We start from the raw sequence: 144179 nt of genomic DNA, 5'->3' as shown, positions 1-144179 counted from the left end.
TTTCGGTGTACTACCTAATTTGGAAGAAGTGGACTGACTGAATGTGTCTGTTACCAGTATAGTTAAACCTAAGCATAGGAGCAGTTCGCTCAAGTATACCACTGACATATTAGCCTTAGACATAAGTAGCCGGGATAATGTATCGAGAATTTATAGGGATGATGATACTACAGGGGGAATAGGATCATTCGGTTTACACGATAACGCAGTGCAATGTGACATACCTGACATACATTCAGTGCCTACTATTTGCAAAATGGCTTTTCCAACCGTCTATGATAAGAGACCTACTATCCCTTTACCTATCATTGTCGCTGCCCCAATAATATCTCCTATACCGGAGGTTAATTATTTGACACCTAGTAGAGGTGAAAGCCCAGATTTATATGTAGGTAATATTGGAAATGGTAGGTGTAACTTCATGTTTTGGAATATTGCCGGTCTAAAATCCAAAGTGACAAATAGAGTATGGAATGACTTTATTCAGAAATTTTAACTTATTAGTCTCCAGGAAACATGGGCGGTGGAGTCTATCCATATGAATGGATATAAAACCCTACATACACCAACAGTAGCTTCAATGTATGGAAAAGCTAAAGGGGGTCTTTGTACCTATGTTTCGAACCTAGTGAATTTTGGGAGAATTAATAAAATTACTGAGGATTGCTTTTATCAGATTATCAGTTTACCTATGGACAAATCCTGTACAGTAATAATAGTGAACTATTATAGTAACGTTCCACTTGATTTAATTGAGGGGATTGTGAAGGCCATAAGTTGAAATCTACAAAATTTACAGGAGTCTAGAAATAAGGATTTGCTTATAGTTTGGGGGGGGGGGAGTCAACTCTGCATTACGTTAACAAGCAGACACTGGGATTTGTGGTATTATGTATGATAAGGATATGATTTTTTCCCATTTTCCGCATTCAAGGTACGGTGATAGCTAAAATGAAACTGTGTTTCAATTCGATTGAGGATTTGCCAACACGTTATGTACTCCCCCTGTCCCCTTTGATCCTACTTTTATTGGTTGTGGAACATTATCTACAATGGTTTTTATCCTGGTACCGATTTTTGTATTCATAAGATATCATTAAGCCAAAATTTGCCGCAGTGCTTGGGTATTCTCCTATTCAGTCAAGAGATAAATAGGGATAATAGTCCTAAACCTATAGTGGGAGAAACATCCCTGTCTAGACAAAATGGCTATGCATTACGTTGGGATAGAATAGAACCAAATAAATTTATGAGAAAGGTTATAACGAATTGTAATGATAAGATCATGGCCTGTCTGGATGAGAAGATTACATCTAAGGAACTTATTGATGGTTTTAATGTTATTACAGACCATATTAAAAAGGCTCTCACTCTTAAAATTAATATTAGGAAAGAACATTCAAGGAAACATGGATGGTTTGATTCCAACTGTAAAAAGGCTTATAGGACGCTTAAGCACGCTCTGCATTTGGAAGACAAAAATAAGGATAAAATCAGAGAGGCCCGAAAAGACTATAAGTGCACCTTAAAAGATAGAAGAAACGTGATGAAAGCAGAGGCCTGGATAGCATTGCACGAAGCATCTATTGACAGAGACTCTAGCTCATTCTGGAAGGCAGTTAACGCTCCCTTCCTGATAAACAGAGATTTAGCTACTATCGAGGTAGCAATTATTGAGCATGCATGGATAGGGCATTTTTCTTCCCTGTATAACGATCGATTTTTAGGGTCGCAAGTTAATATAGATCATGAGGATGAGAATGTACCACTATCAAAGGATCAAGGAGAACACCCCTCTTTTGAGCTTAAAGAGGTAAACTGGGCCATTACTACAAGTCTGGGCGGAACGGCCGCTGGGCCGAATGGTGTTCCTGTTGATATCTTTAAATCTGATATTGCGCTATGGGCCCTTTGCTGACCTAAGTTCTTATTGCTTATAGCTCTGCTGCTTTTGTATCTACATGGTATGAATCCATTTTGGTACCAATCTTTAAAAAAGGAGATAGGCAGATCCGGCCTGTTATCGGCCAATATCCTTGTGGATACTGCAGTGTAGTTCCTATTTTCCCAATAGGCTCTGCGTATTGGAATACCATAAACAGCAGTGTAGACGTAGGCCTGAGGTCATCTAGGTCTCTACTGACTATGTTAAACTTAATGTAGGCTTGCGCCAGCTAGCTCAGAGGTCACTGAAAACGTTCTTGAATGAATAGGGAGGGATAAGCTTCCCTGGGTCAGACAAGAAGGGATTCAATTTCCGACAACCGCATAAACATGACAACTTTGCTCCCTCAGAATAAGAGTATATCTCTAGAGTTGTGTGAAAACAATAGACAGCTATTTCACTCAGTCAGCTGTGCATACTTAGTTTCACCAGAATGCAGAGAAATAGAGAGACGGGCGTTTTCAATAAAAGGTGTTATTTATTGAGCAGTCTTCTTTCGCATGCAAGAAAAATGAATTGCCACAATTGCAATACTTAAAGTAAAGTAAAGTGCGTACAGTAAAATTAGTATTAGGAAATAATACTGTAAAAGCATTGATATGGTTTCTTAGCCATATGATACTTTAAAATGGATAAAATGTATACATACATAAATACATTGACTAACGTACTCAACTGGTGCTTCTAACTAAGCCTACCCCGGTGTACCTGACCTAAGCCTAATACTTGGGAAGGGATGAGTAAGTAGCAGTTTAAGTTAAGTTGGTTAAGATTATTTTGCCAAGAATCTGCATCAAGAATTCTCTTAAGGGTTTAGTCAGCTCCGTACCTTGGTAATAGAATGAGGGAGGTCTGGTATCTCTTTCCTCAGGACTCGATATCCCAGCAACCCGCAAGGGTAGGCTGGAAACACCGGAGCTGGATTTTCTCAGCTGGAGAAAAAGACAGTGTCTCTCCCAGTACGTCAAACGAGAGGGGCAGCTTCCGTGGGGTCTCGCATCAGCTGGCTCTTGGGCAAGTAGATGGCCGCTCTGCTCCAAACCACCATGTGTTTGCTTAAGGCAATTGTTGGTATTTTATACCTGGAAGGTGCTGGGTTTGACGTAAGGTTGGACATAAGATGTCACTAAGAACTAACAGTTCTTTCTAGACTTCAGGAGTTCTTGTTCAAATCAAAACAAAAGCAGGGGGGATTTCCCGGGCTGCTGGAGGCTTGGTTTGTTTAAAGAACGCGTTGTGCTTTCTAGGAGTCGATGGGAGTAGCCGTGCTGTGCTTTGGACTGCATGGGCTATTACTTAATACGGATCTGGTTCTTATGCCTTTATCAGGATATTTATTGATTATAACCTCACAAGGGCATACATCGGGAATATCGAATTAGGGTCCTAGATATAAACACGACACCCACTCCACGGATTGATGTCCATCATTACTAAAAACTAAGCAATAGTAAACATTCAACGATCCATGTGTGTTTTCCGACCCACCCCAAAATACATATTTCGTATTTGAAATGGTATAAGGTAAATACACGAAATTTTGTGTTGGTACTGTACGCTTTTCAAGCAGTGTCATCATTCAGATAAATGCATATATATATCGGCTGAATGAATTGCAAAAATTACACATGAAATGGCTCTAAATACAGAAAAGAAGGTCGAGACCATTTCATCACATATTTATACAAATTGCTGTATATGTGCTAGATGCTGCGGTAAAATATTGTCTCTAGTATCCTAAAAATAGAAGCTCTGTTCTCTAAGAGTAGTTCTACTTTAAGCAAAGTACCATGTGCCAAAAAAAGGGTAAATATTTTGAAAAAATGGCTAAAAATAATTTCGCTTTCAGGGGAAAATGGGTTCCAAATATTTTCTGTAGCTTTGTTTATCAAAAAACTGAAGGCCGAATTCAGAGTTCAGGGAACGCTGTGTGCTCATTGTTTTTATTAAGAGTTATTCTCATTGATTGGAGAGAACATTATTTCAGACAGACCCGCAAAAAATTGGTCTACCACATCAGGTAAAAGTTCGACCAAGTTTGAAAATACTGTAACTGTGCAGTTTTCGGCGTGATTGGATCAGCAATGCTCACAGAAGGCTGTACCTGTTTGGTGCTGCTTTCTAAGCATGGGCGAATTTTGCGAATCTCGCGTTTGCGAATTTTGCGGATTTGCAAACTCGCAATTCGCAAAATCCGCGAATTCTCGCGAATTTGCGGATTTTTTTTTTGTGTTCGCGCGGGTTTCTACCAGTTCGCGAGGGTTTTGTACAATTTTGCAAATGCGAACTTACCTGTCGGCTCGCAAGTTTTGCGAACTTGTTGTTTCTACGTGTCCAGCCTGTTTGGGACACTCTTCTTCATCACTGCCACTCTCTGTCACCACTGCCACTCTCTGACTACTCATGCCACCCTCTGGCCCACCCATGCCACCCTCTGTTTCATCACAGCACCCTCTGGTTGTCCAGTCAGTGTACATTATTGTGGCAAAGCAAAGCACACCTTCCCTGCCTCAAGTGACCTGAATTAATTTGGGGCTGATTAATGTGTCACAGAATATTTTTTTAGCTGGCACCTGCTTCCTTAGTGCTTCCTGATTAGTAATCTTTTGCACTTGCTAAGTGCTTTCATTGTTGCAAAATTAGTTACAACACCTGCCCTGCCACAACTGAAAATAATGAATTAGGGGCTGATTAATGGATTTGAACTTCCAGCCTGGCTCCTGCCTGTCTCCCTTAGCTGTAATTCAGGACCTTTGTGGCATATGTGTAACTATTCTGAGGTTCAGAGCAGGGTCACATAATAGTTGCAAGTAGGCAACTGAACTCTGGAGGGGCCCCTCAGGAAGCACTACAGGAAATGGCTACTAATGATGAGCCTGAACTTTTGAACCTGGTAAGTAGTTTCAGTTTTGCTAAGATCGTATTTCTGCAATTTAGCGCTTATTCGCGGGGCGCGAAGTTGTACTGGGAAGCCGCGAACTCACGCGAACAGTGCGAGCAAAATCCGCTGCTCGCGGATTTGCGGATTTTGCGGGAGATTCGCGAATCTCGCGGATTGCGAATTTACCGAAAATCCGCAAAATCCGCGAGCGAAACGGATTTTCCGCCCATGCTTACTGCTTTCCTCTTGTACTTTACCGCCACCTATTCGTAGTGGTGAAGTCTCAACGAATGCCATCATCAGAATCGGTAGCCGCTGGGGACAACACGATGCATGAGTCGTTACAGGACCTAGCAAAGTATTGATATCCATTGGTACTGCTGATTGTAGTGTAAGACAGACGTCCAACATGCATTCTTCTCCGCATAGCAGACATCGAAGCACAGGTAAGATGCAATCTTGCCAGATCGGTCTGAATGAAAGAAACCAGGTTGTACTCAGATCTCTTAGCCGGGCCAATCCGAGGACCTTAGTGATACGGTCTCGGTATCGTATTGCTAGGATCGTTTCTTCCATCGTTGCTAGCGTCTTGTCTGTGGATTGGCTTGCCATATCGGTGCAGAAGGAGCAAAAATAAAATTCCTGCCACGAACCCCAAGATTAAGGGGAGGCCGCCAAAGACAGAATGGACAAAATTCGGGAATATGCCCAGAACTGTTTCAAAGGGTCCTAACAGTCCCGAAAAAATTGTCTTAAATACATGTGCGATGCCACTGGTATCAGACATGTTTAAGATTTGGCTTAGTATTTCTACGAAATGCACGGGGCAATTTGTTGATAAAAGGGAATTTATCCCTGCCGATGTCCTTGCCACTTGCAGATCATACATTTCTTTTGATGACGTTAACGGCACAGTTGTCTGTAAAAGAATAGACTTCATTCTGCTTAAAGTATCAATTCGAATAGAAGAGATATTCAACCGAGGCCATAACGCAGCCCCCATATCTGGATTGCTGTGTGGATACAATACTTGCATACAGCAAATGGCCCTGGAAGTTACAGTTGCCAGATAGGATTTTCCTGGCAGCATGCCACAACAGCTGTGGTAACTTATTAAAACGTAACTGCCGTTAGAAAGTGGTCTAAAAAATGGCTCTATCTGTTTTGCAGGCGTGCCATGCAGGTGACATGAAAGGTTATTTGAAGACCCTTCGCAGGCTCCATGCAAATTAATACCTTGACACAGAAGTGTTCCGCTTAGTGATTTTTTACAATTTTTTACAACTAAGAAATACCTCCTTGTTCCCTTCACTATAACATCTGTGTGTACAAGGTAAATCCCAGGTTGATTTGATGTATTCTTTACCCAACCTTTCATACTGGCCTACAGGTATATACTTTTGACAGTATTTAAACTGGAAAATTGTTATCAGAATTGTAATCGTTCCATGTATTATCCATTCAATGACAGGTCTCTCTGACATTTTCAATGGTAATCTCTCGTCTTTTTCAATGTTCAGAATCGTATAGATTGCTCCATTTTGTGCCAAACTGATTTGTTTGTCAGTAAGGTTAAAGATACTGAATAATGACGTTGTGTTGATTAAACGCCATGGTACGTAGCCTGAATGCAGATTTTGCAACATCCAGCCAAGCTGTACAATAGAACGTAATTGAGACTGACCATGTTGTAACATTAGTAAGTCCTGCTCTATTATATCAAAAGCAGATGAAACAATGCTGTCCAGTGAATATATTCTGGAGGAAAGGGTCGTTAACCCATTGTCCATAACAGAAAGTAATTTTTCCAAATTTATACGATCAATTTCTCGTATTTTTTCTGCTGTCTCAATTTGCATTACTTTCCATGCTTCGCTGTACGCAGCGTACATACCAGCCGCTATGATATGTTTTTGACGCTGTTTGCGTGGTCCCATTATGAAATCACGCAAGTCAGCACCGTCTTTAAGTAAAGTAAAGTGTTGCTTAATTTCGGCCAGTGTGGATTTCTCCAGCCGCTCAAGGCATTGTTTCCCTACACTGTATGTTGTAACTATCCCTGGATGTTGTCTCTGGGAGTATCTAGGGTCTGGTCTGGTCATTTTGAACCCCTGTGTTTTGTTCAGCAATCTATCTTGACAGTTATTCGTGTCTGTTGGCCAGATCAACTACTTTTTCCAATCAGGATGTGTTCTGTTTTGGTGTAAAATATGGGATACGTCAATCTCCACATCTGTAGTGCTGTCACTATCAGTTATGGGTTTCGGAATAGACGGTGTATTTAAATCTTTTATCTTAGCTAGACCAAGACAAGTAGTTTGTTGAATTGTGTCATTCAAGAATATTATTTGTTCTGGGATCATGCAGGCCCTAAATAGTGCTTCTAGGCCTTGTACTTGCCAATCTTTGGAACCCCAGATCGTTTTTGTTTCAATGGTGTTTTTCCAAAATTCGAAACCAAATGTAGACATTTTGTCATAAACATTTTCAGAATAAATCAGTTTAGTATTTGTCAACATTGTTTTCATTCCTGTCCTACTTAACATTTTGAAATAAAACATTTCTGGATCACTGTTATTAAACCCTGAGAAGTATTGGAATTTCTCCCAAACAAATTTCGAACTGCCTTTTGGTGGAGTTGGACAGTGTTCCCACTGGTTATAAGATAAAACATTTCTAGGCTGAGCAGTTTTATGCAAATAGTGATCACCATAATGGTTGTTTCAGTATAACTCTTCATAATTCGATAAACCCTGCAAGTAATCATGTTCTGTAAATTTGGCTGGCATTACTAAATCTGACATCATATTATTAATGTTTTCAAAGTCCCAGTCATCAGAGAAGGTACTTGGTGTCACAAAGTCACTTAATGAAACCTTGAACTGGTGTGGATACTTCAAGAGCTCAACCGGGCCAAAAATGTCATAATCAGTTCTGTTCCATGCTACCACACTGGGTATTGGATTGGCTGAGATGTTTACTGATGACAGTTCTCTTTTCTCGATGTGAGAGGATGTGTGAGGCTTTAAGACCAAGTTGATGTTCTGACTTGCTGTGTTCTTTGTACATGAATTTTCCCAGACAGAGAACCATGATGAGCCAAAGCAGGAGAGTAAGTACACCTAACACAATCCAAAATTCAATCCATGGTGCAATCAGATATGTTTCTTTTAGTTGGTGAAAAAGTTCAATTACTTTGTCTTTGAAAGTTTTTGTTGGAGGCGTTTCTTCATGCTCGCTTGGATCTTCAGAGAAGTCGTCGAAATTGATGAAGTAGCCAGATGCAGTTCTGTCAATTGTTGGAATTTTTTCCGGATTTTCATTTGCTTTTGCACTTTTCTTTGTTTCATTAGCATAGTCAGAAGCTACATCATTGTGGACTGGTGTTTCTTGACGAACTGTCGTTATTTGGGTTTCAAGAAGAACTAGTTCCATGGCATTATTGCATAGTCCTTTGTTATTCACTGCAGGTTTATTAAATGTGATTAGTCTCTCAGTATGAGCCTCTTGGATTGTAGCAAATGTTGGTATTCTGCTATTTCTTGGGAGTCCACTTGGCCTACTACTTATTATTGGCCACATGATTTTGGTTTTACCAGGTCGATGGATACAACTCTGTTCTCTTTTTTACCAGCAAGGGGCGGTAGTACAACTGATCTTGTTCCGCTGAGAGCTAAGACAGGTACTGCTTTTCTGTAAGAAGGCCCAAATTCCTTCTTTACCGCAATCTTTTCTCTGACCAGATCCCCAATCTTTGGAATCCAGACAGGTCTTGCTGGGACAGGTGGTTTTTCTTCGGTGGCTGTCGGCTGTAGTTTCAACTTTATGTTACTCAGGTTTTTTCTTGTTTCATTTAAATCCTGTAAAACAGCCAAACGATCTTTGATATCAAAGGGTTTTTCTTCTACCAATGAAGTATGACTATCAAGATCCTGAATAAGCATTCTAGTCCCGAACAATAGTTCATATGGAGTGAGACCTTTTAGAGAATTTCTTGGCAGATTATTAAGACTACGTTGGACACTTGTTAAAGTGAAGTAGTGTGGCTCACTGGTTAGAGGCGGCAGACCCGAGAGCAGAGGATGGCCCGGGACCAGGGTTCGATTCCCGGCGCGGCAGGTTTCTGGGCCAGGGTCAGCGGACTCGATAATTCTCTCGCCTCGGTGCCCACTCTGATCAGTGATCACACTCGGCAACTCTGGGCATTAGCTTGCCTCATCTTCACTAACGGCCCCACCAGACCGCCGGGGATGCCTGGTCTCACCCTGGAGATACCCATTAAGGGACCATCTCTCAGGGAAGCCAGGAAGGGTTTTGCAGCGGTCGAAGCGCCTTGGGACCCTACGGGTAAGTAGTGCGCTATATAAATGCCAATACATTTACATTTACATTTAAATGTTTGACCCACCCATCACCCGAACCTAATACCCTCGTCGTTATAGATTGCTTTATATCCCAGTTTTTTCTTTCCACAACCGCATTTCCCTCAGGATGGAAGGGAGAAGAGTACCGCAATGCGATGCCCATGCGGTTCATGGCCTCTTTGTAAGCTCGAGAGCTAAACGCAGGACCCTGATCAGAATGTAGCATGCCAATTGCGTATGTGCCAATATAGACTCGCAAATCTTTTTATAACAGTTCGGGCATCAGCCGAGTGCTGCTGGTCTACATAATCAAGTTAATTTGTCTTAATAATTATTTGGACGCATTTCTATGGTTGGATTTCTGTATCATCGAATGCCTGAAGCTTTCTAACAAAGATGTCCGGGCAGTATCCTGGTCCAGTTCACAGCTGCAATCTCTGTTGCAGTCTGGACAGTCCATTGCAAATTTGTAAATTTGCACGCTCATTCCCGGCCACCAGTACTCGGATTGTAATTCTATTAAAGATTTCAAGATCTGTTGGTGACCGGACCTAGTCCCATGTGTGCGTCTTCAATCAGGAAAACTCTACTGTTCGTGTTTGGAATTACTCTATCCCCCATTTGAGCAAAAGGAACGGAGTTTACATCAATTATGTATGTATTACTGAGTTGATAGTTGAGAGGTAATGCTGCATAATCGCCTTTTAATGAGGCTTTTACCGCCAGCATGGTTTCCCCATCTATGTGTTTTTCTGAATGCTTTTCAGTGGCTACGGAAGCCGGGTCAACCGCTTCCGCTGTGGCTATGTTAGCCAATGAATTCCCTGCAACGTGAATGCCATCACATTGATGACTCAGTGCATGTATCACGTGAGTCTTTCGTAGTTCTTTCTTTACAAGAGCTACTTGTTCCCAAAGCGTTTTATGCTTTATTGTAGCACCTGTGCCATCTTTGTAACCATTTTTGATCCATGTCTGCATGTCACTGTTGTATGATTTGACGCAGAAATACGAATCGCACACTATTAGTGTGGGGAATTCGCGATCGGCATTTTCAAGCTCCATCTTTTATTTCAGCTAGTTCAGCTGAACAGTTTCTGATTGATTTAGTTTTGGTAATCATCAGTCTGAATTTACCTGAGCGCCAGCGACCTTTAACAATCACGCACGCTGCTTTGTACGATTTTTCCACTACTTTGTAGTGTTGTGCAAATCTGTCCATGTAGATTACACAAGTGTACTTTTCTAGAGGCAGAATTTCGATTGGCAGAGGATATTTTTGTTCGTACTCTAGATCATCTAGTTTATTCAGTTTCGTGTCAAAATAGTATTTCACGTCTCCTGCAGAAAGAGAATTTTCCCATTGTATACATTCTGGATCTAATGCCACAGCATTTAAATTGCGTGTGCACGTTAATGCCTCAAGGGCTGTTTCTGCTGTAAAAACAGTTATCCTTCTGCCTTGGGCTTGGGCTCTTTCTTTTGCTACAGCAGTTTGAACCTCTAACAGATTTTTTTCTGTAGAACTGAATTTCATTTCAGCTTGAGTGTACAAATGAGATTTGTAAGCTATAGGTACCGTTTCTCCCCCATTAGAGGTCAGGTATGTGAATCCGCATCTTCCTGGGATGACTCGGATTACAAGATTGCGTGTGTTTTTACGTGTTTGCAATTTTGTTTTAGTTAACATATCTGTTTGCAATGATCTCAAAATCTCTGTGTGTTTCTGAGACCAATTAGTTTGTTTGAAATCTGGTCTTATCAATTCATAGAGAGGTTTAACCCTCTCGGCATAATTTAGAATGTATGTTCTTCTGAAATTTAGGAAACCTAATATTGATTGTTTATTCTTCAGCGTTTTTGGTGCTTGGAGTACAGCACATTTGTCTAAGAAATTGTCTGCCAGGCTTTTGCCTTCACTTGATAATTCATATCCTAAAAATAAGACAGTAAGATGGGCAATTTGTGACTTTTTAAAATTGCATTTGTAACCCTCTGACGCGAACCCAAGTATTATGGTGTTCACCCTTTGTAAGTGAGTCTTCAGTTCATTATCTGTGAGATAGATGTCATCGACATATGATAATGCTTCATCATCATATATTTGTAGTAACTCTGTTATCCTTGCTGAGAATAATCCTGGGCTATTCTTGAATCCCTGTGGGAGTCGGCAAAATTGTTTTTGCGATCCAATTATTGAGAAAGCGGTCAAATACCTGCTTTCAGGTGCAGTGTTTTGACAGAAAAATCCATTAGAGATATCTAATGTCGTTTTATATTTTATTCGCACAATGTTATTCATTAGTGCTGCACTATGTGAGTTTTGTACTGCAAATGTTTTACAACAGGAGTTAAGGTGTCTGTAGTCCGAAACTAGATGATATGAATCATCTGGCTTGGAGACAGGAAACAAAGGATTGTTAATTTGAGAGATGCATGTTTCGATCACCCCTTGATATTCAAGTTGATCTAAGATCTCCCTGACTTGCTTTTTAGCTTCTTGTTTAACTGGGTACTGCCTTTGTGCAGTGGGCGGATTTTTTAACAGGATTTTGTGGTGAGATGAATCCTCATCCCATCCTACATGATTTTTGTATAAAGCAGGAGCTTGGGCCACTGCCCATTTTCTTGCCAATGTGTATTTTTTATGAATCGGGATATGATTCGAGAAGGCAGGCATAATCATTTCTTCGCCATGAGGGCACTCCCTGACAAACTCTGGTGGCCAGTCTTTCTCAGCTAACAGAATGTCATAGCCTTTTGAAAGTTTTTCCCAAAAGAGACCTTTTATTTTCCTAGTTTTATCTCCCTCTATACATAATGTTATTTCATATAGTTTATGGGGCACACTAACTCGTGTGTCTGCAGTTTCCACCTGAATGTACTCATTCGTGTCCACTGTCTCCAGAAGATTCATCAGGATCTTGCGAGCTATGGTCACTTCTGCTGCGCTGTCTAACATTGTCTGTGCCCACTCTCCGTTTTTCAGTTGTGTCCTCAGAATTCTCTGCATGTTTATTCTTAATACTTGCTACCTTCTTTCTGGGAAATTGTAATTTTTTACTTTGATGAGCAGGTTCATTGTTTTTGGACTTGACGTGCTCTTCTCTGTGTTCTGATCGTCCTCTTCTTTCCAATTTCTGTGAGGAAGATTGAGAAAGATTGAGTGAGAAGGATCGAGAGGGATGTGTATCAACATCTTGATATCTGTCTGGTTTTCTTATTTTATCCCTATCTCTAAGGTTATATCTTTTTTCAGAGGGCTCCCTTTGGGTAGACTTGTCTTCTCGGCCTGGAGATCCCTCTTTACACTGAGCAGGCCTTCCTCTGGACTGGAAATGCTTTTCCCTGGGAGTGGATTGCTTATTTCCATCCCAACTCTTTTTTGGAGTTTTTAAATTATTTTTAATAAATGTTTTTTCAGGATTTTCAGGTAGTTGGGGTTTTACCGGTTTCCCACCCAAACTATCTCCTCCTAGCTCTTCATAGGATTTTTCTATGATTCTGGCAAGTTCAAATGGTTGGTCTGCTATATCTGTTTCCTTCAATTTTTGGAGATTCTTTACATCATCCCTTGCCAATTGAACTAATTCTCTACATGCCTTTGTTAATTATTTTAGTTTAACTAGGAGTTCTTCGCTTGACATTATTTCGTAGTCTGGGTGTGTTGCATAGTTGCATAGGACCGGCCCCGTTGCTTCTGGTCTACCTAGTGGACCGAGCCTGGTGATGTGATTATTATGTTGTAGGGCGCCATTAAACCAGAGCAGGTGCTCTTGGTAATTTAGTGGGATTTCAAAGTCCTCTAAAGGAGTGTATATATCCGTAGGTTCCTCTATTTTGTAATAGTGGAATTCTTTTGTTATAGAGTTTGCTGCTGGAAAGTATATCCATGAATAGAATACCTCTGTCTGCCGATATTCATGGGCCTCTACCACGAATATGACTGTACCACCACGTGATGTCAGTCTGTTTTCTATAAGTTTAAGAGTTATAGTTCTCCTTACGTTGACCGGAATGAGTATAACACTCGGGTCATTTTCTTGGATGGTTGTATCATCCTCCATGAGTTGAGCTGCTATTCTAGCTCTCTCTGCTTCATCGTCACTTTCCACCATTCTTACTGACAGAAAGCTTTTGTTTGCAGATCAAGTTTCAAGGAAACAAAGATTAGGTGCACAATATTTTGGAACACTGTATCCTTCAACGTTGATCAAACCAAAAACTAATACATAGGATTCTTATCCTACTAAGTTTCGGCGATATTAACCTTTCACCCACTCCAGACGTCTATTGGAGTTTTTACGGGAAAAAAGGGGTCTGTGACTGTGAAAAAGCACGACTGAGTTACTCTAGTTTCTTGCGTTAGATTATCGCCTTACCAAACGTTGGGCGCAATGTAGTATAGTTCCTATTTTCCCAATAGGCTCTGCGCATTGGAATAACATAAACAGCAGTGTAGACGTAGGACTGAGGTCATCTAGGTCTCTACAGACCAAGTTAAACTTAATTTAGGTTTGCGCCAGCTAGCTGAGAGGTCACTGGAATTTTTCTTGAATGAATAGGGAGGGATAAGCTCCCCTGGCTCAGACAAGAAGGGATTCAGTTTCCGACAACCGCATAAACATGACAACTTTGCTCCCTCAGCATAAGAGTATATCTCTAGAGTCGTGTGAAAACAACAGACAGCTATTTCACTCAGTCAGCAGTGCATACTTAGTTTCACCAGAATGCAGAGAAATAGAGAGATGGGCGTTTTCAATAAAAGGTGTTATTTATTGAGCAGTCTTCTTTCTCATGCAAGAGGAATTAATTGCCACAATTGCAATACTTAAAGTAAAGTAAAGTGCGTACAGTAAAAGTAGTATTAGGAAATAATACTGTAAAAGCATTGATATGGTTTCTTAGCCATATGATACTTTAAAATGGATAAAATATATACATACATAAATACATTGACTAACGTACTCAAGTGGTGCTTCTAACTAAGCCTACCCCGGTGTACCTAACCTAAGCCTAATACTTGGGAAGGGATGAGTAAGTAGCAGTTTAAGTTAAGTTGGTTAAGATTATCTTGCCAAGAATCTGCATCAAGAATTCTCTTAAGGGTTTAGTCAGCTCTGTACCTTGGTTATAGAATGTGGGAGGTCTGGTATCTCTTCCCTCAGGACTCAATATCCCAGCAACCCGCAAGGGTAGGCTGGAAACACCAGAGCTGGATTTTCTCATCTGGAGAAAAAGACAGCGTCTCTCTCAGTGCGTCAAACGGGAGGGGCGGCTTCCGTGGGCTCTCGCATCAGCTGGGCTCTCGGGCAAGTAGATGGTCGCTCTGCTCCAAACCACTGTGTGTTTGCTTAAGGCAACTGTTGGTATTTTATACCTGGAAGGTGTCGGGTTTGACGTAAGGTTGGACATAAGACGTCACTAAGAACTAACAGTTCTTTCTAGACTTCAGGAGTTCTTGTTCAAATCAAAACAAAAGCAGGGGGATTTCCTGGGCTGCTGGAGGCTTGGTTTGTTTAAAGAATGCGTTGTGCTTTCTAGGAGTCGATGGGAGAAGCCGTGATGTGCTTTGGACTGCATGGGCTATTACTGAATATGGATCTGATACTTATGCCTTTGTCAGGATATTTATTGATTATAACCTCACAAGGGCATAAATCGGGAATATCGAATTTGGGTCCTAGATATAAACACGACAATACAACTGTGAAAATTGTGGGTTGAGTATTACTGAATAGATTACAGGATTGGGCGGAGGACCAGTAAGTTAAAAGCAACTTACAATTTGGCTTTCGCAAGAAGTTAAGTACAATTGAGCAGGGCCTTAATCTTAATATTTTCATGAATTAATATATGAGGGCAAAAAGGGAATTTATATTTGTCATTCGTCGATTTATCATTGGCATTTGACTGTGTAATGCATATTAAATTATGGATGATTTTATTGAAAATGTAAATGTAAATGTGCTGGACTTGTAAAGCGCACAGCTGCCCGTAAGCGTCCCGGCGCTTGCTTAGGGAACCCGTCCTGGTATTCCCCTGTGAGAAACCACAGCAGGGTGTCCACAAGGTGAATGCCAGGCATCCCACCGCGAGGGGCCGTAGTGGAGATTAAGCAAGCGAGTTGTTGAGTAGGCACCAGAGTGAGAATTGTCGAGTCTGTGGAATTTTTGAGCCCGAGACCCGCCGAGGCGGGGAATCGAACCCTGGTCCACGGTCGATCTCAGCTTCCAGGTCTGCCGCCTCTAACCACTGAGCCACGCTTCTCCACCCACCCAAGATGGGTGTAGAAGTGGTTTTAATTTCTTTCCTAAGGCAGCTTTATTCAGGGAAAAAGGAAAGCGTCTGGTTCGGGCGGGGGGGAATGCACTAGACACTTTAAAGTGAGGCGAGGTGAGAGACAAGGCTGTGTCCTTGCACTCTTTCTTTTTGGATCACTGACATAATATCGACAACCAAAATATAGAATACACAAAATATATGCGTCAAAATATCGACTACAATAATATCGAATCATAATACTTATTTTTAAAAATACAAAAATATCGAGTACAAAATATCGTATATAACAAATATCGTAACATACAGTATTGAGTCAAAAAATATCATCAAAAAAATTCTTAAACTGTAAAACAAATACAAACTAATACAAATATCAAAAGCAAAAATATAGATAACACCAACATCCATTTTCTGACAATATCGACTGTAAAAATAGGCAAATAAAATATAGCTCTAACAAAACAAAGGATATTTGTACTATAATACGTTTTAAAACAATTAAATAAAATAAATTAATAACTTACTAATCCATATACATATAAAAACTAAACTGTCACACAGAAAAATAATGATAATCTTTAAAAAAACAGTTCCCAATTATAATACTTGCACAATATAGGAAATAAAACAATGTAAAATAAACTTAAAAGAGAAAAGCGAAAATAACATATTTTTCAACTAATTAATTACCAACTAGTATTTCCCTTATATGAAAACAAACAACCAAAAAAAATTTAAAAATACAAAACAACCAATGAAATGCTCATATTTCACAGTAAACCAATACAATGAAGCAACTAATTAAATAAACAGTATAAAAAGAATGAAATGTTTGCATCTATTTTAAACTTCTAACTCAAAAGAAAGAAGAAGGTGAAACTCTGCCCAACTGTTTCCTGAAAGAATAATTCTTCAAGAAATAAATATTGCAGAACTACCCAAAGTAAGTTAAACTTTTCTTAAAATACAACAAAAATAGTAGCCTAGAGCCAAAACTATTTATAAGATCAATTTAGTAACCTTAATTTTGTTTCCATTCATATCTCCTCTACACGCATCTCCTAAACACAGCATTATACTTTCTACATCTTCCCCAGTGAAATATTATTCAATGTAAGTGTATTTTACATTTCTATAACACACTGACAACAATTATTAAACTAAAATCTCTAATACATATTTTATTTGCTTTATATCTTCTATACAGAAAACTTGAAAAACATCCACATTTTACTTCTTCAGACTAAACAACTCCAAAAAATCAAAAAGTAACACCATAAAATGATCACTCCAAAATAGCTTTCTCCCTGAAAACCCTATTAAAAATAAACAAAAGAATACAATAACTAAATGTTTTTTCTCTCACCAAATGCAAATACATCATCAAAATACAAATAAAAGCTTGAAATATTCTCCTGGACATTTCAAATTACATCAAAATAAACGTAAGTATAATCACTGAAATATAAATGTATTTAAAATACATATAACGTTTCTTATATTTAAAATGTATTTTTTCTAATCTATCCTAGCATAACAAAGAAAAATATGACTGAAGGTGCTGAATTTGTAATGTCTCAAAAATAAGATGTTATTATGTTATATGGGGTATATGTATACATACACAAAAAAAGCAAAGTGGACTCAAAGTTTTTTGGAAGTGTAGCAAATACTATTCAAACAAATGCTATGGTACAGCTATTACTGAAGAAACTACAATTCTTTCTGTAAAAGAACATAATCACCCCCAATATAACAGAGATGGAGGTTAGAGATGCTCTAGAAAGCATTAAATAAGCAAGTACTAATACTGATAAACCTACCACTCAAATACTAAAAGAGGAAATATTAAAGGTACCTCAACATGTTTATGGACAATTACCCTCAATAGATTGTTTGAAAAGAACTATCGCCAGACAAAAAAAAGCAACCACAACTACGCTACCTAACCCTAAAACCGTTGAAGAAGTAGTTATTTCCGCAGAATTAAGCATAATCCACAATAAGGAACAATTTCTTCTTTTTGACAACAAATACCCTAATAACAGAATAATTATGTTTGCTACTGGAAACAATTTAATTAAATTACAGCAATGTCACAGCTGGATGATGGATGGAACTTTCAAGACCTGTCCAAAACCATTTTTCCAGCTGTACACAGTGCATGGATTGTACCAACATTCTAACATACCATTTATCTACTGCCTATTACCAAATAAACAACAAAATACCTATATAGATATACTAAATCAAATAAAACAAGAAACCAATAATTATTTCCCACAAAAAATAATTAATGATTTCGAATTGGCAATGATAAATGCTATCCTAAAAACGTTTCCACACATAGCAATCCAGGGTTGCTATTATAATTTTAACCAGAGTCTATGGAGACATCTCCAAAAATCAACACTAACAGGTCTATTAGGATGGCGGGCGGTGGCACCACCGCGGTGCTGGCGGGGTGGAAAAATGCTTTTTTCCACCCGTGAGCAGCGGTATTCACGTCCGCCATATTAGTATTGCAAAACATAGGTCAGTTCCCGTCCGCCGCGGAGCGACGCGCACTGCCATCAAAGTGCGCACGCCACCGCAGCGGTGGAAGCTAATGGAGACTCACTGCCGTGCGGAATGATGTCCGCCCGCTCCACAAATTAGGATGGTCCAAACAAGCAGACGCACCGCAGCGGAGACACTTCCCAACCAGAGACGGCGGAAACTCGACAGTGGAGCGCGATAGCAGAAACCCGGTCCACACCACCCGGTCACGACCGCCATGGACCAGCTCTACATGTGTTTCCGGTGCTGTACCTGCTACAGCACTATCATCTAATGGGCCACCGCAGACGCCGCCGCTGGTACACAAATTCACAAATACAACACACAACACAGGGACTGACACAGGGTCCAAAACCATAACAGACACCCTGCTGGGGGCAACAACACATCCACAAGGGCACCCACACATGCCCCACCTGCCACCATGTAACCCCACTGCATCCTGGACACATATCGGCCGCGAACTTGCAACAACGTCCCGGTCCCGGTCACATCACTGCAGCGGTCAACACATGCGCACAATGCACAAGGCAGGGCCAGTCCAAGGCATGGGCAGGGCACAAAGACCACAGGGACACACCTCCCCCAACCACACTTCAACACACCCCATCAAGTCACAGGCCAGGAGCCCATCCTGTGCACCCCTATGCACAGCAACACGCAACAAGCACAGCAACAAGCAAGCACAATACACACCCTGCACCACACAACAAACAACCAGGGAGATAGCCACTGCAGGAGTGGCTGACAAGGAACACACATCACCAGTGCCACACACACTGAAGGCTGCCAATACATGCCATCACATACACACACAAACAAACACACAACCTGGGTGTAGTCATAAACAGAACACACACACAGGGATGCCTGAACAGATGCCTGCCCAAAAACCACACACAAATACTACAGGAACACACACAGAACCACATCAGAAACAGACATACCCTGTCAGCCAAACTTTGGAAAGGCAATGGGCGTACAGACACAACAGGAGTGCACAACCTCATCACACAGGAACAAAACACACACAACATACCACAAATCACACAAGAAGAGCACCAGCACAGAACTACACTGCCACATGAAACCAACCACAGATGCACATGAAATCAAAAATAAACAAACACCACAGGACATCAGGGGATGCACATCAGGCAATGCCAAGACCACATACACACAGCAGTGTATGCACAACAAGCAGTGTGTGTACAACAAGCAGAATAGCCACACACAGACATGACTGACACAACTCAACACACACAACACAAATCAGCACAACACAAACACAAAAGCACACCTAGGAAGTGAAGCAATACCACAGCCAACACACATACATCCAACACAACAACAACCGGTACACCACTCTGGGACACAAGAGCAGAACCCTTTTGGCCAGAGCACTGGGCAGCACACAGAGCTGAAGTGCAAGTGAGCAATCCCCACTGATTTATAGCACAAGCACACCCCACATAAGGCAATGTCCAGAGTTGAACATTTGCCCTGGCCCAAAAACTGCACCACAAAGCACAGTGTCACAAATGAAGTGATGGGGAGGCATACACACATGTGAACCAAGGGGACAGCTGACATCAAAGTGAACTCACTTTCTTGTCAGTAGTTGACATGGAAGGGTGTACCATACACAAAAAGAGGGACTGCAGACCCACAATGGGTAGCCATAAGTGACACACATAGGGGATGGCATCACACCATGCCACACAGGAGGAGAAAAGGCACCATGGGCATGCAATGCATTAGAAACAAAACCACAATGGCAGTGTGGAGCAGCAGGGCCACACAGTCCACACACAAACACACTTAAGACACATTGATGACCAGACAAACACAACACTGATGTGCAAATCCCACACTTTGCACACTCATAAGCGAACAAAACAACAAGGAGGAGACAGACAGAACAGCACGGACACACCTACACACTGTACAGTGCACAACAGACAACTCACACATGTGCATACAACCATATCCACAGGGCACAACAATACAAACAACAGGCACATAACTCCTGGGTGGCACGTGTGTCTTTCACAATCCAGGGGCACACACACATCCACACCCACTACAAAGTCACACCCTTCACACTGCACACCTCTTGACTACCCAAGAGCACACATCTCGTGGAGGCCATGGGACCAGGACTAAGGGTCAACACAGGGTGACCATACAGATACACAGCTTGGCACACATAAAGGAATAACACATATACATCATCACAGTGCCCAGCCTGCATGCAAACCTGTGCACAGAATCACACCCTGTGCTGGCAGTGTACCCGAACCTGACATCTGAACAATGTACTCAACAATAGCAAACCACTAAAAAGAGAACTGCTTCACAGTAAAAAGAGCCATCACAGATAACACTATTATCAGTGTCTGAATGGCCTGAAGACCCTGTCACCCCTGTATAAAAATGTGATGTCGGCAAAGATCTTGGCAATGTTGAAGTGACACATAGAGCATGGTGCACAGGCGACCAAATGCACACACCAAAATAATTTCAATCAGCAAGGACACTGACAAAACAGACAACAGGAGTAACTGTCTATTCACATATTGCACAGATGTGACAGTAGAACAACCGTAGACAAAAGCAAGGCACAAAATGCTGATCATATGCAAGATAATCTGCACAGGCAAACTCCAAACAGGAAGGCCAGTGTCCAGGGCAGGTGGCACAGCAAGTACATGAGAGGCTGCACAGGTGAGAGTACAACACAGCAGGGCAACAGGGCCAGTGTCCATGGCACAGGGGAGAGTACAACACAGCGGAGCAACAGGGCCAGTGTCCATGGCACAGGTGAGGGTCCAACACTGCAGAGCAACAGGGCCAGTGTCCATGGCACAGGGGAGAGTACAACACAGCAGAGCAACAGGGCCAGTGTCCAGGGCACAGGTGAGAGTCCAACACAGCAGAGCAACTGGGCTAGTGTCCAGGGCAGGTGGCACAGCAAGCACATGAGAGGCAGCACAGGTGAGAGTACAACACAGCAGAGCTACAGGGCCAGTGTCCATGGCACAGGGGAGAGTACAACACAGCAGAGCAACAGGGGAGAGTACAACACAGCAGAGCAACAGGGCCAGTGTCTAGGGCAGGTGGCACAGCAATTACATGATAGGCTGCACAAGGGAGAGTACAACATAGCAGAGCAACAGAGCCAGTGTCAAGGGCACAGGTGAGACTCCAACACAGCAGAGCAACAGGGCCAGTGTCCAGGGCAGGTGGCACAGCAAGTACATGAGAGGCTGCACAGGTGAGAGTACAACACAGCAGAGCAACAGGGCCAGTGTCCAGGGAACAGGGGAGAGTACAACACAGCAGAGCAACAGGGCCAGAGTCCATAGCACAATTGAGAGTCCAACACAGCAGGGCAACAGGGCCAGTGGGCATGGCAAAGTACAGAGTCAGGACATGAGAAGCTGCACACCACAGGCAAGGCCAGAACAGGAAGGCCAGTGGGCATGGCAGAGTGCAGAGTCAGGACATGAGAAGCTGCACACGCAAGGCCTGAACAGCAGTGAATGACAAGGCTATTGGCCAGGGAGAAGTGCAGAGTCAGAACATGAGAAGCTGCACAGGCAAGGCCAGAACAGGAAGGCCAGTGGGCATGGCAAAGTGCAGAGTCATGACATGGGAAGCTGCACAGTGAGCTTGTTTGACTGTACCCTTCCATGGCCAGCAAGACACCCAGGTTGTAAACAATGGGCAGGACTAGCACACCTGTATAAGAGACAGGTGTATGAGGGGGACTAACGCTTACTCTTGGCTGTTCGGTGGACTTGGAGCTGGCTGTGTGTCCAGGACAACAGGACCACTTGACTGGGGAGACAGAGGCCCAGGTGATGTAGGCCTATCAGTGGCTTGGCAAGCTGGACCGCTTTTTGGACCAGGTGGTGTAGTGGCACGTGGAGGTGGAGTCATGCAGGCCTGTGATACGGTGTGGGTGGGGGAGTTTGGAGGGGTGCCTTTCCGCTTCTTGGGAATGCGAAATGGCTTTCCTGTACTGGGGTTCATGGAAACTGGTGTAGACACAACCGGCACACACACCAACAGAGCTGCTTCAGGTGCAGACACTGGCATTCCCTTTGGTGACGTGCTGGATTCAGTGGGAGGCTTTGTCTGGCTATGTCTCGGGACCAACTTCCCCTGTTTGCAAGGTGTCCCCCCTACAGTGCCTTCCTTTGCCTGTTTGTCAGGGGTAGCCCCTAAAGTCCCCTCCTTCACCTGCTTCACTGGGCTTGAAATTGGAGTTGATGTGGCAGGGGAATGTGGCCCTGAGCCCTTCCTAGGTGTATTCTTGCCAGACAACACCCCCTCAGTGGGCATAGACACTGCACGCTTAGCTCTGCGTGAAGTTTTATGGCCTGGAGAGTCCTTCACTGGTGATGCCTCTGAGGCATGGAAGCCTGATGCCTGCTACCTTGCTTTATCAGCCTTGCTCTTCCCTGACGGGCTCTTGTCTTTGCATTCTGGGCTGGCTCTGCTCTTCTGTGTGGATGGTGTCTGTGGGCGGGACCGCTTGGGCTGCTTCTGCTGGGTGCTTCTTGTGCTGTATCCTGACTGGGAACGGTGGTCACTATCATCCAATGTGGCCACTGACTGGGGGGTGGACAAAGGCCCTGGAGCAGGAATGGGAGTATTTGCCTGTTGAAGGGCAGACGTCACTGTGTACGACAAAGCGTGGACCGTAAGGTGTAGCCCACCCACGTCAGAGTGTATGCCCTCTGTGTAGGCAACCACCTGGCCTAATTCTTTGTCATGTTCACTGAAGGCTTTGAGCATGGCGTCTGGCCCACACAAAGCTGGCGTAGGAGCTCTACAGACTCAGCACTGAGGGCAGCATGGGGGACAGGGGCAGGCTCAGTAGTGCCAAGTGTGAATCTAACTCGTCCCCTTTTACTGACACAGAAACGGGCAGCACCAGAGGATGTGGATGAGAGGCTGGCCACTGGCCGCTGTGTGGTTGAGGATGATGCAGAGTCCCTATTCCCTGTGCCTGCCAACATGGATGCATCTCCACTGGCATCAGATGATGTACTACTTTGGGGTCGATTCCGATGTCGGTCGGTCAGCATCCCCGAGATGTGTTAGTAGCCTTACCTTACGGCCGAACCGTACCAGGAGCGGGACTGTCCGGGCGAAGAAATACGATGCAGAAAAGTGCCAAATTTCCGACCGACCCGCACGCTCCGACTCCATCATCAATTTCCGTCCGAGCTGAACCGGAAACACCCAATCCCCGCCGCACGGCAACATAAACACAGCTACTTCCGGCCGGTCAAGTACGATGCGCAGTTCCTACGTTCCAGACGGGTCGCCACGTACAGGACGCCTCAGCACCCGGAAGAGCTGCATATAAGCTCCAATTTGCTCCATTAACTCAGGTTCAAACCGGAATAGACAGCAACGGATCGAGACGGAGCATGAATCCAATCGTGCAGGTCATACCAGTCCTGTACATATATGACCGGATCAGGAACAGATGCGGACAGCGCAGACGGTAAGTCAGACACCGACCCTAGAAACTAATTCAGGGGGTCCAGACCCTGTCCACCAGTACCACGCCTCCTCAGGGAACCTATGGCCACCACCACTGCCACCCCATCCATAGGGGCATGTTACCTATCACTGATGCCACCCCACCCATAGGGGTATGTTACCTATCACTGATGTCACCCCACCCGTAGGGGCATGTTACCTACCACTGATGCCATCCCACCCATATGTGTCATGTGCTCTATCACTGATGCCACCCCACTCATAGGGGCCTGTTACCTATCACTGATGCCACCACACTTATGTGTGTCATGTGCTCTACCACTGATGCCACCCCACTCAAATGTGTAATGTGCTCTATCACTGATGCCACCCCACCCATATGTGTCATATGCTCTACCACTGATGCCACCCCACTCATATGTGTCATGTGCTCCACCACTGATGCCACCCCACCCATTTGTGTCATGTGCTCTATCACTGATGCCACTCCACCCATAGGGGTCTGTTACCTATCACTGATGCCATCCCACCCATAGGGGCATGTTACTTATCACAGATGCCACCCCACTGACAGGGGCCTGTTACCTATCACTGATGCCACCCCACCCATAGGGGCCTGTTACCTATCATTGATGCCACCCCACCCATAGGGGCATGTTACCTATCACTGATGCCACCCCACCCATAGGGGGCTGTTACCAATCACTGATGCCACCCCACCCATAGGGGCCTGTTACCTATCACTGATGCCACCCCCCTCATATGTGTCATGTGATCTACCACTGATGCCACCCCACTCATATGTGTCATGTGCTCTACCACTGATGCCACCCCACCCACATGTGTCATGTGCTCTACTACTGATGCCACCCCACCCATATGTGTCATGTGCTCTACCACTGATGCCACCCCACCCATATGTGTCATGTGCTCTATCACTGATGCCACCCCACCCATAGGGGCATGTTACCTATCACTGATGCCACCCCACTGATAGCGGTCTGTTACCTATCACTGATGCCACCCCACCCATAGTGGCATGTTAGCTATCACTGATGCCACCCCACCCATATGTGTCATGTGCTCTACCACTGATGCCACCCCACCCATATGTGCCATGTACTCTATCACTGATGCCACCCCACCCAGAGGGGCCTGTTACCTATCACTGATGCCACCCCACCCATAGGGGTCAGTGTGGCACACAATATTGACACCCCCACCCATAGGGAGGATGATGTGACGCACATCATCAAACATCAACCACAGGAATGTCAGCCAAATACATTTCACAACAACATCATGCCAACAGTGTGTAGTGCCTGACAAATAGCCCCAACAGTGATGTTGATTCATCACACACAAAGTAACTACCATCACATGTGTGAACAACACCAGAGTGTGGGCTACACAAGTCAAGCTTTGAAATAGCACTGAGCCAATGTGTGAAAAACCCCCATCACTGTGCATATCCAATGTAAAATGTGTGGACACAAACTGCAGCTAAAGTTGAGCATTTTGGCAAAGGGTGAAAATCACCCATAATCACAGTGAGCACAAGGTAGGTGACCTCATGGAAATAGCAGCACATGCCAAACAGTAGGTAAGATTCCTGGGTATGTCAGCACAACACCTACCACCCAATGTAGGCACTGGTGACATACGCCTAGTTACAGTATTGCCCCTTAAGTCACCTGCACATAGACAATACATATGTCTACCAAGTTGCACTGATGACACAGTTGACTTTACACCAATGATGACTACACCTGCATGTACAGTGGAGATGGCACAACAGTCAGGGAAAGTGTCAATTTGGATATTATGAAGCACATCATATGTGCATGGGTGCAAGCCACAGATGTGGCCATGCCAATGAAATGTTAACATCCCTGTGCTAAATTAGTTAACCATGACACACCCACTCAGCTGCAAAGGATGACATGGATACCAACCAGAACATGAAACACATCTCATGGGCCACATGGAGTGCACCACATCAACACATCAGTAACAGACATTTGAAAATCCTCCATCATCACAACAAGGTCAGGCTAAACAGCATCAACAATATCTACAGCTCAATCAAATGCACGAGGAGAACTAATGCTTTAATCAGCAATCTGCCATCTGCAAGGGAAAAACAACAAAGAAATGTAGTCCAATGTCCATTTGAAAAACCAAAGTCCAATGATGGTGTGAGTGACACCTGTCACCCATTGTTTGCCTGCACTGATTAGGACTGGGGAAATCCACTCTGAGGGGCATACATGTGGCAGGCCAGGCACCGCAGGGACAGGATCAGTGCTCATCAGAAGGAAGTAGTGAAGGGGTGCTGGGTGCAGGAGAGTCAGTGGCAACTGCAGTGGAGGGGTCTGACATGGGCTGTGCCATCACAACTGTGGGGCACAGGTCTGATGGGGTGGGTGCTGGAACCACTGCAGTGGACAGGGCAGGTGTAGTGGACATGGTCCCAACTGCAGTGCCCATGTCAGACTGGGTGGGTGTGGACTCCACTGCAGTGCCCAACGACATGGGAGTGGAACGGGATGCAGGTGAGGTTGGCAGGACAGCTGGGGGGGGACACCCTCCCCACAGTAGTTGCAGCAACAGACAGACTGGTATTGGTGTCAATGGAAGAGCAAGTGGGAGTTGGGGAGGGCCTGAGCATTTTGGGATGATGTATCTGTGGGTGGGGGAACCTGGGACAGGGAGTGGAGAGGGAACCTGTGGTGTGCTGACCTGGGGGATGGAGGAAGAAGACTCTGCAGTGGAGCTGGAGGGGTGGGGGTAGGGTCTTGCTCTTCTGGGTAGGGTGGGGTCCTCAGTCTGCCTGCGCTTGGGGGAGGGTGTCCGGGTGTGAGAGGCACTCTTCTCTGTGTGTGGGGACTTCCCCTTCCCCCTGTAGCCAGGATCTGCTGGATCTGAGGGGAAGAGACCTAGGGGAGGCGTAAGCTTTTGGCACTGCTTCAGAGTTACGATTTCTCGTAAATCTGGGGCAGTGTCAAAAGGCCATGGATGTTGCTGGGAACGCCCCCAGCAACACCCATTGCACGCCCCTTTAACGCAGAACACTGCGTTAAAGGGACTGATATTTATCAGGCAGCAGTACGCCACAAAAACTGGCGTACTGCTGCCTGATAAATACCACGCAGGCTTCTGCGCCACGGAACTTCATGAAAAGTGAAGTTCCGATGGCGCAAGGGGCCTCATAAATGAGGCCCACTGTTTTGAGCAGCCCAGGCTCTAGCCTGAAGCGCCCAAGAGCAAGCAATCAGAGAAGGTGGGGTTCATCATGGAGGAGGCGTGGCCCTACGCTCCTGCCGGCTGCAACCTCAAGGGCTTAAATCAGACAAGCCCTGCAAATCCTGCGACACGCTCATGCGCAGTAAGTGCAGGAGCCTGTCCATGCTTTGACTGCCTGACCCTCGCGCAGAGCGAGGGTCAGAAACAAACTCTGCTGATTGCTGAGCAATCAACAATTACTGCTGGTAGGACTTTTGTCATTTAAAAAAATAGTTGGAAAGGGTATCTTAGGGCTGGCCGAGCGCGGTCGAGAGGCCTCCTGGTGAGGTTCCTCTCCTAGGATCGTACAGACGAGCAATCACCCCCCTACAGATGGAGACCACACAAAGATAGGTTCTTAACGTTTTTATCAATACTTTAAGGCAGGTTAACGTAACGATACAGGAATACGGGGATCCTTTCTAGTTTAGTCTCTGAGGGACGGGGTAGCGGGACAGTCTTGGTACCGGACTGGTACAGTGATACCCTACGCTCAGCTCTCAATCCTCGAGCCGGGGGGTTCTTCAGTATGGGCCGCGGCAGCGCCAGCAGGGCTCCAGAGATGGTTTGACGAAGATGGGCAGCGGCAGCGCCAGCAGGGCTCCAAAGATGATTTCATGGAGATGGGCCGCGGCAGCGCCAGCAGGGATCCAGAGATGGTTTCACGAAGATGGGCCACGGCAGCGCCAGCAGGGCTCCAGAGATGGTGTCACGAAGATGGGCCGCGGCAGCGCCAGCAGGGCTCCAGAGATGGTTTCACGAAGATGGGCCGCAGCAGTGCCAGCAGGGCTCCAAAGATGGTTACGGGTTCCACGCGGGTGAGTTCGTCTCGGTGTCTCTCGACTCCAGGATACAACTGCCGACCTGCTCTGGGGCTGCCCCAGTTATAGGTCTGGCGTCCTTTGATGTCCGGACCCTCGCACCTGGAGGTCGGAGGGGCCGGGATGTGTGGGTCCAGACACCCAGCAGGGGGGTGGAGCCAGCGCCCCGGGAGGCCGGGGGCGATCGAAACCAGGCGTCAGGGGACGGTCGGAGGACCATCGAAACTCTTTATTCCATTGATCCGTCAAGTGGCCTCGTCACCCCCTGGTCGGATCGTGGTGCCTCGATGTCGGGGCTTCGCTGGGTCTGCGGCTGGGGTCGGGCCGAGGCCACGAGGCCTGGTCGTGGAGGGCCCAAGATGGAGTCTGGGTCTGAGATGGTGGCCCGGGATAGTGTTGGGACCAACCAAGGGTGTTGAGGAGAGGTTGTCGAGTTCCAACAGGGGAGAGCTGGGGGCTGCCCGGAGGGGCAGCTCTCATGGAGGGTGGATGGTGCTGCTCTCTGCCGTGGACCAGGGGTCGAGGTAGTTCGGGACCTGCCATGAGGGAAAAGTGGGACCACGCCAAGAGGCCGTGTCCAACAGAAATGAACGAGTGTAATTTAAAAAAATGATTGAAGCAAGAATAAAGGGGGGCTTTGCCCCAACACCCTTTAAAAAGAAACCGCCCCTGCATCTATGTATGGCCTGCAGGGACCACAGGGGCCACTAACTGTGTGACTCATTATTGGTTGTGCGATGTTCATGATACAACATGTCATTCCAGTGCACATGTGGCATTCCAGGGACCATGGCTATTTCCCTGACATAGAGTTGTGATGCCTGTGAAACATCAGTCCTCCCTTGTCACTGTGCTGTGTGTTTTGAAGGTGACAGCAGTCCATGGGTACTGTGCCACAGCCCAATGATTTGCCATAGCACCCCAAGGAACTAATGTACACATTTGTGAATAATATGTGAGAGGATGGGCATGAAGGTGACATATGTGTCTATGACCAACTGCACACACCTTAGTTAATTGTGATTAGCTATGATGTAAAATGTGATTTTTTGCAAGTTGAGTGCCACATGGGTAGCTGAATATATGATGTGACCTTGCTCATCTCTGTGCTGCAGGGCCCCAGCAGTCCATAGACCGTTCCCTGACCTCGAGACCATGGTGGAACGCAATAGCATCCGACGGTACCACTTCACCAGGAGCATGATTGATGAGTTGCCGGAGCAGTTGCCACCAAATCTGCTACCTGGCCGCACATACCCAACAGCACTGACAACAAAGGTGAAGGTGATGGCAGCCCTGCACTTCTTTGCCACCGGTACCTTCCAACACACTGTGTCTAGTGTTGGTGGTATGTCACAAACAATGTTCAGCCGTGTGCTACGAGATTTCTTGGAGGGGATGTTGAGTCACCTGGACTCCTACATCAAGTTTCCTACACTGGTTAAACTTGAAGATGGACAAGGATGCTTTTTATGGACTTTGGGGGATGCCAAAAGTGATTGGCTCAATCGATGGCACACATATGGCCCTGATACCACCACAGGCATAGGAAAAGACCTACCGCAATCGCAAACATTGCCACTCTATCAATGCTCTTGTGGTATGCCTGGCGGACATGGTGATTACACATGTGTGTCCAAATTTGTAGGTGTCTTCTTTATTAGGATAGAAATGTACAGCGTCCTATCCACAGAGAACTCAGCTACAACTGACTAAAAGCTAGGCAACATATCATGGCATTCTAGATCATACAACCAGCAAGGTTCTCTTAAGGACAGGCATTGATTGTATACATTACTACAAAGCATTACTACAGTTTCCCTGGTTCGACCCACGATGCCTACATCATGAGGAGGAGTCGCATACCATTGATGATGTCACAGATTCCAAACCAGAGCGAAATAAAATGAAATGAAAAGAAGATTTATTGAGCGCTACAGCTACCCTGAGGCGTCCAGGCGCTAAAAACTAAAAGAGTGCCTTTAAAAGAAAACAGAGGGGTTCTGATTACTGAAATAGAAAAGTTTTAAGCTGCTTACGAAAGCTAAGCAGGTTAGGGTTCATTCTCAGATGCAGGGGGAGAGTGTTCCACAGCTTTGAAACATTATAAGAGAAGGAACGGCCTCCTGCTCTGGCTCTCTGAATTCTAGGACTCTTAGCCAGAGATGCAGATGATGACCGGAGCATTTTATTGGGTAGATAGAGGGAAATCAGAGAGTGATTAATTTCTGGACACAATTTCCCAAAAGCTTGGTGAGCAATACACAAAGATTTGAACTTCACCCTTTCCCTGATGGGCAACCAATGCAGAGCTTTTAACTCGGCTGCACAGTATTGGGTTCGTTGCAGTTTTTGCAGGCTATACTCTGGCGCCCCAAGATACAGGGCATTATTGAAATCCAGGCGGGTTTGAACAAGGCCCTGTATGACTATCTGCTTGGCCTCAAATGGAAGGAGGGGAAGGGTCTTCTTTATCACCCTAAGGAGGCCAAAGCAGGTGGCCGCCACCTTTGTAGCCTGTGTATTGAAGGTCACTGACTTATCTAGCCATACCCCCAGACTTTTGATGTTATCTCTGGGAGCAGGAACTGCGCCCATGCTCAGAGGCCACATCAGCTCCAGAGTGGAGTGGGCTGCCTAGCCCAGGAGCATGAGCTCAGTCTTATCGTCATTGAGCTTCAAACAGGACTTCATCATCCAGCTCTTGACGTCTTCTAAACATACTGCTAAATTGGGCAGTTATTTGAGACCACTCTTATGCACAAGGGAGACCACTAGCTGGGTGTCATCCGCATAGGAAATGATGTTAATTCCATGCGGGCGGACAATCCCAGCAGCGGTCTCATATATGCATTGAAGAGGGTAGGGCTCAATGACGAACCCTGAGGTACTCCACACCCCAGAAGCTTGCATGACGAGACAGAAGTGCCATCAAAGACCTGGAAGGTTCTATCAGTTAAAAAAGACTTGAACCAGACCAGGGCTTCTCCGGACACACCCAAGTTGGCGAGACGGGTCACAAGGATTTTATGATTTACCGTATCAAAAGCGGCACTCAGATCGAGGAGGATCACTGCCACCGATCCAAGATCCGCCTCGACTCCTCTGTCACAGCTAGCAGGGCGGTCTCCGTTCCATGTTTGGGGCGGAAGCCCGTCTGGGAGACATCAAGCAGATGGTTATCTTTGAGAAACCGAGTTAAAATGATGTTAATGTGTTTCTCGAGGATCTTAGTTGCCCAAGGGAGCAGGGAGATCGGGCGGTAATTGCTGGAATTAGCCGGATCAAGAGCAGGTTTTTTCAACAAAGCCCGTACCATGACGTGCTTCCAGGCCAGGGGTACCGACCCACTCAAGATGGAGGAGTTCAACAACTCCATGAGTGTTGGAAGGATGCCTGGCTTGTTGGTGTGTACTGTTTACCATTGCATGTGTCTCCCACCCCCTTACAATACTCAACTTATGTGTGATTCTTTGTATGTAGGTGACTCTGGATACCCCAACTTGCCATGGTTGCTGACACCCCTGAGGAACCCCGTGACAGCATCCGAGATGCGCTACAATGAGGCACATGGAAGAACTAGGCGAGTCATCGAGCGTACCTTTGTTCTCCTGAAATTCCGCTTCTGCTGCCTGGACAAGACTGGAGGGGCCCTCCCATATGAGCCTGCAAAGGTGTGTAAAATCATCATTGTCTGCTGCATGCTCCACAACATGGCAGTACGGAAGGAGGTGCCTCTCATCCAGGACTACGACGACCAGCATCCACCACTTGTGGAGGATCCCGGCCTGGGCCACGAGGCCAGTGATGATGATGATGAGGATGACATCCGCACACAGCTCATTAATAACTTCTTCCGCTGAAGGTGAGTTCACAGAGTTGCCATGTCAATGTCCTGAGTGAGCCTGTGATGTGTTTCTGCAGCTCAGTTGCTGTTTGAGTTTGTCAGTGTGGTATTTGACTCGAAGCGTGCAGTGATGTATCCTGTCATATGGTTTGTAGTCCACAATGGTGTTGACATGCTAAGTTGTTAGTGTGTAGGTTTCTCGTGACATGTATATTGCATTTCCATCCTGTTCTGGTGTGCTTCTGACTGTCTCATTTCTGTCCTTCCCAAGGTATTTTACCAGTTCCAGGGGCAAGTCTGACACCGACATCCAGAATCCACCCTTAAAGCGCGGTTTTACGACACTTGGTGACCCTGTGCCCACTGTCATGAGGATTCACCTTGATATTGTTGTGTAATAATCTTGTTTCTGATTTGTAATGTACCTGTGCTTCACCTATTAATGTGTGTTGTCTGTCTTCAAACATCTGACTGACATTTGGTAACCTCACCTGTGGGCTTGTTGGCAGTGACTGTGGAAAGGTGTGGTGGCTGTGCATTCCACCGTATATCTGGCAACCATCTTTGTAGGCAACGTGTCACATGTCCATGATGAGTATGTGTTTTGGAGCCCTATTTGTGTGTCTCCCTCATAGGTGTCACATCAACATGAGTCACATAACGGTAATGACATTGCTGTAGAAGTCGGCGTGCACTGTGTGCTTCAGCATTTCATCATCTCCATGACACATACCAAGTTGGAATCACAACTTAGGCAAGTATACTGTAATGGTGATTTTATTTACATACATGTGTGGCGATAGTGCTGTACAAGAAGTTTAGAATCCACAGATCAGTCGAAAGTATTGGTAGATGAAATGTCCACATTCATCTTCTTCATTGGTACAACATGGACCCTACATGTCATGATGGGGACCTGTGTCATGTGAAACAAGGTGAACGCTTTGAACCCAAAGACCAACATCCAAAACAGGTTCTGGGTTCCTGGGGGATGTGCCGGGACAACTGTGGCTCACTTGTCCTTCTTCGGACGACCCCTCCTCTTCTTCTGTGGGGGATCCTCAGGAGCAGGCGATGACAGTGCATCTGAGTCTCCACCAGATTCATCCTCCCTCCCTGTGGCTTTAGCAGGTGTTGTTGCTTGAGATGTGGTGGGCACACAGGGAGGTGTGGACATATTTGTGCTGATCTGGCGGAGACAGGTCAATATGTCCATATGCAGCGCCGTGAGTTTGTCCCACTTGGCCTCCATGCGGGCATGATGGGCAGCGTGATACTCCTGCATGTCCTTGAGGACCCCCACTACCTGGCTGAATCCTCCGGTGCTATCCTGGTACGCATCTATGATGCATACCAGTTGGGGGTCATCAGGCAGTCCAGGCCCCTCTGCAGACCGTGCCCTTGGCCTAACACCACTCCCACCACCCCTAGACACAAGGCCTGTACCTATGGTGGCAGGCACAGTTGATCCAGGGCCCCCTTGGCTGTTGCCACTGGTGTTATTGTTGGTAGCATCCTGGGTGGCCGGGGCCCCTGTGCTGCTTGAACTTGGTCTCCTAGTTTGGTCCATGTTGGCAGGGGTGTTAGGTCTGTGGGCAGATGGTGTTGACATGGCTGCAGGGGGTGTAGGTGTATCTGATGGTGGATTTGACTGATGACTCACCCCGAAGGTTCCAGGTTGATTGTCGTCATCCGAAGAGGACAGAGCCAGATCGACACCAGAGAGCGCATCCTCCACCAGAGTCTGGGCCAGGGACTCGTCTTCACTTGGTGCTGAATCCCCAGTGGCACCTGTGTTTGGAAGAAACAGACATTGTAAGTTATGTTACTTCAGTCATCAATGGTTGACCTATGTATATTGCAACAGGGAGTGGGGAAGAGTTACTGATATATTAATCTTGCACTGGGTAGTACTAACAATGAAGGAGGGGGCAGTGGATCACAAATCCTGTGCAGCCATGATATGTACATGAGTTTATTCCTTAGTAAATGTCCTCCTATACGTATACAGGAATGGGGCCGTACTTGGATTGCCGCATCAGTGTACCGTAGCTGCATTTACTTTGGTTCACCTTTACTGCAAATCTGATGTGCCTCCGCCTGGAGGTAGACTGGCTGCTTTCCCAGTAGTGTCCAGAGGAGATATCAGGTCTAGGATCACATTGGGCTGCTACATGTTGAACGAAAAACAAACTATCCCAGAGTCTGGACACGATTGGAACCACGTATATTCTAACTAGCCAAAGCTATCCCAAAAATATCCTGAAAAAGTATGCAATAAATTTTCGGATTCCCATCACTCACCGTTCCAGGTGACATGCTTCATCATCTGGGTCTCCTTTAATAGTCAACCTGGTGACTATAAGGGCTACAACTCCACCCTATTGATGGAGGAGCCCTAGGATGTTTTATAAATGTATACTTGATAGTTTAATCACACAGATGTGAGCCGATGTAGTATAGAGTGTATGGGAAAAAGAGCAGTGCAATCGTGAAAGTGAGATTAAAATTGAAGCTTGGCAAGACCACAACTTTATTCCTGTCTGCCACGGTCCAACATTAAAAACAGTGCAAAAGAACAGTTTCAAAAAGATAGCTGCCTCTAATATTCAAATGGTCAACATGCTTCAGCACATCTAGGCAATCCTGTGCCTTGTGCTTTCATCAGGAACTATCCAATAATTTATGCTACTGCAAAAGTGAAAAAATGAAAACACTAATCAATAACTTGTGCCTATATGTATGCTCCACATTGGAAACAACATAACCATGTCACCTGTTTTTCACAGTTCACAATTCTCGTATCTCTTGAAGAATCTAAAAGGAAATACAGAAAGGATTACATGTCATGGCAATCTGAAAGCCTTAGGTGTAAATTACACGTGTTCCATACTGATGACCATTGTGGCAACAAATTTTGCCAGCCGGTTTTCCCCTATTTAGGGCACTCAACGTACTATTCTTACCTCAAGTATACAGAGGAGATACCTTGCCCCACCTGGCAACGGCTCAGGGTAAAGGAGGCACCGCTCTAGAAAGGAAAAACAGAGCAACCCAACGTTTTAATTTTTGGTGCCCTGATTAACCTTACATCTTCTTCCTATTATAAAAAATTGCAACACACCAATATAGACTCTTATACATTGTCATAAACCAACCCTCCCTGTTGTCATTGGCCGGTCCCATATTACTAGTATTAATGGCGCTCGATTTTCTTTGCACCTAACTCAGACTCAAACATAATGTAGACTGAATGGTATAATGGTATGGATGGTATCTCTCTCACTTCAAAACATTCTTCCGTGTCTACTCAGTATCTCTCCACAAGCAGAGTGTAAATCCACAAAACCTACCGAGTGCATACATAAATGATGTTGCTATCCTATTCTTATTGTGTTGTTTGATTTGTACAAATAAGCTCAATAGTCATAGCCCAAAATAGAATAAGGAGAAAGACTTACTTAACACCTTGGCTGCTAGAGGTTTTCCCCTCCTGTGCTGCATACGCATGATCCCCATTGTTCATGACGAGCTCAGCTCTTCATAAGCCCACGACCAGTGTACTGCATGACGAGCTCAGCTCGTCATGAGCAGCGAAGGGGTTAAAGATCGTCATCTATTCCCCTCAGTCCTCCCAAGTTATGCAGTGTGACTAGCTCCAAGGGTGGCATTATCTATTTTTACAGCGCTCAAGAGACCAATCAACTACAGCTCTGCACTCGCCATTCCACTGGCGTAGCTAGGGGGGTCGGGAGGGGCGGTCCGCCCCGGCGGCGCTAATTTGAGGGCGGCGGTCGAGAGGCACTGGCCCGTTGCGGCGGCCTTTATAATTTATTTGGGGACATTGACTTCTGTCAGTCAGTGTCCTCAAATAAATTATAAAGGCCGCCGCAACGGGCGGCCAGTGCCACGCGGCCGCCGTTTTGCAAGCGCTGCTCCAGCATGCCGATTGCTGATCTCAGCTCTGCGCAGGCGCAGCAGCACCGCACTGCACTTCAGAGCAGGAGCCCTCGAGCTCTCCTGACCCCAACGTGACAATGCGCGTTAGTTATCTACGGAGGCTCCCGAGTTCTTGAGCTGTGCCTCCAGTCCCTGTGCTGCTCAAACGTGTTCGACTTCGACCCTGCAAGGTGAGGGCATCCGTGTGGCGGAGCTGCCCAGAGTGTTGTTGGCAAAAAAGCAGAAAGTCCTGCCCTGGCCTGCACACAACTTGAAATCTTGACACCACCGCTTCCCTAGTTCATGGTGAGATTAAATTGAGCGCCACCGGGCACTGGATGCTGCTGTACACGGTACACCAAGGTGTCCTGTTCAGCGCATTTTTTACCAAACTTGTCTTATCTGTTTCACTTTAAAGAACTAAGAAGCTCTGACCCCCTGAGTTTCCTAAGGCTAAATGTTAGAGATTGCGTTCTTCCAGACTTATGTTATGTTATGCCTGCCAGCTAAAGACAAATGTTGCCTGAAACGTTCCAATAATAGCATTTGCATAGCTTGCAGATGTGAGGTGACAATGTGAGAAGATGAAAATATATTCACATTTAGAGGTGCGTTTGTGCGCATTGAAAGGCTCTGTGTCTCTATTCAAATAGTTTTTTGGGGAATGTGCTTTGCAGGGCATCTGTCCAGCAGCCTGTCTTTTCGTCCTTATTTACTTTTTGAATTGAAAACCTTACGTATGTGGGTATAATGTTTACAAAAATATGTTTAGTTACATACACAAGGTTTGCAATTTAAAAATGTAAATAGGAAATTGAGTGTGTCTGCCCTGATATTGTGACCATGCCAGAGGATTCACCATCAGGGAAATAGCATGGAGTGCTAGCTCCGCCACGTCCTCCACTTCTGCGTAAAAAATTGCTTTTAGGCGCTTCATAGAGCCGCGCCGAGCCTGGGGCCGTGATTGCGAAGCTTGGTTTACTGGTGTCTTTTGGTAGTGAAGGATTTGTAGGGTCTGTAAAACATGAGTCAGGGCCCGGTAGCGTCAGGGTGCTGTAGGGAGCTCGGGTACCATACCTGAAAGCCCAACTGGACAGAGCAGAGCCGGGCCAGACAGGGCAGAGAAGCACTTATTTAATGTTTATTAGTAACCAGGGGTTACTTTTTAATGATGGTGCATGTCAGGATGATGGTTTATATGATTGTTACATGTTTTTAATGATGCTGCTTTTCATGTTTTATGGACATTTGTCAAAATAAACTTCAATATTACTCGTACAACCTGAAGAGACTAGACTAGACAGTAAGTACTATATGTCTTCAAGGCACACGCTGCTGAGCTAGGGGATCTAGGGGATCGGCTCATCGAAGCGCAACAGCTCCACCTATTCAGAGTGCACTGAGGGGCAAAGTGATCCAGGAGAGAGCTCCTGAACTCACTCTTTGCGTGTTTGTGATGGCTGAGCGAGGTCCTGCTACCTACTGAGAGATAGCTAACCGAAGATAAGCATTTTGTTGTAAGCGTCTGCCCTCATACAGCGCAAAACATGGAAGGTTGTATCGTACGTTTTGTAGTGCTTCATACTCATGACTAGGCCATTAAGCGCTCTCATGTGAATATGGGGGCACTGAAGACTTTGCTTCCCTTGCAAGAGGGCCGCCTCCTTAAAAGAGCGCGAGGATGGAAGAAGGTTGGGATTTAGATTCTGGAGAGAGGAGAAGGGGAGGAGTGTACTGAAAGTCGAGGTGTCTGGGGAATAGAAGAGCCACTGAATGTAGACGTCTGTGTGAGGAGTTTGTAGGACGAGTCTGTGGAGTGGAAGAGACTGGGGACTGGGAGAGTCTGAGGAGTGGAACATGGAAGAGGGTGGGGGGAGTGTTTTTGAACTGGAAGAGGCTGCAAGTGAAGATTCTGAGTAGGGAGAGTCTGGGGAGTGGAAGAGGCCGAAGACTGGGATAGGCTGCAGAGTGGAAAAATGCAATAAGTCTCGCCTTTCATTAAGATAAAGCCATTAGCTTTTATTATACAATACCATTAGCCAAGCAAATGGCTTTTGAACGTAATCAAAGGCGAGACCTGTTGCATTTTGAATGCTTGCTTTTCGAGTGCATCTGCCACAACATACCACAGAATCCACCCTTGTTTTCCATTGAATGGAGGTGCCAGTTATCTAAAGAATGTAACTGAAACATGCAAAACCCATAGGTTTATATTATGGATTCGGAGTACTGTCCCAGTCTGTGCCGCAGCACACACTCCAGTCTGTGCACAAAACTGTGACAGTGTGCTGTATTACGAATATTTGATCCCACCTGCAGGCCTGCATGATCGAGGTAACTATTAGCGGCGATACTACGTGTCTCTCTGACCTCTTTCAGGTGCTCGCCGTCCTTTTCCCCAGCACCCCCCCAGGGGGGCGGCAATCTGAAGGGTAGCCGCGGGCGCCACAAGCTCTAGCTACGCCCCTGCACCATTCAATCATCACACAGGGTCTTACCTGTCCGTCGGTACCTCTGACGGTTGTCCAAGCCGCCGGGGAGGTATCGACTACAGGAACTGGCCATGTTTATACTTGCAGACTCCTTGCTTCCTGATCCGTGTTGCCAGAGCGACATCACGAGGAAGCGTGATTACGTCATTACGCATTGCCTCAAGCTCATGGGAAATGTAGTTCCCTCGAGTGGGGGCGCTATGTTGCCGATCAATAAGTCCTCACTAATTGCATAAAACTCATGGGTATGCCTTCACCAAAAACGCCTCAATCGCATAAATAATGAAGACATTTACCTAAAGATTACGAGCGCCGGAAACTGGTAAAGCGCTCCAAAATTATAATCATTAAGTAAAGTAAATGATATATGTAAATGATATATATAAATCATAATGTGTTGTTTCATACATTAGACTCTTCCTTGTAGATAGTAATGCATGAGTTATCATTCATAAGATGTTATCTTATTTTAGCCAAAGCGTAACACAAACAAAGACTACAAAACAGCTTATGTATACCTAATGGCAATGCTCACTCTCTAGTGAACCACTTTCTGAAGGTCAGAGATCTAGACCTCACTAGCGCACCATTATCTATCAGGAAAAAGTAAGTCTAGATACAAACATACTAGATAATATGCACTCACAGTGTCAGTAAATGTCACACAGACTGCCTTACAGCATAGTCCAAGGGATGGAGTCATTCAGACCTATCTTATCACTCTTGTGTCTGAAAACCCATTTTGTTCCCTGAGTAAGAGAAACTTGGATATGTCAGTCACATGTTCAGGGATATAGGGTTGTTCAAGAACTGTCCAAGCGAATTCATCCGGTCGATGATTCTGTTCCAAGAAGTGAGTTGTGAGTTGTGTGGCCTGTTTTTTGCACCTCACGGTACTCATATGCTCCATAATCCTTAGCTTAACTTTACGAGTAGTCATCCCTACGTAATTCAATTTGCAGGGGCACGTGATTAAGTATATCACCCTTTCATTGTTACAATTAGTGAACCTTTTTTGTGTCCAAGGTCTTTCTATCCCAATCTCCACTGATTTTGCCTTCCTGTTTAGTGGGCATACTTTGCATGAGCCACAAGGAAAGTGACCCTGCACTGCTGGTAAGCCCCAACAGTGACCAATCCTGGTGTGGTGGATGAGTAACTGGATCCACACACAACACCTTTCTTTGTAACTTCATACATCACAATGTTCAACATTTTTCTTTTGCCTTAGGGTGTTGGGTGTGTTTTTGACTCACAGTACTTGAGCACAAACACACACTCTCAGTTTTCTCCTCTGGGCACTACTTGGAACCAGCCAAGTTACCTCCAGCTGGAGGCACAGCCTATTTGCAACAAGGGGGAGCCAATGATGCTGCTGCTACAGTACACTGATGCAGAAAACCATGATGTCATGCACTACGCATGTGTACATATGCATGGCTTTCAATGGAGACAACATAATCAGTTAGGATCCAGGTTGCACAGGAGGAGTAGACCATTCACCCCTCCTTGAGCTTTGTAACAATGTTTTATATACATGACATTTGTAACGTGACGTCAGGATGCATGACTGAACTCTGCATTGTCTTCAGTAGTCACAGACAGAGTCTGATGTTGTGGTAGCACATTGTCCTGCCAACATGAGTCGTTCAATGTGCATGTTGATGTGTGCGCATACCCAGCTCATGTATGGATTTCCATGTACATGGAAATTGTTACTCAAGGGCCATCAGGTGGCTGACACAGGAGTGTGATCCCTGTTCACATATGACTCTGCTTCCCTGTGAGGGTGTGTCTGTGCTGACGAGATAGCTGACAGTGCAGTCCTGGTGTTTTTTGGTGCACAGTTGCCAAGCAGAGCCTTGTGCTCCCCAAAACAGGACCCAGTGTCAGACATCTCGTCCGTCCATTTCCACTCATTGTGAGGTGAGCATGGTTCAGTGTGGGCTTGCTCGACCATGTAGGTGGCTGAGGTTTGTGAGTGACTGCAAGTCCCAGCATGCTCTTCTCCACACCCCTCCCCAGCATGCCCTCACTTCCCTCCTTTTGATTCTGCCTCCCTGTGAGTGCCTGTGCCTGTGCTGACAAGATGGCTGACAGTGGAGTTCTGTTGTTTAGTGGGGGCCAAGTCCCAGCAGGCCTTGTGCTGCCCACAACATGGCCCACTCCCAGGGTACTTGCCAGTCCATTTCCATGCCCTTGTGAGGTGAGCATTGTTCAGAGAGGTGTTGATGGTGCAATTGTGAGGGGGTGCATTATCTGTGACAAACTCACAACACAAGGAGGGAGGTACCCTTGAAACCGTTAGGGGACAGGGTAAATAGTACGCAACAACAAAACGTCCCTGGTTGGTGGAGATATATCCTAGGGCGTAAGATAACCTAGGCCAAATGGCTTGAGGGTTATCTACGCTAACAGAGACTACAAATATGTCAAAGACCCTATTGCAAATAATCAGTCGGTGTAGGTACCCTATCTGTAAGTCACACAACAATTAAGAGACTATAATTTCTACCAGTATAAAAACAACAATTTATTAAAAAGGTTACAGAATCAATTTGCATCAGAAAACACATTATACAATAAAATACATATTATTTTAAAAAACCAAGACGCGGCGTTTCGGTGTCTTTTGGCGTGCACATGTTAAATGTAGGGTTCAGTATGTGTGCATTCACATTGACCTATGTGTTGTTTGCGGCACTTGTGCATGGTAAATGGAGAGGTGTGCCCTCTGTGTGTCTCAAATGTACACCCATGTAACCTGAAGTGTTACGCATTTCACATGGCAGTCTTTCTTTTTCCGTGACATCCTTGACGGGATGTGCTGTGGGCATCTCATGAAGGTTGTCATTGACATGTGTCCATTTTCTTCTCAACTAGGAGGAGGCCTAATCTCCTACGTCACTCGACACTGCTGGAGGACATGGAGGATGTTGCGTTCATTCGCACATTCCACCTCAACGGACCCACCGTGAAGACCCTTTGTGATCTGTTGGAGCCCTGCCTACAGCCTCGTTGCCACTACCCAACAGCTTTCACACCAACGTACAAAGTGATGGCAGCCCTCCATTTTTTTGCAACTGGTTCATTCCAGGAGACTGTGGCCAGCGCTGCAGGGATGTACTTGCAGCCATGATGATCTATATGGATAGATACATACATTTCCTGAGGGGAGCAGAATTGGCCGTTGTAAAGGGAGACTTCTGTCCGCCTGGGAACATCCCCTATGTTGTTGGTGCCATTGATTGCACCCATGTTGTTCTGGTGCCACCAAAGGCGATTGAACACATTTTTAGGAATCGAAAACATTATCACTCGATCAATGTGCAGGTGGTGTGCCTTGCAGACATGACCATGTCGCATGTGTGTGCCAGATTCCCCAGCTCAGCCCATGACCCCCTACATCCCTAGGAACAGCATTGTGCCCAGGCTGATGGCTAATCTGCTTCCCGAGCGTGCTTGGATTGTGGGTGAGTATGCCTAGTGATATGACGTGCGGTGTGTGTGACCTGCTGCCCTCTGCCTGTGCAACATTGCAATGTTTGTTTGTCATTCACAGGTGGCTCTGCATATCCCAGCCGTCCATGGCTGCTAAGCCCACTACGGAATCCCAGGACCCCGGCTGACATCAGGTATAATGAGGCCCATGGCAGGGCCCGTTGTGTCATTGAGCGTACTTTTGGCCTGCTCAAATCAAGATTCCGCTGCCTTGACAGGACTGGAGGTGCACTGTCAGACTCACTTGGGAAGGTCTGCAAGGTCATTGTAGCATGCTGAATGCTCCACAACATGGCCATTCACAAGGGGATTTCCCTGCTCCTGGATGATGATGAGGACCCAAGACCCCCGCCTGTTCAGGGACCTGAGGATCGTGATGAGGACAGTGGAGAGGAGGTAGGAGATGCCATGCGTCAACAGCTCATCACCCGCTACTTCACTTGAAGGTGGGTGACTAGGTACAAATTGTACATTGTCTGGTGTGATTGCTATTGTTGTGAAGGGCTATGTGCGGATGGTATTGACAGGCACATGTAGAGTCACCTGTGTGTAGAAATGTGGCAGTGACATTTCACCTGTGAACGTATACAGAACTCTGTTTGTTGACACTTGTTGCACATTGTGTTGTCTGCCTGTTGACTTATGTAGATGGTTGGTGTAGTGTTATGTCTTTGATGCCACACTAACTCCACTGACTGTTGTTCTGTTGTGTCTCCCTAGGTACCTCAACATTATCCAGGCCTACCTACTGTATATCTTTTGGATACATCATGGACATTTTGAACACTGTAAATATTGCACTAAAGACAAAGCTGCACCAATTGCAGTGTGTAAGGTATTTTATTTACAAAGATGACATGTGAGGGATGCAGGCAGATTTACATGAAGGAAGTGCTGGAGCAGGGAGTTGACAGTCATGGTGAATGAGATGCAAGAGTAGATACCACATGGATGTGGTGACCCAGTCCAACAGACAGGTGCCATTGACAAGAAAGTTGGGGGAAGGACAGTCCAAATGGTTAATGCAGTGGGCTAACTCCGTGACTGGCGTTTGGCTGGTGCTTTGCCTCCAGAGACTCTCAGGCTCTTCTTTGGATGCCCCCTTTATCGCTTTGAGTGGGGGGCCTGCTGCATGGTAAGCGGCATCTAAGGACTCACCCCTCTCTGTGGCCACAGGGGAGGATGGTGCACTGCCATCCTGCAGCACAACCGAGGGGGCGGAGGTGTTGTTTGGAACGCAGGCCTGTCCCTCAGTAACGCCACTTGCTGACCCATGAGGTCCACCATTTGTCCAATGCGTGAGTCGATGGACCTCATCAGCAGGATGACTCACGTAATAGTTTGTCAGACCGGCCACTTTGTCCCTGGACCTGTTTATAGGCCCGATGACTCTGTTGAAGTTGTCCTGGGATGGTGTCCCAACCTCCTGAGGTCTGGGTGTGACCCTGGCCCTCCCCCGGCCCTGCGCCACAGATCTGTTGCCTCGCCACTGTGGGTACCCGCACACTCTCCCTGCCATCCACAGTTGTTGGTGTGGCCTGGTCATCCCCAGGGACAATGAGGGTGCTGCAGGTGGCACTGGTGGTGGTGGTGGTGGTAGAGGTGGCAGCGGTGGAGGCACAGTCCGTGACTGCAGGCGTCTGCTGTGCAGTTGTTGTTACAGCAGATGTGGTGGTAGGGAGGATGGGCTCATCGTCCAAAGTTTCCTGGGAGTCTACATCCGAGAGGCCATGTACCGGGGTGGAGACTGGCTCTGGTGGTTGTTATTGTTGTCCTCAGCAGTGAGTTCTTCATCACCTGTCGATTAGATGGGGAATGGTCAGTGTTGGGGACTGTGCAAATATTCTGTTAGCTATGTGTCATCCACTGTCTGTACACTACACAATTGAGAGATCTTCACTATTATTATTTAGTGCAATACTGTGCCTTATTACATGGTGCAGAGATACATCAATTTTTATTCATACATGTCAGGTATTGATGCATTGCATGCAATTGGTGCTGTGTGTAGTGATGCAGGTCTCCCACCCACCAACAGCCAACCCGGTGAAGATGGCTACCTACCTGTAAGTTTGTTTGGTGAACAATGCAATGGCTTCCAAGTGCTCCTGGGTGGGGGAGGGCTCTATCCTGCTCCGGTGTGGGAAAGAGGGCATGGTGGAAGTAATGGTTCAGGCCTCCCTCCCCCAAACAGGCCTCACAAGCAAGATGGCTACCTACCTGTTAGGTGAGGGTAGACAATGCAATGGCTTCCATGTGCTCCTGGGTGGTGTGGGGGAGGGCTCTGTCTTGCTGGGGTGTGGGACAGGGAGCATGGTGGAAGTAGGAGTGCAGGCCTCCCTCCCCCATACAGGCCTCCCAGGGAAGATGGCTACCTACCTGTAAGTTTGATTAGGGCGATGCAATAGCTCCCACATGCTTGTGGGTGGGAGGGAGGGCTCCATCCTGCTAGGGTGTAGGACAGAGGGCATGGTGGGAGTAGTAGTGGAGGCCTCCCTCCCACATACAAGCCTCTCAAGCAGGATGGTTACCTACCTGTAAGTTTGTTTGGTGAACAATGCAATGGCTTTCAAGTGCTCCTGCGAGGGGAAGGGCTCTATCCTGCCCATGTGTGAGACAGAAGGCGTGGTGGGAGTAGTAGTGCAGGCCTCCTTCCCACATACAGGCCTCCCAAGCAAGATGGCTACCTACCTGTAAGGTGAGGGTGGACAATGTAATGGCTTCCAAGTGGTCCTGGGAGGGGGAGGGCTCTATCCTAATCAGGTGTGGGAGAGACGTCATGGTGGGAGTAGTAGTGCAGGCCTCCCTCCGGCAATCAAGCCTCCCAAGCAAGATGGCTACCTACCTATTAGGTGAGGGTGGACAATGCAATGGCTTCCCTGTGCTCCTGGGGGGTGTGTGGGGAGGGCTCCATCTTGCTGGGGTGTGGTACAGGGGGCATGGTGGTAGTGGTAGTGCAGGCTCATGCTCCCATGGTTACATTTCAATAGATGTTTAGAGTACATGGGAGTGGGTGTCTGTTGGATCTGTGGGACAGGTTTATTTGGGTGTGTGGTACAGATGGATGTGATTTGTCTGGTATGGTGTGTGTTTTTGGATGTGCAATACAGCAATATCAATGTGTTGTTTAAAATTTGTTTGTACTTACCAGCCTCCACTCCCCCGGATACTCCTGTGAGACTCTCAGGATGCAGTATGACAAGAACCTTCTCCTCCTATGGTGTGTATGTTCTTGGTGGATTGGGAGGGCCACCGCCAGTCCTGTCATCCAGCTCCCGGTTCTTACGTCTGCTCTCTTTGACAGCCCTCTTGAGATCATGCCACCGCTTCATGATCTCCCTCTTGGATCATGGGGTGGTCCCTACTGCATTGACCCTTTGTACTATCCTTTCCCACATCTGTGTCCTTGTGGCTAATTGTGTCTGTTGGACCAGGCTACCAAACAGTTGTGGTTCCACTCTGACTATCTCATTGACCATGACTGTCAACTCACTCTCTGTGAATTTGGGCATTTTCGATGATATCATCGTGTGTGGTGTTTGGAGTGTTTGTGAGTGCAGGGGTGTGGGTGATGGGTGTGGTGTTTTTGTGTGAGGTATGTTATGTGCTGGGGGATTGTTAGTGCTGGTGTGATGGTGGTGGTTGATGTTCTGTGGTGTCTTGCCTCTTCTGTCAGGTCTGGTGTGTGCCCTTCTCTTCTGGAGTATTGCAAAGGATTGTGGTCAGTGAAGGGGCTGGTTCTATACTCAGCTGTGTGGGTCTGTCATAATGGGGTTTTTCTGTCAGGTGTGTTGTGGGAGTTGTCCTCAAATATGTATGTTTTTGTTTGGCATTCATTGAATTATTTCATTTGGAAGTGTTTTGTGTATTTGGGGGGGCCTGGCTACATTTTTTGTACGCAATGTTTGCCTTTGTTGTGGTGTTTTTGCATCGTCAGCCACGCTGCAGCTCTCCCGCTGGCTCTGCCATTCACTGCTGTGTGCGACCGCGGCGGTGGAAAAAAGCGGTTCGTACCGCGGGACCATCGGGGATATACTAATTTCCTGTGCGGTGTCTCCGCTTTGCTTGCGGCGGGTTGTAGCTTTTCTGCTGCGTTTCTGACCGCCGCAGCCGGTTTTTGGCGGTTGTTCCTAATTTGACCGCCGGTTTATCCGCGGTCCCAGCGGGCCGTTGTTTTCCGCCTCCATGGAGGTCGGGGTGGTTTTCCGACCGCGATCCTAATGGGGCCCTAAGTGTACAATATGCTACAGATAGCACTTTTGCCTACCAGGTTAAAAAGCTAATACCACTAGCATATGTACCTGTGACCGACGTAGCAGAACACTACAGTATTCTAATAGACAGCACCTATTACAAAAGGAATGAAGACAAATTAGCACCACTCCTAGACTACTTTGAGGACAAATGGGTAGGAAAACTGCACCGATCTGGGCATAGAAGGCAACCAAAGTTCCACATTCCTTGGTGGAATGTGTACCTATGTACACTAAACAAAGAAGCCAAAACAAATAATAGTGCAAGCAACTACAAGTAGAGGGAAACCTACCCTACAAAAACTAATCCAATCTATACAAAAAGAACAAAGCTCTCAAGAGTTACGCATGTAACAATCTGTAACTCAAATTGCTCCTAAATTAACAAAAAAACTAAACAAATGTTTCAACTACTACAAAGTCAGGTTACCCTATACCCATCAGGCCTAGACTATCCATCTGTAATAGCCAAAAGCATCCAATAAATTACCTATCCACAAATAAAAATAAACAGTAATGTACAAAATAATCAGTTAATAAACATAAATAAATATTATATTTTTCAAAAATTATCTATAATTGTCATACGTATTTTATTTAATAAACGAAACATATATGTACAAATATAAAATATTTTTCAAAATATAATGTACATCACATCCAATTAAAACAACATTTCCCACTCAAATAATTTAAAAGAAATAAAGCTACAATTCATGTAGCAGTAGAAGATGTAGTCCAACAAGCTATGATCTTTACATTGGACTGGTGATCCACGGTATTTGCAAAAAATGAGCAAAAACAAAATGCGAAAAGGCAATATCACCAATAAAAATCAATCCACGATAAATCCAAAATATCGAAACCCTCAAAAACCCAAATCAATGTAAAAAAAGTAAAAAAGCGCTCCAGGAAATTCCGAAAAAAAAGTGTGATAACTTTATTAAGTAAAGCAACATATACACACTTTTATTTAAAAAAACGCCTCTTCCTCTTAAACATAAATTCGAAACCCTCAAAAACCTGAAAAAGATTTTAAAAAGTAAAAAATCGCTCCAGGAAATCATGAAAAATGAAAGAAAGTGTAACAATATTAGTTTATTCAACTAATACACACTTTTCTTAAAAAAACAAAACGCATCCTTCCCCCGAACGTAACAGCGATTAACAGGTACCTGCAAAAAATATCGAAAACATACCCACACACACAAAAACCCCAATAACATTCATTAAATATAATAATATCAATTTAAAACGTAAAAAGAACACATATTTAATAACATAATGAACTATATACACCATGCCTAAAACACTAACGCAAGTCACCTCTGTAAAACATTACTAACGCCTAAAATACACCAAAAACCCGACCAGATAACAAAAAGTACACAAAAAACCTCCTAACTACACTTACACATAACTATTTTCTAACATATAATACTTAAAATTCACCTTACCTTGCTCAACGTGACAGAGCTTCCAACCGTGAGCTTCTCCAGTCCTGAATGAAGCAAAAGTAAATTACGCGGTTAGAAAATAGTCCCAGTGAAATAAAAATGGCTGCTTAAATGTATGAAATAAAATGATAAAAATGAATAACATGGATTATACTTAACTGTAAATGTTACAAATATTTTTCTCTATGTTTAAAAATTACTGTGTAATTAATTATCCTTTGTAAATTATTAATAATAATTAATTACAAATGAATATTAATTAATATTAATATTTTTTTAATGTATACACAAATTATGCAAAATACATATCAAGCATTTAAAAATTGTAAAACACTTAGCTGTTTCAAAAATATTTTTATACAATAAAACAATTTAATAATTAATAATATTATTATAAATTAAATGTTTAATGAAATAGAAGAACAATTGTTCTATTGTGAAATATACTGTATATATTTAAGTTAAAAAATAAAAAATGCATTCAAAAAATGTAATATTTGATTTCCAAAACTGTTATAAATTTAAAATACATATATATGTTTTTTGAATCATTATAAATACTTACGTTATTGAAAATGTATAACGTTACTTAATATTGTTTATCTTAAACTTCAACATGAATCAATTAATATGTTCATATTTTTTTTATTTTGACTAATGTATAATCCACACTGTAAACAAAAAAAAGTTGAAACTATTCCTCTCTACTTTCTTCTACAAAAATAAATTTTGTTTTAAAAATAAATGTGTTTTTATTTAAATATGTATGTATCAATATGTAATATTTTACTAACATGTTTTTGATCTACTAATATAATTTTAATACATAAATTAAAAAATAATACTTTTCTCACTAAACTATAAAACATACCCAAGTAATAAAATAAAAGTACATACTAATGACACATAATATACATTTATATTATTCTATATATTGTAATTACACATATTAAATTATTTATACAAATACCAATATACATTTTTTAAATACAAAATAAATAAAATGAACATATTATTTAAATATTATGAACGTTAATAAAAAAACTTTTAAAATATGTTCTACATAAATATATATTCCTTTTTATTTCCAAAACACTTAACTAAAAATAACAAAAGATAGTTGACACTAACCCTATATAACTTCCTATTCCCACTCCAGTTAAGTTAAAGTCAGGGAAGGTGCTGGACACTGACCATATATAACTTACTATTCCCACTCCAGTTAGGTGAAAGTCAGGGAAGGTGCTGGACACTGACCGTATATAATTTACTATTCCAACTCCAGTTGGGCGAAAGTCAGGGAAGGTACTGGACACTGACCATATATAAATTACTATTCTAACTCCAGTTAGGTGAGAGTCAGGGAAGGTGCTGGGCACTGACCATATAAAATTTACTATTCCCACTCCAGTTGGGTGAAAGTCAGGGAAGGTGCTGGACACTGACCATATATAATTCACTGTTCCAACTCCAGTTGGGTGAAAATCAGGGAAGATGCTCGACACTGACCATATATGAATTACTATTCTAACTCCAGTTAGGTGAATGTCAGGGAAGGTGCTGGACACTGACCATGTATAATTTATTATTCCCACTCTATTTAGTTGAAAGTCAGGGAAGGTGCTGGACACTGACCATATATAACTTACTATTCCCACTCCAGTTAGGTGAAAGTCAGCGAAGGTGCTGGACACTGACCATATATAATTTACTATTCCCACTCCAGTTAGGTTAAGGTCAGGGAAGGTGCTGGACACTGATCATATATAATTTACTATTCCTACTCCAGTTGGGTGAAAGTCAGGGAAAATGCTGGACACTGACCATATATAATTTATTATTCCACTCCAGTTAAGTGAAAGTCAGGGAAGGTGCTGGACACTGACCATATATAATTTACTATTCCCACTCCAGTTGGGTGAAAGTCAGGGAAGGTGCTGAACACTGACCATATATAATTTACTATTCTAACTCTAGTTAGGGGAAAGTCAGGGAAGGTGCTGGACACTGACCATATATAATTTACTATTCCCACTCCAGTTAGGTTAAGGTCAGGGAAGTTGCTGGACACTGACCATATATAATTTACTATTCCAACTCCAGTTAAATTAAACTCAGGGAAGATACAGGACACTAAGGGGCCCATTAGGAGGGCGGGTGGATCGCACCCACCAGGCTAGCAGTTGCCACCGCCGGCCTGGCTGGGGCGATCCGCCCACCATCTTTGCTCTAAAGACCCCCCGCCATATTAGGATGGCGGGTGGACCGCAGCGGACGGTAAGACCGTCCGCCGCTTTTTCGCCCCAGTTGCAAGGCGACTGGGCGGAAAAAGTATAATATGGTGGCGGTGTCTATCAGACACCGCCAACCATATTATGATGGGCAAATTTGAATGCCTTTCTGTGGCGGCAATGCCGCCACGGAAAGGCATGCGGAGAATCCCTGTGGGGGCCCGTTGAGGGCCGCCAGGGACTCCGGGGGTGGGGGTGCACATGGGGGTACCTGTGTTACCCCCCCGCATTTCAAAGTGCAACATCGCAGGTGCCTGTCATGTTGTGCTTTGAATTGCACAACGTGTATTTTTACCATTGCGGCGGGCAGCGCTTTCAACACCGCCCTCCGCAATGGTAAAAATACAGATGCGTTCGCAAGTGTGGCAGGCGCATCCTAATTGCCAAGGCGGGACCGCCGCTCCTATGGCGGGCAGGACCACCGCTCCTATGGCGGGCGGTCCCATGGGGATGGCGGGTGGGCAAAGTCCGCCCGCCATCCTCATGGGCGTCTATACAGCATATTTAGTTGAAAACAAATTAAAATTGAAATTTTGTTCTTTTTAAAAATAATTTTACTAAATTAAAAAATATATATAATTGTATAATATACATTTTACAAAACTCCCCACATTAACCCCTAATAACCCAACATCCTGCTCCTAAAAAATAGCTATAAATTCCAAAATTAAAATAAATTTACAAAATATAAAAAGTCAAAAATCAGAAATTTAATTTCCAAATTTAGAAGAATTAGAAATTCAATTTTTAAAATGTAATTCAAATTTAATAACTAATATTTTTAAAACACTCCCCACCCTTTTACCCTAATAACCCAATATCCATCTACTAAAAAATAAATATAAATTACAAAAATAAAATAAAATGTCTAAACATAAAAATTCTAAATTAGAAAAATATTTTCTAAATTTGAAACAATTAGAAATTAAAATGTGAAAATTTAATTCAAAATTAAAAACAAATATTTTTAAAACACTCCAAACCCTTATCCCCTAATAACCCAACATCCCGCTCCTAAAAAATAAATATAAATTACAAAAGTAAAATAACATTTCTAAATATAAAAATTAGAAATTAGAAAAATATGTTCTAAATTTAAAACAATTAGAAATTAAATTTTTAAAATATAATTCAAAATTAAAAACTAACATTATTAAAACACTTCCCTCCCTTATCATCTAATAACCCAACATCCTGCTCCTAAAACATATCTTAAATGCATTTTAAGCAAAATTATTACATATAATATTACAATTAATATAATTATAAATTAATAATAAAAAAAATACGTAAATCGATATTTACAAAATCGATATTTCATACATTCTATATATTTTTTAGATTTTTTTTATAACACTAAGGAATCAATATTATATACATACGATATTACCAAATCGATATTATACACTTAGGGGGTCATTAGGATGGCGGGCGGACTTTGCCCGCCTACCATCCTGTCGGGGATTGGGACCACGCGCCATGTGGAGATGTGTGGCTCAATGATTGGAGCAGCAGACCCTGATGCAGAGGTCTAGCCCAGGACCAGGGTTTAATTCCCTGCCTCGGCAGGTCTTGGGCTCAAAATTCCTGATAATTCTCGCCTCAGTGCCTATTCCAATCATGGAGTCCCACTCTGCAACTCTGGGCAATAGCTTGCTTAATCTCTACAACGGCCCCCACAACGCTAAGGATGCCTGGCCTCCACCTTGGGGGTACCCAGGAGTGGACGCCTCACAGGGAAGGCCAGGATGGGTTCCACAGCGGTATTCGTACAAGCGCCTTGAGAACCTTGTGGGTGAGTAGTGCGCTATACAAGTATCAATTTACAATTTATAAGGGCGGGGTCCCGTGGTTGGTATACGGATGTGGCCGCCACAGTGGCGGCCGCATCCTGCATTTATAACATTGTGGCGGGCGGTGCTCTCTCGCCCGCCACAATGCCATAAATGAATGTATGCATTTGCATACACAATGCATTGTGCATGCATTGCACGCATTGTATTTGCAAATACAGGGGGGTACCACAGGTACCCCCGTGTGCACCCCCACCACACCTTCACTTTGGGGGCCCACAGGGGGCCCCCAAAGTGAAGACCGCATGCCTTTCCATGGTGACATTGCCGCTATGGAAAGGCATTGAAAATTGTGCATCCTAATATGGCTGGTGGTGCTTGATAGACACCGCCACCATATAAACCTTTTTCTGTCCCGGTCGCAAGGTGACCGGGGCAGAAAAGCGACGGACGGTCTTTCCATCCGCCCGGACCCCCCAGCCATGTTAATATGGCGGGGGTCTTTGCAGCAAGGATGGCGGGTGGATTGCCCCCGCCAGGCCGGCGGTGGCTACCACCAGCCTGGCGGGGGCAATCTGCCGGCCATCCTAATGGGGCCCTATGTGTGGAAATGAATAAAATGACGGTACAAGCACATAATTTCACACTAACAACATTTAGAATGCAGCCATATTTATGTTTGATAACATGTGATTATGACAGATTTTTATTGATGCGTTTTCTCCTGGGTATTTTGCACAGATCATTAAGCTTTCCTGGTATAAAAGACTGGTCAAGAGAGCTAGGTAAATGCCATTGTGATTATATTTTGCTACAATAACCTATACATGTGGTAATTCTTTGCAAATTTTACTCTGTACAGAGAAATTATGGATTATACCTGTCTTAAAAGGATATGGTATGAAGCACTGTCACCCAGCATTTATGGCCCTACAACAGTTAGGGACATAATTTGTAATAGCTTCTGTAACTGTCTTCTTACTAAATATTTTTAAGTGCAGGAAATCGATTACGATGTGAATATATGAGAAATGAAATAATGATTATGTATGTGGTCCATTGATTTTACTGTAAATATTATCATACGCTTTTTAATAATTCTGTTATGTTTTTATGTACTTTTATGGTTATTGATGTAACCGAATAAAGTTTTTTTGACTTGACTTGAGTAACTATGTATGTTTTTAGACAGTATTTTTTAATGTTGGGGTGTATAATTGACTATACATGAGAGGGAGTGATTGCAACAGTGTCTACATACATGAATGTGTACTTACTTGTATTAGTGATTGTATAAGAGAGTAAATACGTGATAGTATTGATATAAATAAGGGAAGTGGAGTGTGCATAAATAAGTCAGGTGGTGAGTATATATCTGCATAGGTGAGTACATGTGTGTGATTGATTTTTGGCATGGCTGAGTAGATGTGTGAGTAACTATATGGATCAGTAGCACTGTGTGAATGTATGTATAGGTGTATGAGTGGATATTATACTGATGTAATGATGAGAGACAGCATGTATGAGTGCCTGTATCAGTGTATCTGGTTCACAATATATAGATAGGAATGAGGGGATGGATATCTACTATCTGGTATTGGTGTGTCAATGGTTTCGAAAATGGTAGTCTATATTTTAGAGTGCATGTATCAAAGGTTATATTAGAGTGTGAAGAGGTGTGTCAGACTATCACATGGATGATATCATCAGTGATGTCATCATTGATGTCATTTGAGGTGTCATCAGTGATGTCATGAGTGATGTCACTGACCATGTCATGAGTGATGTAATATGTGACATCATCAGCAGTGCATTGAGGGCGCGCAAGTTATAGTTAGCTCAACTAACTATAACAGGCGAATTGTTATATATTGTTTTATATGAGTCAAATGTCCAACTAACTATAACGTCTCTGAAACCTATGTTTTTTTAATTGAATTTTCAAGGTTTTTTAAATGCTCATTTCTAACTATAACGTCCCTGAAACCTATGGTTTTTTCAGTGAATTTCTAAGGTTTTTTAAATGCAAATTTCTAACTATAACATCTGTAAAACCTATGGTTTTTTGAGTGAATTTCAGAGGTTTTTATAAATATTGAACTACTATTGTGTATATGTCATTAGTACTGTTTTTTGTAACTTTCCAACTACTAAAAAAACTGCAAAAGTGCTATATACTATAATACATTTCACAAATTACAATGAGTTTTTAAATAATACAAAATAATTTAACATTCAGATAAGAATGTTTCTCCCTTTTTTACTGTCATCGGCTACTTCTTAACTTAACTATTCACAGTGATGTCAGAGTTGTTTCATCATAAACAGCAGGGAAAAAAAACAATCAATTAGATTGTTAAAAAAAAACCAAATCCCTAATTCTCTCACATATAATACAAAATCAACACAAATAACAAATCCAATACTATTTCCAATCTTCAAATCTTAACTTTACTTCATAGTTTCTCTGCACATTTTCCCAATACGCCAAACACAGCAGAGCAGCAGGGCAAGTGTCTATGGCACAGGTGAGAGCCCAACACAGCAGAGAAACAGGGCCAGTTTCCATGGCACAGGGGGGAGACCAACACAGCAGAGCAACAGGGCCAGTGTCCATGGCACAGGGGGGAGTCCAACACAGCAGAGCAGCAGGGCAAGTGTCTATGGCACAGGTGAGAGCCCAACACAGCAGAGCCGCAGGGCCAGTGCCTATGGCACAGGTGAGATCCCAACACAGCAGAGCAGAAGGGCCAGTGTCTATGACACAGGTGAGAGCCCAACACAGCAGAGCAACAGGGCCAGTGTCCATGGCACAGGGGGAGTCTAACACAGCAGAGCAGCAGGGCCAGTGTCCATGGCACATGTGAGAGCCCAACACAGCAGAGCAGCAGGGACAGTGTCTATGGCACAGGTGAGAGCTCAACACAGCAGAGCAACAGGGCCAGTGTCCATGGCACAGGGGGAGTCCAACACAGCAGAGCAACAGGACCAGTGTCCATGGCACAGGGGGGAGTCCAACACAGCAGAGCAGCTGGGCCAGTGTCTATGGCACAGGTGAGAGCCCAACACAGCAGAGCAGCAGGGCCAGTGTCCATGGCACAGGTGAGAGCCCAACACAGCAGAGCAACACGGCCAGTGTCCATGGCACAGGGGGGAGTCCAACACAGCACAGCAGCAGGGCCAGTGTCCATGGCACAGGGGGGAGCCCAACAAAGCAGAGCAACAGGGCCAGTGTCCATGGCACAGGGGGGAGTGCAACACAGCAGAGCAGCAGGGCCAGTGTCCATGGTACAGGGGGGACTCCAACACAGCAGAGCAGCAGGGCCAGTGTATATTGCACAGGTGAGAGCCCAACACAGCAGAGCAGCAGGGCCAGTGTCTATGGCACAGGTGAGAGCCCAACACAGCAGAGCAACAGGGCCAGTGTCCATGGCACAGGTGAGAGCCCAACACAGCAGAGCCGCAGGGCCAGTGCCTATGGCACAGGTGAGATCCCAACACAGCAGAGCAGAAGGGCCAGTGTCTATGACACAGGTGAGAGCCCAACACAGCAGAGCAACAGGGCCAGTGTCCATGGCACAGGGGGGAGTCTAACACAGCAGAGCAGCAGGGCCAGTGTCCATGGCACATGTGAGAGCCCAACACAGCAGAGCAGCAACGCCAGTGTCTATGGCACAGGTGAGAGCTCAACACAGCAGAGCAACAGGGCCAGTGTCCATGGCACAGGGGGAGTCCAACACAGCAGAGCAACAGGATCAGTGTCCATGGCACAGGGGGGAGTCCAACACAGCAGAGCAGCTGGGCCAGTGTCTATGGCACATGTGAGAGCCCAACACAGCAGAGCAGCAGGGCCAGTGTCCATGGCACAGGTGAGAGCCCAACACAGCAGAGCAACACGGCCAGTGTCCATGGCACAGGGGGGAGTCCAACACAGCACAGCAGCAGGGCCAGTGTCCATGGCACAGGGGGGAGCCCAACAAAGCAGAGCAACAGGGCCAGTGTCCATGGCACAGGGGGGAGTGCAACACAGCAGAGCAGCAGGGCCAGTGTCCATGGCACAGGGGGCACTCCAACACAGCAGAGCAGCAGGGCCAGTGTATATTGCACAGGTGAGAGCCCAACACAGCAGAGCAGCAGGGCCAGTGTCTATGGCACAGGTGAGAGCCCAACACAGCAGAGCAACAGGGCCAGTGTCCATGGCACAGGGGGGAGTCCAACACAGCAGAGCATCAGGGCCAGTGTCCTTGGCACAGGCGGGGAGCCCAACACAGTAGAACAACAGGGCCAGTGTCCATGGCACAGGGGGGAGTCCAACACAGCAGAGAAGTAGGGCCAGTGTCCATGGCACAGGGGGAGACCAACACAGCAGAGCAACAGGGCCAGTGTCAACTACAGGGTGCACAAAAGTACATGATAAGCTGCACAGGCAAGGGCAGAGCAGCAGTGAGTGACAAGGCCAGTAGTCAGGGAGAAGTGCAGAGTCAGGACATGAGAAGCTGCACAGGCAAGGGCAGAGCAGCAGTGTGTGACAAGGCCAGTGGCCAGGAAGAAGTGCAGAGTCAGGACATGAGAAGCTGCACAGTTTGTGTGTGTGTGTGACTGTAGCCTTCCATGGCCAGCAACACCCCAGGTGGCAAACAATGGCCAGGACTTTCACACCTGTATGAGAGATTGTTGTATGAGGGGGACTGCAATTTACATCTTTGTGTCATGTGGGCTTGGAGCTGGCTGTGTGTCGGGGACAGCAGGAGCACTTGACTGGGGAGACAGAGGCACAGATGATGTAGGCCTATCAGTGGTTTGGCCAGCTGGAGGGCTGTTTGAACCAGGTGGTATAGTGGCACATGGAGGTGGAGTCATGCAGACCTGTGACACAGTGTGGGTGGGAGAGGTTGGAGGGTTGCCCATCCACTTTTTGGGAACATGAAATGGCCTCCCTGTTTTGGGGTTAATGGGAACTGGCCAAGACACAACAGGCACACACACCAACAGTTCCTCATCAGGAACACTTTGTCTGGCTTCGCCTCTGGACCACCTTTCCCTGTTTGCCGGGTGTCCCACCTACAGTGCCCTCCTTTGTGTGTTTGCCAGGTGTGGCACCTACAGTGCCCTCCTTTGTGTGTTTGCCAGCTGTAGCACCTCCAGTGCCCTCCTTTGTGTGTTTGCCAGGTGAAGCACCTACAGTGCCCTCCTTTGCCTCCTTGCCAGATGTCCCACCTACATTGCCCTTCTTTGTGTGTTTGCCAGATGTAGCACCTACAGTGCACTCCTTTGTGTGTTTGCCAGGTGTCCCACCTACAGTGCCCACTTCCACATGCTTCACTAGGATTGGATTAGGAGTTGACGTGGTGGGGGGATGTTGCCCTGTGCCCTTCCTAGGTGTACCCTTGCCAAACACAACCGCCTCAGTGGGCATAGACACTGCACGCCTACTTCTGCATGAGGTCTTAGGGACAGTAGAGTCCTTTGCTGGTGATGTCTCTGAGGCATGGGAGCCTGATGCCACCCTCACTGCTTTATCAGCCTTGCTCTTCCCTGACAGGCTCTTGTCTATGCATTCTGAGGTGGCTCTGCTCTTCCTAGGGGATGGTGTCTGTGGGCAGGACCGTTTCGGTTGTGTTTGCTGTGTGCTCCTTGTGTTGTATCGTGTTTGTGACGCATGCGCACCATGGTCACTTGCATCTGATGTGGCCACTGACTGGGGGGTGGACAAAGGCACCTGAGCAGGAATGGGAGCATGTGCCTGGTGAAGGGCAGACGTCACTGCGGATGACAAAGCCTGGACTGTACGGTGTAGCCCACCCAAGTCACAGTGTATACCCTCCATGTATGCAACCACCTCGCCTAATTTCTTGTCATGCTCGCTGAAGGCATTGATCAGGGCAGTCTGGCCCACACAAAGCTGGCGCAGGAGCTCTATTGACTCTGCAGTGAGGGCAGCAGGGGCGACAGGTGCAGGCTCAGCGGCGCCATGTGTGAATGTAACTCGTCCCCTCTTACGGACACGGATACGGGCAGCACCAGAGGAAGTGAATGGGAGGCTGGCCACTGGCCGCTGTGTGGTAGATGATGGCGCTGCATACTACGGTCCCCCTCAGATGCGCTGGTTAGCTCTGTTTTACTGGCCTCCAGTGCAGCTGTGGTGCTACTTTCGCCACCACTGGTTTCCAGATCCCGGTCCTCCGTGTCCACAGTTGATTCTGCTTGAGAGAGAGAGACAGGGTTGTGTTAGTGTCAATACCAGGACAAACCAATCCAATCACTGCAGAACAGAAGATGCCCAAATCGACATGCTGAACAAAACACCCTGCAATCACATAGCAGCACCACACTACATAGACCACTACAGTGCCTGTAACACTGAATCTCTCCCATGACTGAGCCATGTTGAGGACACACACCACAACACCCTGCCTGTTGATTAATTGTGCCAGATATACAACTTTACCAGCCCACACCGAGGGGCCTGATATGTGGACAGCATTCATTACTACAGACATACCTTCAGGGTACAGAAGGGGAAACACCCCCACCCCCCATTAGGACATGACTGGACACAATGCCAAGTGGGCCATACCAAGCATCATTTGGTACTCAGGGCCACCTTTTTGTCAGATGTGCCAGCCTCAACGGTCATGGTGCATGCAAAGTATGCATACGTGAACTCACACTCAGATAGTAGACCCTGCTGTTCCCACCCTTATAGATTCCTCACACTCTACCAATGCTGAAGTACCATGTGTATCTTTACACATCTGGCAATGAGGAAGAACATCATGGAGGGTCACCTTTGTGAGGGAATTTTGTCACAATGCATGATACTGGCACACATCCCAGCAGACACTCACATGACACAGGACAGCTCCCCCAAACGAACATCACATGGCCCCCCGATGCAACAGGCCCTGTACACATGCATCCACTCCCAGCCACAGTCACCCTCCCCAAAAACTCACCCCAGCCTTCTTTCCGATGCTCCTTCAGACGTTCATCCAGCTCAGGATGAGTCACTGCCAATATTCGGACCATCAGTGGAGTCATGTTGTGCCGTGCTAAACGCCCAGTGCGCGGTATCATGCCCAATGTCATCTCAGCCACAGTTTTTGCAAGCCGACTGATGTCGTCCTACCTCTTGCGGCAGTGTGTGCGTCATCTGTTGGAGACCCCCAGGGCTCGCACCTTTGCTGCAATGATCCTCCACACGGACTTACGCTGCTGTACCTTGAGCTGAAGGTATGGGTGAGAAGAAGGGGAAATGATCAGTCACACAGTGTCATGTACTAACATCTATCACCACAGTAGCAAGACACCTACTCATGAGTCACAGATAATCACACACACATTCAGGATGACTGCACTGAACACCCTCGGTGGCTTGCAGACATCACCAGTCCCATGCATGCCTGCACACTACATATATCACATCCATACCTGTGTGTGTTTTGAAGCACTGTGTGCAGGCACTGGGCCGAGTCTCTGGGTTCACAGTGATTCATCCAACAGTGTCACACAGAAAAAATCTCACAAGCAATTCCTGTCCTGGCACCTACATGTCCAACATCCTGTGGTCCTTGATGGCTGATAATGTCAGGCACACCACTCACACATAGAACTGCAGGCCGGTAGAACAGTGACATTGGGACACACACACTCCCTCGCCCTGGAGACAGCTTGTTTGTCGGTGTATGACACAACCCCACACCCTCAGGCATATCATGCTGCAGCACAAGTACATGTCTGACACCCCACCTGCCCTACAGCTACCTCGACAATGACTTACCACTACATTGGGGCCACCATACAGCCTTGGGTACTGTGCCAGCACCTCGTCCATGAGGACCTCCAGCTCCTCGCTTGTGAATGGACTGGCACGGATCTTCTCTGTCCTTGCCATTCCTGTGGCCATGGAACATCTGTGTTGGAAGTGACTGGTGAGGGGTCCCAGGCAGCAGTAGGTGAGGGTCCCAGGCAGCAAATTCATCCAATGACCGCCTCCGCGGTGGCGGGGCACCCATAACGCGATTTTCAAAACTGCATCATGCCATTGCGATCTTCGCTCCCATTGGCTGTAGGCAATGCTCCATGGCGGTGATGCATCGCCGGGGCCAGACGTTAGCTACCGCGATTTGGGCAGTGGAGCATGCCCACCGCCATCTACACATGTTCATATGCCAATGGCTACCGCACTTGTGAAAGGGGTGGTGCTGGTGTCGCACCGCCGGGGCCAGGCGGCAGCTACCGTGATTTGAGGCACATGCTCTGGCATTGTCCATCGTGAAAATTGCATCAGTAAACAACAGCAACCTGGTTAAGGGCACATGATAGGGCACACAATGGCATCATCACATATGATAAACAGGTGGATGCACGTTATGTGTGAGGCACATTGGTCTGTGGTCTCTCCCATGTCACTTAGGCATTTGATGGTTGCTCATACTCGCCTGGGAAGGTCTGCAAGATTGTTGTGGCATGCTGTATGCTGCACAACCTGGCCATTCACAAGGGGATCCCCCTGCTCCTGGACAATGATGATGACCCAAGACCCCCGCCTGTTCAGCGCCATGAGTCCAGTGATGAGGACAGTGGAGAGGAGGAAGAAGTTGACATGCGTCAACCGCTACTTCACTTGAAGGTGTGTAAAGATGTACGACTTGTACATTGTCTGTTGTGTTTGTTGTTGTTGTGCAGGGCTATTTGTGAATGGTACAGACAGGCACATGTTGAGTCACCTGTGTGTAGGAAAGGTGGCATTAATGTTTCTTATGTGGAGGTATGCTGGACTCTATTTGTTAATACCTGCTGCACATGGTCTTGTATGCCTGTAGTCTCATGTGTATGTTTTGTGTAGTGTTATGTCTGTGATGCCACAATGACACCAGTGACTGTTGTTTTGTTGTGTCTCCCTAGGTGCTTCAGAATAATCCTGCCCTACATACTGTACATCATTTGGACACATCATGGACATTTTCTAAACTGTAAATAGTGCACTAAAAACGATACAGCACAAGATCTGGTGCGTCAGGTTTTTTATTTACAAAGTGGACATGTGAGGGGTGCGGGAATATTTACATGAAGGTAGAGAATGGGCAGTGATTTGACAGTCATGGTAGATGAGATGCAAGAGTAGATACCACATGGATGTGGTGTCCCAGTCCAACAGACAAGTGCCATTGCCAATGCAGTGTGGGGAGGGATAGTCCAAACAGTCAATGCAGTGGAGAAGAGGATTGCCATCAGGGCTGGCTCTGTGACTGGCGTGTGGCTGGTGCTTTGCCTCCATGTACCGGGGGTGGAGACTGGCTCTGCTGGTCGTTGTTGTCATCAGCAGCGAGTTTTTCATCACCTGTGGATTAGATTGTGAATGGTCAGTGTTGGTCTCTCTGCAAGTATTCTGTTAGCTGCATGTAATCAACTGTCTGTACACTACACAATTTAGAGATCTTCACTATTATTAGTAATGACATTACTGACGGTATTTACATGGTAGAGAGGAACATGAATAACTGGTACATGTAATGTATTGATGCATTGCATGCAACTGCTGCTGTGTGTTGTGGTACAGACCTCCCTCCCCCGAACAGACCTCCCGTGCAAGATGGATACCTACCTGTTAGTTTGTTTGGTGTTCTGGAATGGCTGCCACATGATCCTTGGTAGAGGAGGACTCCATCTTGGTAGACTGTGGGACAGGGGGTACGGTGGGAGTAGTAGTACAGGCCTCCCTCCCCCAAACAGACCTCCCATGCAAGATGGATACCTACCTGTTAGTTTGTTTGGTGTGCTGCAATGGCTACCACATGCTCCTGGGTGGGAGAGGGCTCCATCTTGATGGGCTGTGGGAGAGAGGGCATGGTGGGAGTAGTAGTACAGGCCTCCCTCCGCCAGACAGACCTCCTATGCAAGATGGATACCTACCTCTTAGTTTGTTTGCTGTGCTGCAATGGCTGCCACATGCTCCTGGGTGGGGGAGGGCTCCATCTTGATGGGCTGTGGGACAGGGGGCATGGTGGGAGTAGTAGTACAGGCCTCTCTCTGCCAGACAGACCTCCCATGCAAGATGGATACCTACCTGTTAGTTTGTTTGGTGTGCTGCAGTGGCTGCCACATGCTCCTGGGTGGGGGAGGGCTCCATCTTAATGGGCTGTGGGACAGGGGGCATGGTGGGAGTAGTAGTACAGGCCTCTCTCTGCCAGACAGACCTCCCATGCAAGATGGATACCTACCTGTTAGTTTGTTTGCTGTGCTGCAATGGCTGCCACATGTCCCTGGGTGGGGGAGGCTCTATCTTGGTAGGCTGTGGGACAGGGAGCATGGTGGAAGTAGTAGTACAGGCCTCCCTCCCAAAAACAGACCTACCATGCAAGATGGATACCTACCTGTTAGTTTGTTTGGTGTGCTAAAATGGCTGCCACTTGCTCCTGGGTGGGGGAGGGCTCCATCTTGATGGGCTGTGGGACAGGGGGCATGATGTGAGTAGTAGTACAGGCCTTCCTCCACCAAACAGACCTCCCATGCAAGATGGATACCTACCTATTAGTTTGTTTGGTGTGCTGCAATGGCTGTCACATGCTCCTGGGTGGGGAGGGCTCCATCTTGATGGGCTGGGGGATCAGGGGGCATGGTGGGAGTAGTAGTACAGGCCTCCCTCTGCCAGACAGACCTCCCATGCAAGATGGATACCTACCTGTTAGTTTGTTTGGTGTGCTGCTGTGGCTGCCACATGCTCCTGGGTGGGGGAGGGCTCCATCTTGGTAGGCTGTGGGACAGGGGGCATGGTGGGAGTAGTAGTACAGGCCTCCCTCCCCCAAACAGACCTCCCATGCAAGATGATACCTACCTGTTACTTTGTTTGGTGTTATGCAATGGCTGCCACAGGATCCTGGGTGGGGGAGGGCTCCATTTTGATGGGCTGTTGGACAGGGGGCATGGTGGGAGTAGTAGTACAGGCATTCCTTCCCCAAACAGACCTCCCATGCAAGATGGATACATACCTGATGGGTGAGGGTGGGCAATGCATAGGTTTTTGGGTTGTACAAGGTATTACTTATCAGTGTGTTAGTTGACATTAGTGAGAATGTGAGAATCTCAGGACGCAGTATGGCAAGCACCTTCTCCTCCCATGGTGTGAATGTTTTTGGTGGAATGGGAGGGCCCCTGCCAGTCCTCTCAGCCAGCTCCCGGTTCTTGCTCCTCTTCTCCTTGACAACCCTCTTGAGATCATGCCACCGCTTCATGATCTTCTTCTTGGATCTTGGGGTGGTCCCTACTGCATTGACCTTTTGAACTATCCTTTCCCACATTTTTGTCCTTGTGGCTAATGGTGTCTGTTGGACCAGGCTACCAAACAGTTGTGGTTCCACTCTCACTATCTCATCGACCATGACTATCAACTCACTCTCTGTGAATTTAGGCATTTTCTGTGCTGCCATGGTGCGTGGTGTTTGAAGTGTTTGTGGGTGCAGGGGTCTGTGTGGTGGGCGTGGTGTTGAGATGTGAGGTGTGTTGTGTGGTGGGGTATTGTTGATGCTGGTGTGTTGGTGGTTGTGATGGTGGTAGTGGTGGTGGTGGTGGTGTGTGTGCTGTGTTCTTTTGCCTCTCCTGTCAGATGTGGCATATGGCCTTCTCTTCTGGAGTGTTGCAAAGGATTGTGGTCGGTGAAGGGGCTGGTTTTATGTTCAGCTGTGTGGGTGTGTCCAAATGGTATTTTTATGTCAGGTGTGTTGTGAGTGTAGGCCAATGGATTTGTATTATTTTTTGGGGATCTGTTCTTTAATTGTTATGTGTTTTGTGTATTTGTGGGGCATGGCTACTTTACTTTGCGCTAGTTTTGGCATGTTTGCGGTGTTTTGGCATCAGCCGCCATGTTTTTCGTGTTTGATCGTTGCGGTAGCTAAGCTGCGGCTCATCCGCTGTCTCTCCCATTCACTCCTGTTAGCGACCGCGGCAGTCGGAAACACCGGATCGTACCGCTGGACCATCGGGGATATACTAATTTCCCGTGCGGTGTCTCTGCTTTGCTTGCGTTGTGAGTTTTCCGCTGTGTTTCCTACCGCCGCGGTCAGTTTTTGGACGTCTCCTTCGGCGTTGAGCGATTTTTGTTAGCCCGTTACCGCTGCGGTCGGTCTTTTTTTGGTAGTTGATCCTAATTTGACCGCCGGTTTATCCGTGGTCCCGGCAGGCGGTTGTTTCCCGCCTCCATGGCGGTCGGGGTGATTTTCTGCCTGCTATCCTAATGGGGCCCATAGTTTGGTATTTCAGAGCACACTACATTAAACATTTTAATTTCTTCTTCAAACTGATCAGTACTAATCACTTTCCCATCTCCTCCAACATCTGCAATTGTCAAACTTTCAGTTTCTAATATATATCGCATTTCAATATCATCACACTTTTTTTGAACATCTGATAAAGAACCATATAAAAGATATGTATTCAGCAGTTCACTTACACATAATGCAGGACTTTTTACATAGTACAGTTTCCTTACAAACGTCCGCATTTCTGAATGGTGTACTGTTAACATCCTCAAGTGATGAAAAACACTTTTACAAACTTTTCTTAAAAGACAAGCCAGAGAATGGCCATACTTCTCAGTATATTTTCTTACATTACATGGATCTAGTCCTTGTAATAACTTAATCTTCTGTTTAATACTTTTCTGTGTACATTCTCGTAGCAAATTGTGCATTATATCAATAGATTCCTGTTGAATACTACAAATACTACTACAACCCCACTTGTACACAGGAGCTTGTGGACATTTCCCTTGCACTTCTTCAGCTATTAACTCTCCTGCACTTTTACCAACTATTTCCTCCATTGGAAGAGGACAACCACCCTGAACTTCGTAGCAACGACCTCCAGTATCAACTGCAAATGGTAAACTATTTTCCTGGAAGTAACTTTCCTCATTAAAACTGGCTCACTAGTAGAAGTATGTTTCCAATGTCCACTAAAGATTTTTCAAAAGTTGGTTCTGTTCACAAGTCTCTTTTTTCTATTTTTGTCTTTCAACACTTTGACTTTTTTATCCAACAGTTTGATTCTCTTCAAATTCAGACTGAAAAACTTCTGTTTTGAATTGAAAGCAGCATCCACTATACTTTCAATACGCTGCTTCTCTTTGAATTGCAAGGCTTTCCTTTTATATTTGCAGCATGTTTTCAATAAATTCTGAATCACTCTAGATCGAAAAATTCTCTGATGAATTTCTTGAAATTGTTTTTGTCTCCGAGTAACAGATATTTTTCTTTATCATGTTTCCTTTTCCTGGAATTTCAAATTGAAGTCTGCTTCGCCTTACTTGAAAAATTCTTCTTTTTGCTTTGTGTGATGTTATTTCATTAAATGATCGTAATATTTTTTTCACAAATTGTCTAGTACTTTTACTAGAAGAAACTGTTTCTGTACTACTCGCATTTTTCTCTAATTGAAGATCTTTCCTTTTGGTCAAATATATATTTTTCTTCTCTTTTCTTTTTTTCACTTCTTCTTGGCATTTGCAAATTTTAATCCAAACAAAACAAATTTCTGAAAAACAAAAAATAGATTCAATTATTTTTTATATCTGTTTACTATGTTAAAATATTAACATACAATTACAAAACTTCTACTAACGACTTCAAACCAAGTGCTGCAACGTTATAGAGCACGACAGGGGAGCAATAGGATGACAAGTAGTGCCATGGAACATACAGCAAGTATTTATTTAATTATATACATACACCTTTACAATTTATATGTAACTGCACAACCTCGTACTTTTCACCTCTCCGCCGCATCCCACCACCCCACAGCACTCTCTCTGCAACCCGCCCCAGACTACTTTATAGATAGTATTTTTTAGAAATGTAATCTATGTACTTAAGATGATATTATCAACCAAACGGCACACATAAAAATTACACAAAAATTACCATTATTGGCCTAACAATTTTATCTACAACTTTGCAAACATAACACTGCACCCAGGGCTTTAATTGGGGGGGGGGGGGGGTCTGTGGGGGTCTGAGCACCAGCACTTTATTTTTGGGGGCCTCGAAACAGGTCTTGATGGGGCTCTATTTTCGGTCTTCGCAAAGGTTATCCTTTTTTTTATTGCACTGCAGTGAGACTGTGAGAGCAAGCATATTGCTAACTACTGAGAAGTGCAGACATCATGCCAGGTGAGTCACATTGTAGGAGAAGGGAAATCCTTTAAAGAGAGCTATTTTCTCTCAGGATTTTCTTCTCTTTTTGCAACGCAGGAGCAGCATCATCTTAGGGTGATTAGCAGACAGACCACCAGGCGCGCAACACCCATTGCCCCGGACTCTCTGAGACAGCTTCCCGGGCGCACACACAGAGCCGCACCTGAGTACTTCACATATCTTCAAAAGACCATTTCCTTGTAAATGAGACTCTGTTCTTTTTTACCCATTTTTACAGCCCCTACATCCCCACTCTCCCTATTGCTGAAAGAATTAGGCTCCCCCGAAATGTCGTTCTTTTTGTGCCTCTGCAGATGACCACAAGCAAGCAACTCCAGCATGACCCTGCTCTGACCTTACGCAGTGTCTTGTTTTAGTGCTATGAAAACACATGCTTTGCCTGCCTGGCTCACTTCGTTCTCACCCCCCCCCCTTTAATATAAAGATAAAAGCTTTGCAATTCCTTTTAAATTCCTATACTGTGCTTCACATGAAAATATATAGAATTGAAGGTTGTCACCACCCCATATTAGCTCTCTGGTATACTATCTCAAATGTAAGTAGTACAAGTATTGAGTATCTGTGAGTCACAGCCACTTTAAAGCAGTGTTCCTATATACAACAGGACAAAACGTTATGTTTCAAAATTAACATCTTACACTGAAAAGCTCCTTTACATTTCTTTCGCTAGATGAACCTTTGTTTAAAACACCACCAGAGAAGGGTGGTGAACTATGCTCCACAAACCTTTGTTGTTCTTTATAAGAAACATCTGCCTGTCAATGAGTATTATACACCGTATTTAGGATCAGGGGCAGAAGGTGCATTGAAATAAGGATGGATAGTTGAATAAAGGGCGAGTGGATGTGAAGGACTGGGTTCTTTAAGACCCAGCGGTGCCAGGGCACAACACCTGAAACCTTCGTGGGTAACCTGCTCCGGCGTACAAGTCACAGAGACACGGGACACTTCCTTCGGCGTCAAAGATTCAAGGTTTATTTGCTGCAGGGAACACAGAGATCACGACAAGTACACCACGTGCAACTTGGGGAGACTGCTTCGAATTGGTTCTGTGGATCGCTCCTTTTATACAGTTTTTACCCATAGGATTACATTGGGCACGAAAGTTTACAACCCGGTTCCCACAATTATCCCCCAGAGGGGTCGCTTTGGTCACTTTGAAACACACAAGGTCCGGAACATAAGTGCGGAAACATTTGGCGGTTCCCAACTGTAAAAACCATCTTCCCACCATTAGCAAATTCCAATCAGCAGTAAAACAGATCGAAATAGGAACAAAGACAGGTGCAGAGGAAGACGGAGACAGTGGGGAGATTGGAAAGGGTGTAAAAGGGGAGGTATCGGGAAACACGAGATACAGGCATCAAAGGGACGTGCCTAATGAGATGCACGGCTGAGACAATAAGTCCGTGCGGCAAGATGAGCCTCGAGCGGCGCCATCTGCCTTACAGTAGCAACCCCCTCGTCATAAAGACACTCACAAAGAACATGTGTCTTCCACAAATATCTTGGGAGTCCCAGGGTCGCGAAGCGGACAACGTCCGTTCGCTGGCTACTTGAGGGCAAGAGACAAAATGGATGCCGTATCTAAGATGGAACCCGTGGGTACAGATGAAAAACCCACATAACAAACGAACGGTTTAAGTTAGCACAGCGAAACTGCGCACACTTACTAAACTCGTCATTTGCGGTTCATAGATACCAGACTCGACCATATTCGTGCGAGTCGAAAACACCACTTACAATCGTCACGGAACCTCAGACGCTCCTTTTGCCCTCATGTAGGCAAGCACTAGTCGGAATCATATTCGATATTCATCAGACCATCAAGATGTTGCTGTAGCATAGCTCTGTCCAACCGAGTCCCCTTGGTAGCAGATGGTTGTCTTATACACGTTGTAGCACAGAGGCCACATAAGGCAGGACCACACTGCACACAAAGGCAACACGTGAACAGGAACACTACCACAACTCCGATGATCATCAGAATTTTCCAACCCCAAGTCGACATCAGGCCCCAAAACCATCCAAGTAGCGTCCAATCCCCTACATCCACGTGTATGGATTCGGAAATCTTATGCAACCTCGAGATGGCTTGATAGACAGTAGGAGCATTATCTGGAATGAAAATGCAGCAGCTCGAATGGATCACCTTACATACCCCACCGCGATCTGCTAAAATGACATCTAAAACCATACGGTTTTGTAACATCATAAGTCTCTCCGCCTGAAGTTCTGTGGTGATATTACCAAGGGCACTGGCAGTAATATTAGCTGTCGATTCTACCACTCGAGTCAACTGTCTCAGGTTCCTACTATTAACCATAGGTCCCCAAAACGGGAGGAAACCCTTGAAAAAGTCTCCTGCCTCTTGACCGGCAGTATCCTCTTCGCTAATTACGCCTCGCACAACTCTAGTCTTATGATAATCGGCATCTACAGTGAACGTCGGAGGCAACAGATTTGCAATAAAACATGAGCCCATGAAGTCTGCGGGCAACCATGTATATGCACGATCATAACAGATAAAGTATGTACCCTTGGCAGCCAGGAACACAGGGGACGAGGACATCGGCAGAATGTAATTTTCAGTGCAGGCACTTGCTCCAAGTCGGGCTTGCGATCTTCGGCCACGACCCATAAGACAAAAATTACCAGTGTGGGGTACGACCCATATAGGAGGCGAGCTTTTAAGCTGCTTCTCACCAGTGAACACACTATATTCACCTCTACTTAGGACTCTATAGGCCTGTACCTCTTCTTCGGGAATAAGCGAAGGATCATAGATCTCACTATCTAAATCCTCTATTGCTATCGACAAAGGTTTTTGGTACGAGGTAGGACCAGAGTAGGGGGAACGTGGTTCTCGAATGGGGTGGAAACCCAGTGCGCTTCGAAACATTGTTTGAAATGCTCGAGCTGACCCTTGGGAACTATACGGTAACACCAGATATGGAATTCCCTTATCCGTAGTATGTGGCATCAACCCACACACCCAACAATTAGTAGTGTTAACCACTAACTGATGCTGATGGAGGAGCTGAATAAAGGAATTGTTGCGGAATTCTACACGTCTAGCCTGCTCGTGTTCCGGTAACATATGAAAGGAATGAGGGGAAACAGTAGAGGTAAGGTTAGGGTAAGGAGTAGGAGTAGGTGTAGCAGGTAAGAAATAAGACATCATGTAATACACCCCACCCGCCAATAATGCAGAAGCAGTCAAAAACAATACAAACAGTTGGAATATGAAGCATTTGGTACGACTGAGTTGCTGCAGCTTGAATCTATGGGCTTGAGCTCCTTCCAAATCATTCAGCTTCGAGAATGCCATTCCCTACGACCGTCCGCAACGTTTCTTGACGCACTTCGTTCTGTGTAGCAATAGTCAATCCCTAGGAGTTCCTAGGAACCGACGGCCTTTAACCTAGCGTCAAGACCTACTATCCAGAAGGAAGTACGCGCGCGGCCCTACGGCCTTCAATACACAATATGTATATACAAGCACAAAGTCTCTCGGCTGTGGAAGTAAAAAGATACAAGGGAGGAAACTCAATATCTATATGTACACAAATAATTACAGTGATACGAAAGTTCAAAACTGATCACGGGAAACGGAGATAATGCAGTTGTCAATTTCAGCAAAGCAAGAAAAATTGTATTTGTCCTTAGTGCGAGATCGCAAAGAATATCGGTGTTTCCCGGGACGTGTCTGCTCGTCGAACAAAGGGTCCGTCGAAGGGACAACGTCCTGCTGATCAGTTGATTGTTCTGGTCTTGAGTCTTTTGCTGACAATTTTTCAACAGTGGCTTTCTGCTGCGCTGAGGATTCTCAAACAGGCTGTGCGTCGCTGAAAGGCACAAACGCCGGCAATGTTTCTGTTTCTGTTGACGCAATGCCTTTCCTTACCCACGGGTCTGCCGGCAAAGGGATAGGGACTCGCTTAGTATGGGTGGCATGCACCCAGTTTTTACGCCCCTCAAGACGAACGGCAGTCCTCGTGGCCAAGAGCACCTGGTAAGGTCCGGTGAACCTCGGGTCCAGATTATTCTTGCGTGAAAAGTTTCGTGTTACCACCCAGTCTCCGGGCTGGAGCTGGTGGCCTGGACCCTCCGTCTGCGTCGGCAATGCGTCGTAAACCTGTTGGTGAATTAACCTCAGTTTAGCAGTCAAGTCATGTAAATAGTCAATCAACATTGGGTACTCAAGATCAGAAAACATTCCTGGCCTAGGAACCCCCCACACATTCGCAGGACGGCCGAACACTATTTCATAGGGACTAAGCCCTACTCGGGAGTGTACAGTCGCCCTAGTTGACAGTAATGCTAGAGGTAAAGCATCAGGCCACGAAAGACCAGTCGTAGCCTGAATCTTTGCTAGCTTTAGTTTAAGGGTGCCGTTATACCCCTCAACTAATCCAGCTGACTGGGGATGATTGGCGCTGTGGAATTTTTGATTTATTCCAAGGCCCTTACACACACTCTTCATCACACTTCCAACAAACTCACTTCCGTTATCTGACCACACGACTCTAGGCATTCCATACCGAGGAAAATATTCCTTCAGTAGGATTTTCGCAGTAGACAAAGCAGTATTGTCTTTGAGGGGATAGGCCTCGATCCATCGGGAGAATGCGCAAACTACAACTAAAACGTACTTCAGGTTATTGCATCGCTCCATATGGATGAAGTCCAATTGAATCACCTCAAAGGGATACGAAGGGGGGGCAAAACTGCCAGGGGGAGTTGGGGTTCCTTTGCCAGGATTGTACATTACACACACCATACAATTCTTCACCAGACGTTCAGCACATTTCGTAATGCCATCATTCTTCCACACAGCAGCCAGCAACTTACAAATACCTTTCGCGCTAATATGTGCTAACCCATGTGCCATTGTCACAACGACCAGCACATACGCATCAGGCAACATCCATCTTCTCTGATCCGACAAATCAATCCAACAACCATTCGCATCCAACTTTCCCGTACTTTCTCTCCACTTCGTCTTTTCAGTCTCAGTGGCCTCATTCTGAATTGCTTTCACGCTCTCGATAGTATCTTCACACATACTCGATTCTGTGGGCCACCTAACCGAACTCGTCACATACATTCGAGTGCTAAGGTTCCGGGCAGTCTCCTTAGCAGTCTCGTCCGCAAACGCATTACCACGACCAACATCATCCGTCACTTTACGATGCGCACTACACTTAACAATCGCAACTTGCGTAGGCAAAGTCAATGTATCCAAAAGATCGTTCACAAGCTGGCCATGCTGTATCTTCGTACCGTGCGACGTCAAGAAACCTCTCTCTCGCCACAATCGTCCAAAACTATGCGCAACACCAAAAGCGTATTGACTGTCGGTAAAAACATTCACACGTTTCCCTTTCGCCAACACACACGCTCTAGTAAGAGCAATCAGCTCCGCAGCTTGGGCAGAATTCTGATTCAACCTTGCAGTCTCAACAACAGTATTCAATGTTACAACAGCATAAGCAGTAGTTACATCGCCATTCGGCAACTTAAAACATGACCCATCCACATACAAAGTGCCATCCGGATCTTCCAATGGGGTGTTTTTAAGGTCCACTCGACCTTTCGTTTCCTCTTCAGTCCTCAAGTAGCAGTCATGTTCTGCTACTTCATCTGACTCTGTGCTAATTGGTAACAAAGTTGCCGGGTTCAGAACGTTACAACGTTTTATCTGAATGTGGCTTGCCAAGAGCGTCAATTCGTACCCAGACAACCTCGCACTCGTCAAGTGCTGAGTTTTCGTTCGATTCAAAAGAGTATCGACTGCATGCGGAACCATCACCGTAAGCATATTATCCATGACCAATCCTGCTGATTGTCGGATGGAGACCGCAGCTGCCGCTGTTGCTCGTAAACAACTCGGCAATGCTCTAGCTACTGGGTCCAAGGTCGAGGAAAAATATGCACATGGACGCTGCTTACCACCAAAAGGTTGCGTTAAAACACTCAAAGCACAACCTTCCCTCTCGTGAACATATAACGTGAACGGCTTACCGTAGTCAGGGGTACCTAACACAGGAGCCGAACACAATGAATCACGCAGTTCAGAAAAACTTTTCTGACATTCTTCCGTCCATGGTAAAGGAGTTGAAACATCCTTGCACGTAAGAGCCACCAATGGTTTCGCTAGCAATGAAAAATTAGGAATCCATTGCCTGCAGTACGACGTGATACCTAGAAAGGCACGCACATCTCTTTGGGTTTTCGGCACAGCCATTCGCGCAATCGCTGCAATTCTCTCTGGGGTCAATCTCCTTCCCTCCTTTGACAATAAGTGACCTAGATAGGTTACTTCTTGACAACAATATTGGAGTTTAGAAGGTGACACCTTGTGATTTAACTCACAGAGATGTTGCAGCAACGACACCGTAGCAAGTTTGCAAATGTCCTGAGTATCAGCAGCCACCAATAAGTCGTCGACGTATTGGATCAAAGCCGCACCAACCGGCAACCTAAATGCATCCAGTTGACCCTTCAAGGCTTGGCTGTAAATAGATGGACTTTCACAGTAGCCCTGAGGAGCGCGTTTGAACCGGAAGCTACGCCCACCGAGAGAGAAACCGAAAAGGTCCCTGCTCTCTTCGGCAATCGGGATGCTAAAAAACGCATTTTTCAAATCAATCACCGAAAACCATGATGCAGTAGCTGGAATCAGAGTCAGTAGCGCCGTGATGTCAGGCACAACAGGAAATTGAGGAACCACAATTTTATTTACCTCCCGTAAATCGATAACAAAACGATAAACAGGCGGTTTTGAAGGATCAGTACGTTTAAGAATGGGCAGTACAGGGCTGTTGCACACGTTTCCCCGAGTCTCTTCGATAACATCTTTCTCGATCAGATCATAAATGATCGCTAACAGTGCTCGTTCACCATCAAGGGAGATACGATACTGGGGAATACGTGGCAATCGCACATTAGCTTTCAACTGAACAACATAGGGGGAGATATCAAGTAGGCCCACGTCATTTGGACCCATCGCCCACAAAGACGCAGGAAGAGAACTCAATTCCGGTGGGAGCTTATCGAGGGACAAATACATGGGAGAGACTACCCTCTCTCCTAACGTAAGCTTTACACCCGCAGGAGAACAATACAAAGTTGCGTACAAACGTTTAAGCAAATCCAGGCCCAAAAGATTTTCGCCACAACCCGTGGTTAAAATCAACGGAGCTTCTAGCTCACGTGGCCCAATTTGAAGGGGCAAAGGGCGCGAAACTGGATTGCTAACAGGGGCGCCAGAGAATCCAACGGAAACATTTGTTAAGCCAGACAAAGGTGCGCCAGGGAGTTTCGAATACATGATAGAACTTTTCGCTGCACCAGTGTCCAACAGAAAAGGCTCAACGACGCCCGATGTAGCAACTGCGACGTAAGGCCCTCTCTGATCAACCGGAACTGATACCACTCCCTCTCCTTGTCTTTGGCTGTCCTAGTAATTACTGTCGTCAGTTCCCTGATCGGCGTAATAATCGTCTACATTGTACTGCGCAGATCGCCCTTGCGATGATCCACGTTGATCGAAACAGTTATTAGAATTAGATGAATTATCTGAGCGATCGTTCTGAGCACCACGACCTCTACCACGTGATGTCTGCTGTGAACCACCACAGCCTCCTTTAGACGAATTACCACTATTACGTTCATTTAAAACAGGGCAGTTGAATTTAATGTGTCCTTCCTGTCTACAATAAGCACATTGATTGTACCCTAACGAGGATCTTTGGGAGAAGGAGTCATTATGCGGTTGCGATCGATTCGATTGCAACTGCGATCTATTCTGTGGAGGCGCATTCTGATTAGAACGCGGCGGATACGCTTGTTGCAACAACACTTTAGTTTTCAGTTCTTTCGTCTTTTTGTCAGCACGGTCATTTTCCTCTTTCTCCCTATTCTCATAATATTGTGCCGTAGCCAATATCTGAGCTGAGGTAGAAACGGCCCATGCACTCTCTGAATTCTTTAATTTATTGCTCAAATCGGGCAATAAGTTCGACACGAATTTATCCACAAACAACCTTTGTCCACCCTCGGTACCCATATCCTGTCCACTATGGTCAATGAACGCTTCCTCAAACCTCGTAAAGAAATCGGAAACACTCTCGTCTTTCTTTTGTTTGCAAGCTGACAATTTGTCCCAATTTACCCTCATAGCTGGCATAAGAGTCTTCATTAATGTTATTATTCGCTGAGGAAGAGCAGTAATCAATTGGTCGGGTTTAGTAGCAGCCACTTGTCCAGCATCTGCTGCTATAATGGCAGCCCAATCACCGCCTAATTCATTTCCGTGATCTTGCTGACGAATCTTAGCCCATACCGGTTGCGGTACGACATTGCCAAACAACATGTCGATATTGGCAAGATTCATTACCGTAGCATCTACGAGCTGCGATAATTCCTTGTAATACCCAGTAGGATTTTTGCGTGGATCAGGCAAAGATTGCTTCACCTGAAGCACTTCCGATCGTTTCCATGGGAGATGTATCCACACTCTCTGGAAATGCGCCGCTGTCGCAGGATGAGCATTAGGATCAGCCGGTACCCAAACCGGCGGAACTTCACGCATAGGATATTGGCCAGACTCGTCTGGTTGGTGTTCAATATCCTCGACAAACAATGCATGAGGTATTGGAGCGGGACGGAAAGATAGTAACCGCTCAATAGCACGTCGGACATTAGTATCTACTATCAGTCCAGTTGCGAACTGAAGTCGAAGCTCGGACAGGGCGGTCAGCACCTCGTCAGGCGCATCGGCCGCTATCTGATCATGAAGGAACTTGCACATTTCATCAAACACGTATCTCTGGGTTGGTATATTAAATTGACAAAACGTTTCGAGGACAACACGGGGTGGATTTCTAAGAGGGTTTACCATCCAACCCATCGCCATATTATACAACGCAACGCGTTCTCTGTTTCCAGGAAGCTGACTACGTCTCTGAGGACCATCGGAACCAGCAGACCCAGGAACAGGTCCGAGCGACTGAAAGAAGCTAGCCGCAAGAGGAGAATTGCGACTACGAGTAGAGGGAGAAGAATAAGACACAGGGCTAACAAGAGAAGGAGTAGAAACAGTGGCAACAGCAGGGGTTAACAAAACAGGAGCAGTAGCAGGAGCAGTAGCGGGAACAGGAGTATGTGGAAGCGGAGGAGCAGTAGGAATAGCAACAGACAAAGGAGCAGGAACAGTCGGAAGAACAGGTGCAGGTTGAGGAACAGGCGGAGGAACAATAGGTGGAAGAACAGGTACGGCAGGGACCACAGGAACTGCGGTACCCTGTACGTACGGAGGGGGCGACTTCATAAGATAGGACATTAAAGGATCCTCAACTGCCTCTTCCTTCGTATCCGACTCCGTAGGCAAAGCAGGATAGCACTTATCTATAGTCATACGCTGTAATCTGTCAAACACTTCCTTATCCTTATTCTCCTTATCACGCTGGAACTGCTCAGCTTTCTTCACTATGGTAGCAACATTATCTCGCTGACTACGTTTATTCTGTCTGATCTCTTTCTGTCGGGCTTCTTTGCGCCACAACCGAAAGGCATCAAACATGGCCGGCCTGGATTTACGTTCGAACAACTTCATTTCTAGATTATCTAAGATCGACGCCTCGAAGCTACCGTGAGGTGGCCAACGAAGGTCGCCGTCTTTCTTTGTATATTTAATCCAATAATCATTAAAGGTAATCGGGTCTAGCCCATGTTTGCTATACAAGTCATAAGTAGGAGTCCCAACCGGAGGTATCGGACACGAGTCCTCCAGTCGGGAATCCGCACCACAAGGTCTAAAACAACTGAACAAAGTACTGCGACCAGGCATCTTGCACACTAGCCGAGTTTCACAAACTTCAAGGGTTACGGGATTTACCAAGTCCCAGCAAAGAACAAAACCCTCGGTTTTTGGCGGCTGCAGTCGTCAAACAACACAACAAAGTACCAAGAACCACAAATGCAATGGAACCATGCAACCACTAAATAACCACAACCAAGAACTCTGGGAGCGACCCACAAATACTTAACTCAAAGATCGATGGCGTCACCAGGAAGGCCCGTCAATCGTCTCGCTATACTAAGGTCTACGCCAGGCGCCAAAACAGGTCTACAGTCAGGGCAGCAGTCCGTCGCAGCCGTCAGGAGGCGGGAATCTTCGCGGGAAAAGTCTTCGGGCCACTTATTTCGACAACAGGATCGATGAAGCGGAGTGCACCTTCCCTCGGAGATTTCACACGAAGTTCCTCACGATCGTCGGGCTTGGACCGGTACCACTGATGCAGCCCCACGTTGGGCGCCAACTGAAGGACTGGGTTCTTTAAGACCCAGCGGTGCCAGGGCACAACACCTGAAACCTTCGTGGGTAACCTGCTCCGGCGTACAAGTCACAGAGACACGGGACACTTCCTTCGGCGTCAAAGATTCAAGGTTTATTTGCTGCAGGGAACACAGAGATCACGACAAGTACACCACGTGCAACTTGGGGAGACTGCTTCGAATTGGTTCTGTGGATCGCTCCTTTTATACAGTTTTTACCCATAGGATTACATTGGGCACGAAAGTTTACAACCCGGTTCCCACAATTATCCCCCAGAGGGGTCGCTTTGGTCACTTTGAAACACACAAGGTCCGGAACATAAGTGCGGAAACATTTGGCGGTTCCCAACTGTAAAAACCATCTTCCCACCATTAGCAAATTCCAATCAGCAGTAAAACAGATCGAAATAGGAACAAAGACAGGTGCAGAGGAAGACGGAGACAGTGGGGAGATTGGAAAGGGAGTAAAAGGGGAGGTATCGGGAAACACGAGATACAGGCATCAAAGGGACGTGCCTAATGAGATGCACGGCTGAGACAATAAGTCCGTGCGGCAAGATGAGCCTCGAGCGGCGCCATCTGCCTTACAGTAGCAACCCCCTCGTCATAAAGACACTCACAAAGAACATGTGTCTTCCACAAATATCTTGGGAGTCCCAGGGTCGCGAAGCGGATAACGTCCGTTCGCTGGCTACTTGAGGGCAAGAGACAAAATGGATGCCGTATCTAAGATGGAACCCGTGGGTACAGATGAAAAACCCACATAACAAACGAACGGTTTAAGTTAGCACAGCGAAACTGCGCACACTTACTAAACTCGTCATTTGCGGTTCATAGATACCAGACTCGACCATATTCGTGCGAGTCGAAAACACCACTTACAATCGTCACGGAACCTCAGATGCATGGCCAGTTGGATGAATGGATAGGTAGATGGATGGATGTATCAATGTATGGATGGAATGATAAAGGAATGCTTGGACCAGTACTTAGGATAGACGGGTGGGCTGATAGATGCTTAGGATTTGTTCTGGGACAGATGTATCTATGGATATATCGGAGTATGGCTGCATGGATGGCACAGTGCTTACCATAGGCGAGTGGGCTGATAGATGATTAAGATAAGTGCAGGAACAGATGCATGTATGTATATAAGTAGGAATGTATGTATGTAACGACCGGATTTTTGGACCAGATAGAATCAGCTTATCAGAGCACCACCAACCCAGCCGAAACGCAACCACCTCCCTCCTCAGGACCCATCAATCCAGGCACCTGGGTACCTACCTGAGGATGGGGAATTAGCAATATACAAGCTCATATCATCAGAAACACCACTAAATCTATAGGGATTACTAGGAATACTCACTGATTACTAAGGACGTCCATGCCCTACACCACACTCATACCTCATAGTCTCGCAACCACATGGGCCCAGACTAATCTACCATGGGGCAGATCTGATTACTTACCATTACACACTGACACACTCAGTGCTCTCTCAAGCCACAATCTTGTGGGTATACACACTGTGTCCTCCCAGTGCTCTCACTATTTCATACAGACACAAGCCACAATCCTGTGGGTATACACACTGACCACAATCAGTGCTCTCACTAACGCCACTTTCCCTAGAGGCGATCTCATTACACACCGTATCCCCCGGTGCTCTCTCAAGCCACAATCTTGTGGGTATACACAATGACCACAATCAGTGCTCTCACTAACGCCACTACACAACGACGATCACTTTCCTATGAATACCTTCAGCTCTCTCTCTCTATGTTGGGAAGTTTCTCTATACCTACTGGGAATGTCTCATATATTTTATGTGGTACAACAATGGCCAAATTACACTGTGTACAACTTATTCTCCATTTCAAGGGCTCCTCTCTCCCTCATTATTCAGTTCCCATTTGCTTGATCAGGGGTAGCATCTGTTCACCGAATAGTACCTGACTAGAAGACAAGGTTACCGTTACTGTATAAAAACAAGAGGTACACTGGTTCACTAAGAACTGGGGTTCCTTTATTTATCACATTAACAATAACAATATAACGCTATACTATAACATATAGCCTGCAAAGGAAAATGGGAATAGACACATACACAGATCTGCGGGGTCTCTGTAAAGCTTTATTACTATAACACATCCACATGTAATTAACTGTAAATAGCTAAAGAGGGAATGGATTATACTGCACACCGCTGAAAGAAAAGGAATTAGCAATACAGTAAGGACAAGGTTAATGTTTAAATGTAAAGCAAACTATATTACAGGAAGGGTATCACCTGATTGGTATGTAGTCTTGCTCTAGCTGTCATCTGGGTTCCTCTCTCGTCTGTGCCTTAGCTCGTCTCAGATCCTCCCCTGCACTCTTGGACACGCATCTGCGCTGATCACTCTGCACTGGATTCCTCTCCCCCTCGAACTCTCTCCACCTTCCAGCTTCAGCCTAACAGTTTCTGCGGCTCTGATAACCGTTCACTCCACTAGCTTCTTCACTCAGTCTGATTATCTCAGCTCCAATGTCCAATTCACTCCAGCTGCTCCCACAGACTAATCCACGATATAACTTCAGTCTCTTCCAAAAGGCATCACTTCAAACTCCAGCTGATCACAACTCCTTCTGATAAGTAACTGCTTCTGAATGCTTCCTTCAGTTCCAAACATCATCTCACTTCTCTCGGTTCAAAACACCATCTGCTCACAACTGCTTCTGACTTCTCTCTCTGGTTCCAGCTCACAGACTGTCTTCTCTCTGTTCCAAGCATCGACTGTTTCTTCTTCTCTCCCTGGCTCCAACTGACTCACTCACAAAACTGACAAAACTGACTTCTCTCTGTTCCAAGCATCGACTGTCTGACTTCTCTCTCTGGCTCCAACTCACTGACTCCGCCTCTGCACTTCACTAATATGGAATGCTCTCTCCTCATGGAAAGTTCCAGCCAGCAGCCTCCTCCCACCGATTCCATGTACCAGGCTCCTTGCTCTAGACGCTCCCACAGTGACCAGCTGCTTGTTTCGTCTAGAGACTTGAGCCCAGAGACACTTCCTGATTAGATTCAGCTCTGGCCGGTTCTCTCCAGTTTGCAAAGGGCGAACAACACCTCATAACTGAAACATCACCTTTACCCTGCAAGCATCTCAGTCTGCAGGGACAGAAGGCAAAATGGAGTCTCTCTAGTTCTGGGCCTTGTAGGCCTGAGAAGGATGAAATAACACTTAGCTCTGTCAGAGTACATACACAAACCATAATATAAAGTCAGGACTACAGGATCCACCCTCTACTATAGGTAGGATGATGAAAGGACACATAATTATGTCAAGGCCAATAGGCAATAGATGGATTAGAGTCAAGAATAAGGGATCTATCATCATATAAAGCAGCTATCCTCTAGTTCATGCTTCTAGGTCTGGAAAAAGACCTGAAAAGGACCAACACAAGCCAAGAATAAAGATCCAGGATGGTAGCAACCTTAAAGTCACCATCACTCAGAAATAGAGCCAAAAATACGGTCACTACACTCCACCCTTGAATTTAATTTGCTAACATCCGTAAACAACAATAAACAAATAAGCAAACATCAACATAATCTATCAACAAAATCAAAAACCAAAAGACTCCCTAAAATGAATGACAACTAAGGAAATACCACCTAAAACTTGATGTAGGGAATGTAAATCTGACAACCAATTGAAAACAAATCAAAGCACCCTTGACCTGAATGTTGAAATGTAACTAAGATTGATCTGATACCAACAGAAACTAACCAAAGCACCCTTGAACGAAATGTGCCTCAACTTCTAGTGATAACTCATGAAATCTATTGATGTAGGGACATGTTTGTGAAATGAAAATAACAAAGGGCCTAAATGAGGCCTACCTACTTCAGTCAACTTAAGAAAGGATTTGGTAAAATCTGACAAATAAACATGACTAAGGGTCCTCAAAGTCTGGGCAACTATTACTAATAGATGTAGGACATAACCTGACTAAAAGACACTCCTCCCAGGACAACTTAAAGTCTAGGGTGGCCACCCTTGGAACTAATCCCACTGTTCTAAATAAGAGTTGACGGATCAAAGTGAAAGTGTAATAAAAGGAAAACAAGGACAACCCCATTCCTACAAAATAGCTGGTGTAGCACTATGCATATCAAGCAATAAATCAAAGAAAGTTATCTGAGTGTGGTGTATACATTCTTCTACAAGATCATAGACTTAAACTTGGGAAATTGAGTAATAGTAGACCATGCCAAAGGCAATAGGTAAAGGTCAGAAATCATCTAACTCAGAAAACAGTTTGCACTTAATCCCTCTGTATCAATCTGTGGAACACATGTGTGCACCATCATTTAAAACACTGCTTTCCCTGCATTAGCAAGACTGTTGTAGAGAAAACAGGAAAACTATGAAATAGGTGAAAGATAAACAAGTGTAAAATCAATTTGTATCAATAATGAAATAGCGTAGCATACCAAAATCAAAATATCATGTATCACAGGGCATCAGATTATTAAAGCAGCTCACTAATCACCCTATGATATTCAAATAATATCATTTGCATCATTGCATTGATGTGGCACTGCATCTTTTAAACTGGAAAATCAAAACCATGAACAGGACTGAGAAAATGATTTCAAGTGGGGCCTGTGTATGGTAACTGCAAAAGTGGCATAATGTCCATCTGAAATAGAAACATGGGAAAAAATGCAAGACTCAAGAATGCAGGCCAAGGAATTACATTTCAAACTACTTTCGTAAAGGAACATCATTATAACCAAATAAAAAATGGGCTCTTTTAGATCAAAGGTCAATTAATAAATTGTTTCAAAAATAGAACTATTGGCTTTGTCAAGAATTTTTTTTTTTTTTAGTGGAATCCAGAATTTTAACCTGACTGCTGAGGCAGCCAACTGTAGATTGTAATGTAAATTGAAAAGTTCAGTCACTTTAAAAAGTTCTCTTCTGTAGTGGGTTTCTCCTTAGGTAAACAGTTCATTTGTATAGGCCATGATCCTCCATCTTCATCTGTATCCTGTGCCAAGGAAGCACACCCTCCAGTCTGGTCATCCTGGTATGTCCGCTTCCGGTCTGGGTCCAGGCTCGGGGGTTTTTGGGGGTGGGGGCACTCACTCCGAAAATAACATAACACGTCACTCCAAAATAAGAAAATCACACTCATACATGGCCCCCACACGTCAGCCATCTGAAACGAGAAACACGCATCATCAATCTTGCAAAAACACATTTTCCATTCAAAAAGCACCCCAAGTGCTTTTCATTACTATAAGAAACCTCCTAATTCCTGAAAAGAACTCTTCTAAATTCAAGGAATGATTTAAAATTCTACCTATGCCATATTCTTTAATTTTGTTTGGGCAAAATCTAATTTTGTCATGCACAGCCAGAAGAGCTGGGGCCTAGCTACTCCTCACTCCTTTGAGAAACAGCCCATCCCTCCAGAAAGATGTCCGCGCTCAGAGTTTTGAATCAGCTCCAACCATAACAAGCAGGAGTCGGGCTACCTTGCGATGTAATATTGAATCACTGCTAAATGCTGATCTCATTGCAGGAGCAAAGCTCCTGCCAAATATTCTGTTCAAGCATCCCATATCTCTAGTCAGGGAAGCTGTCTGTGCCTACTGTATTTATCTTACTCCAAGGGCCAAGCGTCTGCCAATTATTTTGTGTACATTACTGAGGGGAAAACTATTCATTTGCAAACATCCTTTATCTGAAGTCAATGAAGCTTTCTGGGCCGACTGTAAGGAAGAGCAACTTGACCCCCCTTATATAAACATTTCTCTGTGGAAAGAACTGAATCATAGCCAAGAATAACAAACTGGGTGTCTCTGCTCTCATAAGTCACCCACGGGGCGCCTCCACCCTTTCAAAACTCTGAGTGCTGAGAACTGCTGAATATTTGCCAAAAATAAAAAAAACAAGGACAGGCAAGTCTGCTTCAGAGGGACGCTCCAAAAAAAAAGCCTCTCCTTTCAAAACACTCATGGGAGCCTGGCTCATATCAGCCAAGGTCAAAGCAAATTCTTTCTAACTTAAAACATACTCTGTTCCCAGACTTCAAACACTCTTCAATTCGAAACACTGCACCATTTTTTCTAATTTGTTTAAGGAAATTTAGACATGGTAAAAAGCATCCTAAACACAGGAATTAATAAAGACATATTTTTTGTAACCTAGACACATGCTAGCATTCTGAAATAAGAAGCAAAATAATTCTGTAGAATTAAAACAAACTATATATCATAATGTACTGCTATGTGCTGAAAAGGAAAATATTAAAACAACATTTCATGCAGCAACATAGGAAATCACGACACATTTCTTAAAATAACATGTGAAACACCATTAATTTAAACAAAGGGAAAAAAAAAGTTATACATGTAATTTTGCACTGCATAACCAAGAATTCATAATTTGGTGCGCAAGCCTTTCTGTTATAATTATTAAAGGGGCCAGATATTTTTTTTTTCAGATAGCCTTTTTTTTAACTAAGTGGGTTTACTTTCACGCTGGTCTGCTGCATATCAGCGCAAAATACAGAAACATGTGCATTTGAACTTTAAAGAAAAGGGGCAGGGCAGCTTTCTGTAGGGAAATAATCACTTATATTTTCTAGATGTGCAAAATACACTACAAAACCTTTTTTTTTTTTAAAAGCACACGGTTGCATTTCACTAATTAAAGCACATTCTATGATGGGTCTGTGTTATTTTTCAACCGGTGATTGCACCCTCTGTGCTCAGCTGAAAACCTTTTCCTAATCCGACTGGTTCATTTATAACTTTCCGACCTCCAAGTCAGACACATTAAATCATGTGTTCAAAGGCAAACCCACACAAACTCGTGGACGCATTTGAAACAGAATGTTAAATGAACACTGCTTTTCTTTCTCCGTGCAAGATGTTACCATTCTGTCAGCTAGCTGTCAAAGCACATAGGCGAACCCTGCAACTAATTAAAAAGTCAAATCAAACCATCATTAATCTAAACAGTCACTGACTTTCAGCGTCAGCTCACGTAACAATGCATGTTAAAAAGCATGTTGAAATAAATACTGCCGTCTCAATCTAAGATATTAACCCTTTGGCAGCTCAAACACAATCATTCCCCAATGTCTGCAGATACATGGGAAAGTCATGAACTCATCTCTCCACGTTTTCATATAACACGTGCGCACATCTTCAAAACATTTTCTCCAAGCATTTGAAAGAGATCCAGCTCTCTCCTGCCTAACGTAACGATAGCATGCTATGTACAAGCCATATTCACATGGCGCTATTCACAAGCCATATTCACAAGGAACTCAACAAATCATAATAATGATATGCTGATCACAAGGCATATTTACAAGACGCAATTCACAAGGAACTCAGCAGGTCAAAATGAGAACATGCTCTTCACAAGCCATATTTACAAGGAGCTATTAACAAGGAACTCCACAAGTCATATTACACTGAATACATTTCACATTTCACAGCATAAGCAAATGCAGCAAGCCATTTAATGGGCAATTTACAAGCATTTTTCACACACATATGTACAACTGCATCAACACCAAGATGTAATTGGCTCCCTCACGTACTGTCACCCTTCAAGCCTGTCAGTTCAAACACCAAGATGAAAAGCATTTCTTCCACCCTGCATAAGTCAAATGCCATGATGTACTGCAATCTCCTTACAGTGCAACTGTTCAAGCCCATAGGTCAATTGAAAAGTAGATTTCGACTTTCTCAAAAACATTGTACAATTATAAACAAATAATATACAAAATGAACTCCATACGTGCCGAGTGCAAACCAACAAGATAAAAACAATACAGCGCACACAGGCTACGTAAACGATTCGTGACGCCAGATGTAACGACCGGATTTTCGGACCAGATAGAATCAGCTCATCAGAGCACCACCAACCCAGCCGAAACGCAACCACCTCCCTCCTCAGGACCCATCTATCCAGGCACCTGGGTACCTACTTGAGGATGGGGAATTAGCAATATATAAGCTCATATCATCAGAAACACCACTAAATCTATAGGGATTACTAGGAATACTCACTGATTACTCAGGACGTCCATGCCTACACCACACTCATACCTCATAGTCTCGCGACCACAGGGGCCCAGACTAATCTACCCTGGGGCAGTTCTGATTACTTACCATTACACACTGACACACTCAGTGCTCTCTCAAGCCACAATCTTGTGGGTATACACACTGTGTCCTCCCAGTGCTCTCACTATTTCATACATACACAAGCCACAATCCTGTGGGGGAAACATCACTTACAACGCATTTATTACAACGCAAACCATTACAACGCATTGCGCTGGGGGGCGCTCTAGGATAGGGAATATATTTAATTTACTATCCAACACCTTCCCTACTATCCACGGGGACTGGAGTTGGAATAGTAAATTAAATAAATCACTATCCAGCGCTTAAAAGCACTATGCGTTGTAGTGGTATGCGATGTAAAAACCGCGTTGTAACAGCAGGCGTTGTAATAGCCTGCGTTGTAACGACACCAATCCTCCTGTGGGTATACACACTGACCACAATCAGTGCTCTCACTAACGCCACTTTCCCTAGAGGCGATCTCATTACACACCGTATCCCCCCGGTGCTCTCTCAAGCCACAATCTTGTGGGTATACACACTGACCACAATCAGTGCTCTCACTAACGCCGCTACACAACGACGATCACTTTCCTATGAATACCTTCAGCTCTCTTTCTCTATGTTGCGAAGTTTCTCTATATCTACTGGGAATGTCTCATATATTTTATGTGGTACAAGAATGGCCAAATTACACTGTGTACAACTTATTCTCTATTTCAAGGGCTCCTCTCTCCCTCATTATTCAGTTACCATTTGCTTGATTAGGGGTAGCATCTGTTCACCGAATAGTACCTGACTAGAAGACAAGGTTACCTTTACTGTATAAAAACAAGAGGTACACTGGTTCACTAAGAACTGGGGTTCCTTTATTTATCACAATAACAATAACAATATAACACTATACTATAACATATAGCCTGCAAAGGAAAATGGGAACAGACACATACACAGATCTGCGGGGTCTCTGTAAAGCTTTATTACTATAACACATCCACATGTAATTAACTGTAAATAGCTAAAGAGGGAATGGATTATACTGCACACCGCTGAAAGAAAAAGAATTAGCAATACAGTAAGGACAAGGTTAATGTTTAAATGTAAAGCAAACTATATTACAGGAAGGGTATCACCTGATTGGTATGAAGTCTTGCTCTAGCTGTCATCTAGGTTCCTCTCTCGTCTGTGCCTTAGCTCGTCTCAGATCCTCCCCTGCACTCTAGAACACGCATCTGCGCTGATCACTCTGCACTGGATTCCTCTCCCCCACAAACTCTCTCCAGCTTCCAGCTTCAGCCTAATAGTTTCTGCCGCTCTGACAACCGTTCGCTTCACTAGCTTCTTCACTCTGTCTGATTATCTCAGCTCCAATGTCCAATTCACTCCAGCTGCTCCCACAGACTAATCCACGATATAACTTCAGTCTCTTCCAAAAGGCATCACTTCAGACTCCAGCTGATCACAACTCCTTCTGATAAGTAACTGCTTCTGACTGCTTCCTTCAGTTCCAAACATCATCTCACTTCTCTCTGTTCAAAACACCATCTGCTCACAATTGCTTCTGACTTCTCTCTCTGGTTCCAGCTCACTGACTGTCTTCTCTCTGTTCCAAGCATCGACTGTCTCTTCTTCTCTCCCTGGCTCCAACTGACTCACTCACAAAACTGACAAAACTGACTTCTCTCTGTTCCAAGCATCGACTGTCTAACTTCTCTCTCTGGCTCCAACTCACTGACTCCGCCTCTGCACTTCACTAATATGGAATGCTCTCTCCTCATGGAAAGTTGCAGGCAGTAGCCTCCTCACACCGATTCCATGTACCAGGCTCCTTGCTCTAGACGCTCCCAAAGTGACCAGCTGCTTGTTTCGTCTAGAGATTTGAGCCCAGAGACACTTCCTGATTAGATTCAGCTCTGGCCGGTTCTCTCCAGTTTGCAAAGGGCGAACAACACCTCATAACTAAAACATCACCTTTACCCTGCAAGCATCTCAGTCTGCAGGGACAGAAAGCAAAATGGAGTCTCTCTAGTTCTGGGCCTTGTAGGCCTGAGAAGGATGAAATAACACTTAGCTCTGTCAGAGTACATACACAAACCATAATATAAAGTCAGGACTGCAGGATCCACCCTCTAATATAGGTAGGATGATGAAAGGACACATAATTATGTCAAAGCCAATAGGCAATAGATGGATGAGAGTCAAGAATAAGGGATCTATCATCATATAAAGCAGCTATCCTCTAGTTTATGCATCTAGGTCTGGAAAAAGGCCTTAAAAGGACCAACACAAGCCAAGAATAAAGATCCAGGATGGTAGCAAGCTTAAAGTCACCATCACTCAGAAATAGAGCCAAAAATACAGTCACTACATTGCATCACTTAAAAGATGGTTGGATGGCGCGGTGCTGAGGATGGATGGATGCTGGGCTTTAATTGGTCCGGGTCTGAGGAACGGCAGTTATTTTTGTAGGGAGCCTCCAAAACGGGTCACTATCAGGCTCTATTTTCGGCCCTCGCTAAGATAGTCTACTTTTTTATTTTTTTTTATTGCACTGCAGTGACAGCATGCACATCGATGCACGCATGGACATTTTGCTCACTACTGAGAACTGTAGACATCATGCTAGGTAAGCCACGTTGTAGAAGGAAGGAAAAACCTTTAAAGTATGTTTTTTCCGAAAGTAGGATAATTGGAGGGGATTTTCTAAAGCACACAATGCTACTTATCTTGATTTAGACCACGCTGCTACTTACATTTCCCACACCCCTTTATTAGGTGTGCCCCCTTTTAGAACACCCCAGTTTATTTTTTCCCACTTAAAACCCTGACTACACCATAGTAACAAAGAAATAGTCTAAGCTTCCATTGAAATCTACAATGGCACCAAATTTCATAATTTGCCATCAGCGCTGGCAGCATTCTACCACAGTGCAAGAGTGTCTATCAGCATGAATATTTGTTATCTACAGAAAAGTTGTGTGTTTGTGTAGCTGTCTGCTGGAACACACATCACCAAATGGGAATTTGCCAGCTTTTTTTTACCATGCCATAAAGCGATTCATAAATGGGCCCACTGCCACTACACCACCCTCTTCCCATCCTTCCTTAACCTTACAAAATCAAAGAAAGTGCCCCAGCAAAACTAGTAGAGCCACTATAGCAATACAGGAACTTAATTTCAACAACTGTCTGCTGGAACGCTCATCAGCAAAGCGTATTAAAACATGCAAATTTGCGGGTAAAACATATACCATGCAATCGGGCTCTTTATAAGTGCTCCCAGTGGTACTACATCACCGTTAGTACCTCGACACCTGCACGTTACTAAATTCTGTGTTTTAATCACCAACATACCCACCTCCCCCACACCCACCCCCACCCTTGCTTAACCATACGAAATCAAACAGAAACCCCCACCATTCCTAGTAGCGCCACTATACCCATACACTGGGTAAATTTTAATAGGTGTCTGCCAGAACACTTATCACCAAAAAGTATTCAGACATGCAAATTGGCGGGTAAAAAAAACCCATCCCATAGCACGGTTTATAAATTTGCCCAGTGGCACTACATTACCTTTACTAGCTACACATGTCCATGTTACAAAAGTCTGTGTTATAATCAGAAACATACCCACCTCCCACACCCCCACCTCTGCCCTTGTTTAACCTTGAGAAATCAAACAATGAGCACTCCTGTTACCGCCACTATAGCCATACATAGACTTAATGTCAACAGGTTCTGCCGGAATGCTCAACAGCACAAGCTATTAAAACCTGCAATTTTGCAATGAAAACATACACCATACCATCAGACGGTTTATAAATAGTTGCAGTACCGCTACACCACCACCACACCCGCCCTTGATTAACTTTTTGCAATAAAAGAAACAGCCCCAGCAAACGTAGAAGCGCCACTATAGCCATACAGAGGCTTAATTTCAACAGATGTCTACCGGAACGCTCATTAGCAAAATGTATTAAAACATGCAAATTTGCAGGCAAAACATATACCATGCCATAGAGCGCTTTATCAATGCTCCCAGTGGTACATCACCTTTAGTAGCTCAACATCTGCACGTTACTAAATTCTGTATTTTAATCAAAACATACCCACCTCCCCCACACCCACCCCGCCCTTGCTTAACCGTACGAAATCAAACAGGAACACCCACCATTCCCAGTAGCGCCACTATATCCATAGACTGGGTTAATTTTAACAGGTGTCTGCCAGAACACTTATCAGCAAAAATGTATTCAAACATGCAAATTGACGGGTAAAACATAAACCAATTTATAGCACGGTTTATAAATGCGCCCAGTAGAACTACACCACCTTTACTAGATAGACATCTATATGTTACTAAAGTTGTTTAAACACTCTGACAAGTGTATAGCAGGGGATGAGGAGAGTAAACAAAGTTGTAATTCTAAACATTTGATATACCGTCCCTTTACTGTAGCTATACTAAAGACAGTAAATGGAATGAAAAAATTGACGAGTGTCTCAAAAGTGATAGTGAAGCTGAGGACCGGTAAAACCCGGACCACTTCAACACCTACGTATATCCAGCACAGGGACACAGCCTGACAAATAGTACCACTTATAATCACATGTACTTTACTAATGTCAACAAAGTCATACAGAAAATATACCGCACATTTTCATTTCTTTTTTATCTCTCACACATTTATAAAACATCTCTTCTAAAGAAGCACTCCCCAACCACTTCTATTTCATAAGACTAGACAATCATTATTACGTTTACTACCTTATATTTTAGTATATCTACCTTTTTATTATTCACTAGTCATAAACTACTAAAACTATTAACTATACCCAAATGCAAACCAGAAACCATGTTCATAATATATCTCGACCTATGATCAAATGATTTAAACTATGCGTACATATAAGAGGGTTGGGGAAAATGGCGGCTGCTAGCTAGTAGCGGTTGCAGGCTCGGAAGTACACCCAGGGGATATGCGTGAAAGATACATCGGGATGGAGTAGAGGCGGAATTATTAAAAGAGTGACTGAGACAATGCGGTAATCTTAGAAGCAGAAACTCTTACCGCTCGGAATCGTGGTTCTGCGTTTTGGACCGATCAGGAGAGATTTGTGTGGTGGATTCTTCAGCTGGAGGGTTTGAGACTCTGATGCCGGACGTTCGAGAGGCGGGGCAGAGGCAGAGAGCCGTGGAGGAGAGAGAGGAGAAACTGGGGCAAGTAGCGGATTCATCGGCACAGGCACCTGGAGGGTCCTCGGAGGAAGTATATGCCATCAGTTTTTCCTTCCCCTGGAGGTACACACGGACGCTGCCCCATGGTGAGCGGTGGTCTCGACGGGAGTCGGTGAGTGCATTTTTGCCTTTTGGTGTAGCTGCAGTATTTAGCCTATAACTGATTAGAGGGTTAGTTAAACGGTGCTAAGCAGGGAGGCAAACACACGTTTTTGGGAGGCCATGGTGTGTCTTCATGGCGATACAGTGTACAGAAAGGATCTTAAGCTTAAGGCAATAAAACACTATATATATATAATATATATATATATAATATTGTTTCCGTGACAAGACAAGAGACAGACAAAAATTACTTACTTTGAGGACCGCACCTTTTTTTGAAAAAAGGTTCCTTTCCAGAAGTCTTTTGGCGGCTATGGTAGCTAAGGGGCATAGGAGATCAGGGCGCCAGGTGCAGAGGCGTCTAGCCCATTCAAAGTGCCGAGAAGTGGCGCCAGGAGAGGATTTGCTGTTTAATGGTGGACGCTGGACTGAAGCAGCTGCAGGCCTGGCAATTAGAAGGGGAGTTTCGGCTAGAGTGGAACTCCGCACAAGCTCAGCTCCTGCATGTTTGGTACGTTTATCATGAGTAACCTGCAAAAAAAATGTTTTCTGTACCTCAATGTCGACAGTAAGGCAAAAGAGGAGAGACTGGGGGCCAAAGTTACACTACGAAAGGGAGAACAAGTTACAGGATAACCAAGTCAGGAACCCATTATTGGAAGCAGAGAAGAACAAACCAAACCGATATACCCTTAGGAGCAGGGAGATCTGGGGATCGGAGAGCTGTGCCTATAAAATTGCAGACTTAAACACGGCAGGAGACCAACCTACAGCAACAATAAAAGAGATAAAAGAGGCAAAAGCAGCAAAAAGCGCACGTTCAAATAGAAAACTAAAAGTTAAAGCTGCATACCCCCCTAATAGTACCCCCTCAAAGAAGGAACGAAAAATTCTTGCCAAACATAAAACAAGCACAGGGTGCAGCACAAGAGTCACTCCATCTTTAAGATCTTTTTTTAAGGTTCAGAATACACAATCGGTATCAGCAAAAAACGCGGCAGAACCAAAATTAGCAATAGCAGTAGAGGAAATCAGTCACTCTTGTCAATTAGGGTGCGCTAATAGGGGGTTAATGGAGCCAGTTCCACTAGAGAATAGGTACGAGCCTTTGATGGAAGAAGTAGATGAGGACGTAATAGACCTACCTCTTGTACCGCCTCAGGCTTCTCCATTTGTACAGGCTAATATAGAAGGCGCCATCATGAATGAAAAAGGAAATGAAGTGTGAGCATCAAACACCACAGACATAGCAAGGTAAATGGGAGCGACCGTGCTAACGGAGGGACTTCTAACTACTTTATTAATAGAAATCAGGGATAAATTTGCGGTCTCCGAGAATAACCAGTTAAAGATACAAGCTGCCTGCGAAACACTTGAAACAAAGATGAATGCAATCTCTGATAGAGTGATCGTTATAGAGGAAGTAGTGGAGAACCTAACAAAACAAGTAGATAAAAACACACAAGAAATACAGGCATTAAGAAGCTAAGATAGATCCTTGAAAGGTAAGTTAGAAAGTCTAGAAAATGCTACCAGAAGAAATATTATTAGATTTTTAAACATTCCTGATGATGCAGAAGGCGAAAACATAAAAGTTTTTGTAGTAAACCTCCTGCTCTCCTACTAGAGCTACATCCTGATATTGATAAGAAAAGTCTAGAGGAAGACATACAGCGAGTTCATCGTGACCCGTATATAAAAAAGCCAGGCAAGAAAAAACCCAGGAAAATCCTGGTCAATTTCAGGACATACATGTTAAAGGAGAAGATATTGGCAGAAGGCTGCTTGAAAGTTTTAGAATATAAGAGACACGCATGGACATTCCACATTAGATCGGATATATCCCACATGACCCAAGAAAAACAATAGGAGCTAGGGAAGGTTAGGCAGCTTCCCTTTAAGTTATGTGGGACAATAAAATATATACATTCAGAGATCCGGCCGAAGCTAACGCCCTACTATGTAAAATTAAGAGTACTTCATCCGTATAGCACTATTGAAAAAAAAAAAGAAAAACCCTGGGTAGAAAAAGAGCCTGAAACCGGAGGTTTTCCTCTGATTGTAGAAGGGGAGGTTTCCCCATGGGGTGGGGGGTGGCTCCTTCTGTCGAAAAATATGTATATTTTTAGTACACAATGGGTGGGGAGCATGTGGGAAAAAACAAAAAAAATATTTGTCCTCATTTGAAGATGAAAGTAAATTTCTGGCCTCATTCGACAATGAAAAATATAGAGGAAGTAGACATAACATTTCATGGCTAACATTAGGACAAAAGAATTAGAAATAACAACCTGGAATGTAAACGGCCTGAGTGTCTCACAAAGAAGAAATAAGATCTTGGAATATATGAGACTATCAGAGAGTAAAATTTTCCTTATCCAGGAATCTCACTTATTAAAGGAAGAATGGGTCTGGATTTTAAGACAACAGAAGTGGGTGGAACAATATATATGTACCGATCAGACCTGTATAACGAAAGGAGTGGCTATTCTTATTAAAAAATCAGCTGATGCGGTACTGAAAGAAAGTATAGTAGATTCAGGAGGAAGATGGACCGTTGCCAAAATAAAGATCAATGGTGTTGGGTTTACGCTAGCAAGCTATTATGGGCCTAATATAGATGATCCAACCCACTTGTATGCTTTGATGTCGCAGCTAGTAGAAGGTGATAATCACAAAATTCTAGGAGGAGATTTTAATCTAGTGCTCAATCCAAGTAAAGATTGGACCTCCCATAGAGCAACAAAAAATACACAAAAAATGAGAAAAACTTTAAAACAATTAATGCATGATCTTGGCTTAATAGACATTTGGAGAGAATTAGCCACTAAATCTGAAGTTAAGGGTGGAGATGTCACCTTCCATAATAAAAAACATGGACATAGGTCAAGGATAGACTTCTTTTTGGTTGGGTTAAAAGCCAGACAAAACATCAGTCAAGTTAGGCATATTCCTGAGCATATGTTGGACCATTCTGCTGTAAGCCTAAAAATAAATGTTTGTAAAAATCAGACACAGAAAAGGTTCACTGTAAGTAGAGCACTATTATTAGAGCAGAGTACAATCGATAGGCTGAAAACAGAAAACAGAGAGTTTTTGGATCTATACCTGAATACGGCATCACAGTTTTGAGGGGGGTGTTGTCTAATTTATCTTGGGCACAAACAAAAAAATTAAAAAGGAGACTAAAGAGTTGGAGAATGAGGTACAGAGACTGTCTGATATTTTGGAGGGGGATAAGGAGAACCTGACTATAAATAATAGCTTAATAGCTGCAAAACAAAATTTGGCAAACTACTTAGAAGACATACTAAAAAAAAATGGGATGCCAGTAAACTGGCACACCATGAGTATGGTGAGCGATGCAGTAAGCTTCTTGCATGGAAAGCAAAAACAGAACAAACAAGAAATTGGATAAGAGACATAAGGCTTCCCAACAGTGGAGAGATTTTCACTGAAAGTAATGAAATTGAAGAAGCTTTTGCCCAGTTTTTTAAAAATCTGTAGACAGAAGAGGGAATTATAGATGAAGCCTGTATTGAAGAATTTTTATCTGAGATAGATCTCCCAACTCTACAACAAGCTGACAGAGAGGTCATAAATGGTCCCTTTACATCAGAGGAAATATACCAAGCAATTAACTCCTCAAAAAAAGGTAAAGCTGCAGGTCCGGACTCCATTCCACATGAGATCTATAAGATCCTAAAGGACAAACTAACACCTGTACTAGTTCAGTTACTTAAGTCCTCTTTTATTGAAGGAAATAATCCCCCAGTTTCTTAGGAGGAAACAATGATAATAATTTTGTTAAAACCTAATAAAAATCCGCGAGACTGTGAATCCTATCGTCCGATCTCGCTGCTGAATTGCGATCATAAAATATATACACAAGTTATTACGCAGCGATTAAATAAAGTATCGGGGTCACTTATACATCTAGACCAAAAAGGTTTTATGAAAGGGAGACAATTAAGTGAGCTGACTCAAGATCTAATTGGAGCTATAAATGTGTTGCAAACATATAAGATCCCTCTGGCGGTAATGACATTCGATGCGGCCAAGGCTTTTGATCGAGTCAACTGGAAATGTTTATTTACGGTAATACAGTGATTTGATCTGGGAGAAAATTGCTTAGAAGCAAGTAAAAATATTTACAAAAACCCTCATACAAAAATTTGGTCAATGGGAATTTGTCTAGAGAAATAAAAATCAAAAGAGGGACAAGACAAGGTTGTCCTCTTTCCCCGTTATTATTTAATATGTATATTGAGCCCTTAGCCTTATATCCTAGCCACATTTATCAGGGATAACTGGAAATTTGATCTCAAAGTTCAAATATTACCAATTATCAAATTGGGCAAAAGCAATAGGAAAGGATCTGAAAGGAAATTCACATCTATCAGTAAAGATTTGCTTTAAAAGCAATAAAGAAAAGGAGGTGGCATTTTGGTATTGGCTATTGGTACAAAAGGGAGAAGAGGAGCAGGCCTCATTTATGGAAATCTGGAAGAAGGACCTGCCAAATAAAGACCTCAAATCTTTGGGGCAAGTATCAATGTTATTTCTTTGGTCATGTATAAATACTGCATCATTAAAAAAGAAGCCCACAAAGCATACTGGACCCCAAGGAGAATCTCAAAGATGGGAAATCGTGAGATAAAGAAATGTCCTAAATGCGGAGAAGACAACGCAAACGAGGTCCATATGTTTTGTAGCTGCCCTGTAATATACGAATTCAGGAATAAAGTGGGTAAGATCGTATCAGATGTTATGGGGTCAGAAATAACATTAACCCCGCAATCAGTAATTTTTGGGATTCCTCCTAGTGGGGGGGGGGTGATTTAATATTAACAAAGAAACATAATGCTTTGTTTTTTACCCTGATGTTACTAGCATGAAGGGAATTGTGTATAAAATGGATATTAACATGTCCTCCTACAGAAATTGAATGGATTCATTCCATCCAGAGGACGGCACGACTTGACCATGCATGTAATCACACAAAAAATAACAAATATTGGGACATTTGGGATAATTGGGAGGAGACAGGGCCTCGATACACATAATGAGGAATGGGGTTTTAGTTAATACATTTTTTTGGATAACGTTTCTGTAACCTATACGAAGATCCTGGCGATTCGGAAGTCTTATGATTAATAATATGCTTCAGACAGGGTCCTGGGGACAAAGTCTGAAATGGGCCACTCACTGGGAAGTGAGAATATTTGGGCTGCTTTCCTTCACAAGATTGTGGATTGGACACCTTAAAGAAGTATCGAAGGTGCGGCTCAGGAGATACATAGTATCTTTCTTCTTTCCGATGAGGGAGTAACCAGCCCGGTAATTAAAATAATACATCCTTCGGACATCTGAAGGGGTCAGAAAAGAACCACGTATCTTGAAAGGAAGCATATTATCTTTAAATGAGGACAAAAAAAAAAGGAACGTATCACTTTTAATATCTCCATCTCCTCTCCATGTAATCTCCAAACACTGTAGACAGCCTCACAGTACAACAACCTACCTCGACTTACATTCAAATCTACCTCTCAGTGTCAAAAATGAGACCACAACCTGGTCAGTGATGTAATCAGTGATGTCACTGACCATGTCATGAATGATGTAATATGTGACATCATTAGCAGTGGATTGCGGGCGCGCGAGTTATAGGTAGCACAACTAACTATAACGTGGGAATTTCAATGGTTTTGTACGAGTGAAATGTCCAACTAACTATAACACTCCTAAAACCTATGGTTTTTTCAGTGAATTTCTAAGGTTTTCTAAATGCTAATTCCTAACTATAACATGACTGAAACCTATGTTTTTTTCTGTGAATTTCGAAGGTTTTGTAAATGACAATTTTTAAATGTATTAATTCTTATATTTATATTCTTATATTTAGTTTTTTTAATGCTGATTTACTAAATGTTTTTATACTATTTATTCTTAAATATTTTATTTTTTAAATGACATTATAATTACATTATACATTACATTACAAAATATACTTTTTCAGAATGAATTAGTTTAGTTTACATACTTTGCAAATAGGCAATAGAGTTTTAAGTACAGTAGTTACAGTTGTAGCAATGGGCAACACAATTTCAAACACAATGCAACATTGAGCTGAATGGGAATTTCTAGTTAAATGCAACTAGTTACTTTATGGATTACTTTCCTAACCACAGGACTGGATCCTAGATTCAGACTTGGGACATCTCCTGTAAACAGTTGACTAAAAGTGTTTTGGTTACAGTAGTAATTTTTAAGGAATATTATTGTATTTTAAAAGTTGACTCAGAAACTTTTTCACATAGAATCACCAATGTTATCCTATGGGAGGAAATTCACCTAGCAAGTAAGTAGTTTATCGTTACTTTTTCTTACTCAGTGGTGGATCCTGGTCCAGCACAGGTGTATCTCCTGTAAACATTGCGTTTAAGTCATACAGGAGATATTTGAGGAATATTTGTATTTTGTGAAAATAGACACTTCGAAACTTTTCTGGTGAAAACCAGACAATGGATTCCTATGAACGGAAATATAAGTTACTGATAAGTATGGTTAGAATTACTTTTCAGGGTCAGTGCTGGGCTAAAATATGCAGCACTGGGTTATCTCCTGATAACAGGTGAGTAAATCGGAATTTGTTGTTTGGATGATTTTAGGTGAATATTTAAAAGTTGCAAAACTCCACACTTAGAAGAATTTCCAAGCGAAACAAGTCAATGTAAGCCTATGGAAGGAAATTCAAGTTACTGGTAAGTATGGTTAGAATTACTTTTCAGGATCAGTAATGGGCTCAAAGATGCTGTACTGAGGTCTCTCCTGATAACAGGTGAGTAAATCAGAATTCGTAGTACATTCAGTAAGCGCCACAGAGCTGCGTAGCAGAAAGATGTAAAAAGGGACACAGTGTGCACCACCTCTCTGCAACGCAGCGCAGTGGCGCTTCCTGGAAACACCTGGTGAGCTACTTGGCCCCCATGGTCCATCAGGTTTGAAGTGGAATTTTTTCCCCAACTTAAAACGCGGCACAGGGAGTGTTTGCACACATCTCGTCAGGCTCCTCCCCTCCCTTCACCACTGTGTAAACGCACCCTGTCATCGTTCTAAGTTGAGAGATTAAGTTCCCTTCAATCCTAAGGGTCCCTAGGGTCAAACTAACCCTCTAGGTACCTCCAGTAAGCGCCACAGAGCTGCGTTGCAATGAGGTGTAAAAAGGGGAGTGGCCTCTGAGCACCTGCCTACAACGCAGCTCCCTGGCACATACTGGATATACCTGTTGGCCTATTTGGCCCTCAGGGACCCTCAGTATTGAAAGAGAATTAATGCCACAACTTAAAACGTGCCACAGGACGTGTTTGCACAGTGGTGAAAGAAGGAGGCACACCCTGTGGCGCGTTTTAAGTTAGAGAATTAATTCCTCCTCAATCCTGTGGGTCCCTGGGGGCCAACTAGCCCACCAGGTACCTCCAGTATGTGCCAGGAGGCTGTGTTGCAGAGAGGTGTTCAGAGGCCATGCCCCTTTTTACAACACACTGCAATGCAGATCTTTGGCGCTTAATAGAGGTACCTGGTAACCAATACAACTCGAACCCCCCTAAACGAAGCGCACGCGAACCCCGGTAAAACATCGCGTATGAGCAAGCCACAAAAGCAAATATGAATCGAACCCCCCCTGAACGAAGCGCACGCGAACCCATTAAAACAGCACAAGGCGGGTGCAAACGACTCGCACAATACTGCAAAACATATCTCCTGTGTACAAACCATTGGAAATGAATGTCCTGGCCAGATGTAAACTGGCAACCAGAGGGCCTAACTCAGATCCACCCCTTAAAACAGACCCACCAAAATTTCAAAGTAAGCCCCACCCACAAATGGACCAATAACAATGGCCCACACACAAACCATGATCCTTTGCAACACACCCATTGAGTCCCAGAGACAGACAACACACAAACAACTGCACACGCCTACATTCACACATATGCCCCAATCACATACAGACCCACACCACCTCATTCACATTCATACCCACACACCCACATCCATACACACCCTCACCCCACCCCCATCACAATCACCCCACACCATGTCCGCACAGAAGAATTCAAAGTTCACAAAAGAGGAGATGGAGATCCTTGAAGATGAAGTCATCAGAGTGGAGCCACAGCTGTTTGGTGCACTGGCCAGACACACCAGCATAGCGGAGAAAACACGCATGTGGGAGAGGATCGTCAATAAGGTGAATGCTGTTGCACCCATCAGACACACCAGGAAGGATTGCGAGGCCAGGTGGTACGATCTGCAGAGGATGGTCAAGCGGAAGATGGATGAGGACTACGCACAGAGCCAGCACACTGGAGGTGGTGGTCCCCGCAAACCAGTACAGTACCAGCCCTGGGAGGAGAAGGTCATGGCCCTACTACCACCGGTGGGAATACATGGCATTGAAGGAGTCGTAGAGCCTGGTGAGTATACAAATAACTCATGTAACATGGGAGTATTGGCATCTACACTCCAAGTGCAAAAAATTCCAGCAACAAGCGCCAAGTGCCAGCTGCCCATAACTACAGTCAAAAACAACACAAATGCCACTAACATGTGTATGTCCCATTGACAAACCAAGGCAATGCCATGTCTCATGCTACAGGAAGCACAGACCAAAAAATAGATGTCCAGTATTCTGGGAGGGGGGTGTCACTAAATGCATTGTGGGACCCCAAATCACAGCCAATTCCCTGTGTGTCGGCAGGGGGGTGCAAGGTGGGCTCCTGCCCCCCCCCCCCCCTGGATCACCAATGGTTCTGGTGTCAGCCCAATCAGGGCCAGGCCTAGTCCATCGTGCTTTACAAATGGTCCCATTGTCCCAGGTGGCAGCACCCTTCATTGGGTGGGAAGGGTGCAAGGGGGATGCCCCGAATTGTGCAAGACAGAGTGGAGGAGGGTGCAAGGCAGAGGGCCAGAAAGGTGCAAGGCGGAGGGCCAGAAGGGTGCAAGTCAGAGTGTGAGAAGGGTGCAAGGCAGAGGGCCTGAAGGGAGCAAGGCGGAGGGTGAGAATGGTGCAAGGCAGAGGGCCAGAAGGGTGCAAGGCGGAGGGTGAGAAGGGTATAAGGCTGAGGGTGATAAGGCTGCAAGGGTTAGGGTGAGAAGTGTGAAAGGCAGATGGTGAGAAGTGTGCAAGGCGGAGGGTGAGAAGTGTGCAAGTCGGAGGGTGAGAAGGGTGCAAGGTGGAGGGTGATAAGGCTGCAAGGGGTAGGGTGAGAAGTGTGCAATGCGGAGGGCCAGAAGGATGCAAGGCGGAGGGTGAGAAGGGTGGAAGGCGGAGGGTGATAAGGCTGCAAGGGGTAGGGTGAGAGTGTGCAAGGCAGAGGGTGAGAAGTGTGCAAGGTGGAGGGTGAGAAGGGTGCAAGGTGGAGGGTGATAAAGCTGCAAGGGGTAGGGTGAGAAGTGTGCAATGCGGAGTTCCAGAAGGGTGCAAGGCGGAGGGTGAGAAGGGTGGAAGGCAGAGGGTGATAAGGCTGCAAGGGTAGGGTGAGAAATGTGCAAGGGGAGGGTGAGAAGTGTGCAAGGCGGAGGGTGAGAAGTGTTCAATGCGGAGGGTGGGGAAGGTGCAAGGCGGAGGGTGATAAGGCTGCAAGAGGCCAGACGGGTGCAAGGCGGTGGGTGAGAAGGGTGGGAGGCTGAGGGTGATAAGGTTGCAAGGGGTAGAGTGAGAAGTGAGCAATGTGGAGGCACAGAAGGGTGCAAGGCAGAGGGTGAGAAGAGTGGAAGGTGAAGGGTGATAAGGCTGCAAGGGGTAGGGTGAGAAGTGTGCAAGGTGGAGGGTGCGAAATGTGCAAGGCAGAGGTTGAGAAGGGTGCAAGGTGGAGGGTGATAAGGTTGCAAGGGGTAGGGTGAGAAGTGTGTAATGCGGAGGGCCAGAAGGGTGCAAAGGGGAGGGTGAGAAGGGTGGAAGGCGGAGGGTGATAATGCTGCAAGGGGTAGGGTGAGAAGTGTGCAAGGCAGATGGTGAGAAGTGTGCAAGGCGGAGGGTGAGAAGTGTGCAAGGCGGAGGGTGAGAAGGGTGCAAGGTGGAGGGTGATAAGGCTGCAAGGAGTAGGGTGAGAATTGTGCAATGCGGAGGGCCAGAAGGGTGCAACGCGGAGGGTGAGAAGGGTGGAAGGCGGAGGGTGATAAGGCGGCATGGGGTAGGGTGAGAAGTGTGCAAGGCGGAGAGTGAGAAAAGTGCAAGGGGTAGGGTGAGAACTGTAAAAGGGGTAGGGTAAGAAGGGTGCAAGGCAGAGGATGAGAAGGGTGCAAGGGGGATGGTGACGAAGGAAAGAATCTGCCCACCCCTATAAGCATCTCTGTGGATGCCCATGTCCAATTTTACTCATCCCATATGGTACATTTACACAACCGTGCACCCTGCTCAATGCATGGAGTGTGAATGTACTAACAATTAAGCTGACACTGGGCACTGGTGTAGGCAGTACAAGGCCCTCCTGTGACCAGTGCAAACACAACCACCAGGACAACAAGGTCAGATATTTTGTGCAGGAACTCACGGCCACAGTCATGGCAGCAACACCACGAGGGAGGCCCAGTGCCAAAACAGACTCCAACTACCACCACAGGCTGTCACACACACCCCTTACACAAACATACCCACCTGAGACAGGCAATGGAGTTCCCCACTGTCTCAATGGTCATGTAACACAACTAAACCAATTTAGATCTGATGAAGCATCCAAACAACAAATGCATGGTGCACATTCACAAGCCACTTGCGCTTATAACATGCCACCGTTGCGTCACCTTTGTGACACTGCTGCGGCACAAAAGAGGCGCCATGGTGCTAGGAATTTACAAGGTGACGCATCTGATAGATGTGTCACGTTCTAAAGCCCTGCACCACAAGTAGATGTACTGGTGCAGAGGGGGAGGGATGGTGGTGTAATGGCGCAGGCACGCCTCCCAAAAGTGGCTATGTGCAATCTTCAACATTCCACTCTGTCACTTATGAGCACATGCTGCGTCAAAACCCTGTGCATGGCTGATGCAGGTGTAAGGAATGAAGCAACATTGTGCAGATAGGGCCCCACAGACCATTGCTGGAGCTGTCTTGCGCTGATGACGCTACTCCAGCAATGCGCCTACTTATAAGAGCACAGATGTGTGACGCAGCTGACCCATTTTTTACACAATTGTGCTCCACATTGTGAATGCGTTGCATCTGTGCTGGCATAGGTGTGGTGCACAATGACTGGTGAATCCCTGCTGATAAGCAGGGCGGTGCCAGTCATAGTAAATATGCCCCCCCATGTCAATGACTCAGGAGCGCATATCTATTTGACCACACAACATACCCATCATCAAGTGAACATTGAGGACAATCCAAAGCACGGACAACTACCAGGTGGAACAGTGCCAAATACAATGTGTATGAGAAATGGATGTTGCATTACATGGCATTAACATTGTCTGTCTCTCACACCCACACGACAACATGTGGAATCGAACCCCAACGATGGTGAAGATGATTCACAGTCCCAGGCTCCGCAGGAACCTCATCCCACTGACAGTGACGCCTCTCACCACTCCATGGATGACCCTGGCCGACCTGGCAACTCTGGAGTCCCAAACCGTGCAGCATCTGGATCAGGCACACCTGTGCCAACCGCCACCACCATTCCAGCCACATCCCAGCAGACAGCTCGGAGCCCTGCCCAGACTCAAGAACTGAGCCAGTCTGACAATGAGGGACACGGTTCGACGGGCACCCATGAGGGGGCAGACAACACCACCACTGCCATCACTCAGGGATCCCGTCGAGCCAATGTGCACACAACGGCAGGCCAGGCTTGTGTGGGCAGGGGTGGCGGGAGTGGCAGCAGGCAGAGGCGAGAACCTGACGAGACAGCTGCAGGCCCTGGTATGTCTGAGCTCCGCAACATCATGGAGGCATACCGGCGAGACACCAGGGAGTTCAGCCAGGTAGTGGGTGCCCTCACGGAGATCAAGAACCTGCAGACCGAGCAACACGCCAGTCAACAACAACACCAAGGACGGATTGGAGGCAAGACTGGTTGAGCTCCTGGCGGTGCAAAGGGACATAAGCCATTCACTCCGTCGGATTGTTGACAACATGCAGCACCCTACCAGTGTATGCAGCACCCTACGAGTGTCACCAGGCAAGACACTTCAAGGCAAAGACCACCACCAGGGACAGGGAGGGAGGAGGAGGAGGAATCGTCCGAAGGAGCGTCCCATGCATCGTGAAGGCCTGCATATGAGGGTCCCCCAAGGAAGGTGAGTCATCCACAGAAAAGACAGTAGGAGGCAGTGGGCCATGCGCATCTCCCAGGACACCTGGTCTGGCACCTGGAGTCTGTGTGCAACAGCATCACCTCATTGACTGTCCTACTCTCCCACATGGACTTGCTGCTTGGAGTCTGACCAATGATGCCTAGCACTGTGGTCTGGGCTCTGGTGACTCAAACAGCAAAGCATCACATCTCCCTTTGTGAACTTTGGATTCCCCCCTTTTTGTACAGCACCCATCACCAACTCACGTTTCATGCACAAGAACGATAAATAAACAAAACCAACACTCCTGAAATTGATGTTGCAGTCATTTTCCCTCATTCTACAACATACGTGTGGGGATATGTCAAAGTAGGCCACAGTGTGGAACAAACACAACCCATTCATACACTGGGATCTGAGTCCGGTCGAGGATACACATAGGCTACAAGGTATCATCAAATACATACATGGAGCACTATACTCACCGGTGATGGTTTCAATCTGCTGAGGGGGGGGGGGGGGTCTGTGATACTGCTAAGACAGACAGTTTTTCCAGAGTATGATGAAGCTGTACAGGTCATGGGTCATGTGGAGGTGCCCAGGGAGGGAGTACTAGGTCGGTATGTTGATGTGGGAGAACTATCTTCTGCATGCAGTTGTACTGTGGATGTGAAGAATGGTGCACAGGGCAAGGTTGGCTGGACTGAGTTGGAGCAATGGTGTGTTGGATGGAAGACGTCCATGTTCGTGTTTGAGGCTGGGGTTGTGGAGTGCCTCCTGAGTGTGGCTGAGGAGTATGAAGGTGATCCTGCTGTTGACAGTGAGTCCATTGTAGGTATCTCAGGTGGGCGGTCATGTGGCTATGGCAGGGGATGTTGAGGATGAGGTGTGCTGATGCCCCCTGTATGTGCACAAGTCCTCCTGGAGTCTGGCTGTTGTTCCTGCGTAGAGGGCGTTGCTGTAGTAGAGCCGGCTGGTGTTGTGTACCTGGGTGACTGTCTGTCTTGACTAGGAGTGGATCTATCTGATGAACATTTGCTGCATGTGGAGGGACTTTTAGCATGAGGTAGACATGGTGTTCATTTCCATGGTTATTGTGAGCGAGTAGAAGTGTACGATGAGCACCTGCTTGCCTGTGTGGCCAATGTGTGCTTGTGCGCTGCCGAGGCTGCTTTGACACAAGGAGTTTTCACCGCGGTAAGGGGATATTCCTCAGATGATGAGACCAGACTTGTCCAAGTCTAGCCTCATGTGGCTGAGGTACCTCCATATGTCATTGAACCTCATGCCTTCTTGAATGTTGGATCTGGTAGTGGCTGGGTCTTTGGTGAGGGTGAAGCGCAGCTGGGTGTCAATGGCAGAGGACATGATGATGAGTTTGTGTGTGCATGTGATGTTAGCGAGGGTGTTCATGGAGATAATGTAGATAGTCACACAGCGAGATGACACCTGGGTCCGATGACCCCAGTGTACTACGTGCCGAAGGGGGGAGACAGACTCCCTGGGCATTGCTGGTGAGGTACTTGGGGTTTTCATCTGGGCCCTTCCTCTGGATTTCAGTGTTGGAGATGTGTGATCCGACACTGTGGTACCACATGGTGTAGAATGCTGGATGAGAGGTCAATGGGGTGAGGGTTGTGTTTTCACCATTGTTGAGCAAGGTCCAAGATGTTGTTGTTGGTGGCAATGAGGGCTGTTGCAGTGGGTTGATTACTGTGCAAGATAGTCTTGTGCGGTTTGCCTAGAGATGTTTGCTTGGAGTGAGATGGTCATTTGCTTGTTGACTGTCTTCTTGATGACATTTGCCGGGTATGGAAGCAGGGTGACGTTCCAGGTGATCCTGCGGTACAGCCGTACGTCGTCAAAGAAGGGCCTGGCTTCCTGCATGCCTGCATGTCTATAGCTCCCATGGAAAGAGGCATACTCAAAGGAGACATTAATGACGTCCTGGAGGTGGGCCTGAAGGATGGTGTATGCTGTGATAGAGATGTTGTGTGGGAAGGGTCCAGATGGAGAGCTGGAGCGGATGGTGTACATGAGCCGGGTGGTGTCTATGCTGCGGATGGGAGTGCTGGACCTGAGGGGGGTATGTCCTGTGGAAAAAGCTCTGACTGCCTCTGTGTGGCGAGGCTGTCGTGTACGTCCACAAGTTTGCATTGGTAGTAAGTTGCAAGGGATCCCCTTGGCCTTGCAAGGGTGGGATGTCTCTTGGATGGAGAGCTGGGGTCAGATAGTTTGCTCACAATGCCGATGAGGTCATTTATGTTGTGTGTGTTTGTGCCTAGGCCAAACCTGGAGGTTGTTCTCTTGTCCGTGCTGATGATATGCTGATGTCTGTGTGTTGTGGATTTCAGGGCAGAAAGGTAACTGATGGTTGTTTGTTTTACAAGGTTTGCACATGAGTCTGGCTAAACGTGCATGAGTCCAGAAGGTCTGCTTTGTCCCGGGAGGGTTAACTGTTGTTGTGCTACACAGGAAATTCTGCAAATGTGGGAACAGTTTTGGGTCAGTCGCTTATCCAGCGTGTGCGGTTACAGGGTGTGGCTGTGTCGTTGGTTGGAGTGTCCTGTGTGAGGGTGCCACACAGCTTGTTTGTGTTGACTTTTGTCAATTGTACTTCGTGGATCTGTAACGGAGTGTGGTCCAGTGTGTTGTTTTTTGGGCAACTGGATTCAAATGTTGTTGTACAAATGCTGGATGGTGCTATGGTTGTCCTCCAGCCAGGAGTTGCTGTATCCCTGACCCATGTAGTCTGTGTAGGTGAGGGCCTGGGTGCTGATGTACTTGTACAATGTCTGAGGACCAAACTGTAAAGCCCTTTCCCATCTCTGTGGTCTCAGTATATTTTACACATTTTCATATGAAGCCTCTCTGCTCTAATTGCAGATGTGTAAATCACGTTACCCTACTGACCCCTTGCCCGCCAAACTATACAACATCCTTGCAAATAGTCCCAATCACCATTTAAGCTTCATCTGGAACCTTTCCCTCAAATTGGGCTCTAATCCGGATGTGTGAGACACATGTTCCTCCTGCTAATCTTAAGGAAAGCCAACACAGATCCTGCAATCATAGACCTAACTCTCACGTGCCAGCTCCGTCCAAGCTGTAAGTGAAGAAATCCTTGCAGCAACTGATGGCCTTTGTTGAAGATAATAGCCTCCTTCACGACTATCAATCCAGCTACAACCCCAGATATAGTACGGAATTGCCCCTCATTGAAATGGCAGACTCTATACGCTGGGCGGTTGAGGGAGGTTCCAAGGCAGTGTTGGTGCTGTTAGATTTGTCTACAGCATTTGACACTACAGCCCATCCCATTCTTCTGAACCTCCTTAAGACCATAGGCATGGGTGGCTTCATGGTAAACTGTATATCTTCCGTACTATCAGACTGAACACAGCAGGTCCAGACCTATCCATCCATCTCCACAGTCAAATCACTGAAGTGGGGCGTGCTGCCGGTCTCTGCTCAGAGCCTTCTGTCTTGTAATATTTAATTAACCCCGCTGGCTGCATCGATTGCCATGTCAGAAGTCCACATTTTATATTGATTGTTATTTTTATATGTATACTTTAAGGTTGTGATAAACTAAATAAAGTTAAATTTTGACTGACTGGCCATGTCAGAAGTCCAAATCATATCATATGCTGATGAGACTCAGCTGCTATTCACCTAGAATGCTGTGTGTAACTTTTGACAGACTAGAAAACATTCTCTAGATTATTGTAGCCTGGATGTACCACAATTTCTGAGAACTTAATACAGTTAACACAGAGTTCCTCTTCATTTAACCAACATTCTCCCCTCTCTTCCAATCTGTGGTGGCCAGAGGAGCTGGCCATTGCTCCGGCACACAAGGACGTGGTTAGGAATCTGGGAGTAAGATGGGACAATCAGCTAACCTTTCCCACACAGGTACAAGAGGCGGGTGCCGCTTGTATTTGCAATATTAAAATCATCAAGAGAATTATACACTATCTGCACATTGTAATCCGCAAAACGGTGCTTCATGCACTGATTACCTACCATTTACACTATGCGAAAGTCTCATACGTACGTCTCACATTAGGCTTGCTCCGTATACTGCAGAGGGGGAAAAAGTGCTGCTGCCTGCCTGTTATGTTGAGTCTCACTTTGACTACATATCTCCCCGTGTCAAAGACTACTCCATTGGCTGCCATGGCTACACAATTAGAATTCAATGTGCTTACACTCGTCTTCTGTGCAGGACAAGACCATGGTCCGGTCTACCTTAGGAGGAGACTGTATCACTATTGTCAATCACAATCTCTACGTTCCAATGACAAGCACTTGCTCATTAGTCCTTGCTTAGCTAAACCTAGATCAGAAGGTGAAACCCCTCAGGTAGGAACCACCCAATGTTGGATTAAGCTACCTCTTCCGCTGCGTCTGATTCTGTATGAATGTGATTCTCGCTAAGCCATTAAGACCTGGATATTTAGCCTGCTAGATTAGATGCTCTCCCGTTTGCTGCCTCATTTTCGGCACACTACAGAGCTGGGATAACCCCATTGGCTTACATATGCGCTGAATATATGACTATTAGAATATTTGTAGATGGCGTAGCAGAATTGTGGGTGTAGGCCTGGAGATCTGTAGATGATAAATAGACTGAGGGTGGTCTGGGGTTGTGCAGATGTTCGACAATGCTGAGTGTGTCCTTGGTGTAGTATGTGACTCTGAGGGGGTACTTATGATTAAATATCTAGTCATCATCCTGGAGTGTTGGTGTGGTCCCTGTGGGTGATCGCGTATCCATCTGTGATGGCAATGTTGATGTAGTGTGCTGAGGATTCCTTCAACCCGGTCACTGTAATGAAGGAGATGTGTGGGGCTGTTGTCTTGGCTAAGGTGAGAGAATCTAATGGCGTGCTGGTGGATGTAGCGGGTGTGCAGTAGGAGGAACATGACCTGGTTGTACGGACATGGTCTGTCATGCGGGGCAGCGCGTTGTTGGCAGTAGGAGTTGCACAGACAGCCAGCAAAGCTGTAATGGCTACGCTTAGGTTTTGCCTGATAGCAGGTGGATGAATGTCTTGTGTTCCCTGTTTTGAAGGTGGCTGGAGCATGAGTCTGTTGTGTTACCTGCGTCATGGAAGGACCAGAGGGTCTTGCACTGTGCTCGTTGCAGGCGCAGATGGTCCTGCCTTTGGCACAGATGTGGTGCAACAGTGGCACTGACAAGTTGATGCCTGCATTTACAATGGGTGGAGGGAGGGAGGAGCATCTGGGAAGTGTGTGTGTTGCAGAATCAGGGCATTCGGTGGGGTGATGCCGCGTGGGAGGCAGCAGCAGGAATGGGTGAACACATGATGGTGGAAGGGGTGAGACGCCATGCAAAAACTAGCACAGAAAGAGAAGGAGGATTGAAAGGCACAATGTAACCGGTGATTGGAAAGGAAGGAGTGTCTAGTTACTCATGGGTCACAGACCTGAAATGGAAGAACAATTATCATAAATGTCGGGCACAGGATCAGGCACCAAAAGGCCAAACTGCGCACAGGACACACAGCGTCAGCCGGTGTGGGCTGCCCATTGTGTGTAGCAAGCGAAAATAATACATACAAAACCATGTACTTTATGCACAATATGGATCAATAGCTATGATGAACACCATGCATGTTGCCACAGTACACATACTCCCATATGCACAATCTTTGTCAATTATGCCATCGATGACGCATGCAAACTGGCAAAAGTTCTGCGGTCATTATGATGATGCACATTGTACTGTGTGGGACACATTTGCTATACAAATGGATTAAGTTTGTGTGGAGCCCATGCTGCTCTAGCCAATGTCCATGTCCAGTCCCATTGCTCAGAAGAAAATACCACTCATGCAAGGAGTTTACCTGTAATACTGGTGAGACAATGTGCACACGGCAGACTGGGACTGTTGTTTCCTTGATTCCTCATAAAGGTGCAATGATCATTGTGGTCCACCTCCTGATAGCCCCTTGGTCTGAGTATGAATTGCTGACTCAATAGGGTGATCAGGCGAGGGAAGGAAAGGAAGGGAACAGCAGGGAGGGAGATCTGAAACAAATATAAACAAGCATAGGCATTCAACACATCTTGAAACTGATTCACTGAATACCTCAGGACCTAGACTATAACCGTTACATCTGTAACTGAAACCAACAGCCACTATATCATACTTGGCATCACAGTAATGAAAATTATACTAGATCTGTTGTATCAACATAGACACATAAAAGGTAGCAGAGTTTTTCAGCCAAAATGAAGGGCGTTTAATGCTGTGCAGGCTGCTTCCATGCAATTAGAGCCATGCACTAATGAAGGTCCTCACAGTGTATGAATAATGCTCCAATGTTAAATAATACTAAAGTGCTGCAGTGGTACTCACACAAAGGCAACAATCCGTAGTTACCCCTGGCAATCAGTGAGGGTCAAGAAGTGAAATTATACATCACCCGCAAGAGCCTTAAGAAGTTTATCCCTCGAGGGAGGGAATTATGTAAACACAAGGAAGCCCCACAATAGACAGTCATTGTCTCGTCCAACTGAGCTTTGAAATGCCTAAATAACAAGATGCTGGTCCGGCAATCAACAGAGAGTAATGAGGAGCAATGCCACAAAACAAACCCTACTGTGAGCAGGATATGCAGCACGCCGCAATATAATCCTGGAATTGACGTCACCCGACTAGTGCAACGTAAGAGTTTACAATAGCTACTGCACAACGTTGTGACGTCATCAGTGCAACGTTCCTGGCATCTTGGGAATAGAAAGTTAACATCAACTGACCGAGAAGGCTTGCAAAGCAGTTTTCTCCACCGGCCCTGAGGAAGCAACGTGACATTGACATGACATAGTGGCACAAGGGGCAATGCATCCATACGAACAGACTCACAAGACACTTGACAGAACATGTGGAACATACGCTGGCCCACACCTTCACAACATGGTTGATTACCAATCAAACTGTACTGGCACACAAGATTAAGTGGATGTGCCAAACACATCCTGCTGCACACAGTGATGCTGCAATTCACCATGGGGCCTGTGGTTGTGATGTCCCACACAATGTCAACACATGGAATCCGCAATGTGTCAGGGTCAAGGTTGAGACACATTGATGCCTTCACCAGAGTCAATACTCCACAACAGATGACTGTCAAGAAGGGTGACGGTCCTGTCATAGGAGTGGTGCAACATGTAATTTGATCCATGGTGATTAGACATGTATGGATGGGTCTTCAACATGCACAGAAACATTTCCCACACATTCCCAAACAATAACAACACAAAAAGCCTATTTGGTTCTCTTACCTGAACTGACATTTACACATGTCCGTGCATGGAACGTTGATTTGGCCCACGTTGCAATAATCATGAGGAAAAGCAGGAGGACTGAGATAACACAAACAGGCAACAGACACAGGAACCTGGGAATGAGAGACACACAAGGGCTCACCGTTACAAATCTTTGCTACAGACATGGGCAGGAACAAAACACGAACAATGTAGTACATATGTAAAATTACAGCTAAGTCATTGTTCATTTCAGTGTGGCATGACATCAGCACTTGGGTGACACATCAGAACACACATCAAAGTGAATATGCATACAGTCAGCTGGACACACACATTGCAAGACATGCCACTCAATGCTACAAGCTTGCACACTCATTCTCTGTGAATCACCATCATGAGAAGAAGTTGCGTATGAGCTGACTCTGGATATCATCCTCCTCCTCCTCATCACTTGCATCCTCACCAAGCCCTTGATCCTCACCAAGCCCTTGATCCTCAACGGGTGGATGTTCCTGCTCCTCAGGATCCAGGATCAGTGGGACTGCCTTCTCAACTAATAAATAATATAATCAAGCGACACCGCTTGCCCTCTTCGCACTGTTGCTAATCCCAAGCTGGGTATCTTATTTTAAAAAGACATGAACAACTGCTTAGTCAGTCAATGCATTTTTTTACTGAACATTAGTTCATCTGTACATTATTCCATATCATAATGTCTTTTGGTGTTTACTAACACAATAATTTTTTGAAAATAATTTTTTCAAAAACACACAGTGATTTTGTCAAAGAGTTCTGTTTCTCTCACAAATTGCCCATGCCCAATGCATTTCGGGCCATGAGGCCCTTCTTCAGGGGCTGTACCTGAAAAACATAAAAATAACGTACTCTCACTTCATTGAAAGACCTTCAACTTCACAGTTTACAGTATACCCACAACGGTTGATTTCTATGCATAAAACATGAGAAAGTGTTTTGACATTAAAACATGAAAAAAATGTATATCAATCTCAGTAAGTGAAAAACATATGGTTTACATAATATTCAGCATCACGTTATTCTGAACAATGACTCACTTGTGAGGTTTGAAATGGTCAAAAGCAAACGAATAATCCTGGAAGATTTCGGCCGTAGAAGATTAATGTTCTACAATAAAACAAGCCAATAATGACCCAGGTATTCGGTTGAAAAATCAGAAATTACAAGAAAACTGCGCGTTAACTCACATTCAAGATAATAAGGCACGGCTGCGAATAGAGAACGGGTGCGCATTGGTGATCATCCCCAAAGGACACGATATAGATGTAGATGTACCGTCGGGCTAGAAGGCAAACATAAAATTGTTGACCACCCAGTTATGTGTGCTGCTGTGCAGAAATATGAGATAAACATCAGTTTAACTCAAAAATAATGCATGAAATCTCGACGAACAAATAATACTCTTAATAACTTCAATGCCTAAAAAGAGCACATAATAGTAACAGAGCCAGTTCAACGCTTTACTAAAAAAACGTAAGTATACTGTAGGGCACATTCCGTCTGAACTAACCTTTCTTTCTGTAAACAATCAGATATCCAATCCTAAACGTTCTATTCAAACACGGGCGTTTTACCGAACAACTGACAGCATTATCTGTGAAGATAATAATAACGTAACGTGAAAGGATTGAAATGTCACCAGTCCTTCTTACACTGAAACAATGTTTCATACCTGTTTGCAAAGATCCATCATGTTCGAAGTGGCTCAAACTCAACCATCTCGCTTGTGCACTCGATCTAAATGCCAAAGTGTAATGACGGCCATAACAGCGTGCTATGGTGTGCGGAATAGAGAGCGGACTAACGCCATAAGAGAAAGATAGGAAGGCAAGTAAACGCGGACGCCATAACACGTGTAAACACAAATGTGAGGATACACCTTAGAAAGAGAGGCATTATTGGATGAAAATAGTGTTGCAAAAATACATGTGTTGGCAATGTTTTGCACTCAATTAAATGATACAAAAAACGATGATATGAGACAAAAAATAATAAAAATAAATGAATCAACAACGCTCAAGTCCTTATGCGTACATATGTTGTGCTGGAATCACAGGAAGCACACTAAATCTACTCGATCATTAATCCCTTTCGGTCCTGGGTGTCTAATCTTCTTATCCAAAATACCTCCCTCTGCAACAAAGTTTTTGTTAGACTTCTTCCGGGTGCGGAAGTGACAACTTCAAGGATCTGGAACTTTACTTGAGCAATAGAATGTCTGTTGATGTCCCAGTGTACTGCCAGACTGCTGTTTGTGTTTTTATTGCGGATAGTACTTTTATGCTCTGAGATACGAGTCTTGATCTTGCCTTCTGTTTTCCCTATGTACAATAAGCTGCAGGGGCACTTTATGGCATAAATAACATTCATGGTGTTGCAATCTGCATTGATCCTGGTTATAATTGTTTCACCTGTGTAGGGATGCTTCACTATGTTGGTCACCATGACATTATTGCATTGAACACAGTTCTGGCATTTTTTCATACCTTTGTAAATTACTACGCTAGATTGTACTGCGGGTTTCAGTAGTTCCTTGATATTCTGGGATCTTCTGTAAGCAAAAATGGGTTTACTTGCAAAAAGTTCTTTTAAAGTCAATCTCATTGCTCAATAGATTCCAGTGTTGGTTGATACTCTTCTTAATTTCATTAGAACTTGTGGAATATTTAGAGACAAATACCTGCCGTTGTTCTAAATTCTTAGGTTTTTTGATTAACAGAGAATCCCTTGTTTGCATTTGTTCCTTATCTCTTGCTGTTTCCAAAAGATTTCTTGGATACTTCTTGGAAGCATATTTGGTGACAATGGTATTAAGGTTGGTTTGTAAGGACTCATCCTCTGAACAAATTATTTTAGCCCGTAACATTTGAGAATATGGTAAATTGTTAATGAGAGACCTGGAGTGAAAGCTGTTGTACATGAGTGCAGTGTTTTTGTCTGTTATTTTATTATACACTTCTGTGTGAATCCCGTCATCCTCTAGTCTCACCCACACGTCCAGGAATGAGATGGATTTAGTTTCAATGTTCTTAGTGAATTGGATGTTCTCATCGTACGTGTTCAATTGGGATACTTTCTGCTCCAGCATTGCTCTAGAGTTCTGCCATATTAAAAAAAATATCGTCAATGTAACGACAATATAAGATAATATTGTTGACCCAGTCTTTGTCTGTCAGAAGGAACATGTCTTCGTACCTGGCCATATAAGTATTGGCATATGCCGGGGCTCCAGAAAAACCCATTGAGGTACCCTTGTTCTGTATATAAAAGTCATTGTCCCATTTAAAGTAACTGTGATGTAAACAAAAATGCAAAGGTTCCAACAAAAAAATCTTATTCACTGGCAATTCATCTTGTCTCAAAAGTGCCCACTCCACTGCCTCTATCCCAGCAACGTGAGGGATGGAGGTATTTAGAGCTTTGACATCTAAAGTACACATTATCATTCCAGGTTGTACTACGACATTCATCAGTCTTTGTAAGAAATGTGTTATGTCTTTGGTGTATGAATACCATGATTGAACAAATGGTTGCAAGAACTGGTCAATGTATTCGCCCAGAGGCTCAAAGATGGTGCCACACCCGGTGACGATGGGCCTAAAAGGAGGGTTTGAAAGATCCTTATGGACTTTAGGCAGCATGTTTATTCCTGGTTGTTTTGGAAATTAAACAGTCAAAAATTGTCGGGTTTTGGCAGTGATCCACTTAATGTTTTCAGCTTGTTCTAATATACTGTCTAGAGTCGTCTTCAATTCTTTAATTGGATCACGATCCAATTTCAAATAAGTGTTTGTGTCAGATATATGTTCATTCACTCTTGACTCATAGAAAAACCAGTCCATTACGACAATGGCGCCACCCTTGTTATGTTATGTTATAAACCGTTTTGTAACGCGCTCTGTTACTTGTGAGTATCCTGGCGCGGGCCTTGTCAGCTTTTTGAATGTATATTCTGGGATCATCAGCCAATTTTTTAAGAACTAGTCTATCATGTTTTGAAAAATTCCAATAACATTTTTTCTTTGTATTGATCTGTCTTATATCATTCAGAACCAAATTTTCAAAAGCGTCCAATATTTTGTGAGAAGTTGGAGCCTGAAATGTTGATTTTAGTTTGAACTCTTGGTACTCACTAGGGATTGGATCCGTGGTTTGATCATAAAAGTTCAAAAAGAAGTATTTCAAACGCAATGTCCTCTTGAATTTAAAGAAATCAATTTCTATTTCCAGTTGATTAGTGTGGTAAGTTGGTACGAAATTCATTCCTTTATTAAGAACCTTAATTTCTTGAGTAGTCAATTCACGTGTTGAGATATTGATTACTAAGTCTGTTTCGTGCTCCTCAGATTTGGTTTTACTATTTCTTTTGCTTCTCCTTGTTTTCCTTTTACTTTCCCAGGTGGTTGAGTTGTATCCGCGTCCTAGGCGGAAAAAGACGTTTTAGAAGTAGAAGCACTTTCGGCTTGCGTCGTGTCACCTGTGGTTTTTTCTGCAACTCGTGGTGGTGCTCTGGTAACATTGGTATCTGCCTCAGAGGCTATACGTTCTTGCGACGACGTGTTGAGAGTACGCTTAACAAAGGTTCTTCTTTGGGTATAGACTTCTGCCCATGTATATACTTCGTTTAGTTTGTAGTCTAATGTATCTCGTTTATATTTCCTAAGTTTCCCTTCCTGTATCTCCTTTGTGTATTTATCCATTCTAGTGTTCATCTCTTCTAGAAATTTAGACCAATCCTCAGAGTCCATTCTGGTCTGCAAATCTGTTTCCATGAGTGTTATTTCATCTGTGATTTCTTTAATGACTACTGCTAGCTCTTCAACTAACAGTAATATGTTTGATGTTTGATGTTTGGTGGTTTTTGTATTGCGCTCTGTCACTCCAGGGAGCATCCTGGCGCTTTGTCGTCATTGCTGACAGGTTGTACGGTGTTTCGACTGCGTTTGGGTTGTTTGAGTATAATTAGACCAGAGTTTTACATTTTGATTCTGAGAGTCCGTAGATCCAGGTTTTTAGGGATTTTTTGAAAGTCTGCTCTGATGATATTAGACGGAGGTCTGTGGGGAGTGTGTTACAGGCCTTGGCCCCAAGAACTGCCAGTGATTTTCCCCCCTTGGTGGCAAGTTTAAACTTGGGGACAGTCATCAGATTGGCTGTGGCAGATCTGAGTTCTCTCAAGGGATGATACCTATGAAATCTGTTATTTAGGTATTTTGGGCCCCGTTTGTGAAAACACCTGAATGTGATCACAATGATTTTGAATAAGATCCGCTTCTGAATAGGCAGTCAGTGCAGTTTGTTCAGGGCGGCTGATGCTGATGATCTTCTAGGCAACCTTAGGACCAGCCTCGCTGCTGCATTTTGAATCATCTGTAGTTTGTGTAGGGTAGGTTTTGTTACCCCTGCCTACAGCCTATCACAGTAGTCAATTCTGGATGTAATTAAAGCAACTGCTACTGTTCGGCGGGCGGGCAATGGTAGATAGTCAAAAAATGTGCGTAGTCCTTTCATGATGTTAAAACAGACGGCTGCTATTTCTTTGGATTGTTGCTTAAAAGAGAGCATATTGTCAAATTTTATGCCCAGGTTTCGAGTAGCATTGATGGTATCAGGAGGAGCCTCCGCATCGGATGGCCAGCAGGTGAGTGGGGAAAATAAGTTATTTTTCCCTAATGGAAGGATCTCTGTTTTTGCAGAGTTGCATTTCAGATGATTTTCGTGCATCCAATTAAAGGTTGCCGTCAGACACTCTTTTAGGTCTCGTTCTGCTTTAGCTGTATCTTCATCCAGAGTCAGGACCAAATGGGTGTCGTCGGCGTATGCGACCGTATTCACGTTGAAGGACGCAATTAGATTGATCAGGGGAGCCATGTACAAATTAAATAAGGTAGGGCTCAGACTAGAGCCCTGAGGTACCCCTGAGCCAATCTCCTTCTCCTTTGAATAGAATTGTCCTAACCTGACGATTTGTTTCCTGTGTAACAGAAAGTTTGTGAACCAGTTCAACACGGTGCCCCCTATACCCGCCTCAGCTAGGCGATGTAATAAGATGGTATGGGACACCGTGTCGAAAGCTGCCGATAAGTCAAGGAGGACAAGGACAGCCTTGCCCCCCTGGTCTAGTGCAGTTCTTATGGTTTCTGTTGTGGATAACAAAGCTGATTCGGTAGAGTGGTTAGCTCTGAAACCAGCCTGGTAGGGGTGTAGGATGTTGTTTGTTTCCAGGAACGTTGTTAGCTGTCTGTTGACCAGGGTTTCAGTGCATTTACACAGTGCAGGGAGTTGGGAGATCGGTCGTAGGTTTGTTAGGACAGAGGGATCATGTAAGGCCTTTTTTGTAGTGGCTTTACAATGGCAGTTTTCCACGCGCTGGGGACTTCTCCAGATTGAAGTGAGGCATTGATAATGTCATTGATCATGGGGCTTACATCCTCTTTAATAGCCTGAGTTAGTGGGGGAGGGCACGGGTCAAGTGGCGATCCAGATTTAATTTTTGACAGAATTTCCAGGGTGTCTGCCTTATCAATCGGGTCAAAAGTATTCCATCTGACTATTGTCCCAGGATTACTTTCTTGCGAATTGTGTTCTTTGTTTTCCGGAATAACAGGGAAGTTTTTGGTGATGTTTACAATCTTTTGTTCAAAGTAATCTGCAATCTCATTGCAGAAACTTTGTGATGGTGGTATCTCATGAGATAGTATTTTTGGATTTCGAAAGCTTGTGACTGCACGAAAAATTTATTTTTGGTCATTCTGTGAAGTTTCTATTCTTTTGGTAAAATAGGTTGTTTTAGTTTTTTTTATAAGTGCGTGGTAATTCTGTCTTGCAGTTTTAAAGTTGGCCTGATCTTCCTCGTCGTAATGTTTACGCCATTTACGTTCGAGTCTACGAACTGTGCGTCGTGTGTCTTTCAATTCATCTGTGAACCAGGGAGCTGATGTTTTCCCCTGTTTGGAAGTGAATTTTTTGTTGTTTCTTCCGGAAGGCAATTTCTCACCTATGGTTCTCATCCATTTATCATAACTAAGATTGTCAATAGTAGCGTTTCCTACTATCTCTGGTTTATTCTCTCTAACCCAGTTTTGTAACTCAGGGTGCTCTATGATTTTGGTCCAGCATGGAGTTGGCTTCTCATTTCCAACTTTAGCTGGTTTTGCAGTTTTCATTTCTTCCGTTTTGAGGTAAAAGGCAATGAGTTTATGATCAGTCCACGTTTGGAGTAGGGGCGTAGAGACGTTTATGGACTTTAAATTCGTGCAAATGCAATCCAACACATGGCCCGCTGTATGTGTGGGCTCATTCGTAAGAATTGTGAGCCCCAACACATGCATGATGTCTTTAAAATGTAGTGCGTTTGTGTCGTTAATGCAGTCAAGATGAAGATTTAAATCTCCCATTAGGGTGAAGTTAGCGGCCTTGAGCGTCATATTAGTAAGTACTTCTCCTAGACTTTCTAAAAAGTGGCTGGTTTGTCCTGGTGGGCGATAGATTAGTGCCCCTGAGAAAGTGAAGGAGTTGTGGGCTTTTAAATTAAAAGCTAAACATTCTGCATCTTTTATTTCCGGTAATTCCTGAATATTACATGTGAGGGTTTCTCAATGAATGATAGCAATCCCTCCTCCTCTTTGTATAGGTCTATCCAGTCTCTGTATCGTGTATCCAGGTGGGAGTGCACATACAATGTCAGGGTTGGACCAGTTTTTTAGCCATGTTTCAGTGACCATGAGACAGTCCAAATTATTTCCTATGATCAGATCATATATGTGTAGGGCATTTTTACACATGGAGAGTGCGTTGATTAGTCCTCCCTTGATAGTTTTATATGTAATTTTCGGAGTGAATTTTACATAGGATTGTAATGTTTGTTTACACGTGATACATGAGATGGGTCCTAGCCATCTGTCTATTAGTATGGCATGTTGGCATTGTTTGGTATTAGGGTTTAAGGACAGTAGCTTTTCTCTGGTTAACTGACCTGTAGGCATTTTTGGTGAGTGGAGCAAGGCCTATAGCCCTCAGCCCGTCCTTAGCGCGGACGGGCGCAGACGGGCTGACTCTGGCGTGACTCCAGCGCTGGCGAGGCGCGTCCACTGCACGCGTCCACTGTCGCGGAGGATGTCCGTTTCCTTTTGGAGGGATGGCTAGAGCACTGACCCAGTTGCCGCCTCCCACTCAAGATGGCTGCCGTTTGTATTCTTACCTTCTGCTCGGTAAACAGCCCTATAATCGGCTGTAACCGACGTAAGTGCAGGGGGAATGATTTACAGGGGCGGGGTAAGTGCAAACTAATATCAAAATGCTTTTTACGAGCAAATGCAAATTTTAAAATTTCGGCGTCTAAAATTCAGATAAGGTTCGTGTACAATGCCCTATCAGTCAGCGCCAGTTGTACACAGTTAGGCTTTTTCTTCTTCTACCTCCCGGCTCAAGCCTCAGGAGGGGTCCAATGTTGCGCAAGTAAAACAGTATCAGAGCAATGAATCTCGCGTCTGAATACCCTTGGCTCCTTTATAGGGATGGCTAGAGCGCTGACCCAGCTGCCGCCTCCCACTCAAGATGGCTGCCGTTTGTATTCTTACCTTCTGCTCGGTAAACAGCCCTGAAATCGGCTGTAACCGACGTAAGTGCAGGGGGAATGATTTACAGGGGCGGGGTAAGTGCAAACTAATATCAAAATGCTTTTTACGAGCAAATGCAAATTTTAAAATTTCAGCGTCTAAAATTCAGATAAGGTTCGTGTACAATGCGCTATCAGTCAGCGCCAGTTGTACACAGTTAGGCTTTTTCTTCTTCTACCTCCCGGCTCAAGCCTCAGGAGGGGTCCAATGTTACGCAAGTAAAACAGTATCAGAGCAATGAAATTGGGTCAAGAGAGCATTTGTTAAGTACTGCATACCAACGGTCCATAAAATCTTTCTTCATGTGGAAGCGAAATAGCATGGGTTTAATTGGCATCCTCAATCCTCTCGGAATTCTCTTAGCCCGGTGATACTGCACGAGAGTGGACGCATGAAGGCGTTGATTCAATTGCCTCTTGGTTAAAAATTCCAGCTGCTTTAGTTGTTGTGGCAAACTGCTCCCTTGTACATTGAAGGATCTAATGTCATGGATCAGGGAATATATTTTCAATGAAGTGAGAGTACGTTATTTTTATGTTTTTCAGGTACAGCCCCTAAAGAAGGGCCTCATGGCCCGAAATGCATTGGGCATGGGCAATTTGTGAGAGAAACAGAACTCTTTGACAAAATCACTGTGTGTTTTTGAAAAAATTATTTTGAAAAAATTATTGTGTTACTAAACACCAAAAGACATTATGATATGGAATAATGTACAGATGAACTAATGTTCAGTAAAAAAATGCATTGACTGAATAGGCAGTTGTTCATGTTTTTTTATAATAAGATACCCAGCTTGGGATTAGCAACAGTGCGAAGAGGGCAAGCGGTGTCGCTTGATTATATTATTTATTAGTGACTGGCGCGGTATGGGCATTGCGTCTACCTCTTCAGCACGCTTGTAAGATTAAGCAAGTAACTACTTAGTGAAACTTGATAAATTTGAAGGTGTGCCTCTCCCACTAATATCTATTGTTTTGTACACTGCCTTCTCAACTGCCATGTTGTGCAGCATGCAGCACACAATGAAGATATTACAGACCTTGGCTGGGGCAAATGGGAGTGATCCGCCAGTCTTATCGAGATACCGGAATCGGGTCTTCAGGAGGCCAAACGTCTGCTCTATCACTCGCCTGGTCTGCTCGTGTGCATTATTGTACTGCTGATCTGCAGCTGTTCTTGGGTTCCGGAGAGGTGTCATCATCCATGGCATGTTGGGATATCCCACGTCACCTGCAAATATACATCATGTAAATAAGTGGTTCATGAGATGCAGGCAGAGCTAAAGATGCTGAAACACACAGTACACACAGAGTATACCAACCAACAAGACATGCCCGATCGTTGCGCAGCTGCAGCATCATTCTTGGCACCCTGCTACGCCTCATGATGAATTCCTCCTGGCACGATCCTGGAAAACGTGCACAAACATGGGAAATCATCATGTTAGCAAGACACACCATCAGGGCATTTATTTAGTGATAGTGTTTCCTATTGCGGTAAACCTGTTTCTGAGCCTGTGGTGGCACCAAAGCCACATGTGTCCCATCAATGGATCCAATTACATGTGGCATCCCACCCAGGGTGTCGAAATCACCCTTTACATCTCTCAACTCTTCAGGAGTAGGAAATCTGATCAATATGCTCCAACATGGATGCTAACACATCACACAAGACACGACTGAACATTGTTTGGGACATTCCACCTACATCAGCAATGGTTGATTGGAACATACCTGTAGCAAAAAAAATGAGTGCTGCCATCACCTTTATCTTGGGTGTCAGCGCAGTAGGATACCTGTGTTGCGGTTGGAGATGTGGTTCCAGCTTGTTCGTCAAGTCCTGAATCAACGCTCAAGTGAATCTGTAACGTCGGATGCAGTCACGTTCCCTCATGGTAGCCAAGTCTGGAAATGGCCTTGGTAGAGGCGGTGCCCTGCAGGACATATTTGGGAAGAATGGGGAATAACCGTCAAACAACATCAATGGCAAGGTACATATCACATGCAAAACTGCTCTTAGACATCATGTCACTATGGAGTCTGGCGTGTACAATACATCCCGTACACATTTGCCCACTGGCTGGCACTCCTACGAAAACCCAGATGCACCTGTTGTTTGCCTAAAAAAACATGACATGCCCTGAAACAGGCTGCTGGTATGGTCTGAAAGAACAACCCAAGATATCACTTGAGTGACACACATCACAAATCCTGCATTGGAAGGTTGGCAACCCATCCAGACAGCTGACTGCAAGACACATGCACAGGTCAGATGGAATATCAAAAGTACATCTCAAACACATAGCTATAAAGATGTGCATATGACAATAAATGACTCAGCCCTTGTCAGGATGCAGACATGTGTGCCTTGGGAAAATTGATGTCTGATGACATCAGACCCAAAAGCCGCAGAAATGCACATGTGGCATGGTGAGCATACATGTGAAACCATTCACCATCTCAACATAGACCAATGTGAGATGCACCAACAGCAGATGCAGTTTACATTACACAAACAACAAGCTCAAGGTTTGCCATAACACACATCGGACAGATAGGGTCATGCTGAACGTGAAATGTCAAGTGACAAAGTGCCCCAGGTCCTGGCATCATGAGACAGGTGACCATAGTGATGACTGTGCCATCCCAGTGTAGATGTGCATGGCTACATCTGCATAATGGTACACATGTGACAAGTGTAAAGGTTATGTGTACCACATAGTGACCCATCACACATGACATGTCAACAGGTCAACACACATCAATAGTGCAACAAGATCATATGCCCTGTGCTGTATCACTGCCTGACACACCTAGAGCCTACACATGTAAGTATGAAATGAAAAGAACTTTATACACATCCTTGTTTGAGGCGTACCCCTACATCCCTGCCATTTGTGCGCCTCGTATCACTATTGTAATGGTGCTATGCGTGAACGTGTGAAACGCACCGTACCCCTGCATTCACAAATGCATGTAAAACGCACCTTGTAAAACGCATCGTACCCCAGCATTCACAAGTGAGTGTGTGCGCATCGTCTAACTATTGTAATTGTGCCATACGTGTGCGAACTGTACCCCGATATTACATGCGTGTGTGTGCAGCGTCTCACTATTGTAATCGTGCCATACGTGAACGAACCTTACCTCGACATTATGTGCGTGTGTGCGCAGCGTTTACTATTGTAATCGTGCCATACGCGAACGAACCATACCCCGACATTACGTGCGTGAGTGCGCAGCGTCTCACTATTAAAAAGGTGCCATACGCAACGTGAAACGCACCGTACACGTGTGTGGATCTAAAAAAATACATAGGGGACACCTAGGGGACGAGTAGTAGGCCCTGAATGCAGGCTGGTTGTCATGGATAATGAGATTTGAGTGTGTGCTACAGGTGTCCTGCAAAAGTCAGTTGGGCAAAACTATACAATGTTGCAAAATTGTTGTGGAGCTGAAGCTCACATTTTGAACCATGCAAATGTGTGTCTGGGCCTTATGTTTAAAGGGATTGGATGAAGCGTAGGATGCAAAGTTATCTGGCCTATCACACTGTTCTCCTGAGACTGAAAGCCCCTCAGCAGCACTGATTTAAGGCTGCATGTGGCTGTGAGAGGGCACTTGCCTGCACAACATTGGAGTGGACTACACTGCTGCTGTCTCTGCTTTCCCTGGACTCTGATTTTGCTTACCATGGAGAGGGCACCAGCATTCACTGAGGAGGAAAACCAGGCCCTGCTGGATGACCTCCTACCACAGTACAGCAAGCTGTATGCAAGACCAGGGAAGCAGGTGAGTGCTGACTGCAGTACCTTTGACTGTGCACCTGGTGTGTGAGTGTCACAACAGGCATTGTGTATCGGTGGGACAGAGATGCAATGTGGTTTTGAGAGTTTCCCAGGGGGTGTACATTGTGGTGTCTCTCATTCAGAGCATGATGTAGTTCATGTGTGTTCATTCCTCACTTGCATTGTGCTTACTGTGACATTCACTGCATAGTGCGTGACACATTCAGCCGTGCAAGACCTTGTTGGCTTTATTCCAAAATGTCCTGAGGTGTAACAGTGTTCCCCCCAGAGTGACAGCTGACTGTACTCACAGCTGTGTATGACTTGTGGGGACCTGTGGCGATATTGTACAAATGTTGTGTTTAATCTCATGGACATTGCAGTGTGTGATTGTTGCTTGTCATCTGGGTGAGTGTGTATGTGTAGTGTTGCCCCACAGATGCATGGCGTTTGCAGTAGCTATAGCCATCTGATGTGACTAGTAAGCAGTGGTGTGTGCCTGACTTGCAAAGTTAGCACAACACCTGTGACACCTCTTAGTCAAGTGGCACATGTGCCAAGTGAGGTTGTTTCCACTGTTGTCAGTGACAGGCGAGTGATCTGTGCCAGGGTGTGTCTGTCTGGTCTTCTGAGGGTCGTTAAGTGGAGTTAGACATGTGACTGCTTGCCACGTGCTGTCCCACACCCTGCAGTTGCATGTGTTCTCCAGTGTGTGCCATGATCAGTGTATGTGTTGCATCTGTTATGCCATCTGTTGCCTTTCAATGCCATGTACTGCATTGGGGTTTGCCCAAAGGCCTAATTCACATGGACAATGATGCAAGTCCTGTCAGCATCCTATGCCCTGTTCACATTATCAAAGGTGTGCAAGTGTGTGCCTCTGGGAGATGGAGCAGCTATAGTGATGTTGTTTCACTTTGTGTTCCTGACAGGTATCTGCTTACGAGAAGGGAGAGATATGGCTGGAGATCGTCAGGGCTGTCAGGACTGCGGGGGGCCATCGCTGGAAGCTGCCCAACATTAAAAAAAGGCTGCAGGATATCCGGTGATGGACCCAGCGGATCGCCCGGGTCCAGCTGAAAATGGAGCCACCACGCCGGCATGGTGGAAGCCGTCATCTCACCCCCCACATGCTCCGGGTCCTGGATGTAGTATTTCCCGACCTCGATAGGCAGTTGCCGGAGAGACAGCAGCAAGGAGGGGGTAGGTACATGGCTGTTTGCTGTGTTGTGTGTCACCTGCTTCTTGAGGTGCTCAGAAGCCTGGAAACACTCCCACAGTTGGGGTGTCTGGTCAGATAGGTTATATGTGCAGTCTATTTTAAATTCCCCATAATCAGCTGGTGCTCTTTTTCATCCCTTCCCCTCCTTCACATGTGCCCCCTGGTCTGTGTGTATTCAAATATGCACATGCTCATCTAGGATGCAAGTTATTTATACGGCACATTGATTAGCGGATCATGTGGGAGGGTGGTCTGTGACATGTGTTAGGGCTTCACATTTGTTTGCACTGATAATGAGTCTCAACATAGGAGTGTGAGTTTTCTACTGCACACCCTTGCAGCATGCATGACCCATGTTGTGTTGTCAGGCATGATGTATATTATTTGGGAGATGTGCATAGTGCTATGACGGTTCTTAATGTTACAGTCAGCTTATTCCAGACCCACGGATCAGTGTGCTCACCACAGTTCCCTGAGACACCCTAGCATCCTAATCATGTGTGCATCCAACACTGTGCCCATTCTATGTGGGTTCAGCACGGGTCTGCCTCAGTGGCATTGGTCCCTGGCATAGTTTGTATTTACCCTGTGTCTGCTACATGTTCCCACTGGACATGGTGTGCCTATTCACAACAATCTGTTGTTGGTTGTTTGTGACTAATATGTATTGGCAGCCACACAAGGTGAGCTTGGGTTACCTTTTAAAATGTTGCTGCACAGTTTTTGTCACCCCGATTCTGAGTTCCCACTTCTTGAGCTGTATCTATCACATTGACTGAGGGATGGGGGTGTTGTGCAGGAGAGGTCCAATGGGCCTGCCTGATTTGGCCTTGGCAGTTGTGACCTGTGTGTGAGAATTGGTTGGTCGATGTTTCACCATGCACTTCCCCTGTGATGGTGGCCAGTGCTTTCATTTGGGGCTTGACAGCCTATGTCATTTGTTTCCAGACATGATTGTGCCTAATTCATTTTTGCCACATGTATGTAGTTCTGGTGCAACGCTGTTTTGTCTTATTGTGAACACTACTGTGTTGACATTTTGCATGGGGATCATGGTGTGTCCACGATGCAGCAAATATTTTGTTCTTCACAATTGCTGGCCTATTAGCTTGAGCATTGTCCTGATTTTGGACATGTGGGCCACTTCACATGACAGCCAGTGGGTCTTATGTGCTAGCAATTGTTTGATCAGGTAATAGATGCCCCTGTGAGGACTGACACATTTGAAGTTGTCTCACATTGATGAATGTACCTTGGCACTCCCAACACTTGTTAAGAGTTGTTTATGTTTTGAATGTGTTCATATGACAAATTGTGTAGGTTACACTTATGTCCCTGCAATATAGTTGTCTCACAAGGTAGTGCACACAAAACAACATTTTCAGTTTTTTAGAAGAAGCAGGCAGCTTTTGAAGGAGGCAGGTGTACGTGTTTAATGAAGTGCATTGATCTCCATATACATGTCCCCACAGTGGTCTTGAGTGCTTGAGACTCCTTTGTTGTCCATTGTACAAACTAATGTGTGTCAAGCCATCAAGACTTCCGTTGAACCATGTATATGGCAAATCTGCTATGCCATTTGTTTCTAACAGTGTTTCATCTTAAAGTGTGCCAGCTGTTTCAACGAATGTGTCCATGATTTTTGTGTGCATTTCATTGTGAGAGATATTTCATGCAGGCACATATGTGTTATCTTCACAAGATGGCGAATTAACACATTCAATACATTTTGAATGTGTGAAGTATGGTGAGTCCCAAGATGCCAGCAATTCGTGACATTATTTTTCACCCAAATGTACACACAGGGCTCTGAGTGTGGTGTCACCTTGGGGAATGAGGTGTGTTAGTTTGCCCTGAGGGGCACCACAACTGTTTATTTCTTTGTGAACTTGAGCTGGAATCACGATATATTATAGATCTGCTCTCCTGTAAACAAACAGAAGCTTCTCAGTGTAACTCTCATTCAAGTTGTGACCTGGTGTGTTCTTTGGATCCTTGTGTCTAAGTAGCATTGTGTCTATACCAACTGGGCAGTACTAGTCTCAATTATATGCAGGGCTATCTGGCTGTTACTCATGATGCATGCCATGATTTTCAGTGTGACCAACTGATTTAGTGGTCATGTGTCAGATGTGTACAGGTGACTGATGCATTTTTGTTTCTTCTCCTTGCCCACAGCATCATCACCCGACACAGGAGGAGACATGAGCACAGACCAAGAGGAGGGACCCAGTCGTAGAGCCACCACAGCTGTCGGAGGGAGCCAGTGGCAGGGAGGGTGAGGGGAGTCAGGCGGTCGGACCTTTGGAAGGTGACACTTCTTACCATGCGGACCGATCGTCTTCTGACTCCCAGGAGGAGGGGGAATACGTGGCGACACCATCTACCATCACTGTGTCTGCCCCCGCCTCCACCCTCCCAGTTGCTAGGGTCCCTTCTGTCCATGCTGCCCCCATGTCTCCTTCAGCCCGGCATCGCAGCCCCTGCCCCTGTCTCCCCTGCTGCCCTCAGTGCCGAGTCTGTGGACCTACTCCGGCAGATTCAGGTTGGTCAGACATCAATGCTGACACAGTTGTTGTCATTCATGGAGGGCATGTCAGCTATGATGTCTGACCAACGTCGGATTCTATCGTCCATGGACTCCTCACTGATGGCAGCAGTTTCCCTCCTGCAGCGGTCTGTCACCACCTCCTTCGGACCCATCCACACCCCCTTTCCCATACCTGTCCAGAGCACACGCAGATCAACAAGATCATGCACACCAACGGACACAACCAGCACACCACCACGGAAGTGTAAGCACAGATCTTCTGGCACGCAATCTCAGGGGGATGCAGGCACACCCACAGGGACAGGGGTCAGACGGCAGGCACACAGCCACAGACAAAGTCCGCTAGACTCACAGCCCTCTACCTCCACTCCCATTGTGTCCCCGGGTGCAGGTGGTGGTCTGGCTGAACTGGCAGCAGTGTGCAGCGCTGAGTTTATTTCCACCTTTGGTACTGCACAAGCCACTGAGGAGGATTCCTCCCCCCCTGCACCCACAACACCTACCCATCCCTCTACTGTCCCTGTGGTGCCTGGCCCTGACCCAGATGATGCCCCCCATGGGTCAACAACTCTTTAGCTCCATCATGTGCAGGCAAGTTTGGGGTTGACGGCCTCCCCAACGTCCCCCAACCAGACTTTCATGTGGACTGGCCATTGGCCTTGTTTGAGCCGGGACTCATTTTTTCACTCATTTTCCTTTGGAGTTGAATAAAGCATTTTATTTTTCATTCTAAACTATTGTATTTCAGGTACTTGCTCTGGTGCTGGGGGCCTAGGAGTTGGTGTCATGGTAATGTTTTGCGGTTCTGAAAGATGTATATTTTATGATGGTAATGAGGTGAACCATGGTATCTATATGCCATCACAATGTCGCATCAATTATTCTTTGGTTGTGTGTGTTCAGTTTGGCTAGACACATTGTCCCAAGGAGTGTTCCTTCGTCAGTGACACATGAGATCTTCACTACAGACAGTTGCACAATTGTTGTGCTGACATGTGTGCAGATTTCCTATTTTGTTTAACGTTCCCTTCAGCAATTGCCATGCCTGCTCACAGATGAATACTGCTCATTAGTCTGTGCCATCCATGCTACTCACTGTACTTGTGTTTTGAGTATGTAGAAATGCCTTCATGGACACATTCACCCTTTTTCACACTATGCAGATGTGTAATCACAGCCTACCCATATGTTGGGATTTGTTATGCAGGGCATTTGTGCACATGAATCACATTTTTGTGCATTGTATCTAAGGGATTTCAACCCTATTCCTTCCATGAGAGAGTACATGTTGGTGGTCTCACCATCACCTGAACATTCATATCAGTCCAGGGATGTAGATGACAGTGTGTGTTCCCTTTAGCTCTCTTTCTTTGGTGGGCTGTTACATGACTATACACTATTGTGTCATGATGGTAGGGTGTGTAGTTTGTCTGCAACCTCCATGGGTGGTTATGCAAGTCGGATCTGACATCACACCCACATGTGGTGTGTCACGCAGTGTGTGACAGAAATCCATCCTCCGTGGAGTGGGACACTGCTGTAAGTGATGTGTTGCTATGGCATTATCAGGACAATCACAGGTTAGGGATGTAAACATACACCTATGTAGTTGTGGTATGATGATGATAATGCCCCCTCCCCTATAGCTGAGCACTGCCGGGAGTCCTGTGCACCCACCCCTCCTATGTCTGGCCTCTGCTGGGAGTCATATCCACCCACCCCAATACTTAAGCCTATGCTGGGAGTCCTCTGCACCCACCCCTCATATGTCTGGCCACTGCTGGGAGTCATATCCACTTACCCCTCATGTGTCTTGCCAGTGCTGGGAGTCATATCCACCCACCCCTCATATGTCTGGCCACTGCTGGGAGTCATATCCGCCCACCCCTCATATGTCTGGACACTGCTGGGAGTCATATCCACCCACCCCAATACTGTAGGCCTATGCTGGGAGTCCTCTGCACCCACCCCTCATATGTCTGGCCACTGCTGGGAGTCATGTACACCCACCCCTCATATGTCTGGACACTGCTGAGAGTCATATCCAACGATCACCATACTGTAGGCATATGCTGGGAGTATGGATGGCGTGTGTGCGGGTCGTGTCACTATTGCAATGGTGGTATACGCAAGTGCATGTGACACACCGTACCCTAACATTTATGGCGTGTGTGCGGGTCGTATCACTATTGCAATGGTGGTATACGAGAGCGCATGTGACACACCGTACCCCAACATTCATGGCGTGTGTGCGGGTCATATCACTATTGCAACGGTGGTATGCGCGAGCGCATGGGACGCACCGTACAAGTATACTTGCGTTGTTGAGGTACATTGTACTCACCTTCTGCACCGTCATCGGTTTCTATGCACCAGGTCGTAGGCGTACAGGACTGGGATGACACAAACAATGGGGTTCATGACGTGTATGTCGCGTACCGGGGTGCGGTTCGAGCCAGATTCTCTTTTTACGGCTGTTTTCAAGTCCCGTAGAAAAAGGGTCGTACGAGTGTCGCAGAGACGAATCGTACTTGCTTGGCCGGAAACTGCTGCTGGTATACATACGGACGTAGCGTACTCCGTGAGCCGGATACAAATCGTATATATTGTAGTGTCGTACGGTGTTTGGTACGATTCGTACGGGGATGTGCTTTGGGTTTGGATCGTACTTGATCGTACGTACGGGGAAGTTGAAGGTGTATGATTCGTACGGGAAATACGCTCCGTACAGCTATTCGAAGTGTATTTTCCCGAATCGGAATCAACCCCCTAGTGTACAAAGTTGTATGGCATCGACGCGTTTCAGTGTGTTCTTTAATTTCGCAACCACCTTCCTCAGGAAAAGTGATATCTCCCAACAATGTTATTTTATCTAGACAATATACAGACACATAGATTAAACACAAATCAAAATACCCTTTACCAACAATAATAATATACTATTTACATCTACTATTAAAAAAACATTTCCATTTTGGTGATATTAGGAGTTCCTACACAGATCCACCATTTCATTCCATAACATCCATCCATATCATAATATATTTATCACTAGAAGATTACTAGATAGTTCACCATTTCATGTCGATATAAAAATACCTTTATTCTTTTAAGGTAGAGACTCCTATAAAATGTAGAGGAGTCTGAGATTCACTCCTTAGATCAGAAGATGTAGGTAACAATCTCTGTATATATTGTTCCTGGTTGAGCTCCATAAAACCTACAAATAAGGGCATATATCTCATAAATAAGACCACCTTTCATTAAAACCTAACCAATACACAGATTATTATAAACAATAGTTACATGCAATCTTTTAACTGACAGGTTCTGCATGTAAAATGCTAGAAGAGGGATATCTACAACCTACAAACAAGGACATAGGTACCATTAGTAATAGCCCATCTTTTGTTGTAGCCCAATAGATATAGGAAGTATTGTGAAACCAAGTTACCTGTGTTCTTTTGGCTGACAGGTCCTGCATATGCAATGCTAGGAGAGGGATATCTAATCTCCACTCAATTTTGGTGCATATGAAAACATCTCCTCTAAATAATGGGCCAAAGGGCTCGCTGTCCTATATGGACAGGGTACCAGTAATTCTCTCATATGCCTATTTTGTTGTGGGACATTTCCATTTCCTGTCTATGTATTACTATTTAACAGACCGCTTGTGTGAGCTTATATTTTTTTACAAAAAGAAATGAACCAGGCTGGGTCATGCCAATGAATAGACCTATATACAATAGAGGGGAAAGAAAACAGGTTACCTTCTCTGATACTTCAGGCTTAAGTAGCTATGAAGACAACCTATACAGAGAGGAGAACAATAGTAGGATCACTAACAAGGAACATGGGGTTTTTGTAGACCAAAAATCGAAAAGAGGACAGAGATACAGTGGAAGCCAAGGGAGAGGCCAACAGACACGGGGCCATCCACCACAAGAGTGCATGAGGACGAGGAACCAGAGATATTGGCGGCAAACAGAGCACCCATTATAAACATATCCAGTAAAACATTGAACATACACAAGAGAACATTATTAGGTAAAGGTTTCAGTTTCATTTCCTCCACACAGGTAAACAAATTCCAACTTGAGAAAGATCTAAGATCATTCTTCAAGAAGGTACGGCTAAAAAGGTTTTTTGAGGGCCTTCCACCAAGAGATTCTGTTAACACATCTGGTTTGAAAACAAAATCTGCTTTCACACCGTTCCTAGCCCAAGTGGGAAAAATTATAGAGGTATTTGAGAGAGCAGTGGAAAGTGGGGTACAGAAAGTTGTATTAGAAATATACTATAATACTCATAATTTAAGTAAAGCAGAAAGGAAGGCCATCCTGTCCCTTAAAGAAGACCATGATCTAACATTGAGCCTGTGGATAAGGGTGGTGGGGTGGTATTTTTTTACACCCAGGACTATGAAAGCAGAATATATAGAATGCTGAAAGTCAAAGAACACTATGAACCAACACAAAGAAGTCGACTTACTGCCTTATCAAATGACTGTCTAACACTTCTCACTGAAGCTAGGGCCCACAATTGGATTTGTGAGGACGAATTTAAGTTTCTCAATTATACAGAATCACAATTTCCTTCCCTATATGGACTACCACAGATTCATCAAAATAGCTTAGATCCCCCTCTGAGGCCTATAGTAAGTAGCATAGATTCTCTTTTAGAACCCCTCAGCAAACACATCAATTGCTTTTTACGTCCGGTTGTTAGCAATTTTAAATCTTATGTAAGAGACTCCTCTAGTAACCCTAGACATTGAGGGCCCGATTCACAGAATGAACTTAAGACTCAATCCTAAACTTACTACTATTTTGGTATTCACAGAATGCACTTACTACTTTTGGCATTCACAGAATGAACTTACTACTTTTGGTATTCACAGAAGTTAGGATTTTGTCTTAAGTCTGTCTTAAGTCTGTCTTAAGTTTGTCTTAAGACAAACTTAAGACAAAATCCTAACTTCTGTGAATACCAAAAGTAGTAAGTTCATTCTGTGAATGCCAAAAGTAGTAAGTGCATTCTGTGAATACCAAAATAGTAGTAAGTTTAGGATTGAGTCTTAAGTTCATTCTGTTAATCGGGCCCAAAGTCTCTATACACTAATATTCCCCAGGAGGCAACAATATAAGTTGTCCACGAAGTCCAGGAGTAATAGATCTAGAGGGGGTGCACAAGGATTTTGTGGTTGAATGCACGTCTTTGATCCTTAGGAAAAACATCTATTGAAGAACCATTTTTTAGACAGAAGAAAAGGACCAGCATGGGAGCGACTTGCGCTCCCTGTCTGGTCTGTCTGTATGTTGGGGAGTTCGAGAAGAGTCATATTTACAATGAAATGGCCCTATTGTCTGAGAGTGTTGTGGGCTGGTAACGCTACATAGATTACATATTTTTTATCTGGGATGGACAAATTGAGCAACTTGATGACCTGCTAAATTGGTTGAACGTAGGAGATCCCAATCTAAAATTTACCTCTCACCACAGTACGGAAAGAGAGGGCGTTTTGGACATCTCAATTAAAGAGAGAGATGGAAAACTAGAGGTAGAGCTATACACTAAGCCTATGGATAAGAACACATTACTACACTACTCTAGCTTCCATCCGAAGCTTCAGAAAGACAATATTCAATTGAGCCAGCTCCTCTACTTTTGGAGAAACTGCTTGGATCTACAGAATGTCTACAAACATGCTGATGTCCTTAAAGACAAACTGAAAGATAGGGGTTACCCTAGAAAACTTATCACCCGTTATTTTAAACGTGAAAGACTCTGTGACAGGGAATCTATGCTCAATAAGTCCAAAAAGAAAAAGGAAATGACTAGGGCAGTTTTTGTCACTCAATTCTCTATCATTATTAACAAAATCAAGAATGTAATTAATAGAAATTGGCAAATTCTGAATTATGAGGAAGATATTAGGTAGGAAAAACCTCTCTTTTCCTTTAAGAAAAATAGAAACTTAAAAAATGAACTAGTACACACATACAGAGATGAACCACAAAATACACAAAGAAATTTAGATAATACCATAGCAATAGGCAACACAAAATGTGGGACCTGTAATGTATGTGCCCAGTGGGTACAAGCTAAAGAAATTTGTCACAATTGGGTACATATATACTCCAACACTTTGAATAACTGTTGGAGCAAGAACGTGATTTATTTATTATGTTGCCTCTAAGTGCTTGGCTATGTGGGGTAAACCAGAGTGAAAGAACATAAATCGGCTATTAGGACTAAGAAACCTAATGACCCCTTGGTTGCACATTTACAACAACAGGAACACAACAAACAGGATATCCACTGGTTCATTCTAGAAAAGGTTACTATTGGGAGAAGAGGGGGTAATATCAATGACAGGTGTAAGGCTAGAGAACAATGGTACATTTCTCAGCTGACCACAATACGAAATGGACTTAACTCAAGAGAAGAATGGGGTTGACTTATTGGATAACCTCAATAGAAGTAGGTTGATACTAAATGCAAGTTTATTTGAACATCTTGACTGTGCAAATTAAGGACAAATGCATTTATTACTTTATTGTGTAGAGTAGCAATATCAGAATGAGATACTACTATTATGCGGTTTCTATACCTGCAAAGTTTCTTTATACCAATATTTGAAATAGGAGACCGCTTATAACCACTGCAAAATAGCGGGCCCTTTAAAATGTCTATAGTAAGGTCCTAATACTCTGAATATAGGGTTTTGGGCATATGAACTAATGCTGGGCAGGAAGTTGGTTTTTCCCTAATAGATATAAATATATACTCAAAATAGGTCACATACCATTATAGTCATGCCTTTTCTATACTAGAAAAGGGAAATAAGATATGGAAATCTACATCGTTCCAAGATGGCGGCCATCTTATTATAACAGAATAGAGGGCTCGGACTTCATGGTAAATATTCCGACCTCTTAACTCATTATTGTACTGTTAATGAGATCTCGCATATTTGAGTTTGTCTATATGTACTATGTGTCTGAGGGGTGTTCCAAACTATCCGTTTGTTTAAAATAAAGGAACATCCTATCGAATTAATGGAAATTACACCACCCTAAAATGAAGACTACCATATAGGTAGGTGGAGCCCCATCCTAGGAGAGTCACTTGGTAGAGACAGCATCTATTTCACTCGTGCAGGTGTGGTGAACTTCCATCTGTATCACCACGCAGAGAATTTTTCCCCGTTGACAAACACAATATTGAGGTAGGAGGCAATGTTTATGACTCAGAGTACTGCAAGGAGCAGTTTGAAGTTGTGTAGTTCTGTACTCCCAGTGCGTTAGGAATTATATACACAGGGCTCGCATTTTTCTACCACTAACAGGTAATATGAAAGAAAAGACAAGGTTGTTGAACTTGTATCTTTAGGCTTGTATTTTCAGATGGCAAGTCCCTTTGAGTGAGAAAATTCTCCTGCTGACAAGTTATTTGAATGGATTAGAGATAAGGTTTTTGGCCCAAAAAATAGAGCGAGACCGCTAAGGCAATATAGTGTTCAATTCCTAGTGCACTAAGGATTATCAATTGTTGCACAGATCCCACTGTTATTTTCTTAACATTTAAGCTTAAAAAAAAAGGTTTGTAGAACTCGTATTACTGGATAGTCACAACCTATTAGTGAATTCTGTCCCAGTAGGCTTCAAGAACAAAAAACACACAATCCATGATAAAAAGTATACAAAGAAATATAAGCTCACACAAGTGGTCTGTTTAATGTATAGAAAGGAAATGGAAGATAAGATATGTCCAACAACAAAATAGGCAAATGAAAGAATTACTGGTACTCTGTACATATTGGACAGGGAGCCCTTTGGCCCATTATTTAAGAGATAGCGTTTAGGTTATAAAAACAAATTATTGTTCTTCCTTTTTAGGCAACTGTGGCCCATTTTGATTAGAGGTGATGTTTTCACACACACCAAAATTGAGTGGAGATTAGATAGCCCTCTTCTAGCATTGCATATGCAGAACCTGTCAGTCAAAAGAACACAGGTAACTTGGTTTCACAATAATTCCTATATCTATTGGGCTACAACAAAAGATGGGCTATTACTAATGGGACATATGCCATTTGTTTGTAGGTTGTAGATATCCCTCTTCTAGCATTTTACAGGCAGAGCCTGTCAGCTAAAATAATACAGGTAACTATTGCTTATAATATTCTGTGTATTGATTGGGTTTTAACGAAAGGTGGCCTTATTTATGAGATGTATGCCCTCATTTGAAGGTTTTCATGGAGCTCAACCAGGGATATTATATACAGAGATTTTTATCTACATCCTTTGATCTAAAGAGTGAATTTCTCATCTTCCTCTACATTTTATTGGAGTCTCACCTTAAAAGAATAAAGGTATTTTATATTGACATAAAAGGGTGATCTATCTAGTACTCTTCTAGTGATAAATATATAATGATATGGATGGATATTATAGGATGAAAGGGTGGATCTGTGTAGGAACTCTTAATATCACTAAAATAAAAATGTTTTTAATAGTAGATGTAATTAGTATATTATTATTGCTGGTAAAGGTTATTTTGATGTGTGTTTAGTCCATGTTTCTGTATACTGTCTAAATGAAATATAGTTGTTGGGAGATATCGTTTTTACTGAGGAAGGTGGTTGCAAAATTAAAGAACCCACTGAAACGCCTAGATGCCATACAATTTTGTACTCTAAGGGGATATTCTCCAGAATGTGTGATAATCATTGCCAAAATAGGTTAACCCAGTTTTTCATATCACCGTCTATCACGGGAAAATAACGCTGTATTAACGACGTATTCACAACTTCAGCGGTAACATGTAATAGTTTCCCGACAACACATCAAATGTCCGCGATAAAATTACCTGTATGGCGATACAAATCTAAACCCGAACGTGAAAAAAGGTGTGATGAGCCCCACTGTGATAACAAATTCAGCGATAAGCAGCGCCAGGTCTGCAAGTCCCACAAATGAAGGTGGAAAAATCACTATAAAAGCGGCAACAAAAAACACAAACTGTGAAGCACCATGAAGGTAGCCGGAGGAAGTACAGAGGGCAATCAGAACTCCACAAGCCCCACGGATGACCAGCCTGGGACCATCATTGGGGAGACGGTCGGAGGAGTTGGGGGACCAGACACTGCACAACATGACCTGAGCCAATAGCTACAGGTTGAGTAACGACCAGGGACTGGGGTAACCGGGGGAGATGGGCACAATGGCACACATGCACAATTAAGTATATCGCATCTGTCGACAAACCATACCCAAGAGTCACAACTCCGACCAAGAGCCCAATTTACCCAAGTCTGCAACATTTTAGCACAGTATAAGCACTGAAGTGAAAGGCACACCGCGTGAAAGGGATAGGGGCCAGCCAAATCAGAGCTGAAGGGGTAACTCATCCACAATGCAGCACACACACATAAGAATCAAGCACCTCAACATTAAACACAATGTGGTACCAACTGCAACACTTTCACAACAGAACAGAGGACATAACTGCTGCTGCTTGTGTTTAGAAAATGGCCATTTGCATTTGGCATAGCAGGAAACTGTGAGATGATAATATCCAAGTACAACCTCACATCCGTGATAGTGTAGAAAAGTCAACTGTCCCGCATCAAATTGGGATTCTCCTCGCAAACAGTCACAATTTTATATTGTCATGCAGTCTGTTAGTAAACTTGTAAAATGTGTGAACATACATGTGAACACAATGTCAATCTGCATCTCCCCTTCACATTGCAGAGGGAGAATCAATGCCTCCTGCAGAGCAGACCCAACAACTCAGCACTGATGATGAAGAGGACCTCCCCAACATCGACATCGATGCCCTCCAACAGCTCGTGGACAGCTTCGGCACCCCACCTCCAGGAGCATGGCAGCCCAGAGGAGGCCCCACCCCCTGCACAGACCATACAACAGAAAGGACCCACCATCACAGCTGTCTCCCAGGACCCCAACGACCGACACATGGCATTCCAACACCGTGTGTTAGGGTGCTAGGAGAAGATGGCTGATCAGCTGTGGGTGGGGTTCGGCCTCATGGCAGCCAAACTAGATGCCATACGTGGGTGTCTAAGACTTAGAGTCCCTAACGGACACCCACTGTCTGCTCCATGCTCTCCAACAATCCATGGCTGACATCGCTGGAGTCATAACTCTGAGCCAAAAACAATTGTCTAATCAGAGTGGCTCCAGCAATGTCAGCCGGGAGTTGGGACACATAAGGAGAATGATGGAGAATTTGGAGCTGATGCAGGTGGATACATTGTTTGCCATGGCTGCACACCAGTGAGATGTAGCTGAGATCTTCCATGCCCTGCAGATCCTCGTCATGGCAATGCCACCATAAAGCCTAGTGCGGATAAATGCTGTTGCTACTACTCCATCTACATCTCCGCCCCCCAAAGTGTCAGCACAACACAGTGAGGTATACATGCCACCTCCGGCTCCTGATGTGTCACTGCCACACAGTGATACAGATAAAACACCACCACCCTCATGTGAGGCACCTGACACGTCAGAGGATGAAGATGATGACGAATCTGGCATTGTGGTAAGAATGAAATGGTAGCATTCATCTTCACCATATTGCCGGTTTCATCTTGGTTCTGCCCTCTGCATCAAGCCCTGGAATAACACTTTCCACTGTCCCCCAATACACTCAGTGAAACTCACCTTGGACCTCAACATGGACTGCCATATTTTGTTTTGTTACCAATGACACAGCAATCTCACTGCGGACTTAAGTCTTCCAATTCCGATGAACTAGTCAATCCCTAAAGGACTCTGGCTGGCCCTCCAAGGAGTAACAATGCAAAGTGGGGTTTGCATGGCCCTGTAATGGTCCAGCTTCAACCCTCTACTGAATATGAATAAAACCTTCTAATTCACACAGATGTGTCATGGCTATGATCAATCGAGTATGAAAGTAGGGATAAATGTAGGGACATTGATTTCACAAAAAGGTACTCCCTGGGTAATGCACATGTATGGCAGTGACCCAGATAGGCAGTGAGACACACATCGTCATTCAAATCAACATTCATCACAGATGAATACAAGTGAAGGTGCGTAGACTTTATTAGCATATGAGTGTCAGTACGGGCAAGATAAGTGCCACAACATGTAGTCCAATGCAGCATTATGTCAGAATGAGGAACATTGCCAAGCGCCGTTGTCCACTCCTGAGGAGTGCCTCACCTTTCACAGGTGTGTGTTAACCCGCATTGTTGTCCGCTCATGTATTCGGAGTCCAGGTGAATGCAAAAATGTCCACTGTTGTCGTGGGATATGTGACCAGATCTTCAAGATGCAACAAGGTGTTGGGACACGTGCAATGGGTTCCAATCTGCTGTGGCTGCAGCTAAGTACTTACTCATCCATGAAATCGATTGCAGCTTCATAGGCTTTCATTTCCAACGTGAGGTTGTTGTCACCGTCATCAAACAGGATGGCGAGGCTATCCATTAGCAGGTCAGGACAGATGTGCTGCGTCCACCCCCTTTCACCAATTAGCACTACACCCTTATAGGGGAGCGGTTCAATGTGGTCACTGCACATGAGGAGTTGTGCAATCTCCCAGGTCCAGCTGCCAGCATGTATGCCAAGTATCAAGGCAATATTATTGTTATTTTTCTGTATAGGTGTGCAACACTGGGTATGTACTCAAGTAACTGAGCAGCGATTTGTTAGGATGTATAACACCCGACTTCCGGTTATTTCTTGAGATTGTTTGTGAAATTTTCTTGAATCCTTCTTGAATTGGTCCCAATTTCATGTGTAACAGGACCATTGCAAAAGCTGACATATAATGTAAAGGTATTCCGAAATAATAATTTTCAAACCCGCCTAAATACCTATATGTCCCAGACTTGACATGTCTTCCTATTAAGGAACCACACTACAAGATGGCCGCCATTTGCAACCCAACAGTTGAGGGCTTCCTTTGACAGCAAGTCACATGGTCTTAATTCATTCCGGGAAATGCCCCCTCACCGCATGAGATGCCGGTAAAGTATTTCAGCACCAGCGTGTGGCAGTTTTTCATTTTCTGGTACCGGTGCCAGGGGTAGGTGAATCGGCCCCAACCCTCAGCAGAATGGTGAGTAATAACGACAAACCAAAGATTGTCTAGGCCTGTGACTAAGCGTGTCTGAACAGTGTGTCTTGGAGGGGTGAGAAATGTCATAGGGCAACTGCCTTGCTGTTGTGTCCATAAGTGTTCTGGGAGGCTGGCTTAGTGATTTAGTTGCGGCGCGCATATGGACAACAGGAAGACAATTCACCAGAGGGATAGGGAGCCTCTCTCTGTTACTCGGTCTGTGTGTAGTAACCAATGTCGCTAATACTGGTCCCTAGGTACAACTGGTGGATGTAATGGGCAGCTGTTGACTAGATGGCTGGGCTCCCCACCAGCCGATACTATGATATGTGAATTGCACGGGAGATTAAATGACAATATTGCTGAGGCTGTCAGTTGATCTCACTGTCTCGTTTTACATCATTTTTAGAACACCTTGACTCAGCTGTCACGAATATCCGCCGGATACTGCATGGAGTCATACTTTCACCAAAGTTAGGTGATTGGACTGAGTCCTTATTCGCCCAGACAACCAGTGTGGTTTTGAGAAATTTCTGGGTAGATCGTTTTTAATGCAGTCTACAGTTTTTTTAAACTAATCAAGTGATTTTCACATTACTACCATATCACTTAGTATATTGCCATGCACCAATTTTATTTAAATCCTATTCATGAGTAGGGGAGGACACAAAGCTATAGAGTAAGGGTTGTACTGTGACCCGATCCAATTGATACAGCTGTGATTTAATTCTGTATCCCTTTCTCTTAGGTCACTTCACTACACAGCAGGACTATTTGCTCGCAGCTATTGAGAAGTGGTAGGTAATATTCCCACCGACCACTTTGTGTAGATAGTTCACTCACTGAACTGTTAAGTTGCCCAAAGTGGGCATTACTTTGTAAATTATCGTCTGGCTGGTACCCTAACCTTTTCTTACAAAGGGGTAGGGTACCCTCTGTTGGGATGGTTTGAATTTGACCAATGACAAGTAAACTAATGAGAAATAGATTTCTCCGAAAGTCTCTAATAACAAATTTATGCTGGCAGAGACCAACAGTGAACACCACAAACAGCAAATCTAAATATCACATTAACCCCTTCGCTGCTGATGACGAGCTCAGCTCGTCATCAGCCACGGTGGTCGTGTGCTGATGACGAGCTGAGCTCGTCATGTAACGCGGGTTTTTGTAAATTGCCGCACAGCGGAAAAATTACAGCCGCAGCAATGTGGTTAAACAGGAGGATCCCAGGAACCTACAATGCTTGATCTCAAATGGTACGAATTTCTCTCAAACTTAGCTGCACATATCTCCTGAGAATCATTGAAGACTAGAAGTATTGCCATGAGAAACTGCCCAAAAGGTCCACTCCTGCAATATTTGTGATAGCTCTCCAAGTCCATGTACTTTACAGTCCCCCACAGTAACCGAAAGCACATGCATTTTCATCAGACAAAGGGACTGATTTAGCTTTGAAGGACGGACTTTAACTCCATCAGTGGGATGGAGTAAAGTAGTCTGTCACCCTGACGCACTCCCTGCTTGTCCAATTTTATGATGTTCACTGGCCCAACAGACATCTCTCGCATTGGTAGGTTACAGTGGCTCCTGTCAATGTATTGTAAATTTGACTGATGGCTCCGCCAACATGACGGAGCTGCATGGCAAACTTACAATGTTTTAAATTATTCCCCAAAACAATAAGCCAAAGTGGGATTTTGTTTTGGATAAAAAAAGAGAAATGAAGTTTTCTCCCATGGTGAATGAGGCATATTGCAATATTTACTGCCCTTACTGCCAGGTTTTACATGGTGGTGACAGGCAGTGAAAACTGGTCATATGTTCACCGACTCTAAATTGGGTGGGCGGACAAATGGCCAAACCTCTGACGGCCCTTACTCCATCAGGCCATTGGAGGTTTATGTCAGTGGCGGGAATGGAGTAGTGTACGCAGTCAACATCATGAAGGTCCACCTGCCTCTAAATGTGGTGGGCGTACCTTCGTTTTGGCGGAGATAGTACTTTGTCGCCATTACAATGGAGTACCCTCTCCTCAAAACTCAAAATGAGGCTCTTACTTTTAAGACACATGGAAATTCTCAGGTCCTCTTTTAACTTTGGTCTCATAGCTAGAAACTGAAATCATATCTCCCCAATATTGCATGACCTTCAAGGGCTTCAAATTAAATGATCGATTCAGTCAAATCCTTTTCAATATTTAACACAAACGCAGAATTTGCTGATCTGGCTGAGATGGGGGATCCGCTTACAAAACATCTGGCCCACCAAGCAACTCCAAGCAACCACTACACCAAAGACAACCCACGCAGTGTGCACATCTGTGAAGACTACCTGCCATTTGCCAATGTAATTCACTAGCTTAAAAATACTTAGGCACTGAACTCTTGCTTGAGTGTTGAAAAATACTTATTTTTTTTTTATCCAGAACCACATATTTCATTATAAGTGTAGGTCCTCCATCTGTGTGTATAACACCCTGCCTTTAATATGTACTGACTGCATATGCATAACATGCCAAATCGAAGATGCAGTGTACTCAGTCTGCCTGTTACTTTTCATACCTTGTTGTACTGTTCCTAGAAACTAACAACACTAGTTAGCAAAAGTCCTATGTTAAAAATAATCCAATACAAACTAACACGTTCGTCATTTGAGTGTTGCCTAGTACCTCATCCTATTTATCCTTTGATTTGGAATATGTCAATCACCAAAAAAGGTATTTTGGAGAGACTTTTGCTTCTGTAGCCCTCATTATGAGTGTGGTCTTATACCGCTTTGACCCAAATCACATGTTTCTCTCCAAATCAGTAATACGAGATATGTAATATTACTGTGTGCCTTGAAACCATATTGGTATCATGGAGTATGTTCTCCAGGTCAGACCTGGAGCATTTGCCTGCAAAGATGGCCTGGATTTACAGATTCACATGTGTAACTCAGTGGGTTGTCAATTATGGTAGCATGTTATGAACTGGTGAGATGGCTGCATAGGTGAGATAACATGCAGGCCTGTTATTAACTAGACTCAATAGCTGTAAAATAGTGGGTGTGATTATACCACACCCAGAAATGGTAGATGCTTTGTAATACAGGCCTAAGTTGTGTTTACATTGTAACACATGTACCTAGTGTTCAACTTTACTGCCTTTTCTTTTTACCTCGTTCAGGTTTCATTATATTACAAATGTTGTTCTTCCTTATCTTTGTTGCCAGAAAATATTTGAGCTTAGCACAATTTACATTTATTTTCACATACTCAACTAATGTGGTGATTACTGCTGCATGCAACACAGCACTGATTGGAACTGATCAATTAAACAATTATGGAGTGCAAACTGTGCCCTTCTCAGCTTGTTACCGCTTAGAAAAACATATTTACTCTGTGTTTTCTTGTTCATCATATTCACACATTAAAAAAATGTATTTGCGCCTGTTCAAAATAATAAAAATAATAAAGACATTTATAGAGCGCATGGATAGAGTACGCAATCTCGGCGTGTCCCCGCGCTAAGAGAGAGGAAAAGACCCATTAGGGGGGAGGAAGACAGTGCGAAGCACAGGGCAATAAGAGACTATAAGGAGAACAAATGGGTTTTAAGTTTCTGTCGGAAAATAGTCTCCGAAGGCTCCAGGCGGAGATCGATGGGAAGTTTATTCCATGCTGTGGCAGCCGCCACTCTGAAAGACCTCCCTCCCATTTTTTCTCTCCTGTAGCGGTGGGTCACAAGCGTGCCCATACCACTGGATCTCAGTGATCTGCGTGGCTCGTACCTGGTAACTCGACCTGTCAGATAGCCAGGGGCTTTATGCCATATAATCTGATGACATATTAGGAGTGCTTTGTATTTTATTCTTTTATTCACTGGAAGCCAGTGGAGGGCATCCAGGGAGGCTTTAGAGTTGGCTCTTCGTGGGAGTCTGAGCACTAGGCGGGCTGCAGCATTTTGCAATATCTGGAGTCATCCTATTCTTTTGCTAGAGGCTCCCAGAAAAAGGACAATGCTATAATCGAGGCGTGACGTAATCAGTGCCTGGGTCATAGTGCGTCTGGCCTCCAAGGGAAGGAGATCCAGGGTTTTGTTAAGAGTCTTAAGGACTCCACAGCACTTGCCTACTAGACGGTTGATGTGTGTTTCATAGGAGAGTGTGGAATCCATCCATATCCCTAAGTTTTTGGCTTCAGTACATGGTGTAGGCATATCGCCTAAACAGTTTGGCCACCAGTCACACGTCCAAAGTCGTTGATCACCACCAACCACCAAGACCTCCGTCTTGGATCCGTTCAATTTAAGGCAATGCGTATCCATCCAAGTGGCCAGTGCTTGCATACAGGTTCTGAAGTTATTGGCTTCAGCAGCCGGTGTTTGGGTGAGGGTGAGTAAGAGCTGTGTATCGTCGGCGTAGGATACAATCTCTACGCCGTACGATTGAACTAACTCAGCCAGGGGTGCCATATATAAATTAAAAAGGGTAGGACTTAGAGCAGAGCCCTGTGGCACTCCCTGTTCCAGTACCCACTCTTCAGACTGAAATGAGCCCTGTTGAACCTGAAAGCTTCTGCCTGTCAGAAACGATTTAAGCCAGCCGAGTGCTCTATCAGTCACACCTCCTCTGTTCAGACATTGTAGCAAGGTGATATATGCTACAGTGTTGAACGCTGCGCTAAGGTCAAGCATGACCAGTGCCATGGTTAGGCCTGCGTCAGCTCCTTGACGTAGAGTTTTGGTGGCTCTTAGTAGGGCGTCTCAGTAGAGAAGCCTTTTCGGAAAACCCGATTGGGAGGGGTATAGGAGGTTATTCTGCTCCGCAAATGCCGCTAGTTGCACATTTGCAATTTTCTCAGCAATTTTAGCGGTGTAGGGTAGCAGAGAGATAGGTCGTAGGTTCTCTAGGACATCATGGCTTACATTAGGTTTTTTCCTAATAGGTAGTACAATTGCCTTTTTCCAGTTACTTGGCAGGGTCTGGGAATCAAAGGATGTTGTTAGGACATGGCGGATGTATGGTTCTAAGGTGGCAATACTTGCGCCCATAACCCTTGGAGGAGCAGGGTCACGCGGCGAGCCCGATTTTATGCTATTACAGATGGTTATAAGTTCTTTACTTGGCGGTACAGTAAAGTAATCTAGCCTCTGTTTTGAAGTTGCCATCTCCGGTTCCTTTAGTTCTGTGAAGGTTTCTCCAGCCGCAGGATATGTGGAGAAAGAGCTGTAAATTTTCTTAACCTTGTTGGCAAAATATGCCGCCACTTTGTTACATTCCATGACGGAATCAGCTTCCGGAGTATTGGAGAGAGAGACGACAGAGATTTCTTTATAGATTTTAAAGAGTTCCCTAGATGAGCAGTCTGCCTCACTAATTCTGTTTGCGTAGAAGGTTGCTTTAGCAGCTCTGACCTGTTTTTGATAGCTTCTCTGGGCTGTTTTGTATTGTAGTTTAGTTTGATCATTCTTATCATTGCGCCACAGTCTTTCTAGCTTTTTGCACTCTGATCTGACCGACTGCAGATCTATGTTGTACCATGGCGCCGATCTCCTAGCTCTGTATCGTTTTTTGACCGTGGATAAAGGGGCTACCTTGTTCAAGGCGTCAAGGATTCGGGTATCTAAGTTTTGATTGGCGCTTTCACTATCTGTGCCTCCCGGCAATCCACCTAAGCTTAGCATCTCGTTAAAAGCGGGTTGAGAAAATGTTTTCCATCTTCGGTATGGGAAGCTATTATTGCTACTCATTTGGGGGGCAAGCTTACTTCCAATGTTTATTTCAAAAGGGACTAGAAAATGGTCTGTCCAGGGAAGTGGGTCAGGAGTACTCGTGGTGATGCCCTCCCAATTGGCGAACACCGGATCCAGTAGATGGCCATGAATATGTGTGGGTGTTAGGTTTTTTAAAACCAGATTTGTATTTAATAATTCCTGCTTCAGGTCAGTGACCTCTTTTAGCTGGATATCATCAAGGTGAATATTTAGATCACCCATGAGGAGAACCTTCCTATGTCTCAGCGCTAAGTGGGCGAGATGTTCTAGTAAACTTGGTCTAAAATTTCCCATAATCCCAGGAGGTCTATAGAGGAGGACACCTGAGATGTGGTCCTGAGGGCCAAGTTTCAGAGCAAATATGCCGGCTTCGCAATTTTCTATTCCCAGAGGTTCAAGGGAGCAGACCAGGGGGGCCTTGCTGATCACAGCAATGCCACCTCCTCGGCCTGACGGTCGATCCACCCTGGCTATACTAAAGTCAGGTGGAAGGGATTCGATGATCTCAGGGTCTGAATCTGCCCCTAGCCATGTCTCTGTCAGAAAGAGTACGTCAAGGCCCTCTTCTAGGAGCATGTTCCAAATTTGTAAGGCGTGTCTCGGGAGGGATCAACAGTTTAACAGACCTCCTCTGAGGCTCTTGGTCCGTCCTTTGTCGCCTATCAGTGTGCAAGTTAGAAATGGGCAGTGTGGGCATTTAATAGAGGAAATGACCTCCATTTTGTGCCTGCAGCATTCATTTATTGTCGGAATAAATGAAGCTTGGGTTATGCCTTGACCTACATGTACTTGCAGAACACATAATGCATCAGCATGTTCATTAAAGTCACACTGCAATCTGATTAATGGTAAAGATTCTAGTGATAGTCTGTTTCTACCATCCAGATAACTTTTGAAAGATGTGACAATTCCACATCATATCAGGTAAAGTCTGTGGGCCTAATTCACCAAGTTAAAGTGAGACGAAAGTCTATCTTTACGACTTTCGGTATTCACCTTTACGACTTTCGATATTCACAAAGTACATTTTTGAGAGGTAAATGCCCTTTATGAATACCGAGTCATAAAGTTAGACTTTTGTCTCACATTGCCTTTGTGAATCGGACCCTGTGACTTTTGATCAGATTCAAAAGGCTGGTGGTAACACTGTGTGTAGAAATGCAGCTATAAGTGCAAAAATTTTAATACTGCAGCGTATACCTCATTC

Source organism: Lissotriton vulgaris, chromosome 10 (assembly GCF_964263255.1).
Source record: "Lissotriton vulgaris chromosome 10, aLisVul1.2, whole genome shotgun sequence".
Lineage (NCBI taxonomy): Eukaryota > Metazoa > Chordata > Amphibia > Caudata > Salamandridae > Lissotriton > Lissotriton vulgaris.
Note: the sequence above shows the minus strand (reverse complement) of the source record.